This window comes from Medicago sativa, chromosome 3, assembly GCF_051527215.1.
Source record: "Medicago sativa cultivar Bolivia chromosome 3, Bolivia_mono, whole genome shotgun sequence".
NCBI classification, from domain to species: domain Eukaryota; kingdom Viridiplantae; phylum Streptophyta; class Magnoliopsida; order Fabales; family Fabaceae; genus Medicago; species Medicago sativa.
The window spans coordinates 2474938-2582119 of NC_140751.1; the positions used below are offsets into that span (position 1 = coordinate 2474938).

At 34.6% G+C, this 107182-nt stretch overlaps 10 protein-coding genes, 1 long non-coding RNA gene and 4 pseudogenes across 19 annotated transcripts; 9 read left to right on the top strand and 6 right to left on the bottom strand.

The window, feature by feature from the left end:
* Nucleotides 1–2837: 2837 nt before the first annotated feature.
* Nucleotides 2838–5340, top strand: LOC146934871 (electron transporter, putative (DUF179)). Its single transcript, XM_085750122.1, is given in 4 exon segments — nt 2838–3207; nt 3406–3545; nt 4455–5079; nt 5082–5340. Coding segments are annotated over 4 exon segments (1047 nt in total). The 5' UTR covers nt 2838–2975; the 3' UTR covers nt 5132–5340.
* A 22500-nt stretch (nt 5341–27840) lies between these two features.
* On the top strand, nt 27841–31084 carry LOC146934872 (cinnamoyl-CoA reductase CAD2). Its single transcript, XM_085750123.1, has 5 exons — nt 27841–27990; nt 28263–28624; nt 28708–28870; nt 29379–29565; nt 30743–31084. The coding sequence occupies exons 1-5, from the start codon at nt 27870–27872 to the stop codon at nt 30885–30887; spliced, it is 978 nt and encodes a 325-aa protein (XP_085606249.1). The 5' UTR covers nt 27841–27869; the 3' UTR covers nt 30888–31084.
* Nucleotides 31085–34530: 3446 nt separating this feature from the next.
* Nucleotides 34531–37372, bottom strand: LOC146934873 (uncharacterized; annotated as a pseudogene).
* On the bottom strand, nt 36831–37533 carry LOC146934874 (uncharacterized). The gene is made up of 2 exons (XM_085757504.1): nt 37518–37533; nt 36831–37237 (listed from the first exon to the last, which is right to left on the bottom strand). Exons 1-2 carry the CDS (start codon nt 37531–37533, stop codon nt 36831–36833), a joined length of 423 nt encoding a protein of 140 aa, XP_085613630.1.
* A 4279-nt stretch (nt 37534–41812) lies between these two features.
* LOC146934875 (cinnamoyl-CoA reductase CAD2-like) lies at nt 41813–44584 on the top strand. The gene is made up of 5 exons (XM_085750124.1): nt 41813–41959; nt 42165–42526; nt 42818–42980; nt 43240–43426; nt 44110–44584. The coding sequence occupies exons 1-5, from the start codon at nt 41848–41850 to the stop codon at nt 44252–44254; spliced, it is 969 nt and encodes a 322-aa protein (XP_085606250.1). The 5' UTR covers nt 41813–41847; the 3' UTR covers nt 44255–44584.
* A 1653-nt stretch (nt 44585–46237) lies between these two features.
* On the top strand, nt 46238–49396 carry LOC146934876 (uncharacterized). 2 transcript variants are annotated; one of them, XM_085750127.1, is made up of 6 exons: nt 46254–46373; nt 46676–46742; nt 46811–47275; nt 48167–48242; nt 48342–48468; nt 48953–49396. In XM_085750127.1, exons 3-6 carry the CDS (start codon nt 46830–46832, stop codon nt 49147–49149), a joined length of 846 nt encoding a protein of 281 aa, XP_085606253.1. In that variant the 5' UTR covers nt 46254–46373; nt 46676–46742; nt 46811–46829; the 3' UTR covers nt 49150–49396. The 2 variants fall into 2 exon arrangements, with proteins under 2 accessions (XP_085606252.1, XP_085606253.1); XM_085750126.1 differs by lacking the exon at nt 46676–46742 and having other exon boundaries at nt 46238–46373.
* A 1056-nt stretch (nt 49397–50452) lies between these two features.
* On the bottom strand, nt 50453–65096 carry LOC146934877 (B-block binding subunit of TFIIIC). Of its 4 annotated transcripts, none has more exons than XM_085750129.1 (18): nt 64934–65096; nt 63662–63717; nt 62477–63170; nt 62079–62153; nt 61915–61977; nt 61496–61672; nt 60154–60717; nt 59295–60038; nt 58650–58928; nt 58379–58534; nt 57456–57829; nt 55619–56078; nt 55031–55351; nt 53053–53833; nt 52877–52935; nt 51363–51818; nt 51012–51050; nt 50453–50872 (listed from the first exon to the last, which is right to left on the bottom strand). In XM_085750129.1, the coding sequence occupies exons 3-18, from the start codon at nt 63140–63142 to the stop codon at nt 50687–50689; spliced, it is 5400 nt and encodes a 1799-aa protein (XP_085606255.1). In that variant the 5' UTR covers nt 63143–63170; nt 63662–63717; nt 64934–65096; the 3' UTR covers nt 50453–50686. The 4 variants fall into 4 exon arrangements, with proteins under 4 accessions (XP_085606255.1, XP_085606257.1, XP_085606254.1 ...); XM_085750131.1 differs by having other exon boundaries at nt 60154–60652; nt 63662–63730; XM_085750128.1 differs by having other exon boundaries at nt 63662–63730.
* Nucleotides 65097–71657: 6561 nt separating this feature from the next.
* On the top strand, nt 71658–74471 carry LOC146934878 (uncharacterized). The gene has a single exon (XM_085750132.1). The coding sequence runs from the start codon at nt 71757–71759 to the stop codon at nt 73998–74000; it is 2244 nt and encodes a 747-aa protein (XP_085606258.1). The 5' UTR covers nt 71658–71756; the 3' UTR covers nt 74001–74471.
* An 825-nt stretch (nt 74472–75296) lies between these two features.
* Nucleotides 75297–79076, bottom strand: LOC146934879 (uncharacterized). The gene is made up of 3 exons (XM_085757505.1): nt 78812–79076; nt 76548–77032; nt 75297–76469 (listed from the first exon to the last, which is right to left on the bottom strand). Exons 1-3 carry the CDS (start codon nt 79074–79076, stop codon nt 75441–75443), a joined length of 1779 nt encoding a protein of 592 aa, XP_085613631.1. The 3' UTR covers nt 75297–75440.
* A 3214-nt stretch (nt 79077–82290) lies between these two features.
* LOC146934880 (homer protein) lies at nt 82291–86708 on the top strand. Of its 2 annotated transcripts, none has more exons than XM_085750133.1 (3): nt 82291–82731; nt 84435–84807; nt 84980–85191. In XM_085750133.1, the coding sequence occupies exons 1-3, from the start codon at nt 82378–82380 to the stop codon at nt 85162–85164; spliced, it is 912 nt and encodes a 303-aa protein (XP_085606259.1). In that variant the 5' UTR covers nt 82291–82377; the 3' UTR covers nt 85165–85191. The 2 variants fall into 2 exon arrangements, with proteins under 2 accessions (XP_085606259.1, XP_085606260.1); XM_085750134.1 differs by lacking the exon at nt 84980–85191 and adding an exon at nt 86361–86708 and having other exon boundaries at nt 82295–82731.
* LOC146934881 (uncharacterized) lies at nt 85768–86292 on the top strand. Its single transcript, XR_015030065.1, has 2 exons — nt 85768–85999; nt 86098–86292. It is a non-coding gene; the product is annotated as an uncharacterized LOC146934881 (long non-coding RNA).
* Nucleotides 86461–92825, top strand: LOC146934882 (uncharacterized; annotated as a pseudogene). Its single transcript, XR_015033038.1, has 3 exons — nt 86461–86506; nt 89482–90488; nt 91477–92825. The product of XR_015033038.1 is annotated as an uncharacterized LOC146934882 (transcript).
* A 630-nt stretch (nt 92826–93455) lies between these two features.
* LOC146934883 (F-box protein At4g09920-like) lies at nt 93456–94506 on the top strand (annotated as a pseudogene).
* A 1012-nt stretch (nt 94507–95518) lies between these two features.
* On the bottom strand, nt 95519–96203 carry LOC146934884 (uncharacterized). The gene is made up of 2 exons (XM_085757507.1): nt 95790–96203; nt 95519–95575 (listed from the first exon to the last, which is right to left on the bottom strand). Exons 1-2 carry the CDS (start codon nt 96201–96203, stop codon nt 95519–95521), a joined length of 471 nt encoding a protein of 156 aa, XP_085613633.1.
* A 2181-nt stretch (nt 96204–98384) lies between these two features.
* Nucleotides 98385–102014, bottom strand: LOC146934885 (pentatricopeptide repeat-containing protein At1g59720, chloroplastic/mitochondrial pseudogene; annotated as a pseudogene). Of its 2 annotated transcripts, XR_015030069.1 has the most exons (3): nt 99529–102014; nt 99284–99403; nt 98385–99032 (listed from the first exon to the last, which is right to left on the bottom strand). The product of XR_015030069.1 is annotated as a pentatricopeptide repeat-containing protein At1g59720, chloroplastic/mitochondrial pseudogene, transcript variant X2 (transcript). The 2 variants fall into 2 exon arrangements; XR_015030068.1 differs by lacking the exon at nt 99284–99403 and having other exon boundaries at nt 99529–102013.
* Between the last annotated feature and the right edge of the window lie 5168 nt (nt 102015–107182).

Here is a 107182-nt window from a genome sequence, read left to right on the forward strand (position 1 = left end):
ACCACACAATTGTGATTGACATCACATCATTATCCAAAACCTTAAGGCATTAGCTGTATTGGTCATCTTACTTATATGTTTCTCAACGTCTACTTTGGCATCCAATAATGTGGAACTTTAAGTCACAATTTACACATGAACATATATCTCTAAAGTGTGAGACTCAATGCGTCTGTAATTTGTTGATAGTCAAATAAGGTTAGGCGAAGGCACAACATGGTTAAAAAAATGGATTAATGGTGTTTTTGCGGAGGGAAGTTTGTGTTCCCATCTTTCATGAAACGAGAGAAATAAATTTAGCAACAATAAAATTAAATTAGAATATGAAAAGAAATTTGAACATGAAAGAAATGATAAGGGAAAAAAATAGTGTGTTTTGTCCATGGAAGTATCGGAAATATAGCGAGTTACTGACAATTTTATGGGTCAGTTAAAAAGTGTTGGAAATTTAAGAGTAAATATTTCACCAAAAAATAGACTCGGTTAAAAAAACGCCACATCTTTATAAAATGTTTAATAATCATGTACTTTTTCAATTCAGCATAACACATTTGTATTTTTCCATTCGCATGTTCGTTCACCGAAAGGCCAAATATGGAGGTATTTGATATAATATTGATTGGATAAAAAAATTGTACAAAAGCAAATGACATCCAAAAACTTATACTTGATATAAAAAGTTAAACAAATGAAATTCAAAAACTAAAAAAAAAAAATTAATGTTTAGAGTTCTGAGGGAGTCTACAATGGGTTGGACCATCACATTTGACTATGAGAAACTCCACAAGTGATATTGACAGCACATCTTCGCGTAAAATCTTAAGACATTAGGTATATTGTTCTTCTCGCTTATACGTTACTCAATGTATATTATTGCACACAAGTTTAAATCACTATAATGTTTAGAGTTCTGAGGGAGTCTACAATGGGTTGGACCATCACATTTGACTATGAGAAACTCCACAAGTGAGATTGACATCACATCTTTGCGTAAAATCTTAAGACATTATGTATATTGTTCTTCTTGCTTATATGTTACTCAATGTATATTATTGCACACAAGTTTAACTCACATATGAAACATAAACATCTCTCCCTTAAGTGTGAGACTATTATGTATGTGATCTGGTGAGATATCACATAAGGTCAGAGACATGACATGGTAAAAAAAAGTGGGTTGACGGCAGTTTCATAGAGGGGTGTTTGTTTCTTTCTTTCATGAGAAGAGATAAAGTAAATTATAAAAGAAAAGAAGATTAAAAATGAATTTGAACTTGATAGAAATGAAAAGAGAAAAAAAAATAAGGAGTGTGCGTTTTATTCGTGAGAGCATAGGAAACATAATGAATTGCTGGTGATTTTATGGATTTGTTGAAGAAGTTGAATATTACTGGGCAATTATGCTACCAAAATATTAGATTTATTGAAAATATGTACATCTATTTAAAATGTATAACGAATATGTATTTTGTCAACTCATCATACATATACATTTTTCCATTGCAAGATCCCATGAAATACCATAAGTGAAGGAATTTGAAATGACAAAGGTTTTTTTTTTGTGCATGAAAGCTAATCACATTCAAAAACTAAAATTTAAGATGAAAAGTTAAACAAATGACACTCAAAAAATAACGAAACAAATCATCACATTAGGCTAGGATCCTACAATGGATTGTATTATCACATTAAGCTAAGATCAATCACAGAAGTGAGATTCACATCCTATCTTCTTTCAAAGTCTTAAGGCATTATGTATATGAGTCATTTCACTTATATGTTTCTCACATCTACTCTTGCATACAATACGGAATTTTAACTCACACTTGAGACATTAACATCTCTCCATTAAGTGTTCGGATCTTTGTGTCTGTAGTCCACCACCAAGAGCAACTCTCGATCCCCCACAACGTCGAACCCGGATGTGATACCACCGTTGGGCATTCTGTGGGAGCCTACGTTGATGTAGATCGACAATTTGGATAAAGAGAAACCACACAAGTGATAATGATACAACCAAAACTCCATCTAAAATTTTAAGTAACACTTGATACATCACAATATTCCCTCCATAAAATATAACGACATTCTAGCCCGTGCTTGGCACGGGTGTCCATGCTAGTTACTTATCCATTTTAATACAATCAAAATTTTAATGCATATTTTGAATTCAAAATATCATTAGTGTATAGTTTAAAATTGTATGATTAGATTTCTTAAGGTAATAAAAATGGGCATATATAATTAAATTTTAAATTCCAAAAGCATAAAATTAATAATAAATATTTAAATTTAATTTTAATTTACATTAAAAGTTATAAAGAAATGAAGTTAATTTTGGGTGAAAGATTATTGATATGTTAGTGGTGAAAATATAGAGATAGATAAGAAAAAGCAATGAACGGAGGGTTAGTTAAGTCGCAGTGAGAGAGAGTAATAAAAGAAGGGGAATTAGTCACTTTAGTCCCTGAATGGGGAACGATTCGTCAATTTAGTCCCTAAATGCAGATAAATTGCAAAATAGTCCCTGAATGTAGACTTTGTTAGTCAATTTAGTCCCTGAATACAGACTCCGTTAGTCAATTTAGTCCCTGAATGTAGACTTCGTTAGTCACTTTAGTCCCTGAAATTGACCATGCAGGGACTGTTTTGCATATTATCTGCATTCAGGGACTAAATTGACGAATCGTTCCCCATTGAGGGACTAAAGTGCCTAATTGCCCAATAAAAGAAAGAAGCATATTCTCTTTCTTCCTTTCGAAAACGTCACTTTCATTCTTTGTCTTCTTTCTTTCTTGGTAATCTTCTTCGTCTTCTTTTTCCTTCATCTATCTCTGCAATCCAATCAACTATTTTTATTTTTATTTTTATTTTTAAAATATATCTATTGATTGTTGTATTATCTGACTCACTCGCTTACCAATCGTGTTGAATTATTATCAATTTCAGAAACGATAAAATCAATAAAAGTGAATATGGATCTGTGTGGCGTTAATGTGAAGAACAATCTTTTGTACCCAACCAATTCATTTTATTCTGGAACAACAAGATCATCATCTTTTTACAACGCCGCCGAGATCATTAACTGTAAACAACAACAACAACACTTTCAACGCCGCCGCATCCCATTTCTTGTTGTCACTGCTAACGCCGGCGGCAAGAAGAACAAGAAGAACAATAATCACGGCGGAGGTGGAGGAGGAGGAGGTATGTATACTCTTCATTTCTTGTTGTCACTCACTGCATTTGCATTATTATTTATACTTGTAAGTAATTCTCTATCCATCAACCTGCAAACCAATTTTACTATGCTTTTAAAACATTCAGTCAATGTCATCATGCTTCTAATTTACTGTTTTACAAGTATAGCCGCCTGTTGTGTTGTTGATTAATCTAACCTTACAGGTAATGGTGACCAGTCTATTCCAGAAGGCAAAAATAATAATGGTGATAAATCAAATAACAACTCTCAGAATGAGAACCGTGGTGGTCATGTTAATCTGGATTGGCGTGAATTCAGAGCTAAACTATATAGAGATGAGCTGGTAATCAATTCATTGCTAAATAAATACAATCTGTCTGTAATTTACATGATGTACCTCTGTCTGTTTAAGTGGTTCGCGTCAACTTCCTGAATTGGAATAACTTCATTCCATTGTAGAAAAGATGGTAGAGTCTTGTCATAACCCATAGGTGGTTTGGACATGTTTGGAAAAACCCATATAAGTCCAATAGTTAAGAGGTAGAGAGAGACTAAAAAAAGTTATAGGAAGTCAATGGTCTATTTGTGAACTTTATACATGATACATAATTATGGCATTGTTTGATTCATTCAGAAGACTCCACCTAGTGGGATAAAGGTTAATTGTCAAGGTTTTAAAACATCTGTTATATCTCTTTATGTGATTTGTTTCAGCAGTAGTATAATCATACTTGATAGATAGTTGGAGATTCATCTCCTTTTGATGAACTTGTCATTAATCTAAGATGCCTCCTTGGTTGAGGCTGACAACATGACTGTATCTGTCCCATTGAGGTGTTTATCGTCTAATGGTTAATATTGGTGACCAAGTTATAGAAAAATGAAGGGTTGATTTGTATCATTTTATTTATGGCTCGTTTGGTTTAAGAAAATGTGTTTTATTTTCACTAATATTTACAAATACTACCTTGTTTGTACTTGTTATTAAGGATTTATACAATAAATGGTGAAAATAGAAAATGAAAACATATTTGAAATTATGGAAAACGGAAACTGACTTTTTTTCATAATTATTAATGAAAAAAAATCCTTTTTCGCCTTTTGCATTCTATGTATCTATACTTGATGTACTTTTAATTATTGATGTAGAAGCTACTATTGGTTATGATTGACCATATCTAAGAAGCAATACAGGAGCAACTTACTCGATGTTAGGTTTCATTAACTGAGTTTTTCTTGACTTAATTAACAGAAAGAAATAGCAGATGCCGATACACACAAAGAAGGCGGGGCATTACACATTTCCAAACCTCTTGAAACAAAATGGGCTCATCCTATTCCTGTACCTGAGACTGGCTGTGTACTTGTGGCTACCGACAAGCTTGATGGTATTCGCACCTTTGAAAGAACTGTTATTCTCCTTCTAAGATCTGGAACTAGACACCCACAAGAAGGGCCTTTTGGAATTGTCATCAATCGTCCTCTTCACAAGAAGATTAAACAGATGAATCCTAAAAATCATGATTTAGTAACCACCTTCTCTGATTGTTCTCTGCATTTTGGTGGACCTCTTGAGGCAAGCATGTTTTTGCTAAAATCAGGAGAGAAGTTGAAGCTTCCAGGATTTGAAGAGGTAGTCCCTGGTCTATATTATGGAGCTCGAAACTGTTTAGATGATGCAGCAGGGCTTGTGAAGAAGGGGATTATCAAGCCTCATGATTTCAGTTTCTTTGTTGGTTATGCTGGATGGCAAATGGATCAGTTGCGAGATGAAATTGAGTCAGAGTATTGGTATGTGGCTGCATGTAGCTCAAGTTTGCTGTATAAGGCTTTGACAGATTCTTCTGAAGGTTTGTGGGAGGAGATTTTGCAACTTATGGGTACGCAGGATTGAGCCGGAAGCCACAGCAATACCAGCAAGACCCATAGGTACTAATAATTCAGATTTAGAGACAAATTGATGCATGTAAAATGTTGGTGTTGCGAAGCAATGTGCAGTGAAAGTTTACTCGAATGTCAGATAATTAGGCAATTTAGTCTTCCGTCTTGCTTTTAGTTTTCTATCAATAGAGGAATCACAATTCTTGTAATTATGATTGACATTAGTTGCATGTAAGTATGAGATTAGTTTTGCGCTAGTCATAGTTATATCCAATGCACAAACACAACAAAAGTTTGCAGCATCCATGAATCAATGTTTTCTCAACCTATGAACAACGTGGAAAAATCCCTAGGGACAAGATATGAAGCAATCAAGAAATTTCAGACGAAGTTAAATTTTAGCTCTTCTCTCTGAAGCTTAAATTATACTTTATTCTCGTATTTCATGAGTGAACTTTTTAGTGGAGGTCAAAGATTATGAACAAGTCTGATCTTGACAATTTTATCTTCTTAACAACTTTCAATCCATAAGTAACTAAATTTAAGTAATCTATTATTGATGATAAGACTTATGAAGCTTCTAGCACCTATTAGTGGTGCCTGTGTTTGTAGTTCTTTTTTCTTTAAGTAAACGAAGATTGTTGGTTGACACCACTTTGAGAGTTGTAGGTTACGGTAATCTTGTGAAGTTTTGCCTAAATATAATTTGGATGAATCCATAAACAGTTTTATGAGACAGACATGTTGGCAACTAGAGAAGTTCATATTAGCCGAAAGCTAAGTTGGCACCAAATTAATATGCAATAGGTATAATTGGGAAAATGGAACTCGAGGGAAATGAAATTGATAAAGAAATACAATTACAAGAAAGATAAACAATAGGTCATTTCAATCAAGTGTTTTTAACCAATCAAACTCAACTCATTTCTTTAATCAAATACAAGGAGAAGCATAATTAAAAACTTGTCATGTTGGTAGTGGTAAGTAAGGAAGTTAGAAGGAAAAAAATTATCAAAAGGAAGTTGTAAATTGTTTCATATTATTAAAAATATTTTCGATGAAATAAAAGAAAAAAATCACATGCATATAGCACTAACGATTGTATTTGTCTTCCTTAACCATTCTGGTCATCTAGCTGGCTCATGAAGTACGTCACATTTCTTCCTCTATCTCCATCATCTCCTTAATCCTTGACTTTTTACTTGCGTCATAAGGTGTTTGTCTGTTCGTTTTTTTTAACATTTTTTTGAATAATTTACGGGAGATTAAATTCATAATAGTTATAAAGTAATAACCTCCAAGCAAATAGTGAAATCTTTAAATAAACCAAATCATTCCAAATTTTTCAATTGAAAGGGATTGGTTGTAAATTTTGAAGGATAAGTTATATAATTATAAGGCCTAATTATAATTATAAATGATAGGAATAGAAATGTTGAAAGTGGTTTTGGGAAGATCGTCCGAGAAGGAAAAAATTTTGATTTTGATACAGCACTCATTACTAAATAAAAATAGTTATTTTGATATCCTTAAAAAAATGATACTCTAGACTAGAGTATCATTTTTTTAAGGATATCAAAATAACTATTTTAATTTAGTAACGAGTGCTATTTGTAACACCCCGTTTTTCCAACATAAAAATTTCATAATAAAAATTAGAGTTTCTCAATCATAACGGAATGTCACATTCTTTTCTTAAAATCATAAACTGAATAAATAAATATTTATCCTTCAAAATCCAACAACGTAATATTTAAAACTTCGCAGCGGAATAATTCAACATTTTAAATAATAATCTTTGGCACAAGGGTCTCAACATAAAATCTCATAATATCTTGGTTCAACAATAGCTCTTAGAAAATTCATAAGGTAATACGTAAGGAACAGAAAACAATGACAAAATTCCCATCCCGTTACGTATCAGAGCACCTAAGACACACACTTGTGAGGAGTCCACTCACGACCGCAACTAGTCTTGGTTACTTGCAAGTTACCCATACGAAGAGCAACATTTTCAAGCAGAAGGGGTGAGATTTCACAAACAACAATATTAAGCATATAATTCATCAATTACATTTAACAACATAAACATCATCAACATATCATAATAATAATCATGTAACATCATATTATCATCATAAACAACTTCATATTAATCATCGACATCAACTTCATAATCAATCATCAACATCAACTTCATAATCAACTTCGTAAATTAATCTTTAACAACTTGACGACTTTGACTCGACTATGCAACTTCAACTCGACTATGCAACTCTTAACATCTTAAATCATCTTGACAATGCAAATGCATGTGGTACCAATCAGGGCATCAAGCCCCCAACATATTTGAGCGTAAAAAGGCTCCAGGGCATCAAGCCCCCAACATATTTGAGCAAAAGCTCCAGGGAATCGAGCCTCCAACATATTTGAGCGTAAAAAGGCTCCAGGGCATCAAGCCCCCAACATATTTGAGCAAAAGCTCCAGGGCATCAAGCCCTCAACTTTGAATAAGTATGCATGGACTCAACATATTACATCTTAAACATCTTGAACATCATGAACATCATATATGACTTCAATAATTTGGACGACATCTTACAACTTTACAACTTAGACCAACATTTACAACTTTATGACATTAATGGTCAACAACAGCAAAACAACAACATATGCAGCAAATAACAGCTCTTATACATCATATAATCATTAAAGAATGAATCGCATCAACATAATCATCATAAGTAATACTTAAGGTGCATATTTAACAACATCACATTACTATTAATATTAATCATCTTAATTCAGTTCTTCTGGACAGCTTCTAACATCATCAATAACTTTCATTTCCTACCCCAAGGTCATCTCAAGACTACACGTGCGAAAAGGATCGCAAGGCAACAATTCAAGGCAACCTACCACTAGTTAGACTCATCACAGCATAGGTTAAATACTCTTAAACACCTTAATTAAACTCATAGTACACAAGCTTTGAAGTTTGGAGACAATCCATAAGTTTTGGTTTAACTTAGGAATAGTTATGCTGAATTTTCATAAAGTTTTACTAAGACCCTCTTGGAGTATTTTCATCATAACTCAAAATCTAAAAATCATTTTTGAGCCAAACCAAGACCATTAGAAAGCTAACACAATTATCTAAAACTTTCATGTTTACACCGAAGGCAAATTCAAAACGGAAAAGGGTGAAAAATGTGAATGTTTTCTAGATTGGCCGACAGAAAAATCGGTGGCCGATTTTGACAAATCGGGGGCCGATTTTTGCAGAACTAAAACTGGAAATTCAGATCAGAAATTGGTGGCCGATTTTGACAATTCGGTGGCCGATTTTGGGCTTCTCAGCAGTTCAAAAATCAGTTTAACAATGCGTTTTTCACTTAAGAATCACTCTTAAATCCCAATTTTCATCAACCCAAATTCCAAAATTGATAGAAAACTCTACCTATGATTATTTTATGAACTGAACACCAACTGGACATGAATTTGATAGACTCCTATTCAACTAACAACCTATAACGACTTCAAACCATAATTCTCAAATTCTCACAAACTCAACCTACAACATGTTAAATCTAATTATCAGAATTACAGACTTAATAATACTGAATGTTAGTCTCACCCTTACCTTAGATTGATTAGCAACAAGGTCTACAAATTTCTCCTTCTCTGACTCTTCTCTTCTCTTCTTTCTAAACCTTGTTTTCTCCAAATCCTTGTTTTTGCATATATTAATCTTTCAATCTAATCTCTCCTCTATTTATATTACTAATTACTCTTCTTAAATCTGATTAGGCCCAATAACTATCTTCTTTATATTTCAGCCCCCAAATCTACTTATTCTAATAATTATATGTCTCCACTAAATATATTCTTCCACTAAATATATTCTAATAAATAATAAAATAAAGCCACTCAATAAAATATCAACATATCACATAATTAAATAAATCATATAATTCGACTCTATCTCAAGAAAAATAATTAAATAACAAAGAGGGTGTTACACTATTGACCAAGTTAGGTTAGCTAGCGAAATTTACGGAGAGAGAAAAATTGAGAGATGGTCGCGACTGTGAGAAGAGCGGAGTGTCGTGATGGTCTCTGGCCTGGCCATGGACTGTCACGCCGGCAAGCTACGCCTGAGGTGAGGAACACAGGGGGGGTTAGGGGTCCAAGCTAGGTGCCACCAAACGGGGGGGATAGGGGAGATTGGTCCGTGGTGATGCCGCGAAGTCGGAAAGTGCAGGTATAGGTACAGGTGGATCGATGGGACAGACTGGACGGGAAGCAGCAGCTCGGAGGGAGGAATCAGCTTCAGGAAGGACGGCCTGGAAGTGGTGTGTGACGACAACAGAATCAGATTGGTGCAACTGTTGGGTTTCGAAATGCAATTGTACGTGAAGGGCTTAGAGGTGCTGGCAGATATGTGACTGGTGCTGGTACATGGGTGTGTGATGATATATACGTCAAGAAAGCGGTGACAAGTGCGACAGGTAGTGTGCAACAGAATGTGGAACACGGTGTTCGAAGGTTTGTTACTTTCTACATATCGAATTTTCCTGCACGTGCTTCTAATGTGTTTTTGAGGAAAGGATTTGAGGTTTGTGGGATTCTGGACGAGGTATTTGGACACCACGTTGTAACGCGCGTGGTCATGTTTATGGTTTCGTGAGATATCTTAAGGTTAGAGATGTGGACAAACTTGAGCAGGCATTGAATAATGTATGGTTTGGTGACCTTCGCGTTTGGGCAAAGGTAGCTAAATTTGCACGTAAGGAGGAGGAGGTAAGGGAGAGGGTGAATGTAGAGGGTGTCCGAGGGAGTAAGGTAGGTGAGGGTGAGAGAGAAAAAATTATTGAGAGGAAGAATGGAGGCGAGTTAGGGAGAGAGGGAGAAAATGTGGCGAGCAAGATGGGTTATGGTGAGGGTGGCGTGAGTGGGAAGGGTCTAGTGGTGTTAGGGATGAGCGGGGATGTAGCGGAGGCTAGGATGGGGGATGTGGTGGTTGTAACGCCCTCCTTTTTATTTAATTATTTTAATTAGTTTTAGAATATATTTATATATTTATATGTATATATGGGATATATGATTTGTTGAGATAAGATGTCTTTTTATAATTTAGTTAATATATTTTGTTGAGTGATATTTTGTTATGTTATATGTTGGTATTTACTAGCATAATATATTTGTTAATTGTTATAGATATATATTTGTTATTTGGTGTATTATTATATATTTAGTAGAGAAATATTATTTATTAGAATATGAGGATTATTAGTGTGAGTGGATTTGGGGGTTATAATAGAAAGAAGAGTAAGTTGTTGGGCCTAAATAGATTTGGGAAGAATATTTTAGTATTATAAATAGAGAAGCTTAGGTTAGAAAGAGTTTACCCTAAAACCGCTTTTTTGGAAAAGAGGAGAACAAGAAAGAAGAGAAGAGAAGAGAAAAGTCAAGAGAAGAGGAGAATACCTTAGGAAAGAAGAACGCTGCTGCTGATTCAGGAATTAATTTAAGGTGAGGGTGAGACTATCTTTCATTAATATTAAGTTGTTAAATCATTAGATTGCATCTAACAAGTTGGGGAAAGTTTGTGAGAATGTGAGAATTAGGGTTTTGAGAGAGATTTGATGATTAGATGATAAAAACTTGTTGAATTGATGTAAAAATTGTATACAGTCCTTAGATAACCCATATGATGATTATTGGATGTAGTTTTGAGGTTAGAACCATGGAATTGGATGAGATGTTGGTGAGTTTAAGAATTAGGGTTTAATAATTGTAATAGGTTGTTAATAGATTTGAGAACCCTTTGAATTTACATACAGTAAGTTGATGAATAATTAGTGTTCTAATGATAGGGTAATCATAGGGTCAAGCTTGGAGAGTATTGGATCGAATACGAAGTGGAAAAGATTTCCCCAAAGCGAAATCGCAGCTGAACTGCGATTTTGCTGTCAATGTGCAAAACGCATTTTTATTGTCTCAGTTTGACAAGTTTAAGTTCCGAACTGGGTTTAGGTGTAAACACGAAAGTTGTAGGTATGGATGTTAGCTTTCTAATGCCGTTGGCTCACGTCAATAGGATTTATAGAACTTGAGTTATGGTCAAATTACTGCACGTAGGTCACAGTGAATTTTTATGGACTTTCAGTACAACTTTTCCGAATTTAAAATAAAAACTGGTACTGATCGGTACAGAATTGGTCTTAGGCGTAAACATGAAAGTTTTAGATAATTTTGTTAGCTTTCCAATGGCTTTGGTTTGACGTGAAAATGATGTTTGGTCCTTCAGTTATGATGAAAATACTACAGGGAGGTCTTAGCGAAATTGTACAGTGACAACCTTCTCTGTTTCATGTTTTTGCGTTTTGTTCATATGTTTCTGTTTTGAATTGATCTTTGTTGTAAACATGAAAGTTGTTGATATTTGTGATATCTTTCCAATAACTTTGGTTTGACATGAAAATATGTTGTGGATAATTTATTATGTTTTTACAAAGATACATAGTGAATTATTGTTGATGTTTAAATACGATGTTGTATGAAGTTGTTTATGATTGATGAATATGATGTTTTAAGATGTTGTTTATTATCATTTGATATTGTTATATTATGATATGACATGAATTATTTATGTGATCCATATGTTGTCAAGATGTTAAGATGTTAAGACGTTAAGATGATAAGAGTTGTTAAGTCGTCAAGTCGTTATGAAGTCATCAAGTTATTAAGATGTTATGTTGTCAAGATATCAAGATGTTAGGATGTCATAGATGTTCATGAAGTTGTCTAAGTTGTAGGAAGTTGAGTCCATTACATACTCATATACGTTGGTTGGGGGCTTGATGCTCTGGAATGCTTAGTCATTCACAAGATTGGTTGGGAGCTTGATGCTCTGAAGAGCCTATTTACACTCATATAAGTTGGTTGGGAGCTTGATGCTCTGAAGAGCCTATTTACGCTCATATAAGTTGGTTGGGAGCTTGATGCTCTGTATTGGTACCAAATGCATTTACATATCAAGAAGTTTTAAGATGATTTAAGATGTGAAGTTGTCGAGTGTCAAGTTGTTAAGTTGTCAAGATGCTAAGATGATTTGAGATGTTAAGAGTTGCATAGTCGAGTTGAGTCGCATTGTCGAGTTAAGTGAGGTTTGATTATGAAGTGTGATTGTGATTCGATGATTATGATTTAATTATGATGTTTGTTTATGAAGTTGATTATGAACTTGATTATGAAGATGTTTTCGATAAATACTATGTTTTGCTCATGATTATTATTGATGTTAGATGTTGATGCTTATGATTATTATTGATGTTAGATGTTATGTGATTTATGATAAGATGTTATATGATTATGATAATGCGTTTGTGACTATTATTTGATGACATGTGATGATGTTTTATGATTAATAATTGAGGTTATTGATGAAGTATATGACTAATGTAGGAAGAATAATGACACTAGTTAAGCAAGTTGAAGTTATTAGATATGATTAATGAATTATAAGATGTTTAAGTTGTTGAATGTACTTTATATGATTTATATGCTTAATATTATTGTTTGAGAAATCTCACCCCTCTGCTTGGAAATGTTGCTCTTCGTATGGGTAACTTGCAGGTAATCAAGATTAGAGGCGTCGTGAGTGGACTCCTCACATGTGTGTCTAGGTGCTCTGATACTTAACGGGATGAGACTTGACTTTACTTCTATTCCTTATGTATTGTTTATGAACTTTTATGAATAAATATTGAACTAAGACTTATGAGATTTTCTGATGAGGCCTGCGTGCCAAAAACTTTTTATGTTGAATGAACTAATTCCGCTGCGAAGTTTTCAATTACTTATGTTAAATGATTTTGAAGAATAAATTGTTATTTATTCAGTTTATGAATTTTTAAGAAGTGTAGCATTCCGTTTAAAGTTGAATTACTCTGATTTTTAATTATGAAATTTTTACGTTGGGAAAACGGGGTGTTACAATTGGTACCAGAGCAGGTCGGTCCGTCCGGCCAAGTAGATGAGTCGTTGTGTCGTGTCGTCATGTTTTCTAGTTAGTAGTTATGTTTTTTATGTGATCATGTTTAACTGACTAACTTGATGTGGTTTTTGTGTTTTGTTTGAAGAAGTAATGACTAAATTTATTTTCTATTGTGCTTGAATTTCGAGGACGAAATTCTTTTAAGTTGGGGAGAGTTGTAACGCCCTCCTTTTTATTTAATTATTTTAATTAGTTTTAGAATATATTTATATATTTATATGTATATAAGGGATATATGATTTGTTGAGATTATATGTCTTTTTATAATTTAGTTAATATATTTTGTTGAGTGATATTTTGTTATGTTATATGTTGGTATTTACTAGCATAATATATTTGTTAATTGTTATAGATATATATTTGTTATTTGGTGTATTATTATATATTTAGTAGAGAAATATTATTTATTAGAATATGAGGATTATTAGTGTGAGTGGATTTGGGGGTTATAATAGAAAGAAGAGTAAGTTGTTGGGCCTAAATAGATTTGGGAAGAATATTTTAGTATTATAAATAGAGAAGCTTAGGTTAGAAAGAGTTTACCCTAAAACCGCTTTTTTGGAAAAGAGGAGAACAAGAAAGAAGAGAAGAGAAGAGAAAAGTCAAGAGAAGAGGAGAATACCTTAGGAAAGAAGAACATTGCTGTTGATTCAGGAATTAATTTAAGGTGAGGGTGAGACTATCTTGCATTAATATTAAGTTGTTAAATCATTAGATTGCATCTAACAAGTTGGGGAAAGTTTGTGAGAATGTGAGAATTAGGGTTTTGAGAGAGATTTGATGATTAGATGATGAAAACTTGTTGAATTGATGTAGAAATTGTATACAGTCCTTATATAACCCATATGATGATTATTGGATGTAGTTTTGAGGTTAGAACCATGAAATTGGATGAGATGTTGGTGAGTTTAAGAATTAGGGTTTAATAATTGTAATAGGTTGTTAATAGATTTGAGAACCCTTTGAATTTACATACAGTAAGTTGATGAATAATTAGTGTTCTAATGATAGGGTAATCATAGGGTCAAGCTTGGAGAGTATTGGATCGAATACGAAGTGGAAAAGATTTCCCCAAAGCGAAATCGCAGCTGAACTGCGATTTTGCTGTCAATGTGCAAAACGCATTTTTATTGTCTCAGTTTGACAAGTTTAAGTTCCGAACTGGGTTTAGGTGTAAACACGAAAGTTGTAGGTATGAATGTTAGCTTTCTAGTGCCGTTGGTCTCACGTCAATAGGATTTATAGAACTTGAGTTATGGTCAAATTACTGCACGTAGGTCACAGTGAATTTTTATGGACTTTCAGTACAACTTTTCCGAATTTAAAATAAAAACTGGTACTGATGGTACAGAATTGGTCTTAGGCGTAAACATGAAAGTTTTAGATAATTTTGTTAGCTTTCCAATGGCTTTGGTTTGACGTGAAAATGATGTTTGGTCTTTGAGTTATGATGAAAATACTACAGGGAGGTCTTAGCGAAATTGTACGGTGACAGCCTTCTCTGTTTCATGTTTTTGCGTTTTGTTCATATGTTTCTGTTTTGAATTGATCTTTGTTGTAAACATGAAAGTTGTTGATATTTTTGATATCTTTCCAATAACTTTGGTTTGACATGAAAATATGTTGTGGATAAGTTATTATGTTTTTACAGAGATACATAGTGAATTATTGTTGATGTTTAAATACGATGTTATATGAAGTTGTTTATGATTGATGAATATGATGTTTTAAGATGTTGTTTATTATCATTTGATATTGTTATATTATGATATGACATGAATTATTTATGTGATCCATATGTTGTCAAGATGTTAAGATGTTAAGACGTTAAGATGATAAGAGTTGTTAAGTCGTCAAGTCGTTATGAAGTCATCAAGTTATTAAGATGTTATGTTGTCAAGATATCAAGATGTTAGGATGTCATAGATGTTCATGAAGTTGTCTAAGTTGTAGGAAGTTGAGTCCATTACATACTCATATACGTTGGTTGGGGGCTTGATGCTCTGGAATGCTTAGTCATTCACAAGATTGGTTGGGAGCTTGATGCTCTGAAGAGCCTATTTACGCTCATATAAGTTGGTTGGGAGCTTGATGCTCTGAAGAGCCTATTTACGCTCATATAAGTTGGTTGGGAGCTTGATGCTCTGTATTGGTACCAAATGCATTTGCATATCAAGAAGTTTTAAGATGATTTAAGATGTGAAGTTGTCGAGTGTCAAGTTGTTAAGTTGTCAAGATGCTAAGATGATTTGAGATGTTAAGAGTTGCATAGTCGAGTTGAGTCGCATTGTCGAGTTAAGTGAGGTTTGATTATGAAGTGTGATTGTGATTCGATGATTATGATTTAATGATGATGTTTGTTTATGAAGTTGATTATGAACTTGATTATGAAGATGTTTTCGATAAATACTATGTTTTGCTCATGATTATTATTGATGTTAGATGTTGATGCTTATGATTATTATTGATGTTAGATGTTATGTGATTTATGATAAGATGTTATATGATTATGATAATGCGTTTGTGACTATTATTTGATGACATGTGATGATGTTTTATGATTAATAATTGAGGTTATTGATGAAGTATATGACTAATGTAGGAAGAATAATGACACTAGTTAAGCAAGTTTAAGTTATTAGATATGATTAATGAATTATAAGATGTTTAAGTTGTTGAATGTACTTTATATGATTTATATGCGTAATATTATTGTTTGAGAAATCTCACCCCTCTGCTTGGAAATGTTGCTCTTCGTATGGGTAACTTGCAGGTAATCAAGATTAGAGGCGTCGTGAGTGGACTCCTCACATGTGTGTCTAGGTGCTCTGATACGTAACGGGATGGGACTTGACTTTACTTCTATTCCTTATGTATTGTTTATGAACTTTTATGAATAAATATTGAACTAAGACTTATGAGATTTTCTGATGAGGCCTGCGCGCCAAAGACTTTTTATGTTGAATGAACTAATTCCGCTGCGAAGTTTTGAATTACTTATGTTAAATGATTTTGAAGAATAAATTGTTATTTATTCAGTTTATGAATTTTTAAGAAGTGTAGCAATTCGTTTAAAGTTGAATTACTCTGATTTTTAATTATGAAATTTTTACGTTGGGAAAACGGGGTGTTACAGTGGTGCGTGTAGAGGGAGGGAAGAGGAAGGGGCAGGATTTTGCTAAGGTTGTAGGAGGTTCGATGGTGAGGGAGACGGAAGCGGTGAAGAATGGTGAAGGTACGGTGGTGTTTGCTGAGGCTCTAGTGTTAGAGCATCGCAAATTGGTTCGCGTGTATCGATCTAAGGAAGATGATATATTATGGGCTCAACGCGGTGTGGTTGCTATGGTAAAAAATGGAGAATCTTTACCTATTGTTCAAACTAGAATTGCGGATGCAGGGTTCGAGGACCTTAACATTATTCCACTTGGGGCGGATAGAGTTTTTGTATCGTCTTTGAGCAACAATGATGTGATGAAAATGATTAATGGTGCAAAGGATTTTTTTGAACACTTTTTTGTGAATATTGTTATGTGGCATCCTGAGGATGTGTCAGTTCAGAGAGGTGCCTGGGTTCGCATTTATGGTATTCCGATACATGCATGGAACGAAAATTTCTTTAAACTCTGTGTTATGGATTGTGGACTCTTCTTGAGAACAGATGGTGCGACCCTTGATAGGGATCGTTTTGATTATGCAAGGGTGCTTCTTGCTACAAAAGACTTGGAAGTTATTAATGTGACGGACAATATTCTTGTTGATGGTGTGCTGATAAATGTTAAAATTATTGAAGAGTGGGAGTTTAACTTGGGAGAGGATGCTTGTTTGTTGGAGGAGGAGACTAATTCTGTTCAATCAAATCATGAACAGGAAGATGTCGATAGGGGAGAAGATGTTCAGGATACGGTTGATCTAGTTGTGGAAAATTTGAGAGAGCATAGAGTCGAAGATGAGGTTGAAGGGGTTACTGAGTTGGACGAAAATTGTGTTGACACTCCTCCGATGATTATTTATAAGCCTGTGGAGGTGTCAGAAGTGGAGATTATTCCAAATACGGTGGAGGAGAATGCTATTTCTTCGGAGGTAGATGGTCCGTCGACGAATATTCCGAGGGTAACCACTTCTTGCCCTGCAGGGGAGGAACGACTGAAAAATTATGGTTTGTGGAGTATTGATTGGATGCAGGATCGGATGTCTAATGAAGCAGGTACTATGTTGTCTCACAAAAAAATGTTCCAAAAAAAGTGTATCTAATATGGAGGTTCGCAAGGGTCATATATGTGCTCCAAATAAAAAGAAAATTGGTGGAGCTTTGCATCATTCGGTGATTAGTCTGAAGAAAGTAGCGCGGTTACCAAGTAAGGATCGTAAGGAGATTTTAAGGATTTTGCGGAGGAAGGTTAGAAAGAGGAGTGGGAGGAACGAGGCTTGTGGTAGTACGGAGGTAGTGAACCAATCGTCAGTCAGTATTGATTCATCTTCGACGTCAGTCAATAATGACTGGCAACATTGGGTTGTTATGCATGGTAATGAAAAAGTGGGGGTGGAGGATGTGTGGGGGGTTGGTAAGGCAATAGGTGTAAAATTTAATGGAGATCTTGCCAATATGTTCAATATTCTTTCTAGAGCTGGTAAGGGAAAAAAGAAGGTTGGTGAGGGTGAGAAAAGGGGTGCCGAATGGTGTGGTGGAGGGTTGTTAGTGGGTGTGTGGGTCAGTTGGGGGGTTGGTGGTGGTAATGAATATCATATTGTGGAATGTGAGGGGGTTGGGGACTGTGGAGAAGAGGAAAGAAGTTAGGAACTTGGTGAGGGACAAGGGGCCATTCATTTTGTGTATACAAGAGACCAAACTTTCGGTTTGTGATGCTATGTTGTGCGCCTCTATGTGGGGTGAGTCGTTACATTCATATTCGTATCGTCCTTCAGTGGGGGCAGCAGGTGGTCTGTTGATTATGTGGGATGTTGATCATATTGGTAGAGGTGTGGTCAACAGTTAGTTTTGAGCATGTAATTATGATTCATGGTCGCTTTCTCCAGTCAAATGAAGAATTTTTTCTTTGTAATGTGTATGCTCCGTGTGATAATGGTGCAAAACAGGTGTTGTGGGAAGCTTTGTCTGGGCGGTTACAACAGTTGGTGGGGAAGAATGTTTGTATTTGCGGGGACTTTAATGTTGTGCGTGCCTTAAATGAGAGACGTTCTTTGAGGTCTCAATCTACCCTAACTGATGTGGTGCCTTTTTGAAGGTGAGAAAAACACAAGAAGGGGGGGTTGAATTGTGTTAGATTTTTCTTCGTTTCTCCTAAACTGAAGCACACTGATCAGAAGCAAAGTAACACAGCTTCTGAAGTGATATTCAGGATCTAAATGCAGCGGATAAAAACAGAGAGAGAGAGAGAGAGAGAGAGAGAGAGAGAAGAAGAAGAAGAAAGACACAAAGAAATTATACTGGTTCCTTCCACAATCCGGAAGTAGTCCAGTCCCCCTTGCACTTCCAAGGAGAGTTCACTAAAATGTAATATCTGATTACAATTGCTCAAGCACACAGCAAGAGACTTCCTTTGCTCAAGCACACTTTGCAAGAGTCTTCCTATGCTCAAGAACACAATCAAGAGACTTCTATGCTCAAGCACAACTGCAAGAGACTTCTAATCAAACAAGATTACAAAGAAAAATTGTTTGAGGTTGAACACTTGATATACAATCAGTGGTGTTCACAATACAAATCAGATAAGACTCTTAAGACTTAAGAATTTCTAAGATATGAACTTGAGAAACAGAAATTCTAAGTGAACTTTGAATGCAAAACAATTTCAGCAGAGTTTTGACACTTGTAGAATGTTGATTCTTGTGTTCAGCATTGCCAAACTCTAAGTCTTCACTCCTTTATATAGAGGTGTGAAAGAGACGTTGTGAAATTGCCAGCACATCAAAAGAGTCGTTGTTGAAGCTTGATCAATCACCAATGATCTTTTGCTTGATATGGTTGTTGTCCTATGAAGAACCAATTTGAAATCCATTCCTATTGTGAAGGAACATTGTTGCAGGCAGAGCTGTATTCTGGAGCTGTTTTCTTGTCTTGTAGCGTGGACACTGCTGAGTAGTGGAGATAGTGGTTGTACACTTCGTACACTTTGTACTTTGTCAACGCTTTTTGAAGATAAGCATCCAATGCCTTCAAATCATCACAAAATGACCGTTGCATTGTATTTCCAATCTTCTGCATTGCTTTCGAATCCAATAGATAGCTTTTGAAGTGTTAAATCTTGAATCTTCAGCTTCTGGTGATTTTCAGCTTCTGATGAGGTTGCTTATGAGAAACTTGCTTCTGATGAACTTCAGCTTCTGATGACGTCATCATCTTCAGGAGCACTTTGTCTTCAGGAGCACTATTGACTTCAGGAGCACTTTTCTTCAGACGCTTTCAAGCTTTCTATTCTTGATTCATTAGCTCTCTTTTGTTCTTCAGAACCTTTATATGATGTAAATTTTTTAACTATGGTCCTGTAAACTTTGAACAAATATTAGCTAGTCCAATTGACAATTTTTAATACCTTGTTATCATCAAAAGTCTCTAAGTTTTATTGTTAAACACATTTTGTTCCAACACTTTTAACAGATTTATTGAGGAAAATTCTTTGGTGGATCTTCCCCTCTGTGGTCGAAACTATACTTGGTACAAAGGGGATGGTTCATCAATGAGTCGAATAGATAGGTTCATATTATCTGAAGAATGGTGTTTGGTGTGGCCCGAAAGTATGCAAAGTGCTCATCTGAGGGGGTTGTCAGATCATTGTCCTTTAATGTTATTTGTTAGTGAGGAAGATTGGGGTGCAAGACCTTCAAGGATGTTGAAGTGTTGGTCCGAAGTTTCGGGTTATAAACAATTTGAGACTGACAAGTGGAATTCTTTCAATGTTACTGGATGGGCGGTTTTGTGCTTCAAGAAAAGCTGAAAATGATCAAAAGGGAGTTGAAGCATTGGCACCGTAATCATGTTAGTAATTTACCTGGTCGTGTCAAAAATCTTGAGGAGCGTGTGGCATAATTGGATAAAAAAGGTAAGTCTACAACGCTCTCAAAGGATGAGGTGCTGGAGTTGCGAGGCAACACTTGTGACATTCACTCTGTCTCGAATGAACACAAGTATTTGTTGGCAACATTCTCGGTTATTGTGGCTTCAAGAAGGTGACGCGAACTCAAAGTATTTTCACTCTTTTTTGGTTGGTAGGCGTCGTGGTAATGTTATATCTTCGCTTATGGTTGATGGCATTTTGGTGGAAGGGGTGCACCCGGTGAGGGCAGCAGTATTAGATCACTTTAAATCTCATTTTTAAACTGGTGTGGCCGCGCGATGTTCTATTGATGATCTAGCTTTCTGTCGTCTTGATTATGGCAACAGGGGTGGTCTTGTGCGCCCTTTTGGAGAGGGTGAGGTGAAAGCGACGGTGTGGAATTGTGACAGTTACAAGAGTCCTGGACCGGGTGGCATCAATTTTGGTTTCATAAAGGAGTTTTGGTCTTTGTTGAAGGAGGATATTATGCGATTTATGTGGGATTTTCATATAAACGGAAAATTAACCAAAGGAATTAATAGTACTTTTATTGCTTTAATTCCTAAGGTTGATAGCCCGAGGCGACTAAATGATTTTAGCCCAATTTCTCTGGTGGGTTGTCTTTATAAAATAGTGGCAAAGGTGCTCGCAAACAGACTGCGGATGGTTGTCGGTAAAGTGGTGTCAGAGACTTAGACAACTTTTGTGAAAAATAGACAAATTTTAGATGGTTTATTAATTGCAAATGAGGCGGTGGATGAAGCGAAAAAAGTTGAATAAGGAATTGTTACTTTTTAAAGTTGACTTTGAAAAAGCGTATGACTCTGTTGATTGGAAGTATTTAGATGCGGTAATGTCTCGTATGTAATTTCCTACTTTGTGGCGGAAGTGGATTAAGGAATGTGTTGGAACGGTGTCTGCCTCTGTTCTTGTCAATGGCAGCCCCACATCAGAGTTCAGTTTGCATAGGGGGTTGCGTCAAGGGGATCCCTTATCTCCTTTCTTGTTTCATCTGGCGGCGGAAGGCCTTAATGTGATGATGCAAGCCTTAGTTGATGCTAATTTATTTACTGGTTATAAAATTGGGGAACATCAAGGGATGCATATTTCTCATTTACAGTTCGCCGATGATACTTTGTTATTGGGGGAGAAGAGTTGGGCAAACGTTCGTGCCCTTCGGGCGGTGTTATTGCTTTTTGAAAGTGCTTCAGGTCTTAAGGTGAATTTTCATAAAAGCATGTTGACGGGTGTTAATATTGGTGATTCTTGGTTGGCAGAGGCGGCATCTTCCTTGCATTGTGTAAAGTGGGAAGAGTTCCTTTTGTGTATTTAGGTTTGTCAGTTGGTGGAGAAGCTAGGCGGTTGTGCTTTTGGGATCCTGTTGTGTTTCGCATTGCAACTAGGTTGTCCGGGTGGAAGAGTAGATTCCTTTCCTTCGGTGGTCGTCTAGTTCTCATAAAGTCTGTCCTGTCTTCACTGGCTGTATATGCCCTTTCCTTCTTCAGAGCTCCCGCAGGTATAATCTCTTCTATTGAATCTTTATTTAATATTTTTTTTAGGGGGAGGGGGGGAGTGAAGACCATCGCAAAATATCATGGATAAATTGGAACTCTGTTTGTGCTCGTAAGGATGAGGGGGGTTGGGGGTGAGGAAGTTGAGAAAGTTTAATATAGCGCTGTTGGGTAAGTGGTGTTGGCGGATGTTAGTAGATAGAGATGATTTGTGGTATCGAACGTTAGTAGCCCGGTACGGTCAGGAGGATGGTATGTTGAGGGAAGGTGGCGTAGGTGTTCTCAATGGTGGTGCGAGGTAGTTCGTATTCGAGATGGAGGGAGCGGTGTCGGTGGAGGATGGTTTAGAGAGAATATTTCTAAGAAGGTGAGGGATGGTTTGGATACTTTGTTTTGGACTGATTCTTGGGTAGGTGGAGTCCCGTTGGCAGTTCGGTTTAGACGTCTATATGATTTAAGTGTTAATAAAAATTGTCTAGTGGGGGAAATGTTTGCATTGGGGGTGGAGGCGGGTGGGGAGGCTTGGCAGTGGCGTAGGAGGTTGTGAGATTGGGAGGAGGACTTGGTTAGAGAGTGTCGGTTACTGTTGTTGGATGTTACTTTAAATGTTTCGATTGTTGACCGATGGAATTGGCACCTTGATAATAACGGTGGCTATTCTGTCTGTAGTGTTTACCATATGCTTACTGCAGATGACAGCCAAGTTCTAGAGGCGCATTCGAATTTAATTTGGCACAGACAGGTACCGGTAAAAGTGTCTATCATGGCTTGGCGTCTTCTCCGCAACAGGTTACCTACCAAATCTAATCTGCTGGCTCGTGGGATCATTTCTCATGAGGCTCAGAGGTGTGTGATGGGTGCGGTGCAGTGGAAACGGTGCACCATTTGTTTGTTTCTTGTCCCATTTTCAGTGACGTGTGGCCTCTTGTCCAGCAGTGGATAGGAGTCTATGGGGTTGACCCGCTTGATACTCATCAGCATTTTATTCAGTTTATTTATTTGTCAGGCAGGTCGACAAAAAGCAGATCTTTTATGCAACTTCTGTGGCTTTTATGTGTTTGGGTTATATGGTCAGAACGCAACAACAAGTTGTTCCAAAATAAGGTTTCAAATACGCAGCAACTAGTTGATAAAATTAAAATTCATTCATATTGGTGGATGAAGGCTGCCAACGCTGTTTATGTTTTAGGTGTTCATAATTGGCTTGTATGCCCTTTGGATTGTTTGGACACTTGTTAGTTTTATTGCTTGTATGAACTGTCTGTAAAACTGTGGTTGCATTTTGTTGGCACACCTTGTGCTGACTATGTTAACCTGTTCTTGTTGGTATATATAATTCGTTTTTGCTTCTAAAAAAAAAAAATCAAAAATTTTTCCTTCTGATAACACTCTAGAGTCTAGATAGCCGCCCCCGACCCCTCCCTTAATTCACACTTTATATCGACAAAAGGTATGCCTTTGTTTGTTGGCTTAAATATGATAATCGTCCCTGTAACAAAAAAAAGTTGAAATACATCCCTGCAAATTTTTTTTGTTTGAAAATGGTCCCTGGCCCCACTATTCAGTTGATTTGGCATGGTTTTGGCCACGTGGCAGTTGCTGACTGTGCAACTTTTGCCACGTGGCGCTGACGTGGCGTGCCACATAATTTTAAAATTTACAAAATATTTTTAAAATTAAAAAATTTAAAAAACAATTTAAAATTCTGAATTTTTTTTTAAAATATTAAAATAATTTTCTGAATTTTTATTGTATAATTTTTTTTAAATTATAATATATTTTCGGAAATTATAAATTTATAACTTTTGAAAATATAATTGTCATTATTTTCGAAAAAATTTTAATATATACTTTTCTGATTAAAAAGATCTATTTTTCAGAAATTTAATTTTAACTGTTTTTTTGTCAAAAATTTAAGTTTTCGAAAAATTTAATTTTCAAAGTTTTTTTTATCGAATTTTTTTTTTGATTTTTAAATTTATTTCCAGATTTTTAAAATTTTAAAAAATAATTTTCAAAATTTTATTTTTATTTTTAATTTTTTAAATTACGCGGACTGCCATGTGGCAAAAGTTGCACAGTCAGCAACTGCCACGTGGCGAATAGCCTGCCAAGTCGGACATGAAGTGGGGCTAGGGACCATTTTCAAACAAATTTTTTTTTGCAGGGATGTATTTCAATTTTTTTACAGGGACAAAAATAAAAACTGGACTAAATTACAGGGACGATTATCATATTTAAGCCTTGTTTGTTTGCACTTTGCATGTGAGGACCAGTGTGTCAATGTATGCATTCACATGTGCAATATGTAGTTTTGCAATGTGAATGGTGTACGCTAATGTTATTTATAGTGTGTGGTACGAGTTTCATGAGTTATTTATTGCGAAGAGAAATGCCAAGGTCAATTTATGTTTTTATTTTTGATTTTGTGAGCGGTACTATATTCGACAAATTTTTATTGGGTATGTCTTTTTATACATTGTAAGGGACTAACTGAGGCAGTTGTGCATTAAAGAAAGGGGCAATGTGACTGTTATTGAAGGAATTGACAACAACAAATGGAGTCAATTTGGATGATGTTGGATGTATCACCTCATTTTCTCGTGTTTATGTATGTAGTTGGTAGGATGAAATGGGTTAGGTATAGCTTTACGATTAGAAGTGAGAATCGGTTAGGTCGAGTTGCACGATTTAAAGTTGGTTTGTCGAAAATTTTAAGGTCTAAGTCTAATCTTTTGAAAGCCTTATATGACTGATTATCCAGTTAAAAAGTCTATTTAACACGAGCATCATTAAACAAGTAATGTGATATAAATTTAAATAGACTAACGAAATAGTGTGTTAACGAGATTAAAATTCTGTTTAATATTTAGCATGAATTTTTAGAGAATTTGATCATATATCATATCATATTTCAATTCTAGTTTGAAATAATACATTTAAATCATATTTCAATTCTAATTTATAAAAAAAACATTTAAATATGTGAAAAATACAATATAATAATATTAGTAATAAATAATATTATTCATATTTACTTAAATAGGCCGGCATGATAGGTCTAAAAGATTTTTTATTAAGATCTGTGACCTGGTCTTTTTAGCTAAATAGACTTTTAAAAAAGTCTAAGCTTTCTCTATTTAAGAAAAAAGTCAGATATGGCGTATCGTAGGCTAAGCCGTAGGCCCCTGTTGGCATGTCTGGTCTATTCTCATCCCTGTTTGCAAGGTCGATGCATGGGCTACAAATATAGACCTTAGCCTGATCTATTACATGTCATATGCTCATTTTTAAGGTTTGACCTGACCTTTTTAAAGGCCTAGTGAAACATGAAAACCTTTATAAAAACCTATTTTACTCTACGACCTAACAACGTCAATAGGTCTACTACTAAATATGTCAAATCTTATAAATGTCTAAGAGGTATGCTCCTAATTAACTATCTTATGAAGACCTAATCAAACCAATATACTTGTTACTAAATAACCAAATCATGTGAAAGTATGAATTTAAAAAGAAAATTTTATAAATATACAGTAGCCATAATGAAATAGGTACATGTTCTTATGTATAACCTATATTTTATATTTATAAAACATTAAAAATGTTATTTATAAATAGACTAGTCTTCCCTAAAAAAAATAGACTAGTCTGACGAGCTTAATAAACTCTTTTTTTTTTTGTAAGTCTTAGCATGATCTATTTAATTAAACAGACTTTCTAAAAAGCCTAAGTTTGATTTTTTATTAAACGAGTTAAGCCGATTAGATTTTAAATAGACCGAGGTGTAGGCCTCTGATGAGTGGTATGGCATGTTCCCACGCATATATGTTGTTAGTTGCGTAGCAAGGATTCTAGTTTAAGGAGTTTTAATTTTCGAAGGATAAAACTTGATTATACTTTTTAATTGGGGTGGGAGGTAACAACTTAAATTCTTGTCTCTTATTTAACCACATGTCAACTTGTTATCCCAAGTTCTTTAAAAAAAAAAACTTGTTATCCCAAGTATAAATTGTCTAAAATATATTAAAATAATATTATTCATCAAACATGTGCAACACAAAAAGTTGTTAAATACTTTAAAAGTTTATCATGTGATTTTCTGTCTTATATTGTTTTACAATGTACTTACCTTTTGCAAATTAAATGGACCTCAAGAGAAATATGCCCATGACATTTGTTCGAGCGACAACGGCTCTATTTTTGGGAAATTTCAGTAAATAATGAAGAAAAATATAAATTATTAAAAATATGAAGAAAACTATTAATTATACAAAGAGGGGAAAAATAAATCACTCACACACACACACACACACACACACACACACACACACACACACACACACACACATATATATATATATATATATATATATATATATATATTTGTATACTAGTTTACAACAATTTGTAGCTATATTTAGTCTTCTCCTTATAGAGAGATCTTGCCTCGTTTCAACGGAGGACTCAAGTCACTAACCAAGTATTATTTGTTCTTTTTTTTTTTTTTTCCGGACACTAATAGTATTTATAATTTATCTCTATAGAAAAATGATATAGACATTTTTTTTCTAACACTCACTCTTCTATTAGGTGAAACTTATGTAGATCTCAACACTTTATGTAAGATCTATTTTTTCAATGTATGATACCCACGTAGATTTCATATAATAAAAAAGTGTGTTAAAACACTCCTTTATCTATAGTTCTCTAGAAATAAATAAATGAAATGAAGATTGTCCTAACTATATACTCCATCCGGTCCTTATTATAAGAAACAATTAACTTTTTTGGTTCATTGTATAAGTGATGTATCTAGTCTATATTTACAATAAGATACATTAATTATTCTATGAACCTAAAAAGTCAACTTTTTCTTATAATAAAGACCGAAGAGAGTAGTTCTCTAGAAATAAATAAATGAAATGAAGATTGTCCTAACTATAGTAGTTCTCTAGAAATAAATAAATGAAATGAAGATGGTCCTAACTAGTTCTTTACATGTCTTCTTCACCCCGAAAACCTTGTTATTAATTTCAAAAAAGATGGGACAGATATTACTGGTGGGGACCATAATAATTATTAAATACTACTCCCTCCGTCCCATATTACTTGACCTATTTAGAATATTTGCACTATTCATGTACCATGCTTTGACTTTATTTTTCTACTAATATATAAAAACAAAATATAGCATATAAGATGTTGTTAGATTCGTCTCGATTAATATTTTCAAAATATCAAATTTTCGTAATTTTTTCTACTAGATTATTAAAGAAATTTAAGTTTAAAATTGTGCATTGGCATACGTGACAGAGTCAACTAGGTCAAGTAATATGGGACGGAGGGAGTATGATTATAGTATAGTATAATGTTTACGGGAAAAAAGGAGTTGGTGTGTAACCCAAAAAAAAAAAGAAAAAAAAAAAAAGAGGAGTGCAGTGGAGCGTTGTTATTGGACTGACATAGATTAAAACCAAATATGTTTTTCTCATTTTATTACTCCCTCCGTCCCGCAATAGATGACTCATTTGAAAATGTGTAATTTTGACCTAACTTACTTTGACCGTATTTTTCTACTAATATACAAAGACAAATAATATCATATAAGATGTCGTTAGATTCGTCTCGATGAGTATTTTCAAAATATCAAATTTTCATAATTTTTTCTAATATATTATTCAAGATATTTAAACTCAAAGTTATGTATTGTCATGCGTAATAAGGTCAAGTGTATTATGGGATGGAGGAAGTAATAATTTGCTAACCAACCGCAGCCTTAGATAATACTCCCTCCGTCCCAATTTAATTGACACAATTTTGTTTTTCACACATATTAAGAAAAATGTATAAATAAAGGGGAAAGTGGAATATATTGTATTGGGAATGATAAAAGTAGTATTATTTAGTGTTATATTATATTGGGAATGATGAAAGTTGTATTGAAAATTGAAATGAGTCAGTTATTTTGGGACACTTTTTTTTAGAAAATGGGTCAGTTATTCCGGGACGGAGGGAGTAGAGATCACTAGAGAAGATCAAAATTGTTTAGTCTTCTTGTAGTGTGTGTGTGTGTGTGTGTGTGTGTGTGTATATATATATATATATAAACAGACGCGTGTGAGAGAGAGTACTAAGCAGTAAGCAAAAAGAGAGAGAAAATGAGCAGCAACTTGGGAAATGTTGTATGTGTGACTGGCGCTTCAGGTTACATCGCTTCATGGCTCGTCCGATTGCTTCTTAATCGTGGCTACACTGTTAAAGCCACCGTTCGCGATCCAAGTATTTGTCTTTTTCTTTCATTTCACTTCTCTTCTGATCTATCAATCACTCACTCACACATCAACACCAATCAATAATAATTATTATTTCAGAAAATTGTATAATTCAATGTTTTGTTTTCACATGTATGAATGAGACACCAGACACCCGGATTGAAATTATTATTGGTGGTGGTAATATGTATGTGTCCTGTTTTGGTGTTGGTGTTTGTGTCCGTGTCTGTGCTTCGTATGGTATATGTTTGATTTGATTATAATTGTGTCTGCCTGTAGATGATCCCAAGAAGGTTGACCACTTGGTTAAGCTTGAAGGTGCTAAGGAGAGATTGCAACTGTTCAAGGCAAATCTACTTGAAGAGGGTGCCTTTGATTCTGTTGTTCAAGGCTGTCATGGTGTCTTTCACACTGCATCTCCCTTCTATCATGATGTCAAGGACCCTCAGGCTGAATTGATTGATCCTGCTCTCAAAGGGACTCTCAATGTTCTCAACTCATGTGCTAAATCCCCATCACTCAAACGTCTTGTCTTAACATCTTCTATTGCTGCTGTTGCGTATAATGGAAAACCTCGAACTCCTGATGTTGTTGTCGATGAGACTTGGTTTACTGATGCTGATTTATGTGCTAAATCAAACGTATGTGTGTTCCTCTCAAAAACGGTTTTGAATTATGCTATCATGATCTTTGACTTCTTTCTATTTCCTTTTGATTGTTTCAGCTGTGGTATGTGGTTTCAAAGACATTGGCTGAAGAAGCTGCATGGAAATTTGTTAAAGAAAACAACATTGATATGGTTACTATTAACCCAGCAATGGTCATAGGGCCTCTCTTGCAACCAGTCCTAAACACAAGTGCTGCTGCAATTCTAAACCTGATTAATGGTAATTAATTACAATTCTAAACGCAGCAAATACTCTTATTATCTTTCTGTGTCTACATCTTGCATATTATTTTTCTTGTCAGCTACCTTTTCTGCATCTAGCAATATGGAAAGATATAAAAAAAATTGAAAGCTACTAAAAGTAGGGTTAGATAAGTACAAGATATGTACATTTTAATCGTAACAACTATTGCTGATCTGGATGATATGAGTGTCTATTTCCTTTAATTTCTGGCTTGTTGTTGATAGTTGTTTAATTGTAATCGTAACAGTTATTGTTGAGCCAGATGAGAGTATATTTCCTGTTATTTCTAGCTTCATTGTTGTTTAATTTTTTATTTATTTTCATTTCATATATGACATTGATTTTTCCCCCAATTGCTTCATTGTTGCTTGTTGTGTTTAATGAATATTAGCAGTTCTTATGTACTTCAAATATGTTTGTGTTCAAGAGGACAAGATTTTGTCCTTCTGTAGATAATAGAAGCTCTTTCACTTCATTGATGCAGGTGCACAGACATTTCCAAATTCTAGTTTGGGATGGGTCAATGTGAAAGATGTTGCAAATGCCCATATTCTGGCGTACGAGAATGCTTCAGCTAGTGGAAGACATTGTTTAGTTGAGAGAGTAGCACACTACTCAGAAGTTGTGAGGATTTTACGTGAACTGTACCCTTCGTTGCAACTCCCAGAGAAGTAAGATTAATAATTTCGATAACTGAAAGATTGCATATAATTTATGTTCTTATATGAATGCTAATTCTCATCTGATGTGCCACATTCTTTAAAGCTTTATTTACTTGTTTGAAACTCAATTTAATGCTAAAATGAAAGGATTTAGTCATTGCTAATAGTTGATTCAGGGTTGTTTCTTTAATGTATACGGAAAAAGGTAACTAAGTGAAAAATGCAGAAAAATTTCAACAATTGAATGTTTTAGAATAAATGCCTTGCTTTACATAACAAGATTGTAAAGGTTTATATACAATAGAGAATCTCTCAAAATAAGGGAAAGTACATTAATGGTAATAATTAATAAACAAAGAGATGAATTCTAATTGTGACTATAATCACCTTCTAGCGGGAGCATATATATTCTATGCATCCAACTTGGTCTGTATAATCAATCTGACATCCCCATAGAGGTTTGGTGAATGCAACTTCATATTTGTCCCCTAGTTGATATGTTCTCTATCAGACTATCATATAGTTAAAGTATGGGTACCAAGTGTTTGTGGACGAATTGATTCATTTGAGTTGTTTTCTATGTGCTTGCTTGTGACTGAGCACATCTATGTGGATGAATTGGGAGGTTGCTTTATGTTATCTGATGACCTGTTCCTCAGACTTGATCACCTTTCGATTTATAGCTCATGTTAATTAGCTTTACTTCAGTATAACTACCATTATTTCTGTACTTTTTAACACATATTCAGCCTCTGGACCCCAGTACGTAACACATGGTTTCACTGAGGTTTTGCTAATTTCTTTTTCAATAATATAACACCTTCTATCATATTGGGTAACTTGAATGTCATGATGACTTGCACCTTCCTCTATTTTTGTGTCTTCTGTACATTAATTGTTATGCAAAATTGCTAATTTGTACTGAATTTTTCATTTTGGGATTCATTGCTGAATTAAGTGTTTCTAAAAATACGGCCAAGTATAGCAACTTTAAATGTGCAAAGTCCTAGAAATGTTGTTTTATACTCAAAAATCATAGGTTAATGGTTACTATAAGATGAGCCCTACATGATTCATCATTCTGTCCGTTTCTGTATTTACATTTATATAATAATTTAAATATTTATAGTTTAATCTGTTTAGATTTTTCTAATATCGTTTTCACTTTGTCAACTATGTTTACCAGATGTGCGGATGATAAGCCATATGTGCCTATATATCAGGTTTCCAAAGAAAAGGCGAAAAGCTTGGGACTTGAGTATACTCCTTTGGAAGTGAGCATTAAGGAGACTGTTGAAAGTTTGAAAGAAAAGAAGTTCGCCAACCTTTAATTTGTGATATCTCCTTGTTTAGTTGATGGACATGGCTTTTGATGCCTATGCTTGTGAAAAAAACTTAAGTATGTGAAATAAGGTTTAAATTAAATCCAGATTGGTACTAAGTACTGAAATAAGTCATTCTTCATGGTTTGGTTTGTACTCGTGATGGAACAGTGAATGAGTTAAGGTAATCTGTGTTTTGGTTATTATTTTAGGGTTCCCCTTTTCAGAATTGCTAGAAAGAGCTCTCTAGCGAGAGCACAACGAGGAAACACCGCATGACCAAGGTTGAGTCATAATGTTCAAAACCCTTCTCCAAGATATGTTTCGCTTGTGATATGAAAGGGAAAAAGAAAGTGGAACAGGCTTCCACTTTCTCCAAGATTTCTTGAAAACTATTCTCGATGTCCAGTATCTAACCTAATACCTCGAGGTTGAATAGAGAAACTCCAGTGACTCTCTTGGAAGATGGGCTGTTCTCTCAAAAACTATTCATACCCTCTCCATCCCAAATTAATTAACTATTTGCAAAAAGAAAAAATGTCTCAAAATAACGAATATTTTCAATTGATGGAACATTAACTATTTATAGTTTACATTGTGGAATTGATGTCCCAAAATAACTTATCTTTTCAAACAAGGAAAATTTAAAGCAAAGGTTGATTGCTAAAGACTACAAACGAAAGTATGGAGTTGAATATGAAGCTTATTCAGGTCACAAATTTCATTTCTCTAAGACGAAATATATTTTACCAGGTTGTTGTGTTCTCGAGGCACCGTTATATAAACATTCATTTACTCTCAAATTATAAGTCGTTTTGGAGAAAAAATATGTCATAAATTATAAGTCGCTTTACAATACCAATTAAGTGATATTTTCGTTACTACACCATCAACTATTTATTACCTTTTTTTTTTCCCTTTTGTAAATGATTTATAATTTCTTTTTCCCATACAATATTAACTACACTTGTTAATTTGTGTGAAATGATCACAATGAAAAACGCGGGCCAAATCACTTACAACATTGGTGATTTTGTCAAAATAAAGTGTTTGCCCACATAGACAACTCTTGTTGATAAGCTTTCTAAACAATTTTATGGTCTTTACAAGATTCTGGAGCAATTTGGTCATGTGGCATTCAAACTGGAATTTCCCCCATCATCTCGTATCCACCATCTTCCATCAACCTACAGTTGAACCTTTGACTATCTTGGAGACGAAGTTAGAGCATTCAGTCAACCCCCCCTGTGAGCATGGTTCTGGTACAATGGGCAGACATCCCACCTGACTGAGGAGACCAAATGGGAGAATTGTGACACTTTGCAAACTACTTATTACCTTGAGGACACAATGATTGATTTTTCCTCAATACGGATGAGTGTCATGTACTTTTGGGTCGTAACAAGAGAATCACAAGAAAGCTAGTTACTTGAAGGATTTTGTTTCACAATAATAAATGATGTCACCGCAAAATATTCTTTTACGCTATTGAGGAATAGTACGTACCTGCCGATGAGATGCAGGAGTTGGTTGTCCAACATCAACGGAAACATGCAAATGCCAATTATTCAGAGTAATAGCATATATAGTTAGGCAAACAAATGATATAAGGAAAAAGTAATCAGGTGAATTTGAAGAAATGAAGATATGGCTTTCTTGGTTTATTATAGATTTTTGTGAGCAAAATATTTTGTAAATTATTTTGCATACTATGTTGAGGTATATGCAATATTTATGATTTGTAAATTTTAGAAGATAATCATGTTTTATACTCCCCCGGTCCTTATTATAAGAAACAATTGACTTTTTAGGTTCATAGAATAATTAATGTATCTTATTGTAAATATAGACTAGATACATCATTTATACAATGAACTTAAAAAGTCAATTGTTTCTTATAATAAGGACCGGAGGAGGGAGTACTATGCCAATCTTATAATTAATATTGAATTAATATTATATTTTAAGTGGCCTCAATTTGAGTAAACATTTAGTTCATTTGTTTTAATTTATCTTTGTAAACTTAGACAAAATTATTTTATTATAATTTATCTTTATAAACGTAGACAAAATCTTAAGACTCAATTTTTTGTCTACCTATTTGTTTGGATAGTTTCAAAAATATGTCCCAAAGAACACGGGAGGCTTAAGGAACCATCTTCCTTAGAACTGTATAATTGATTGTGTTTCATATTCCTATAAATCTATAAGTCTCTTCTTCAGTTATATGATTGAGTTAACTAAATATTGAAGAAAATATGCAAAAAAAACCTTTCTCTGGATAAATTTATGGCCAAGTATAAGAAAAATAATAGGATGTAAAACATAAGATGGCTATGACAGTTGTTTTATTTATTAGTTGTTATAGAGTAACTATATAAGTTAATTTATATGAGCGACAATTTAACTTATTTACTTTGTTATTTTCTTAAGAACCCATAATTCAATTTAATACATTAACTACTTTTTGCCCGTGCATTGCACGGGGCAAATACTAGTACATACATTATACATATATACCTGTCTGTGAAAATGCCTTGGTTAGTTTTTTTAACAACACGTTGCATCTCTCTTTTGTGTTCAACTCGCTAAACTAAATTAAACTAGAGGTTTTAACTGTAATCAAGGGTTTAAGAGTTAGAGAGGGTTAACCTGTCTTTTGCACTTTACAATCGCTTCATTTGTTTTCTGCCTTTCAAATAGAGCCCACATCGGGTACCACTTAAATCAAAGTAAACCGCTCATGCTATATTACACGAACTTCTTTTTTATCTTTTCATTGAGCTTTGATGCAATGCACACATAACATTTTCTATCTATAGGAGAATATTAACATGTGCTATAAAAATATCTATAAAAAAAAAGGGTGCGGTTATCATGCATTAGGAAATGAAAATTGCTTTTCTGACATAGAATACTTCCTATTGGCACAAGTAAATGACGTTTTTACCCCCAGCGGCAGTTAACAGCCGCTGGTTAAAGCGCCAGCAGTTAACACCCGCTGGCTTCCAGCGACAGTTAACTGCCGCTCGCATCAGTTAACAGAACCAGTGCAGTCTGCACTGCACTGGTTTTTCCAACCATTTTGGCCTGTTTGTACCTGTAATTTCAAATGGCAATTCCGCATTAAATGAAACTGAAACAACAACATCCAGCAATCACGAACATCAACATTTTATAGTTTATCAATTATTCAGTAACATTAAACAAAACCAATAATGTGTTAACGTTTCACAATTGTTTGAAATTCGTCAAATTTTCCACATTATGCAAAACATTACACGTAATGTACATTAATTACTAATAAATGTAAAACTCAAATATAATGATATACATATAAATAGTTAAAGGTTAGTTACATATCACCCAAAAAAATTGGTCATTACATTATATATCCAAAAAAATACGTCGGCGCGTATCAACCAAAAAACGGATTAACACCGACCAAAAAGTGTCACATTTCATCTAATAAAAGCAAATCATCTAAATGTTCCAGAACATCTTCAAATTCGGTGTTTTCATTAACCGGAGTGTCATCAAACATAATTGGATTGTCTTGATTTGTTGGCTTTTTTGGTGGAACCGGTCTATCTTTGAGCTCAATGTCCATGAGTGTTCGGAAACGATCGTGTTGATCCAAGAATTCATCCTCTCATGTTGCCGCCTCTTCGATCCTGTGATTTCTCCACTCCGTGGATGCTGGAGGTAGTGGGCAACCATCTTTTAAAGAAAGAAGGACAAAATGATTTGGGATTAGACCAAGGCAAATCATGTTGCTTTTCGGGTTAACCGGAGGCCGACCTCTAAGTGGGAAAAAAGTCTCGAAGATGTAGTCTTTCCATGTAGTCATCTCTAACAGCGACCTATTGTAATATGATGCAACGATGTGTCCCATATCCGACAATGTCAACCATTTGTCGGGAGGTACAAAACTACTAGCATTTTTGGGAGGATACAATCCATCCAAGATGTAGTTGTAGCGGGTCTCGCTCGCATATATCTCGATGTATTTGCTCCTATGCTCTTTCAACTCTTGAATAAGTGCTCTCCGCACCATAACATGACTTTCTTATGTCAAACCCACAACTTCAGCTATAGCCCTAAACCCACAATGTCCGTCACCAATAACATCCACAATTCTCTCAATGTATGGTCTCATGAATTTTGGCATGTAATACATAGGATTGGATGGATCATAACTTCTTGAAACCAAGCTAGGCTTAGGAACCGGAACCGGAGAAAAGCCAATGCGAGCACCTTTTGTTTTAGGTTGTGAAGATTTTTTCCGTGGTGAAGATTGACTTTCCGGATGTTGAGAATCAATAGTCTCCCACGAAGATGGGATCCTACTACGTGTAGTTTTGATTTTTTTTGGGAGCTCCTTTGGTTGCCACCTTTCTTGGAGGTGGTGACAACAATGTGGTCTCCGAAAACGCTAACAACCGCAAACCCTCTTTGATTTCTAGTTTCATTTGGAACGGAACTCTTTGGAGACGTTCTTGGATACCACGTCACTTCTCCGCGACCACAAACAAATCTTCATTACTTTGTTCTTCACCCATATACAACTTATGCCAATGCGGGTGTATCTCATCCAATCGAATAGGCTTGTTGTGACAGATTTTCATAGCAATGAAGCATGCACAAGGTAGGCCATACGACGTCCTTTGAACACAAACACAAGTTTTCTTCTCAATGCACAAGGTTTTCCTAGCACACTCTTCTTCCACAAAAATAAAGTTTATGGCTTGTCTAGACACGTGACCCCCCAACCCGGAGTACAAAGTGACATCTTTGTATCGATTTTCCAATACCGTGACGCTTCTACCAAACGATGATTGTATCTCCTGAAATTGGTTTGCCAACATCTCATCTATTTTTTGCCAACAAGTACCCAAATCACCCTTGGAGGTGGACAAATATTCCTTCACCACACCATGAGCTCCTTCAACTCTATTCGTGGTCCTACACCCAAGATGTAACACAAGGTCCGTCTGTGCCCTCACTAGTTTGTCCTTAAAAGGGTTCAATATGGTTTCTTGAACATAGTGAAGAAAGTTTGAATGATCCTTACAAGCATCTTGGAATTCCACTAGATTACCCGCATATAACTCTTGAGTAGGAAATTCAACCAATTTTTCCCATGCATCAAATATGGTATCAACCAACTTACTATGCTTCTCCTCGTCGACAATCTTCTTTTGCCCATCCACCACAACAACATTTTGTTTAACTTTGCAATCGGTGATGATTCTTGATCTAACATTTTTGCCAACATGGAAATAACAAAGTATTGCACTACTACCGGGGAGAACATTTTTTACGACATTCATCATACCCGTGTCCCTGTCGGTCACTACCACCTTAGGCATATCACTATTTGGTTTAAGAAGTTTAAGCAACATTTGCAAAGCCCAAGTAAAGTTATGCTCCTTCTCCGACGTCATAAATGAAAAACCAACCGAATATGTCAAATAGGTTGAGGTGACTCCAACTATTTCAAACAATGGCATCCTATACAAGTTGGTTTTGTACGTGGAATCCATTATCAAAACAGTAGGAAAATTGTTAAACAACTTTACCGAAGTTGGATGAGTCCAAAATATGTCTTGAACGGTTTAACTTTCCTTTTTTTCTCTTACGTAATAAACATATTCATTCTCTTCCAACTTTGTGATTAGATATTACATCTCCGTCAAGTCACCCCTTTTTGCCGTTTTGAATTTATGACGTTCATTGCAGACTTGCTTGATATTTGTCATGGACTCTTTCCTTTTCTTCTTCAAATTTGTCAAAATATTTTTTGGTTTCACCGAAGAATCGGTCAAGTCAGGTACAATCTTCTTGTCGTCCTCCGTTAATCTTCCGGCAAGAAGGTGCCCTGCTACATATGGCACCATCTCATAGTTGTGAACGCCATTAAGAATAGCCAATTTCCAAGCATTGTCTTCCCTAACGACATATCCACGCACCTTGAACAAACACCCATTTTCTTGATCCCATTCCTTCATGCTTCACTTTTGTCTTCGGTACTTTGTGCTCGCCGCTCCGTTCACAAACCAACTCCAACATAGCATTTCTTCCTTCACAAGATCTTCTAATGACAACCGTAAATCCAGCCCTATTTGCTTGTCGACGGACCCAACCGAGCAATTCGTCTTTATCTTTCCATGTGTCTCGGGTTAAAAAGAAATGAGCCGTGTCCACTTCGTTGTCACGAAGTTTCCACACATCGGAATTGACTCTTGAAGCCTCAACTTTAACGGAAACTTCGACCTTAGCGGGAGCTTCAACCTTAATGGAATCGACAACTCTAGGTTTTCGATCACCCGGATCATCACCCGCATTCTCAACATTATCTATAAATAAACAACATACAATTACTAAACTAATTAATAAACATGTATCTAATATCATATAATAACATAAACAAACAAAAAAAAACAAAAGAAAAAAAATTGGAAAAAAATTTTTGGCAGTAGCTACTGCCACTTAGAAAATTTTGAAATTTTCTAAGTGTCCAGCGGCAGTTAACAGCCGCTCAATCCCAGCGGTAGTTAACTGCCGCTACAACGTGTGTCAGTGCAAAAAAAGAAAAGAAAAATTAATCAAATGTAATGGATTTTAACGTTGTAATACCTGTTCTTTGATGCATTTTGTGTGTAGAAACGTCTTAGCAATCGATCAGCAATGATTTTGAGGCAAGATTTTGACACAAATTTTGAAATGGGGTTTTTTTTTGGGTATGGTATAGGAATGATATAAGGTGATGAATGAATATGTGAGGTAGGGGTTTGCTGGTTTTGGGGGGAAAGACAGCAGCGATAGTTAACAACCGCTGGGTTCCAACGGCAGTTAATTGCCGGTGAATCTTCCCGCAGTAGTTAACTACCGCCAGGGGCATTAAGGTCATTTACTTGTGTCAATTGAAAGTAATCTTTGTCAAAAAAGCAATTTTCTTAGGAAATCCTTATGCACCGTGCATAAATCCCAACCCATTAACCGGGAGCCCAACATAATTGCTTCCCTACACCCCCAAGCGAAACCAAACGAAACAACACTACAACCGCGGAAATCATCATTTTAGTTCAATGATGATTTCAGAGTGTTGATTTAGTTCAATGACAGTCACAAATGTCTTTATTATAGTATGTTTTGTATAAAATTATGCCAAAACCATTTTGCTGTGAAAATGTTTCTGTGAGTTGTACTCCAAAACCATTAGATGTACTTAATGGTTTCCAGCATGTGAAAAAAAACTAAGGACCTAGAGCCATTGCCATCATTCAGTTTTGGTCTGACACAATTGGAGGAGGAGGAAAGAAATGGTTTCTGTGAGTTGTACTCCAAAACCATTTTGCTGTGGGAATGGTTTCTGTGAGTTGCACTCCAAAACACTGACAATTGGCAAAAAATTATCAAACATAATTTTTAGATCAAACATAAAAAATTATCAAAAAATTCATGAAGTTCATCAAGAACAACATGAACAATATATTCCAGCAATTCATTTTTTGAGCTTTCACTACAAATCCATCAAACACTTTTCCAGCAAACAATCATCAGAATCACAACACACTACAAATTTCGAATTCTTCTCTTCTATCAATTTTTTGGTTTCCGAGCTCAACACCTAATAACAACAATCAAAGTGCAAATCAACTAAGTCATCAACTGCCATTTTTCACATCTGTTTCGGAACAGCAAGCAACACGGATCTAAAAGAAAGAAAGAAGAAGAAGCAAGTACGTGCACAAATCGTCCACAAATCTCCAAATCTGAATCGAAGAAAAAGGAAAGAAGCATAGTCCGAAGCAAAGAAAGGGACGGACCGAATCGGATTCGTGAAACGAAGAAGAGGTAGTTTCGTTTTCATTTATTTCGTATTTTGATTTGTAGATCTGGACTTGTGTGTGCTTTTTTGGAAAACTAAGTGGATTTTTGAACTGTACGTGAAAAAGGATGTCTGGATCTATGTTTGGATTTTAAAAATGAGGTGTTTGGGAATTCCGACGCGGTGGTGCCGCCCGTTTGAGCCGGTCACCGCCGCGCCGAAGTAGAGGTTTGGTCGGAGAAGATGAAGCTCATGCTTCATGTCACTTATACCTCTTTCCTTTATTCCTTGATTTGGTGTAGTTTGAGAAGCCTAGGATTATTACACGTGTACACTAGATCTGATGGTTGTAAAGTGTTTATTGAGGGTGCATAAGGAAATGTCTTATGCATAATAACTTTTGCCTAAAAAAATTATGATTTTTTTTTTTTGGATATTTCAATAGCAACAGTTAGCAAAATCCTATTTAACAAATAAAATTTTGAGTTTAAAAGTGGAATAGTGGATAGACTCAATTGAAATTTTTATCTCTTAATTTTAATTTTGGTCTGAATGTATTGTAGCATTCCCTTTTTACTAAATGACATACCATTTTTGGTGCTATGTCACATGTATAATAATTAAAATATATATATATATATATATATATATATATATATATATATATATATTTTGACACAATACTTTCTTCAATTTATATGGCACGTTTCCTAAGGGTCCGTTTGTTTCAATTGATCATATGAGAGTGGATGGATTTTAGTGGATGGGAGGGAAAGGGAGTATTTTGATTAAAAACATGTTTGGTTCATAAGGAGGAGAGATTTTAAACTTGTTTAACTTTTTTACCCTTAAAATTTAAATTAGAATAATTTTAAGTTTTAATATAAATTTAAGGATAATTTTGTCAATGTAATAATGATATTAATTGCACATCTTCGCTCTCCTCCAAAAAAATACTCCAATTTGAGGGGAAGCAATAAATGAGTCTATGAGGAATTTTGCTCCCCTCCTCTTCCTTCCTCTCCCCTTATAAAAATTGAACCAAACATGTCAAATTAAAAATATTCCTTCCACTCCCTTCCCCTCCCCACCAAAAAAAAAAAAACTTGAACCAAACAGATCACAAGGCTCTGTTTGGGGGTTTGGAAGGGAATAGAGGGTTTTGGAGGGATGAGATTAAAGAAAAAAATAGAGAAATCTTTCAAAAATGTTGAGAGTGGTTTTGTATAGAATGATAAATAAATACTTATGATTAATGCATTTTTAACTTTGAAAGTATTATAGCAACATAGATTGGATTGAAAAACTTACCTAAAACCCTTCAAACTTCTCGTCCAATACAATTTTTCTTTTAGTTCCCCAAATTAGAGAGATTGTGTATTATGAAAATATCAATTTTTTGTTAGATTGTATGAGTTCACTTATATGGGATTCTTCTAAAGCATCCACAATGGAGATATTCATTTTTTTAGTTCCCCAAATTAAAGAAATCTTTCCGCTTTATATGTATCATGTGTTATTGTTTTTTTTTATAGGAAATGTGTTATTGTTTGTTAGATTGTATGAGTTCACTTATACTGGATCCTTCTAAAGCATCCATAATGGAGATATCCATTTTTGGATACTTAGAGATGATCTCATGTGTATACATGACTCATTAATACTCCATCTGATCACTATTATAAGCAAAAATTCACTTTTTAGATTCATTGAATAAATGATGTATGTGAACCATATATAGACCACATACATTATTTATTGAATGAACCTAAAAAATCAACTTTTGCTTATAAAAGTGACCGAAGGGAGTGATTTTTTAATAATAGTACTTAATAAACATTTAATGTTTCCCACCTTTAAAAAAAATTAAATAGATCTCATCAATAATTATATATTACTACATTTCAACGTTCCCCAAATTAAAGAAATCTTTCCGCTTTATATGTATCATGTGTTATTTTATTTTTTTACAAAAATAAACAATATTCATTCATTCAAATTGATAGAGTACATTGATACAATACAAATCAAAGTCACTAAAAACAAAAAGGATGAATCTGCGAACAAACTCACAACATCCATGTTAATAGCATAAAACCACAAAGTACATATGCCTACAAATATGACTATATTGAAGTCTCCGGAATACTCATGTCTCCGAATCTGCAACGTTGACGACGCAAAAGTCATTGATCGGATTTGCACTTGCTCAAAGCTAATCTTTCAACCTGAATCAAATAAACACCGCACTAAGACGGGAAATCAAAAACACACCGCACAAAGACGGAAAATCAAAACAAACAGAGTCGTGCAGAGACGACAAAATCACAAAAACAAACGAAAGAAAACTGAAAATATGTGAAAATCACTTATTTAGTTAGGGTAGAAGGAAAAACAACTCGGTGGGGGTGATTTTGGGTCAAAATTGACCCTAAATCACACTTCTTCGGTAGACAAAAAGAAGAAAGAGCTTACGGCTAGGGTTTGAGAAGGAGAGAAAAGAGAGAAAGAGAGAGTAGATTTTCTATCTGAGTCGGTTTAACGTTTTGCAAATATGTGTTATTGTTTGTTAGATTGTATAAGTTCACTTCCTTCTAAAGCATCCACAATGAAAACATGACTCATTAATAATTTTTTAATAATAGTACTTAATAAACATTTAATGTTTCCCACCTTTAAAAAAAATTAAATTGATCTCATCAATAATTATATATTACTACATTTCAACGATAATTTTCTTCAAAAAAAAAACGATAATTTATTATTGATTAAATCATAATTATCTATTTTATTATTAAATTATAAATCGCGAAATTTATTTGTACGACTTTTTTAACAATTCAAAAAAATAATTAAAATTAACATTGCCAAGTTCTAATAATTACAAATTATTTGAAATGATAGATTAACGTTTCTTTGATTAGTTTCTATTTTATGTGCCTATGCATTCTCTATTTTTCATATTATCCATTTATTTCTAATTATGTCATAGCAAGTGGGTCCCACATGATAGGTAACAAGAGATATTTTAAGGAAAAATAATGGTGGGTCCCGCAGAAAAGAGGGTACTACTTTGTTGGTGACCTTCATCTCAAAAAGCACTATCAAATTTTCCCCCCTAATAACTGATCAGACATGAACAGCAACGTTGTGTGTGTAACTGGCGCTTCAGGTTACATAGCTTCATGGCTCGTTCGTTTCCTTCTCCATCGTGGTTACACTGTTAAAGCCACCGTTCGCGACCCAAGTAAGTCATTCTCTTCTCTTTTGATCTTTATAACACAAACACTTGTGATCAAAGATATTTCTAGTGTCAGACGTATAATTACACTGAATTAATTAAGTCATTGTTTAAAGTTAATGTGTCTATCTCCTGTCCGATGTTTGTGTCTATGTCCGTGCTTCATACGTTTTGACCCTATGTTTGATTTGATTATTATGGCTGCCTGTAGATGATCCGAAGAAGATCAACCACTTGGTTAAGCTTGAAGGTGCTAAGGAGAGATTACAATTATTCAAGGCAAATCTACTTGAACAGGGAGCCTTTGATTCTGCTGTTCAAGGCTGTCAAGGTGTCTTTCACACTGCATCTCCCTTCTATCATGATGTCAAAGACCCTCAGGCTGAGTTGATTGATCCTGCACTCAACGGTACTCTCAATGTTCTCAAATCATGTGCCAAATCGCCATCACTGAAACGTGTTGTCTTAACCTCTTCTGCTGCTGCTGTTGCGTACAATGAAAAGCCTCGAACTCCTGATGTTGTTGTTGACGAGACTTGGTTTACTGATGCTGATTTCTGTGCCAAATTAAACGTATCTCCCTAGCTAAACTTACAAAATCACACAATTTAGTCATAAAGTACATAAAAATTTGTCAATTTAGTCCATAACATCTTCAATAGCAAGGACTAAATTGTTTTTGGAGTTAGTGTTTCAATCTTAAATGTATCTTCTTCAGCCAATGCGCTAGTGCATAACATGCTAGCTAATGGTTTTGTTCCAATGTCGGCAAAGTGTGTGCCATGCCAATGCCATGATTAATCATGTAATAAATTATGCTATCATGCTCTTTGAATTCTTTCTATTTCCTATTGACTGTTTCAGCTGTGGTATGCGGTTTCGAAAACATTGGCTGAAGAAGCTGCATGGAAATTTGTTAAAGAAAACAACATTGATATGGTTACTATTAACCCAGCAATGGTCATAGGGCCTCTCTTGCAACCAGTCCTAAACACAAGTGCTGCTGCAATTCTAAACCTGATTAATGGTAATTAATTACCATTTTTGTTTTATTGTAATGGTAACAATTATTGTTGAGCTAGATGAGAGTATATTTCCTGTTATTTTCGTTTGATATGAGTATGACATCGATTTTTCCCCAACATCCATTGTTGCTTATTGAATTTTATTCTGTTTGCTATTTCAATGAATATTAGCAGTTTCTATGTGCTTCAAATATGGTTGTGTTCAAGAGGACAAGATTTTGTCCTTCTGCAGATAATAGCTCTCTCACTTCCTTGATACAGGTACACAAACATTTCCAAATTCTACTTTGGGATGGGTGTATGTGAAAGATGTTGCAAATGCCCATATTCTGGCATACGAGAATGCTTCAGCTAGTGGAAGACATTGTTTGGTTGAGAGTGTAGCGCACTACTCAGAAATTGTGAAGATTTTACGTGAACTGTACCCTTCGTTGCAACTCCCAGAGAAGTAAGATTAATAATTTCAATAACTGAAAGATTGCATATAATTATGTTCCTAAATGAATGCGGATTCTTATCTGGTGTGCGTCATTCTTTAAAGCTCTCTTTACCTGTTTGAAACTCAATTCAGTGCTAAAAATGAAAGGATTCAGTCATCACTAATATTTGATCCAGGGTTGTTTATTTAATACATACAGAAAAAGGTAATTAAGTGAAAAATGCAGAAAAATTTCAACAATTTAGAGGTTAACTACAGTATAACTTTTATTACTTTTGCACTTTTTAACATATATTCGGCTTCTGGACCCAATATGTAAAACATGGTTTCACAGATGTTTTGCTACTGGGTAACTTGAATGGCATGATCATGACTTTGCACACCTTCCTCTATTTTTATGTCTTCTGTAGATTAATTGTTATGCAAAATTGCCAATTTGTACTGAATTTTTCGTTTGAAATTGAAACTCATTACTGAATTAAGTGTTTCTAAAATAAGGCCAAGTATAGCAACTTTAAATGTGGCGGCTAGTCCTACAAATGTTGTTTAATATCCGAAATCATAGGTTAATGGTTACTATAAAATGATTCATCATTCTGTCCATTTCTGTATTTACATTTATATATTTCTAGTTTAATTTGTTTAGATTTTTCTAATATCGTCTTCACTTTGTCAACTATATATGTTACCAGGTGTGCGGACGATAAGCCATATGTGCCTACATATCAGTTTTCCAAAGAAAAGGCAACGAGTTTGGGAATTGAATATACTCCTTTGGAAGTGAGCATCAAGGAAACTGTTGAAAGTTTGAAAGAAAAGAAGTTCGTCAACTTTTGATTTGTAATATCTCCTTGTTTAGTTGATGACATGGCTTTTGATGCCTATGCTTGTGAAGAAACTTAGTATGTGATGATCATGTTCAAAACCCTTCTCCAAAAGATAAGCTTGGCGTGTGATATGAAAGGGAAAAAGAAAGTGGAAAATGCTTCATGTAAAATATGTAAAGCTCTCTGTAAATTTGTGTGTCTGTAATGAAATCACACACTTTGTATTTATAATAGTTTTACGGTAAATGTATTAAATGTTTAATGAGTAAGGACTAGCTTAGGAAGTTGTATACTCTGTAAGTAATAACAATCAATCTAAGAAGTTGTACAATTAAAGAAATATCTAAAGATTCTTAACTTAACACCCCTCCTCAAACTGGAAGAGAAAGCACCGTTAATAATCACATGTGGGTAGATAGTCTCTGAATGATAGAAAACACCTAAAAATGTGGCACAAAGGGACCTATGGTATTTGCACAACGGAAAGGGTGTGGCAGTCACTGGAAGGGATGAGCACAGTGATAAACAACACTACTGAAAAATATACAAGATCCTTAGGAACCGAACACTACCAATAGGTGGTGCTACCAGCGGAAAATGTTGTCGCAACAACAGTGAAGTATGGAGAAAATGTGACAAAATCAGACCATGCTTTGATACAATGTAAAATATGTAAAGCTTTCTGTAAATTTGTGTGTATACAATGAGATCACACACCATCTATCTATATAATAGTTTTACAATAAATAAATTGAATGCTTAATGAGTAAGCATTAATCTATGAAGTTGTACGATTAAAGGAATATCTAAGGATTCTTAACTTTAACACTTCCAATTTGTTTGAGTTACTAACTAGTACTAATTTCATAAAAAAAAAAAATTCGAAAAATTGGATTTCTCGAAAACTATTGAATATTTTGAAATACTTACTCAAGAAGAAAATTACATATAGAGAAAGAAAAAATAATTTGGATGTTTTACCCAAACTGTGGAGTTGTAGACAAAAAAATCACTACTTGTTTTAATGTGCAGGCTGTAAACAATTAAGTGTATGTTTTTTATATCGATGGTTGGTCACATCACATGGACTTTGTCAATAGCTTCAATGAAATTATGGTGTCTTCGTAATTTTGTTTAATATGTAGTCAATTCAAACAGACACCAATGACATTTATGAAGGGATATTTATTTAGTCTTAACCTTGAATATTGGTTTTTGGTAGATAGCGAACACTTTTGGTTTTGACGAAATTATGAAAGATAAAAATATGAGGCAAGTCATGGAATAGGAGATCAAATCAATGGTGAATAACAATCCTTGGGACTATCCAAGGATTATAAACCATTGGTGTTGAGTAGTATTACAAAACTAAAGAGAATGTTTAATAGAGTGGTGGGGAAATTTTAAAGCAAGACTCGTGACTGAAGATTGTAGACGAAATTATGAAGTTGAACATAAAGAAACTTATTCAGATGTCACCCGCATAGCATATTTCTCTAAGATGAATTAATTATATTTTACCACGTGGTTGTGTTGGAGAAATGGTAAATGTTACAAACTCGATCCTATATCAAGTGTCACTTTAGATTTTCTATCATAAAAACTTAGAAAATTGTAAATAAATAAGAGTGTAACAATTTTATAATATTATCCTTATAAATCATTATGTTAACAACTATCATAAATGCATAATAGTGTATCATAAACATTTCTTATGAGCAAGTGTATAACAAACTTGCAAGTGATACCTATAATATTAATTTGAGGTAGAATTTAATAAAAAAAAATTAACTTTATATTGAGACTATAAAACAATACTTATTTTAGAACATTTTTTTACTATTGATAAGTAAGTGTAACTAGAGCCTAAAGAGGTTAGTTAGTAAACATGTGAACATAACATAACATAACATGACCTTTTTAAAGCCTCGCGCATAGCTACGTAAAACACGCTCTTCCTACGTCATTTTCGGATTCATTCTCTCCCTCATCCTAATCTTAATGTCATTAAGAAACAAAACAAAATCTTGTTTCAAAAAATAAAGAAAAAACTTGTTTGTAAATTGATAATAAATTATAGGGGATGACCGGTCACAACAACTAGACCTGGTTATATCCCGTCGTCTCTGGTAATTCATTTCAATTCTATTCATTCTTAATCTCATTATTATAACTATTTGGATTAATTCCTTTGTTAATACTTTCATGATTTTGATCCATGTAGCTTGCTAGACGTAACCAAGAACAAATATACATGTACCTATTGAACATTTTGCTTAGCATGCACCTTCGAGTTTACGATATTTTATTCCGTAATTTCATCACCCTTGTATGCTCATGGATGAAAAATAAATTAGAAAGAAAATGGATGCATGATAATGGCCAATCGATAGTGAATTTCTTAGTTAATGAAATGTTGTTTTACTTACAGCAAAAGGATCTCTACTAGTTAGTAGTTTTATTGGGAACTCGTTCGGATCGCATTATTGATCATCAAGGTTAGATTAATTACACATTTTAATTCTTATTTCTTTTCAAAGCAAGTAATTATAAATCTGCACTGCAGGGACATACAATACAACAATATGGAAATTTCAAATAGTTTACCAAACTTGAGAAACCACTTTCAAGATCATCAATTACCTCCTAAAATAAGCAATAGTAGTAATAGATATGATGAAATATGTTTAAAAGAAAGATTAATGTCAGAATTAGGCAAAGAGGGAGGAATAAGGAGACATCAACGTACATATTCTGATAGCATGCTATCCGAGCAGCAACAACAGGAAGTACCATGTTGGTTGAAAGATCTCCTTGATGATGATGATGATGAAGAGCCTGAAGAAGATCAGAAGCAGCCTAGTACTGTATGCAGCAACAAGACTCATAGAAGATCATCAAGTGACTCCTTAGCATACTTAAATAATAAAACTATTCTTCAACATTCTCCAGAAAGGAAGATTGTTGACTCACAACCCTCCTTTCTACAACAACATCATTCGAGAACTGATCATTCCAAACGAGCCAAAAGGTACGTATATATCATATCTACTAAAAGAAGTTGACGGAAATTAGAGATGATCGAGCAATATGAAATTAGTCTTTATGTTTGGTGTCTCTAATACTTAGTGATATAATTAGAGACATACAAATATTTTCTTTCTCTATCCCTCAAAATATTTTTTGTTGCTATTTCAACTTTTTGAGCTTATGGAAATTTATGTTTTCAGAAAATATATTTGTCTGTTGTGTTGTAAAAATAAAAATGCACGTAAATCATAGAATTAATTGATGTTGGAACAATTAGGGTTCCAATGAAAAGAAAATGTATCAAAGAGAAAGAAGAGTTGAGAGGATGATTGTGATGAATTAGATTAATGAAAAAAATCAAAATTTTATTAACAAGGAATGGAATGGATGAATTGCATGAAAATATGAATCATAATAATATAAAGTTCATGACAGGATTACTTATATAGTAAGCAATTCAAATAACTGCCTTAATAAACTAACTAACTCCACTGACTTGTTCAACAAGTCACTAACTTACTAACTAAAACAACTATTTGCACAATATGAATCAATTCACGAATCGATTCACTGCTTACTTGTATTGCAAGTAAAAGTAATTAAGTCACTAACTTACTAACTAAAACAGTTATTTGCACAATATGAATCAATTCAATGCTTACTTGTATTACAAGTAAAAGTAATTATTCATAAACATGAATTATCTCACAACAGTTACATGGAACTTGTTAGATTCATTAGAATTTAATTTTGGTTAGCGCCAACAAAAGTTTCATAGTAAGTGAAAGATGATGAAGAGCAAAAGAAAAAATAGCTATTTGTATGATTGTTGCATATATCTATTATTGTGTATAATGATTTAATCCATGTTTTTTGGGGCAATACAATATAGGAATTCAGGTCAACAACACCGGGCAAGGAAGGCTCAATACATTGGGGAACTAGAAAGAAGTATCCAAGCTTTACAGGTAAGACAATAGATTAATTTTTAAAGGATTGATATAGTATATAGAAAATGTTACACATTAATAATAAATATTTCATTTAATTTCCTTATTTAATTGTAGGCAGAAGGATATGAAGTTTCAGCTGAGCTTGAATTTCTTGATCAGCAAAACCTCATATTAGGTATGGAGAACAGGGCCCTCAAACAACGCTTGGACAGTTTATCTCAAGAGCACTTCATCAAATGTTGTGAGTAGTACCATTTATTTATTTTTACAACTTCCATTCAATAACACATAAAGTTTTAGAGGCCAAGTTTTACTTACACATACGTTTTCTGATTCACGACCAAAGTTTTAAATTGTGGTATGAAATAGCAATATAAAAGTTTTGAAGGTCTCCGAAACAGCTATAATAGCAATTGTAGCTCAATTGCATTTTCTTAAAATATCAAAGTTTGCAGCATAACTGCAACTACAATTTAGAACCATAGTTGTAGTCGCGTTAAGATCCTTGATATAGTGGAGAATTGCAATCAAATACAGTTGATGCAGTCATGAGTCCTTAATTGCGGTAGCAGACCTAGTAAACCTCAATTATACCGATGTCATAATATTTTGTGGTCTTATCTTATGTCACTTGCTCAAACTTTTGGTAATATAAGTGGTTTTGATTGTGAATGTTATTTTTGGATTATTACAAATGATGGGTGACTTATACATACAATATACAGTGGAGCAGGAAGTGCTTGAGAGAGAAATCACAAGACTTCGAAATCTATATCAGCAGCAACAACACAAACAACAACAACATCAGCAGCAACAACAAAAGAATCATGGTAAGAATCGATCTAAACAACGTCAAGATCTTGATGCATCAATTGCCAAATTTTCTTTGAAGAATAAGGGAACGATAGATAGTGTGATCTGATTGTGAGATTCATATATTCCAAATATATATAGTATATCTAGTTCACATAGCAGAACTAATGTCCCAAGTATGTTTGGTGGAATGGATCTTGTAGAAGAAAATTTATTCAAACTGGCTGCTATATCTATAGTGACAACATTTTTGGTGTTGCTACGTATTGACAGTAGCATATGGTCCCAGTATATAGGATGTAAAATTCTCTATGTAAACTCTACATTCTTTTAATAAATTTCATGTTTACCCTCCATTTAATATAATGCATTCTATCATTTATATTCATATTACAATTTTGAAAATACAATTAAGCAAATAGTTAATAATACCAAGTCCAACAACAAATACTAAGGAATTACATTAAATCAACGTTTAGTAAATTGATTTCTTAGATACTTACCGTTCCAACAATGTTTAATGCGATAAAATGATGAGTAAATGATATTTGAACAACAAAAAATTGACCACTTTTGGGACAATCTTGTTTTTCTCTTTATTTGAGGACGAGAGAGAGAGAGAGCAAGCATACAATGAGTATGAGAGAGACAGATGTGGTTGTTCAAATATTATATTTATTATATTTATATATCAAACCCATTAGCTCATGTAAAAAAACAAAAACTATTCTATTATAAAAATTTCAACAAGGTAAACAAAGCAAACAAGAACTAGTTCGGATATTTTCTTTCAAAAAAAAAGAACTCGTTCGAATATCTTGAACGGTATACCAACTTAGTTTTTCTATTGAGTAGCCCAGCTTCTAATTTGACAGATTTACAATAGCTTTTAAATTGATGGTACGTTCTTAAAAAAAATGATGGTACGTACAAACTGGTGCCTTAAGCAATATTCACATACTATACAGCACCTCTCAAAAAAAAAAAAAAAAATACCATACAGCAAATATACTTTCACTTTTAGTCCCCAAATATTGCATTGCACAACTTCGGTATGCAATTTTTTTGAAGATTTTAGTCAATCTATTTAACCTTTTACAAGAAGGAGGTATTTTTGTTTTCCCTTTCATTTTCCCTGCTTTTAGAACCTCAGGTATTTATTGTAATCTTGCAACATTGGTACTTCATTTTTGTTTTGAATAAAAGAGTGAAGAACTGGTAACCCTGTCCACCTTAGGACTCAAATAACAAATAACACTCAAAGGAATTCATATTTACCTGCCTCAAAGATAGGGTTGTAATAATAGTGGAGTCAACCCACCAAGCCGAATGAGCAACTTTTCTGGTTTTCAATTAAACCAGTATGACCCACATGCTGGTCTGTTTTAATAACTCAATGTGACCCTTCAAAATCAAGTCAAAATTCTTCAATCTCAACATAGAAGATATTCATAAGTCGGAACATGGTTTTCAGAAAGCACATAAGCTTAAATAGATTACAAGTTGCCTAGGTTGTGATTCTCCCAAATATGAATTTCAAGACCCGTATCCGAAATTGCCTATACACACATGTTCGTTCAGATATATATACACACACGCGCGCGCGCGATACCTATCTATTTTACATATCCAATACCACGTATTCACTACAACAAGGAAGTACTCATAGGATTGGCAAAGAAATGCTCTGCGCAGATCCCCTTCTGCTGACATGATTTACTTCCAATAAGATTCTGCAGCATGGAGGGGCTTCCAGCAAGTCTACTGTGATACATTTTCCTCACAGTCAAATGTTTATCCAGAACCATCAATTCCAGAAGAGTTTTACAGCTCTGTCAGAAAATTGAAACAGCATTAACCCGCAAGAGGAGTGCACAAAAACAAGGGAAAAATAATAGGCAACAATGGCAAAAATGATATCACATCAAAGTCAAGGTATACAATCATCATGATGAAACATAGAAAGGATACCTGTGGATTCAACACATGCATCTGACGTAGAATATCATCCTAGCACATACAAAATGAAACTGTTAGTAGGCTTTTCCCTGATTGAAATACTGAAAAAAGTTATAACTTGGGCTGCAAACCACCAGACTCTTATTTTCAAACCAAGTACAGCTGTCAGCCTCTGCATCTCATTCAATATTTTCTCAGTTGCATATTTAAAAATTGATAGTTTTCAAATTTGTTGTTTCCATCTGATTTGGACTAGTGCAAAAAAACTAGTATGAAACAACACTCACTAGCAACTCATTTTCGAAATTGAAAGTTCTATGAAAATTTAAATAAATCTGATCAAAGAACAATATATTCATATACCTCCAACATCCCCGGGTTCTGCATCACTATTCCAAGAACACGACGTCTGAGTCCCTTGAAAACAATGCTATTGACGGTCCCATCTCCATTGATCCACGGTAATATTGGCATACATAATTCACCAGAAGGAAATTTAACCATTTCTTTCTCAAGATCACCTCTTGACGAGCCAAGTCTATCTTGCATGCAGCCTTCATTCCTATCACAAGCTTTATTTACAGGATCCACATCCTCATGTGGAAAATTAAGAATTGTCACTTTGTGCACATTATCAAGGCCAGAGTTTCTTTCCCTTAGAACATCAGCAGAAGCAGAGACGCTACATGTATTATCACTTTTCTTAATGGCCTTGTTTGAAGAAGGTTGAACAACAGGATGTAAACCAGACACAGCTGTCAAAAAGTACTTGTGACGGTATAGAGCATCAACAATACGAACAGAATCATAACCATTGACCTAGAAAAAGAAACAAATAAAACTAGTTTTGAAGCTGAACCAACTTAAGAATAGACTAATAAATTTTTCAGCAAAAACTTTCAACTTCTTCTGAGGTAAATGGCTCAAACTATTACTGCTGTTGCAAACTAAAGCAAAATGTAAATAAGATGGTTCCAGCTTTGTCACACATAGTTCCAAACTAGAAAAAGGAGTATATATTTGCACTCATACCGAAATTCAAGGAAACAGAGGAATGACAGGGAAAAAAATATTCAAAAAAGAATAACCGAAGAATAAGGATTACAGTATTAGAGCTTCCACCAAGAGAAGTCTAGATACAAGTTAACCAATCGGTGAAAATAGTAGCACAAATCCGTATAACAGCAGCAGTTTGAAAATTCAGAAATATTCTATACTACTGAGTGAACTTTGTTTGTACCATACTCTATTTCATCGATAAATGATGTTTGAAAAAATCATGGTCGTGTTATGTTTGAAGTTTGAACTGATTTTCTTTAAAATGACTGGTCATTAAACTAGAAAGAGTACTGATTCAAGGTTTAATGGTCTAACTGTGGTTAGATTGGTAATAATAAGATAACATTTTTCATGATATATTAAGTAATGAAGCTTCATATATCATTTTAAAAAACTCAAAAGTATTCTTTTTTGAAATCACAAACAAATGCATGGGTATAATCATGAATACATGACAATTAAACGAAAAAATTAACCTTTAAAAAAATAAAAATATTAATTTTTTTGTAGAAATTTTTTCACCGTAGAAGGGGAAAAGCAAGCCAAGCAGAACCGTAAAAACCCAGCAGTTTACACCTGTTTTTGTCCCGTTCCTTCAACTAACGGTACTATGGATTATTCGGAGGAAACAAAAGTCCAATTCCAGCCAGTCCAGTTTAAATAATAGGTTTGAACATGATTTTGGTTTGCTCTCAAACTATGGTTGGATTGAAGTGACAGATTGGTGTTTTTCCAGTTGGTCCAACAGTGATTTTCAAACAAAACAAAAAAATCCAAACATGCTATGAATAATTGGGACAAGGAGGAGGAGGGAGGACCTTTAAGGCTTTTCCAAATGCTTGAAGAGTATCAACAATCAGTCCATCTACGTCTGCTCCTAAAACACATAAAGCCATAAAACATTAACAAACTAATAGAAGTTAAATAATTGATTTTTTTTTTTTATCGATTTTAAGCTAATCACATACTAGGTTAAATTTCAAAGCATCTATACCTGGCAAGTTTATAACTTGGGAAATTTCTCCCATGCTTAAACCTTGGTCACCAGCTTTTTGGATGGCAGCATAAACAACCACGAAAACCTGAGCACACACAGCACATTCTTGTTCTTGATCGGAAGGTACTGTCATTAAACGTCGTGTATACCCTGCCATAGCTTCCCAGGGTGATTCAATATGATTTCTTTCCTCAGTTACTGGGTCACATGAGTTAAAGGTTTCCGGCATATGATCATTAAGTGGATAATTACTGCTTTGGCCCATGTTTAATTGATAATTCCCATCAAAATGTTGGTCCTCGATATTGCTATCATTATCCTTGAACAAATCTAAGATATCAGCTTTTGAAACTGTCGAGCGGCCAACAGAAATGACTATACCTGGAAAACCTTTTTCCCGGCGAGAGATAATTTCACCCTCTGCTCCAAACGAGGATTTCAGTTTCTTGGCTTTGTCGCTAAATGAAGACCCACTAGCATCATATTTACGCTTGCCACTTCTCAAATCATCAGCTTCTCCAACACCATTATCTGGTAATCTTGGACAAATTGAAAATTCTCCTGATGAGATAGAAGCAAACAAATGAAAAGTGTCCCCACATTGAAGATCTTCAGGAAGATCAGTCTTCATTCCAGCGAGGTCCTTGTCCCTTTCGTTCAGCCACACAGAAAATTTAACAGCTTGCTTTCCAGTATCAAATGGAAATGGTGACTTAGAAACACTCTGCAAGAACCGCAGTGATAGTTCAAATCGTTCATCGCTGCTGTTGCCCCCAACCTGTCAAATGCCGATTTAATTGGAGCTTGATCAAACATGCATAATCAGGCTGTCTATATAAAATAGTAACAGGGGAGGTGTAGAAGAAAAAGAATATAGGAAGCTAAAAATCTCAAAATGCAATCAAATTCAAATAAGTGTGAATGTATAAGAGATATAGGCCACTTCAAGTATTTTACTGCCTTAATTTTTCCTTTCCTACAATCAAGAATATTCTGCTGAGCTATAGAAGCTTCATCAGGTTGTTATTCCCTTGCCAGTGGCAGTGTGGCCAAGTTTCATAGCCTTCCCTGTACGGCTGGCAGTGATAGTTACAAAGGTGAAGGTTAACTCTAATATGAGGGTAGGTTAAGCTGTCCTATATAAGGGACTGTCACTCGATCTTTAAGATAAAAACTTCACTTCAATCAATAGATTCTTATATGAGGGGCCCTTCAAGAATAGATGAATAACAGATTTTCCATTTCTCTGTTTTCTGTTTTTTAAGTAGCAACAATACCAGATAAACATAACAAATGTTTAGGCTGCGTATCATGGTTTAAATCCTCTTCAGGAGTCTAAAATAATGTCATCGAGTTCAAAGAAAAAGACAGTTATAGTTACTAACAACGTATTAGTTGAATAAATATTAGTTGGGTTATGTATACCTAATAAGCAAGAATAAGACTGCAACATACCTGATTGATGTTATTTTAATTGCGATTTAATAGTGTGTAGTATTATTTTCTAAACATACACCTTAGCTTGAAAAAGTGTTATTTCAAATAAACAGGTACATACTGCCTAGCTTAAGGGGTGTATCACCTGTGCTTTATGTGAGTATACAAGTATTTTAATCATACTCAATATTAACCTTTGTACACGTGTTCAAAGACATGTTCTTATTGTCTCTGATTAAGCTACAGCTTTCAAATGTATATCTGATATATGTGCATACGTTCTCTAGATGTTAATTTACAACCTATTTTCTATATGATAAAGCTTACTACATTTATAGCAGACTTAATTGCCTCTTTCAATTTTAGATGTATTTTTTCCCATAACAAAAGTGCTTTAGAAATTGACTAAATTATAATGAGCAAACATATTCCTCAGTTTATGCATTATACAAACAATATATGCTATGATGCATACTACAATCCATTAACACCTCCTATCATGCCATAAATACAAACTACAGGTGACCGAACAATTTACCATTATTTTTTTCTCTCTGAGGTAGTTAAAAGCAGCAAGTAGATCATGCTCTGAGTAATGCCGAAGAATGTCTGCTAATAAATTTGGTGCCTGTGGACTGGTAGCAGTGCTCAAAAAAACAAGCTTAAATAGCTCCACGGCATTTGAAACAGCCAATGATTCATATACTTGTCCATAAATACCAGGTCTGTAGTCTAGAAACCTGGAAAATTTCATATCAAGATGTGATCTTTGGGAAGAAAATGCATTGGGCTTCCCGTGATTGCTCTGAATAATCTCACTAGGACTAGCTGATGTAGTTTTTTCATTTTCTTGAGATTCCTGCCACAAAATTATTCCTCAAGTCAGACGACAGACAGCTTCCATGATAAATGAAGACTGTACTACATCAAATATTTAAACAAAGATTCCTCCAAGAGGGATAAGAAATTAATAATAAAATATTAGAATAAGACAAAATAAGTGAAGTCTTACTTAGAAGCTTGGAAAGCATTGACTGGACAGTATTTTTTTTTTTCGAAGGAATAACTGGACATTACTATTACTATTATTATTAATAATATTATTATTGAAGTCATAGAGAATTACATATCTATTCCAATCTTCATATTGCGATTGAACATTTTGTGAGGAGGCATCCAGCTTGGCCATCATCTTGCAGCGAAGAATCTCATCAAGGGCTGTCTTGATACTTTTGTTCTGGAAGTCATCCCAAGCTTCTCCATTTAGACTACTCATTTGAATTTCAACATCTGGACTAAAACTATTGTGAACACCTTTACTAGACTGGGATTGCACAAACAGTCTACAATCATCTTTATTTGATGACAAGTTCTGGGACTTCTCCAGCTGTTTTGCATATCGTTCACTAAGCATGCTACAGAGTCTATTCACGGCTTTCCTAAATCTTAAGTTACCATTCAGAAAAGCCATTCTTCTCATACAAGAGCGTGGAGGAGCCGGAAGATCAGAAAGTGAGGCCCAATCTATGCGATGATAATTGGCACCGAGAACAGCACGATGTCTAACATATTGGATCACCAATTGCCTGAAATAAGATACAATCGTAGATACTTAGACAAGTGATGGGAACAGAAATACATAGAACATCAATAGACAGAAACTAATTGGTATTGGTATTTAATATTTAAACATTGGCTAATTCCCTTCTTACAATCCGTGGATATACGGATGGTAAAAAAAAGAAACAAAATGGTACTGTGAATAGAGCCAAGCTCCTTGCAAAATGACAACGAAAAGATGGATAAACACCAGAAATACTGAGAAAATAGCATCTCTTCTAAGCCCCAACCGCCCCCAACCCACTTGGAAATTCTTCAAACCCCTCACGGTACCCACTCTATAATAATCATTCCTTTCCCTTCCTGTCTGATTTCCGATCTTTCTCTACTCCCCCCATGTCATGTGCCCATTCTGTTAAGCTTGCTCCCAATCTCTCTTTTTCTCCGCTCCTTTTCCCTTTTATCTTATATACTTGTATGTTGGGCCTATCTATGGACCAGACAACAAGGTAGATAAATATCATATATATACCCTTAAATGAGAGATTTAAAAAATATATTCTCTTCTTGCTATGGGAAAATTAGAGTCACCAAGATAGATTTTGTAAATTATCATTACGAAAATACCCATGGCATTTGCAAGTTGCCTGTGGAAACTGCTAAGCCCAATGCAAGGGTATCAAAAATAAAATGTTCAATTGCAATTTTGATCCCCTAATTATACTCAATCCGTGATTTTGATCCCCTTTTTCTAATTTCGCAATTCTAGTCCCCCAATTATATAATTATTAAAAAAAATCCTATCTGTAAAATCGGCTCCCAAATTTGGGGATGTGATGACCTAGCATATGAGTGAGCAGTCTAGGTGGAGAATACACACACACAAACATTCATGCCATCCAACGATTTAATTTTTGGTAATTTTTAGTTTAAAAATGATGACAAGAATGTATTTATCTATTAATATACATACTCCACTTGCCCAATCAAATCCAACACCGTGTCGATTGACACATCATGCCATATCATTAAATTTTGAAACCAATTTTACAACCAAGCAAAATGTCATAAATTTTAAAAATTGGAGGACAAAAATTTCGATATTAGAAAAAGAGGAACAAAAACTTCAGTTAATCCAAAATTAAGCCATAAAAAAAAACTTCCGGATTTGAGCTTGCATTAAGGTTGGGCTTGGACATTAGATGATAACCTAATAAGATTATACAGTCAATGTATTGACTACCACCCAATAAAAATACAAGCAACAGTAAGTTGTGTTACTTTGCCAAGGTGGGCTTGGACATAAATGACCCGTCTTCAAAGAGCCGCTATTTCTTCTACAATAAAACAATTATTTGGCTTACCATTTAACAGGCTCCAAAAATTTCTCCAACGAGTCTTACCTGTCAGTTTTGTCTGACCATATGAATCTGGTTTGGCGTGGTGGCTTTGGAGTCATTGCAGCTAAGATAGACTGGCTAATACATGGAGAACAGTCTTGAGAACCCTCAATTTCATAATTACCCTCCTCAAACTCTTGATTATGGACCGCTTGCTCCTCTGAATGGATACCCATATTATGTTGTTCATCTATTTGCTTGTTCATAACATCAGTTGCTGCATCTATTCTTGCATGCTTTGCTGGCCTCAACTCAGGAGAATCTTTCTTCCTGCGACAAGATGAATAGCCTTTGGGTTCAAGTGAATTATTCTCACTCTCTTCATCATTTAACTGATTTAGGTCATGGCGACGCTTACTATAATACATGCTAAGTACCTGCAAGTGACATTTAAAAAAGTTATATAAAAATAAAAATAAAAAATAAAAAAAAAACATGTTGGAAAAAGTAGCTACAGCCTACAGTCATCTTAAAACAGTGGCACAACCACTCAACGAGTTAACTTAAATTTCATTTCACAAAAAACACAAATCCCTCATTTAAAGTCCAAAATTATGAGCTCACTTCCCATTGACAGTTTAATCTACCATTACCAACCTTGTGTCTCTAAATTTATAAGCAACAGGTTCAACATGGATATTACTGCTCATATGCACGACTAAATTATCATAGATTGAAGGCATGATTGATAAGTTTTATTAAAAAATTCTGATTTCGCAGATAACAGCAAAATAATATAAAAGACTAATAATATTTTCAGGAAGCACATAAAAGTGATAAGCATTTAAACACTTTAAGCAAGAAATCTGTAACAGTGTCTATTTCATTGAGACATGACAGGAGCCCTGAAATCCATGTTCTTTCACAGATATGCTAAGCTACTGATCTTGATAGTGGGGATACAGTACAGCTTGAAACAGACCAACCTGCTCCAAAGTAAGATTCAGATCCTTTGCAATCTTCTCACAGTCCCTGTATGAAATTTTTTCACTAAGATCATGCTTAGTAACATGCTTTAAAAGCTCAGCACGTTGTTCAGCTGTCATTAGACGATTAGATGCCCATGCACGGAAGCGAAAAACCTAACGAAGTTAAAAGAAGGAAAAAAAATTATCTTCCGATTTTAGGCTGGAGAGGTCTCAAAATAATTTTGCGTCGGAATCTGATATAAAGCATCAAATATGAATATTTAATTACCTCATGGACCACAGATCCAGGAAATGCATATAAAGCAGATTTTTTATTAGCAGCAGCATAACAGTACTCTAATGTTTGCCAATATTCATCAACTGCATATCTATTAGACAGAATAAAATCATGCCTAATTCTTGGTCGAAGATCAAGAGAGATAAAATTTAAAGATGCTGCATCATTTGAAAGGGGTTCCTCAATGTAAGGCCTAAGTTCCATCATGTGTGTCAAAGTCTGTGGGGTTTTATCTCCATCTCTAGATTGTGAAGTTATCATCCGAATGAGCTACAAAAAGAAATACACATCAAGGAAGCATCGTTACAATTTTGATAACACTGGTATAATTGATTACAAGGTTAGCATATTACACACACATACACACACACACACATATATCAATCACGTTTTCAGGTTACTACATAAGTTTTCTGTCTCTTTGTTCTTCTTCCCTGATTTTAAAGTTATAAGTTGAACATGTTTATACCAGTCAAGCTGTTAGGATCCTTTCTTTGAACAAGAAAGAATTCCTAGAATAGTGATGTAAAAACAAATTCAAATGAACAAAGATTGCAATGGCAGATTATATAAGTTTTAAAGCCCTCCAACAAAAAAGGAAAACCTCAAATTTAGCTTAACAGTCAACAAGAATACCTTTAACCGCCTTAAAATGTCAATAACTAATGACAGCCTTCCAGTTGCAAGAGTGTCCATTAAACACTTGTACTCATTAGGAGGAAGATCAGAGAGACATAAACCCATCTTGCACTTATCAATCATTTCTTCATATTTTTTAGTGGACCCAACAACTTGCAAAAATAGTTCCACTGGAATTGCTTTAATAGCTGCGTCTAGGGAAAATCTTTTGCTGCTACTGTGAGGATTGTCAGCTAGCCAGTTAGATGATATGTCATCACTACGGACTTCTGACCTATGCAGATAATCCCAAAGGAAACAGTGGAGCAGCTTTGCACGAATCATTTTTGCTAATATATATCCATTAGCCCGCATGGCTTCTGCTTTGTCAGCCTGCCGACTTGGAACTATAGGGCTTTTAGTTTTCTGAATATCCTCCATTACAGGTATCAATTCGTCATTTTTCTGAGGACGGATACTTTTGCTGCGAATATAATTATTAAATGATCTCACTTTATCTCGTATTTCATCAAATAACTCAGGAGATAGACTTATGGATGGATGCACAACAACCACACAATCTGTGGTCCTTGAATATTCAGCAATAACAGGGGAATGTACTGTTATGCACTTGCATTGCCCTTGTTCCTGAAGTTTAGTCAATATCCGATCAATAGTCTTACGGTCAACTTTTTTAGACTTACCCTTCTCAAAGGTATTAAGCCACCTATTTAGCTCTGGTCTCAAAACGAACCTTTCGTCCTGCACAAGTAAAAATGAAAAACATTTTTTGTCTTAGAAAAAGAGAATAAATATTAAGACAATAAACAAAAGTTTCCTAGGCAATAGGTATACAGATAAAAAATATGACAGAGACCTTTAGTCTTTCTAATATCCTGATCGCCCTTTTAGTGCTATCAGCTGTGAGATTTGTATTTCTTGGATATGATCCAGCAGAGAAATGTGTCAATACATCAGATGGAGAAGCTTCTGATAACGCAATGTTTGCCCCCATAGGTGAACTGTCTGGTTTGCTGTGAGAACTAGTACCCCTTTGGTCAAGGGCCGACTCTTGCAAATTTGTTGGTGTTTCTACCGAGTTAGAGTCTACATTCTTCGGAGACGCACATAATAGTTTTGTACCAGCTCCTGTATCTTCCAATTTGTCGGGGCCAGCAAGTCCCCCTTTGAAAGTTGAAGCCTCGGATTCAGTTCTTATTTTTGAAGAACTATCAGGCACATGTTGGTCCAAAATTTTATTTTCATCAAGCTTGTGAATAAACGGGACTTCGAGTTCAGGGTTGAAATTTCTAGATGTCCAAACCCGAATTGTTTTGGCCTTAAGGCATTGTTCTTCTTGCACTTTCATTCCAAATCTGTAGCACAAATTTACAAGGCGAATGTGATTCTTTTTCAGATCAATCTGAAGCCTGTCACATATCTGTTTATATGAAACATCCAAATAAATTAAAAGTGAAAAGGAAACATTACATATTTAAACAAACACCAGCACAGTCCATAATGGGGGGAGAGAGAGAGAGAGAGAGAGAGAGAGAGAGGCCCAAATAGTAAATACATGGTTTTTATAGAAAACTAAAAGAAGTTTTGTTACAGAGAAAGGAGTGTAAAAGAAGGAAGCTCATTCAGTAGCAAAAGCAAATACTCACTCTAATTTTTATTCAGGACATATTTTCCCATTTTGATCTGTTAAAATGTGGCACACAGAATGCAAAACTGAGCAAGCCACATAATCATTTAATGTACACACACACTCTTAGTGACTAAATTGCATAGCCAGAATTAAAAAACTTAGTGACTTGAAAAGAAAAAAATAAAAGGAAGCAAATTTGAAAGCCCCAAAAGAAATCATTTGCTGCCATCCCATAATAATTTACTCACAGCTCTTAATAAAAACCTGTCCTGGCACTTCTATCTTACGCATTTGGGGTAGTTTGTTCCTTAACACAATTTCGAAGCTTTTTTTACTAGAAAATCAGGGGTTTAAATTTTAACTGATTGAACTCCATCACAAAGTTTAGATGAGCTTGTGCCCCTTTCCATGCTTCAAGCATAAAAGCATTTGCATACACTAACTATCATCTATACAATTATATCTCATTAAAAATTACATGTTAATCTCATCTTTCCTCTATGCCATGATGCTGGGTTCGCATAAATATGTCCTACCAAAGAAGATAATATAAGAATCAAGTGTGTACCTCCTTTATAGTAATGCCATCTGATCCTGCAGTATCAATAATATCAAAAATTTGATGCTCAATAGGAAGCTCCACAAACTGATCAGTGGCTTGACATATATTCCCAGAGTCTGAGTTTTTATCTTCATTTCCAGATCCAGTAGTTATTGGGTCAAGAAGCCTCAAGCAAGCCTCGATCTGAAAACATGTTAAAACTTATAGCCAAGGACAATAACAAACATAAACAAGCTGCTTTTATTCTTTAATTCGTTTTATAGAATACTGTGAATTTGCTTCATATATAGAGAAAATTTCCACCACTTTCTAAGAGAGACGTTGTTGAGACAATGCCACTCAACAGAGTAAACAGAATTTGAAGCATAAAAGCAATGGAGAGTAAACAGTTATTATAAAGTTGTAAGCAATAATAACCAACTGACCTTGCCATTCACCTTAGCATCAAACTGCTCCACAATATTATGTGCCTTCAACCTGGCAACAATCTGATTGCATAATGAAAAGTTCAGTCAGGTAATCTATCAATAGCAACATATAACAGAATATATAACTACAGTTTTGAGAAGTTTAAAGTTCAAAAACCCACTTGTCTCCATGCCCTTTGCTTCGGACGGGACCCGCAATAACCAAGATCCTTCTTAATATCAGACACAAGAAGAATCTACAAAGAAAATATTATAATTAGCATAATCACATATAAACGTTAAGCTAACTTGGTTGTTGAAACCAACATTTTAAATAAAGTATGTAACCACCAAGGTTTCTGATGCCTCCACGACTGAGGCTGCATTTGATCGCAATATCAAGGATTGCGATGTAACAATAGTGGTGGCCACAATTTAAAACCTAAGGCTACAATTGATCACAATTCTCCGTAAAATCAACAATTGCGATGCAACCTATGCAGTTACAACAATTTAAAACCTTGGTTGCAACATTTAATGAGAATTGAATTAAATGAAGAAAAAAAAAAAATAAACAAACCTTAGCATTGGCAGTTGCTAGTTTATCAGTAATAGCTTTGATTTGAGGTTCATAATCCGTAAGACGAACATCGGTCTGAAGTTCTTCGCAATCTTCATCGTTTTGAGTGATCTGAATATCAAATCTCTGGTGCTCCGCAAGCGGCTTAACAGCATATCTCCGCAAGTAAACCAAATGAGTAGTAATATTAAGCGGAACAGAACTGGAAACCCTAGCAATCTGTTTCTTCTTTTCAAGTGCAGAGCGTTTAACAATTAAACCCTTACATTCCAAACTTCTCAAAACATAGAAAAAGTTATTGGGATCAATTCGTAGCTGTTTCGCAAGCTGAGTTTGAGTGATGCCGTTGTGTTTGGCGTTGGCGAGAAGATGGAGAACGCGGAGTTGAGATTGTTGGAGTGATTGAGAATCGTAAATGCCGAAGAAGTTTTCGGTTAGGGCTTGTTGAGGGAAGATTGTGATGTTGGGATCGTTGAAATTGTTAGGGTTTGGAGGTTCAAAACGGATAGTGGGGATGTTGAGGAGGTTTGTGAAAATGGATTGTTTGAAGGAAGGAGAGAGAGGAAAAGAGGAATTGAGTTTAGAGAATAAGGATTGAAGAGTAAGACCTTGTTCGATTTGTGCAGAGCATATCTCTTCCAATGCTGCGTTCAACACTGAGTCCATTGGTTTGATTCAACTTCAACCGCCGCAACTGTTCATTCAGCAGACGGCGAATCAGAAACAGAGATTGGGTTTCGAAGGAGAATAGATTTTAGAGAAATGAAGATATAAAAGAAAACTAAAAAAAAAAAAAAGTATAAAGTAATGGTGATTGATGAACGAAGATTGAAATTTCTGCTGTCAAGGACAAAAAAGAGTATGCTTAAATTATTTAATAACCCAAAGACTAATTGTGTAAATTATGTAATAGCGTTAACAATGTTAATTTTACACCTCAAAGGGTTAAGCAAAAACTAATCGGTAATCACAAAAGTAAACCACTAATAGTTAATAGGAAAAAAATGTAGTCTACGTCATCTACCTTAATATCTAAATAGCTATTACAGCATTTCAAAGCCGAATAACACAAATACAATTAAAACAAAACCCCTATCAATCAAACCACACAAACACAAACAGAATTCAAATCAAACAAATAAGTTTTTAATTTAGAATGCAAAACTTTCTCTGTTTTCTACCAACCTGTGTGGGAAGTTGAATCTTTGATCTTGTGACAACACGATTCTTTCCTTCCCCGCCTTCCTCCAAAAACTATAAAAAGGACGAATAAATGATATCACAGGTTAGTTCGATAAGAGACTGGGTTGAGAAAATTTTATATAAAATAATATGCAATGCCACATTTTGCCACACTAAGATTCACATGAAACTGTACCGAAACCTATTTTTACAAAAGCAAAAGGTAACAATATAGAGTTACTCATCAACTAATGGCATCACATTATAGAGTATCCTAGCAGCCCCATCACAAGGAGCTATGACAATTCATTCAGAACTGAAAACTATAGGTAACAGAAGCAAGCAATCATGGATACAAAATAGTATAGTGTGGCCATTTTGTGGCTAGAAAAGGCATTATCCCATTCAAGCACAGAGCCGGACAAACAGATTTCACTGCCAATTAAGGAAAAAAGGGTAGTAGAATACTTGCAAGCCAAAAGGCATGTGACTCGTGTCATAACCATTTACATCTCTTGTAAGATTTGTGTTACTGTCATTATATTTGTTAAGCAATTCTGTTGAATAATAAAAACAAAGAAAAAAACAGGTTGCCAGAATTCAAAGAAACACTTGAATCAAAAAGAATGACAAAGAGTCGATTCAAGGCAAAAACGCCGTAGAACACCAGCCAAATGTATCCATGGTGATTTGCAAGATTCAAGTGTAAATTTCAAGTGATGTTGAAATTAACAAGTGTCGATGTTGAATTGTAGCTATACAATTTTCATCTTTGTTCGAGACTTTTCTTTTGAAAAATGCATCAATTTTCTTATGTTTGACCATTGTATCACTCTACAAAATGCACAATTCACACATCAACTACTGATAAAGCACGGTACTTTAAACCAATCAAATTAAACTAGGAAAATTCACACATCAATTGTAATTTCTAACTCTAGCAGGAATTACCGATAACATCAATTACCAAAATCAATTACTAGTAATAACCAACCAGTAATAACACTTAATCGCAGAAATGAAGAAGCCACATTAACTCCAAAATTCGTCGAATGCAAGCAAAACCACCAGCAGCATAAAACTACACACCCAATTACCAAGTGCAAAATATATCAATTACCAAGTTTCCCCCAATTTTTTTATTTCTAGGGTTCAAGCTTCTCCAAATATTAAGCAAGCAACATGTTCCCCCAATTTTGAAGCAAGCAACATAGAATAATTTTTAAACAACATTGAATTGAATCAAATGATAAATTTTTAAGCAAGCAAACAAACCTGAAGGGAATCAAGGGATGATGGAACCAGAAGAACCAAGGGACGCGAACGAATGAGAGAGTGAGAAGAGAAATGCTCCAGTGAGACTGAGAGGTGCCGGCGACAGTGAGACTTAGAGAGGTCGACGGAGAATGAGAGACGCGCCGGTGATGGATGAATCGGTGAAGAAGCAGGTCAAGAGCGAGCAACAACATAAGTGAACCAACTTCGAGGAGGGGGTACTTTGGTAGTTTCCTATATAAAAAAATTATTTATTTATTTTTAAATATAATTTATTACATTTGTGATAGTTGTTTTAATTTCAGATAATAATTTGGTTATTTATTTATTTTTTTACAATTTTACCCTTTTAATCAATTGCCATATAAATTTTTTAATTTTTAAGATTCATATGCAAATATATGTAAAATACCATAACTTTAAGGATTAAAAAGCTATAAGAAAATAAAGTTTGAAAATTCATATGTAAAGAAATTAAGAGGACAAGAATTCAATAAAAAATAAGACATAAAAAAGAAAAAATAAACACAAAATTTACATGAAAATCCTCAACAATCAACGGAAAGAGGATAGAAGAGATTGAGATTTTGAGACGAGTTTAAAAGAAAAACTCAAGCCCTTTCTTTTCAGGTATTATCTCCTCTTTTAATTCTATTTTAATTTTTTTTTTGTAGTGAGGATACTAGGAAAACATCTTGGGTGGATTGGAATACTATTTGTTTGGATAAGGAGGTTAGAGGTTTGAGGGTTCGGAGAATAAGAGAATTTAATGTTGCTCTAATGGATAGATGGTGTTGGAGAATGATAGAGACGGTTTATAGTTTAGGGTGTTGGCAGCTATATATGGGATGAAGAGAGGGCGGTTGAAGGAGGGGGGAAGGCTAGGGTTGGTGTGGTGGAGTGATTTGGTGTCCTTTAGAGATGGTATAGGTTTACAGGCGGGGGTGGCGGTTTCAGGACAATCTGCGGTGCAAGGTAGATAATGGGAAAGAATTTTTTTTTTTTTTTTTGGTTTTGAATTGGGAGATTCTAAGTTCTAACTATGTTGCATTGTTTTGGTTCTGCGAGTGTTAGCCAATATATTTTACTAGCTGTAATAAATGTGGTCAAAGTATAGTTGACCTAGATTCAAAGAAGATTCGAACAGAGTGTTGTGTTGAAAGCAAATATGGGTTCGAAGATGGCAGAAGACTTCGATAAAGCAGTTTTCGAAGGTGGTTATCAGCAGTTATTCTTTAAGTCAGTTTTTATTTTAAGTTTGTTTTAAAATAAGGAAAACTGTCGACTTGTGGCAGTTGTAGTTTTAGTTTCAAAGAAATGTAGTTATTTCTAGACTTAGTACAAATAGTAGTTTTTCATAGGAAAAACAGGTCACAATTCCGTCATACAAACTTACACTCAAAGTATCCGTATGGAAGCGAGAAACGAGTCACAAGTTGCAATGTATGAATCTGTGTACCAACTTTTGTTTAATCAATGCAATTTACCCTTTGTTCTTTAAGTGTTCTTGCACTTTACTTTATCAAGTTCGATTGAGTTCAAGTGGATTGAATTCGATTGTTTTTTTTGTCATATTTCTTACATTTTTGACACCAAAAACACAGAATTTCTAACAACAAGAACAAACACAATATGTCCTAAGATTTACTGGTTGATCTTGCAAGTTACCATTTGTAAACCAGCGGTTGTTTACGAAAATCCAACGTAAACAAATTGGCACACCCGGTGGGACCGTTTGTGTTTTTGTTTATAGTTTTGTTAGAGTTTCTTTTAATTCTGGTTTGTTTTGTTGTGTATGCAATTAAGAAACAAGAAATTGCTTCTTAATATGACACGCGCTAACAACCAAAAGAAAACAAATCCAACATCTTCAAATGAAGATGTGGATCAAGTGACGGTTGAAGATGATGTTTCATCCCCAGGGAATGTTAGAACATCACAGGCTGTTCCAACTAGTAATACAGTCACTCAAATATCGTCTCAGGCCATGCCTTCGATGGCCACAGTAATTTCTCAAGCCATGCCTTCGATGGTTACCCAAACTTCCCATGATTATCCAAATAATACTTCTATTCAAGGGGTTTGGGATCATAGATCAATGCCGTATGGTATGCCATCATCATTGATGCAAGGCTTACAAACTAGTGGTAATATGTTTTCAGAGAATTTAAATGTTTCATTACCACAACTTTTTGGTCCTGGGGTATCTACAACATATAGAAGTCCCCAACAAAATTTAACCAACGCTTCTATGGCTGCCATTAGGCAAACTATGGAAGAAACTAATCATGATATGGTTAATATGATGACCCAACAAATTGGTACTGTCATAAATCCTTTGATTCGAGATACCAACACTAGTTATCAACGGTTGTCTGATCAAATGGAAAGAATTGCCAATTTCTTTGGCGCTCCACCAATCCAAAATAACCCATTGCCTCAAAATCGAAATGTGAGGGCAATTGAAATAATTGCTGATGAACCAGTGGTTCGAAATCATGAAAATTTTGTCCAACCACAAGTAGTACAACCACAAGTTCAGGCAGAACCTGAAAGACAACCCATTTTGGTTAACAGAAACCAAGATGCCGATCAAGTGGTTTTACAAGCCCGTCGAAACAATTTCGATGGTCAGAATAATATAGCGGGTATTGTCGAGGCTTTGTTAGCCCAAAATGGTTTTAATATGGGTTTACGTAGACCAAATTTTGCGTCTCCTTTGTCTGAGTATGTTTTAGACGCTGAATTGCCTAGAAATTGGAAAATTCCAAAGTTTACCAAATTTGCTGGAGAAACTAATGAATCTACTGTCGAACACATTGCTAGGTTTCTCATGGAAGCAGGAAATATTGCAGAAAATGAAAATTTGAGAATGAAATATTTCCCAAGTTCTTTGACAAAAAATGCTTTTACTTGGTTTACAACTTTACCTCCTCATTCAATTTATAGTTGGAACCAATTAGAAAAAGCCTTTCATGAACAATTTTACATGGGTCAATCTAAGATTAGTTTGAAAGAATTGGCCAGTGTTCGACGTAAAAGTCATGAGTCAATCGATGATTATCTCAATAGGTTTCGTCTCCTTAAGGCTAGATGTTTTACTTCTGTTCCAGAATATGAATTAGTCGAAATGGCTGCTGGTGGCCTCGATTATTCTGTTCGGAAGAAATTAGATACCCAGTACTTAAGAGACATGGCCCAATTGGCAGACAGAGTTCGACAAGTTGAAAGACTTAAAGCCGAAAAAACTAGAACTCATAACAAATTTCCCAAAAAAGAAAAAATTGCCTATATAGAAACAGGAGATAGTGAACCCGAATTCGATTGGGGTTTAGATATCATTGAAGACAATGATATAAACCTGGCAGAATTAAAAGATGGACCTCCATATGCTTGTAAAATGTTGAGGCCATCCAATGGAAAGAATCCTGAAGATCCCAAGAATGATAAATATCCTTCTAAAACTTATACTTTTGATATTACTAAAAGTGAAGAAATTTTTGATCTTTTAGTTAATGATGGCATAATATTAGTGCCACCTAATATGAAGTTACCTCCTTTGGAACAAAGGAAGAAAAGAGGATTTTGTAAATTCCATGGTTTTTTAGGTCATAACCTATCTCGATGTACTCGTTTCAGGGATTCTGTACAAAAAGCTCTTGATGAAGGGAGGCTGAAATTTGGAGAGAAATCAAAACAACAAGTGGATGGAGATCCTATGAAAAAGGCAGAGTCCATGTTTGCTGATGTGTCTACCAATGTGGTAGAATCCATGTTTGCTGGTATTTCTATCAATATGGTGGAAATTTCAGATAATATTGATGTAGAAATGGTTACTGAGGACCATCGAATTGAAGAGCCAGTGGTTACTGAAGATCAATTGGCCAAGGAAATGGAGAAAGCATATCCAAAGGCTGAAGAAGATTTGGTTGATTTTTTAAATCGATGTAAAATATCTAACACCCATGCTATGCTTTGTCCTCGATGCAGTGCAGTGTTCGATAAAGAAGCTGCGAAATCAGTTGAAGGATATCAACCTCAAACAAAACGTAAAGGAGGGTGGTTCGAGAACCGTTCTAAGTTTGGCTTTAACAAAAGAGGTGTTCCTTACAAGATGAAAACTTCAGAGAAGTATCAAGTGAAGAACCATAAGAAGACGTTCGTTCCTTCATCGAAGTCTCCTATTGATACTTGGGTTTTCTCTGGAGGCAAGAAAACTGGTCATTCTGCGCCTCCAGCACCACCAACAAAATGGGTAAAAAGAGTTGTCAAAGTTCCAGACCGACCAGAGAGTTCTAATCCTAACAAGTATGCTTACAAAAATAACTATAAAGGTAAGAATCCTATGACTAGAACTCAATGGCGCCGTTTTCAACGCCAGAAAAAGGAAGGAGTTTTGAAAGACGTCACTAATGGTGACAAAAGTAAGGGAAAACAACCAATAGTTTTCGAAATGGTTAAAAAACCAGCTACTGAAAGAATTTTCCCTCCGTTATCTTCTGCTTTAAACATCCCTAAAGGGGATGATGATATTCTAACTTCTACTTTTTCAGATTCTGAACCAAGTCTTGACATTATATGTGTGGTTTCTGTACTACCAATTGAATATGCACATGATGTATCTTCGAAGGCCAATCATGATGATGAATGTGATTTCACTGAGGAAATGGCTCGTCATAGGCCTCTATGTTATTATGTTATGAATAATGGCTGTATCGAAGATCAACATGCAGTGTTCGAGAAACCTGATGATAGCATGAAGCTTCATTTAAAGCCTTTGTTTATTCAAGCTAAATTAAATGGTGTTGGAATTAACAAAGTATTAGTAGATGGTGGTGCTACTGTTAATCTCCTACCACAATCTTTTCTAAGGAAACTTGGTATTTCTGAATGTGATTTGAAACCACATAATGTAGTGCTCACTAATTATGAGGGATCTACTGGACAATCTCTTGGTGCCATCGAACTAGAATTGGTAGTAGGAAGCATAACCAGAGCAACTGTGTTTTTGGTAGTTCCTTCTAAAGCCAATTTCAATGCATTATTAGGAAGGGAGTGGATCCATGCTGTAGGTGCAGTTCCTTCTACAATGCATCAAAGGATTGTGATTTGGAGGAAAGATGGTTTGGTAGAGAATATTGAGGCTGATCAGAGTTATTATTTCAAAGCTGAAGTTGATAATCAAGATATTAACAAAAAGAACTTTGACAAACAACTTCAATTTATTGCACCATTCATGGAAAATGATGCATCAAGTTCTATGACTAAAGAAGAAAAATTCTTTGTAAAACTTGCTCCAGAATGGGGTTTTCGTTGGAAAACTGCATTCGACGATGACTTCGTAGTGGTGAACAACGAAGATTGCCATGAGAAAATACCTGTAAAGGAGAAAGATTTGCTGAAGACAAGAAGTACTTCGTACAAGAGGGTTACTGATGACCAAGGATGTTCAGCAAAGGGAATCTCACCAACCAGGTGGGATATCAATAATTGATCAATGGTTGAGCCCAGCATATGGGAAAAGATTACGGCTTATGTAGCCGAGAAAAACTTCGATTTGGCTGAAACAGCCAAAGAAGAAGAGGTCTTCGATGCTTCAGTAGGAAATAATTCTGATGACCTCATTGATGATAAAAAATTAGACTGTATTTATGATGATGAACCTTTGGGTTTTGAAGAAGATCCAATGGGATCTACAATAAAAATGAAGGCCCAAGATCCTCTTGAAGAAGTGGATATAGGAGATGGTTCTGTAAAAAGACCAACATACATAAGTTCAAAGATTCCTAAGAGCTTCAAAGATCGAATTGTGGCGCTTTTGAAAAATTACAAGGATTGCTTTGCTTGGGATTATCATGAAATGCCTGGTTTGAGTAGAAAGGTAGTAGAGTTGCAATTGCCAATCAGGACAGACAAGAAACCAGTGAAGCAAATTCCAAGAAGGTTTGCACCAGAGATTCTACCAAAAATAAAAGAAGAGATCGAAAGACTCCTCAAATGTGGCTTCATCAGACCTGCAAGGTATGTTGATTGGTTAGCTAATGTAGTTCCTGTTAAAAAGAAAAATGGTAGTATAAGAGTTTGTATTGATTTTAGAGATTTAAATCTCGCTACTCCCAAAGATGAATATCCTATGCCAGTAGCAGAAATGTTGGTAGATTCTGCAGCAGGTTTCGAATATTTGAGTATGCTTGATGGTTATTCAGGTTATAATCAAATATTTATTGCTGAAGAAGATGTTTCTAAAACAGCGTTTCGATGCCCAGGAGCATTAGGATGTTATGAGTGGATAGTAATGCCATTTGGTCTTAAAAATGCTGGTGCTATATATCAAAGAGCAATGAATTCAATGTTTCATGATTTTATTGAAGATTTTATGCAAATTTACATTGATGATATTGTTGTGAAATCATCTTCTGAAAACAAACACTTAGAACATTTACGTTTATCATTCGAAAGGATGAGACAATATGGATTGAAAATGAATCCATTAAAATGTGCGTTTGGTGTTTGTGCAGGTGATTTTTTAGGATTTGTTGTCCATAAAAAGGGCATCGAAATCAATCAAAATAAGACTAAAGCTATAATGGAGGCTAAAGCACCCTCTACCAAAAAAGAGTTGCAGTCTTTATTAGGCAAAATAAATTTCCTCAGAAGATTTATCTCTAATCTCAGTGGCAGAGCGCAAGCATTTTCGTCATTACTTCGATTAAAGAAAGAGGAAATTTTTAGATGGGAGCCTGAACACCAAAAGGCATTTGAAGACATAAAGTCATATTTATCTAATCCTCCTATTCTTTCACCTTTGTTGAAAAACAAGAAGATGAAGTTATATATAGCATCATCTGAAAGAACTATAGGGAGTATGTTAGCACAAGAGGATGAAAATGGTATAGAAAGAGCCATTTATTATCTTAGTAGAGTTTTAAGTGATGTTGAAACAAGATATCATCCTAGTGAGAAACTATGTCTTTGTTTATATTTCTCATGTATGAAACTTAAACATTATATAAAGCCTTTTGATGTTTATGTTTATTCCCATTTCGATATTATTAAGCACATGTTATCTAAACCTATTCTACATAGTAGAGTTGGTAAATGGGCTTTGGCACTCACAGAATATTCTTTAACTTATCAATCTTTGAAAACTGTGAAAGGCCAAATAGTGGCTGATTTTATTGCTGATCATTCCATTGAAGAACCTGTGACTGGGGGCATCGAAACATTTCCATGGACATTGTATTTCGATGGGTCTAGTCATAAAAATGGTTCTGGAATAGGTATAGTTATAGTTTCACCAACAAATGAAGTAACCAAATATAAATTTCGAATTAGCCAATATTGTTCGAATAATGAGGCAGAATATGAAGCCTTAATAAATGGTTTAGAGATTTTGCTCGAACTGGGGGCAAAATGTTTAATTATTAGAGGTGATTCTGAATTAGTAATAAAGCAAATAACAAAAGAATATAAATGCCTCAAAGAAACTTTGATAATGTATTACACTATAGTTAATGCATTACTTAAACATTTTGTTCAAATTGAAGTTCAACATGTTCCTAGAACAGAAAATCAAGAAGCTAATGATTTAGCTCAATTGGCTTCTGGGTACAAACTTTCGAAGGGACAAGAGCAAGAGGTAATTGAAATTAAAACAAAGCGTAATTCGATAGACATTGTGCCTAACAAATTGTTAAGACCAAAACTTGGGGGCATGGAAGCATCTCAAGGATACCTTCAGAATGCAAAATTTTCTGAAATTTTGGTCATTAACAATTTGGATGATGATGATTGGCGAAAACCCATAGTCAATTTTTTGGAAAATCCAGATGGCACAACTTGTAGAAAAGTCAAATATAGAGCCTTGAGTTATGTGATAATAGGCAATGAATTATTTAAAAAGACTCCAGAAGGAGTTTTACTTAAATGCCTTAGTGAAGCAGAAGCATATTTGGCTGTATCGAATACTCATAGTGGTGCTTGTGGTACACATCAAGCAGGCCATAAAATAAAATGGCTTTTGTTTCGACAAGGTGTTTATTGGCCAACCATGTTAAAAGATTGCATAAACTTTGCTAAAGGTTGTAAAGAATGTCAAGAACATGCTGGAATTCAAAAAGTACCAGCTAGTGAATTACATTCAATAGTAAAACCTTGGCCATTCAGAGGATGGGCTTTAGATGTAATTGGGGAAATTAAACCTAAGTCATCCAAAGGCTACAAATATATTTTGGTTGGAATAGATTATTTCACTAAATGGATAGAAGCTGTTCCACTAAAAGATGTTACTCAAGATGAAGTTATAAACTTCATTCAAAAATTTATTGTTTATAGATTTGGCATACCAGAAACTATTACTACAGATCAAGGATCTGTATTCACTGGTCGAAAGATGGTAAAATTTGCTGAAGAAATGGGATATAAATTGTTGACTTCAACACCATACTATGCTCAGGCAAATGGTCAGGTAGAAGCAGCAAATAAGAATTTGATTACTATAATCAAAAGAAAAGCTAGCCAAAAGAAAAAACCCAAAGAATGGCATGAGTTTCTTTATGAAGCTTTATGGGCAGTTCGAACTTCTCCTAAAGAATCTATAAATACTACTCCTTTTCGATTAACATATGGCCATGATGCTGTATTGCCAACAGAAATCTTACTTCAATCTACTCGAATTCAAAGACAAATCGAAATTCCAACAAATCAATATTTGGATATGATGTTGGATGAATTAGTAGATATTGATGAAGAAAGATTGATGGCTTTAGAAGTGCTTACAAAGCAAAAAGAAAGAATAGCAAAAGCCTATAACAAAAGAGTTAAATCGAAATTATTCCTGCAAGGAGACTTAGTTTGGAAAGTCATTTTGCCTATGGATAAAAAGGATCGATGTTTAGGAAAATGGTCTCCTAGTTGGGAAGGACCATGGAAAATTCTAAGAGTTTTTTCGAATAATGCGTATGAGATCGAGGAACTACAAGAAGATCAGAGAATTCTACGCATAAACGGTAAATATTTGAAAAAATATAAACCGATGTTACAAGAAATTAAAATTACACAAGAGTAATTTGATTCGAAATAAAACTTGGCATTAATTTAAAAATGCCAACTGATGGGCAGGTTACATCGAAATGCTTAAAACGGAAAAACCATTACAAAAGAAAACACAAAGTACTTAAAGACAAAAAGCATTTAGAAATGGTTTTCACCATTCAGTTACAATCCCAAAGCGATCGAGAAACCAGCGAATTTCTGTATCGAGACGACACCTGAAGCAAGCATTGACCAGGTAGTAGTCATGATCTGGCCCAGGTAGAAGTGAATACCAGCCTCCAATTCTCCCATCTCCTGCACAGTTGTGGTAGTTGTTGCAAAAACGACGCCTAGTAAGCCAAATAGGCATGGGCCTATTCCACCAAGGACAGCGAAATCGATAACTCGAAGTTCCTCCCAAAATGTCGCTTCGAAATTCTGCCAATCGATGTGTCCATGCAAGATCTTTGAAGTCTTCGAGGATGTTTTCTGGCATAGGCATGGAGAGCGCATTGATGAGAAAAAGGTAGTACCTTGCACTCAGAGAGCCAGTGGCATTGATAGCAGTAGTAAGGAGGCGTTTCATTTCTTCAACGTTTGGATTAGCATCCAACATGTGTTGAGTGCTTCGAAGAATACAGAACATGGCGTTGCCATGATTCCAGAGTCTAAGTTTAAAAGCAAACTTAGAATGAGCCACCATAGCATTGTTGTACCATTCATTGGGGTCGTAGAGGAAGTAGAGGACATCATCTCCAAAAGCCTTAGAAACTTCAGAATCCTCACTGACGCGCCAATGCCTGCTATTGGTATGGCGAAAGGCGAAAAGATCTTTCCTGCTTTGAGCAGCAATCTTTGTAGCAATCTTGACTAAAAGATCATCACTCAGATTATCAATGGTGGTCATGATGATTTAAGAAAGAAAAGCTTTGAGTAAGAAGGATTTTTTCGGACGAAGACGAAACAAAGAAAAGAATGATTTTTATAAAAGGGAAAATCATATTTATAATGGAGGGAAGTTGAAAGAAGTGGCTCAATCAAACGGTTCTTCTTGCTTTGAAGATGATGACACGTGGGAGCAGTTATTCTGATGGCCAATGGTTACTTAACTTTGTAATCTGAGGGAAGTTTTAAAGGTTTTATTTTAAAAAGGATTAATTCATGATTAAAAGGTCATTTATTTGTTTTATTTCTTTTCAACTTCCTAGGCAAGTTTAACTTGTTGGGTTAAACAAAAAGTTACTTTTTTGTTTCCTCATCATTAAAATGTCTTGGAAATTGTTCCAATCTTATTTGGATTTAAATAAAATTTAAATTCGATACAAGAAAATAAGAAAGGAATTTCGATGATTGAAAAGAAATTGTCGTTCGAAATAGAAAATGGTCCACAGATTGTTATAAAGACATTACAGACCAAGATATTCGATAAGGCTGAAACAAAATAAAAGTCTTAGAGAATAAAATAGAAACAGAACTAAATCTCAAATGATGAGATGAGTTTCTCAATTTGGCTTTTGTATTCAGCCAGTTGGGTATCGAGAGTATGGTTGTCATTTGCAAGTTGAGCAATGGTAGACTCTAGTTCCTTGGAGAGCTTGAATTTGTTAACAGCTTCATTGGCTTCTCGATTTCTGGCTTCATCCTTAGCCAAAATTTCAGCTTTCTGAGCTTCCAGTTCTTTAATTTTGGCATCGATGTCAACCACTTGCTGTTTCGCATTGTTTCTTTCTTGCTGAAGAGTTTTAAATTTCTCTTGGAAGGATGACAGTTCGATCACAATTTGATCATGATGCGCTTTCTTCTCTGCCATTTGAGCTTGACCAGTTTTCCTCTTCTGGAAATTTTGATTAGCACTCTCCAACATTGGTTCAAGATAATTAAACAGGTTTCGAAATTTCCAACCAGTTGGGAGAGCATCAAGTTTTTCAAATAAACTCTTGATTTCAGCGAGAGCTCCAGCATCCTTTTCAATCAACTCTAGCAAGTTGGCTTCGATGATCTTCTTTTGAAATTCTGCTAGCAGGTTGTTTTTTGAAGTCTCAGAGGGATTTCCCTTGGATGAATCAGAAGTTTGGCCAGTGCTAGTTGAGAAAAGAGTATTACTCTTAGCTATCAAAGCAAAGGCATTGAAAGGATCATCTTTGGCCAATCGATCGATTTCTTCCAGATCGATCATAGGGGCATCTTGTTGAGCAATCATCTCTGCATCACCAGGAGCATCTTGTCGAGTAGTTATGTTTGTATCTTCAGTAACAAAGTTCGATACATTATCTCCAAGGGTGGGTGCAGAATGAGATTGGTCATTGTTGAGTGATTCATCATTTACCAAGTCATCAGTGGGTGTTTCTGCCTGTTGATGTTGAGGAGGATCCACTTTAAGACCTTCTGGACTGCTAGCATCATCATGCTCATCCTCTTTATCTTCAGCAATTGGTGAAGTGGTCTTCGAAGAAGGAAGAACTTGCCCATGTTGTGATGGAGTAGTTTGTTCTTGTTCGATACCCTAAAAAGAATAAGATAGATGCTTAAAAAACAGGACATTTAGAGATATTTTGTATAAAATATGGTTTTGATAAAATACCTTCGAACCATTATCACCAACATGTGAATGAGCACTAGAATGAGAAGTCTTTCGACGACGTTTGAGTGGTTTAGATGGCGAGATGGGGGGAGAACTTTCAGAAGCTTCCACTTCGACTTCTTTTTCTTGGACAAGTGATATTTGTTCTTGTTTTCTTTTCCTTCTTCCTTCAGTATGGACTTTGGGAAGTGTTACTTTGGAAGCTTCGATCTGTTCTTTAGTTATCTCCACCTCACTATCATCATCAGAGAGATCAACAGTTGCTTGTTCTTTCTTGCTCTTCGATCTAGAATGTCCTTTTGATGAAGTTGTTTTCACTTTGGGTTCCTTTGATTTAGGAGGTTCCTTCGATGCAGCCTCAGATTTCTTCGATTCAACTTCTTTAGTTTGGGAAGCTTTCTTTTTCTTCTTGTCAGACTTGCTTTTCGAAGTGTTCTGGGTGCTGGCATCATCAAGCTTTGCTTCTCCTGGAGTTAAAGGCAAAGCTGAAACATGTGATCATACAGATAAGTACTATTTCTTTTAACAATAGTATTAATGTGTTTTAGCGAAAGAAAAAATCATACCCATGATACTGGGAGTTTCGATTCGAACTTGGGACAATTCATAGCCAAGTTCACCATTATATTGGTATAAATTGCATTTAGCATAGGTTACTAAATTATTTTGTGGGAATTTGAAATTATAAAGTAACCATTTTGGGTATGGTGGCCTGAAGGCCAAAGCAAGATTACAAGATGGAAGTCTTGCTAGTCTCATTTTCTTTTCTAAAACATAAAGATATTTATTGGGTGTTCCAGGGGGAAAAATTGTTTCTGAAATTTTCTCTCGAACTTTATCTCTCAGAGTTTGAGCAGCATAGTATACTGTCCTCTTTGGATGTAAAGGGTCATATGTTGTTTGATAATATCTTTGAAATTGCTGAATTTCTTTAATGTGCGTACCTCTAGTCTTCTTGTCTTTGTTCTGCAAAGTGTGAAAAGTACTGATCAGTTGAGGCAGCAATTCATCAGGATTCCCTCGATTGGATTGGCGTATGTAATAATTTCGCCACCATCGAAAAAATGCTTCAGAGCATGCAAATGATGTTGAGAAATATGTAGGCTCGAACACAGTTGTTCTCTTGGCTTGAATTATGGATTTCCATACAGGTTCGATCAGAGGAATTTTCCATTCACTTATACTTTTGAACAAAGAGCTGGGTTTTGATTGAACCATACCAAACTGTCTAGCTACATGGTTAGGTTGATAACCATATACTCCATAAGGGCTACCAGGTGTAAGTCTGCTAGATAGATAGGTAGGGGTCAAATAAGCTTCCCATATAGCATTGATTTCTGTTTTATTGGTTTTTTTCGAAGTGGTGGGAAAGTCTTCTTTGAACCAGTTAGGTCCATATTTCCTAGTGGTAAATGGTGCCATCATAGGGGTGAAAATGGGACAATCAAGCAGGGTTTCATAAGCATTTGCAAAAAGTTGTTGTGAAGACTTGTTCCCATCGGGGTGAAACATAGCTAAGCCTATACCTTCAGTGGTCTTGTCTGAGTATGCTGATGTGTAAAAGGAAGGTAGGATCGAAGCAAGTTTTGATCCAAAAATGGCTAAAAGCCATAGTTGGAACAACCATATGGGTCCTGATACAACTAAATTTCCACCAGTTTGGGGATAATCTCTAAGATTATTAGTTGTTTGGTTAAGGGTTTCATATAAAGAACCTAGAATCAGTTTGCTTAAACAGATATCTGTTCCTTCATGTAACTGACTAGCTAGACACATGAATTTCTTAGGGACTTGGACTGACCTTGAGCAAAAAACATGCATAGATAACCAGTAGGTCAAAAAAGCTACATGTTCATCTGCAGATACTTCAGCACATTCGGTATCATGGTTGTTAGCTATAAACATACCATAAGCAGGGCTATCGAAATTGACTGAGTATTGAGAGGTGGTAACATCTGGATTAAAGGTGTATCCAGTTGGTTTTAAGCTAGTAAGGCCAGCCACATCTAAAAGGGTAGGAGTGAGCATTCCACATTTCAAGTGAAGGCTGTTGTTCGATGGGTTCCAAAAATGTAAAGCAGCAAACATCAATTCATTATGGTATTTTGGACCATATCGAGATATTTGGATGAGATCAAAAAGCCCTTTCTCCTTCCAAAATTGGCCCTTTTGTTTTTGAACTTTGTCTAACCAAGCAATATATTCGGGATAAGTTTTTGGTTCAGTCCTAACTTTGGATTTTACAAAACTTAGGTCAAAAGGACCTTTTGTGAAAATTAAAGGAGGTTGAGTTTCAATGCATGGGAAAAGAGAATTAATTTCTGGAGTTTCAGGTTCTAGAGAAATGGGGCCTAAAAATGCATGTGGAGTATCAGTACAAGGGATGATTACCTGGGTTTTCCAGATAGCTTTTTCAGCTTCATTGATTTCTGGTTCGTTCATAAAAGCAGGAGCAGCACTGGCGATTTCTTTGGTAAAATCAATGGGTTCTTCGCGATTCACATGAGAAGTTCCTGCTGCGTTCGTCATTGTTTAAGTGTTTTGATGAGAATTTGATGAATAGTTCGTGTTTAAAGATAGGAGTTGCAGAAAATTCAAAGTTTTTCTTCGGGAGAACTTTTGGCGGAGAAGAGGAACAGTGAAAGTGAAAATGAAATGGTGAAAAGTGAAAAGAGTAAAGGTGAGTTTGCTTCTATATGGACCTTTGATCATGACACATGTCAAGATCTTATTTTGACAATTTTACCATTAAAGTGTTGTCTTTTCCAATGTTAGAGAACGTGGCCCACTAACTAAGATTGTGGGGTCAGTATTTAAAGGGAATTTGAATTAGTTTTGAATTAAATACTGACATCATTCATTTCGATGGAGAATGTTAGTTTTTTCTTTCAAAAACGTCTTTTTCTTCTTCAGAGAAATCGAAAATGGCGTTTCTGGGGGGCAATTTGTTAGCCAATATATTTTACTAGCTGTAATAAATGTGGTCAAAGTATAGTTGACCTAGATTCAAAGAAGATTCGAACAGAGTGTTGTGTTGAAAGCAAATATGGGTTCGAAGATGGCAGAAGACTTCGATAAAGCAGTTTTCGAAGGTGGTTATCAGCAGTTATTCTTTAAGTCAGTTTTTATTTTAAGTTTGTTTTAAAATAAGGAAAACTGTCGACTTGTGGCAGTTGTAGTTTTAGTTTCAAAGAAATGTAGTTATTTCTAGACTTAGTACAAATAGTAGTTTTTCATAGGAAAAACAGGTCACAATTCCGTCATACAAACTTACACTCAAAGTATCCGTATGGAAGCGAGAAACGAGTCACAAGTTGCAATGTATGAATCTGTGTACCAACTTTTGTTTAATCAATGCAATTTACCCTTTGTTCTTTAAGTGTTCTTGCACTTTACTTTATCAAGTTCGATTGAGTTCAAGTGGATTGAATTCGATTGTTTTTTTTGTCATATTTCTTACATTTTTGACACCAAAAACACAGAATTTCTAACAACAAGAACAAACACAATATGTCCTAAGATTTACTGGTTGATCTTGCAAGTTACCATTTGTAAACCAGCGGTTGTTTACGAAAATCCAACGTAAACAGCGAGATGATGAGTTAATTGTACGTTGCACAAAGAACACGACATAATCATCATGTAAACATCCAATATCAAGATAGATTATTGAAATTGAGTCAAAAAAAAACAGTTTTTTTTTGAGAAAAATAAAATAAAAAATGGAGAGGATCACTATCAAATATTAACTTTTTTGTATTTATTCTCTTTACTTTTTTTTGTGGTGGCCGAGGACTGAACCCCGACCTTACATATACTATGCATTTTCTCATTCTATCTTTTTTTTTTTTAATATAATATTAATGATAAAAAATTTAACTAAAAATTCACAATAAATTAATTTATCATATCAGTTTGTCTCATTAAATACTAAACTAGGACATATTTTCTTCTCTTATCTTGGTCCTCAAATGAATCTCATAGGTTTAAAGTTTCAATGATTTTGAATGCCCATTGAATTTAAACTCAGGTCTTTTATTACATGCAAAACCACACAATTTTTTCCTTAAATTGGTGTTAGTTGACACTTTCATACCTTTTTCTCACCGAATGATTCTCATAGGTTTAAAGTTTCAATGATTTTGAATGCCCATTGAATTTAAACTCAAGTCTTTTATTACAAGCAAAACCACACAAATTTTTCCTTAAATTAGTGTTAGTTGACACTTACATACCTTTTTCTCACCGATTTAATCATTTATGTTATATGTTATAAAGTGTCAACAATGGTATCCATTTGTATTAAAAAAACTAATTAAAAAAAACTCATCAAATTCATTTACAAACTTACATTTTTGACTTACAAATGTCACCCACTTTACCGTGGAGTGGATCAAAGTTAATACGGATGGTACAAGCAAAGATTATTTAGTTGCAAGATAAAGTGACCTTATTCGGGGTTCTAACATTAAATGGTTAGAGTTAAGATACTCTCCATTTATAAAAATAAATGGAGGAATAAATGGAGGATTCCATTTAGAAAAGAGAAATGATATTTGAACATCCATTTTTTAACAACTTTTGTGACAACCCTCTCTCTCATACTTTCATTGTACTTTTATTCTCTCTCTTTCCTTTTCTCTCTCTATTGTTATTGTCCAGTAAAAAGAGAGGAAAAAAGTTGTCATTAAAAGTTGTTGAAAATTTCTATTGTTATTGTCTAGTAAAAAGAGAGGAAAAAAGTTGTCACTAAAAGTTGTTGAAAATTAGATGTCAAAATATCATTGCTCTTTAGAAAAAGACACACACAAAAAATAGGTTGTGGGTCCTACTATTATTAATTTTTTTAAAAACTTTATGTATCTTTATCTCTTCAAATGGAAGAAATGGATAAGGTTATAAATGAAGAGGATCATAACTCAAATGGTTGAGAGAGTATTAAAAGGTCTTCTTTATGGAGTTGTAAAGAGTATTAGAAGGTCTTCTTTATGCTAGAGGTATGAGATTTAATAAAGTAGATATATATATGTCGACTCATGGGTGGTTGTGAATATTCTTAGCAAAGGATCTTTTTGAGAGGAAAAAAAATGTCCCTTTTTATAAGACTCTTTTGGTATTTCAAATAACATTAATTATTTTTTTACTAACGTACCCTTATTTATTTTGCATTTTTCTCTTTAATCATCAATAAATACTTGTATGTTGAAAACACAAACTAACCCTCTCTCTTAAGGATAAATTTATAAAACAATAGTAATTATATACAAATTTAATACTACTACTAACTTTCTAAATTTCTGTAATTTTAGCAAAAGGGTTATATATTTAGGGACGGAGGTAATACTTCATTTGGAGGAAATCTTGTGCAAAAGATTAAAATAAGCTCCTTTAACAAAATATTAAAGTAAACTTTTTGATATTGTTCAATATTTTATTTTTTTAAAAAGGCAAATTAATTCACTGAAATTTACAAATAAGAGAACTAAGTTTGAGACTACGAGGTGAGCTGAGCACACTCTAAAGTCTAAAACTATTAATATTAAGGATGACAATTTGATCCACCAAATTCATATCCATCAAATCTAATTCATCGGATCCATCCATTGAAAATTATAGATGGATTGCATCCATCCATCTTATTTTAAAAAACAAATAAACATTTATTTGTTAATGAGATTTTAGTATTATTTTTTTAAGGAATTAATAATTTATATAGTAATATTGTAGATAAAATAATAATAATAAATAAAACACATGTACGTATCCCTTTGCCTCTCCCCAGTCCACCCACACCCACCCACGCTGCGGAGGATAAGAAAGAATAACAGTGATGATGAACGTTATGATGATTTCCACTTCCATTATTAGATTTACGCTTCCTCCTTCTCATTCTCCTTTGTTAATTAAAACGTTTCATCCATCGTTGAAAATGAAATGTCGCAGCAGCAGCAGCAAGAACTCAGAGGAGAACAACGATTTGAAGAACGCACTTTCTGGAATGATGGGTGAGCAAGTTGAACAACTCTTAAGCAGAGAAGAGAACAAAGTTTTATTCGATAATTTACAGAAAGCCTCTCAAAGAGTTGAGATTGCTAAGACACAACTCGCTTTCATTCAGAAACAAGAACTTGCTCTTAAACACTTTAAGGATTACACTCAACAACTTCAAGGAAACGCTTTCCAGGTAAAAGTAACGTTCTTGCTTTAAAAAGCTATAAGCACTTATTTATGAATAAATAAGCTATTTCTGTTACACGTATATAAGCTATCTTGTCGGAACTTATGGAAATAAGTTGAAAAAATAAATAGCTTATGAACACGTCATAACTTGTCAACTCAATATTTAAGACTCTATTAGACGGTAGAGGGACTATATTGGTTGATGTTCTGTAATCTGTGGAACTAATTTGCTATTTTGTAAATTTGGGGAACCAAATTGTCTAACACTTAATTGTTTAAATTCACTTTGAATACTTTTTTTAAAATGGTCGGGGTTTGATCCGATGCATATGGGAGAGCATATGTTGAGAGGGATCCGATGCATATGGGAGAGCATATGTTGAGAGGGGTCAACGCTAAAATTGATACACCAGGGACTTGTCTCTGCAGTTGCATATCAAGTTTGGTTAATATTTTGAGCAATGCTAGCGCTCGTTTGTACACACGCCAACAAACACACCTACTGCTATGCTGCCATGCCATTATTCTAACTAAATAGCGTAGCAGGCAACCGGCACAACTAGTCACCACACACTCTCTCTCTCTCTCTCTCTCTCTCTCTCTCTCTCTCTCTCAAACCACTAGTTACCACCATCTACCAAGCATCAAATGTCGTTTTTTGTCATGCAGCGCCGGTAAAATACCACACCACCTGACCATCACTTGTAAAACTTACTTTCCTCCAATACTTTACTTTGAAAATCAGGTTTTAATACGAAATAAGACACAAGAGAAGAATAGAAATCGTAAAATCTTGCAGTGGAGTACTCAGATCTAGTCTTTGATCGTGTAACCTTTGTTTGTGGCGGTCGAAAAGTTAGAGAGAAAAGTGACAAATTTTAAAGAGAAACGGAGATTCCTAGTGACCATGGTTGATGTAAGTAGAACAAAAATGTCAAAATGAGAGTGGAAGAGACTCTATTCTGTTTATTGAAAAAGAAGAAAATAGATAGTAGTAAGTGGTGGTCAAAGGATGTTGATTGAGCAAAAATTAACGATCAAGGAGATCCATGGGAGGTTGGCTGCCTTAGAAGTAGGTTGGATGAGTGGTGCATTGTTTGATTTTTTTTTTTTATAATGGATATTGCAAAAATAAGTTTACGCATAGAACCAATTAACAGGCGAGTGATTAATAAAATTAAGCAACGTGGGCCACTAGTTGAGCAATGTGAAGGAAAGAGTTTGCCCATAGGATTACTCTAATATTTTCTTCATTAATACTAAATAGAACAACTATTTTTCTTGCCCTTTGATTCAAGATAAACTTTATTAGTATTATATTTGCTGTTCCAGTCCAGACCTCTATGCTTAAAGCCTTCAACAACTAGTCTTATATCTTATTTGAACTTACGTTGAATGCCTCTCTTAACATTTTATTTATTGATTCCATAATACCCTCAAGATTCAAGAGGAGGAAGGGGAGTAGGGATAAAATTTCCTCCGGCCTTTATGCTTCACTGCTGAACTTTGTTATCATGACACATAATAAATAAATCTGTTGATTTTGTGTTTCCCCTTGTTGTATACATGCACTCTTTATAGTGATTTCCAGATGATCATAAGTACTTTTTACCTTGTTACTGAAGTACTCTGTCTTTATTTGTCAACAAAGGAAACTTTGATTGCTTCACTTGTGTCATTACTAATAAAAATTGTTCGAGTTTGAAGATTGCAGAAAGTCAAAGAGAAATTTCAGAGGCAAAAGCTATGCTTGAGGAAGCAGAACGCTCTTTGTTGCTAAATGCGGGAGGTGCTGAAGAACGGGGTGCATTCATGGTGATGAAAAGTGAAGAAGTTGATCGGGATGAAGAGAGATTGGAGTCGGTAAAAGCAGCATCTATCTCTGCCCTTGTTGGCACTTTGTCAGGGCTCCCCATATGCTTCACTCAGGCCACCAACCCAACTCAGCTGCTTCTCTCTGTGGCAATCAATTTCGTATGTTGTGCATTGTTTGGAGTGACTTTTCGATATACCGTAAGGAGAAACTTGGATGATGCTCAGCTTAAGACTGGGGTTGCAGCAGCTTTTGGTGTTGTTAAAGGTAATCAACTCACTGTGCTCTAAGGTTAAATAAATTGAAATTTTACAGACAAGTCAAGTTGGATATAATTGCATGTTGTTTTTTTTCCCTTCATTTCTTTTGTGGGTTGAATACTTTGTTGTGACGTCACAGTCTAAGTTAACAGTAACACTGAAACAAAACCGTGTTGCAGGTCTTGCAATCCTAAGCGCTGGACCACTTCTTGAACTGAACTTCGAAAGCTTATTAGCGTATGCCTGGGATGGAACTATTTATGTGTCTGAGAATCTTATAATTTTTGTTTCTGCTGCTGTTAGTCTAGATTATTGTTTAAAGACAAGACTTTTGAGCCCTTTTCCAATTGATAAAACACGTTAGCGGAAATTCCAATTAATTTTCCGATTATCATAGCGTAAATGGATATTCAGAAACTTTCTGTTATCGTTTCTAATTTTCAAGTTAATGCCTTCAAACGCCAAACAAAAAATGATAATCATTGAAGACTATACTCACCACATTGGAAAGTTGCATGACGTAGTGATTTCAAACGTAAATAAAACAAGGCTTAATTAATGATTTGGTCCCTTAAGTTATTTGTTGGTTACATTTTGGTCCCATAAGTTATTAACGTTACAATTTGGTCCCTTAAGTTATTTGTTGGTTATATCTTGGTCCCATAAGTTATTAACGTTACAATTTGGTCCCTTAACTTATTTTTTGGTTTCGTTTTGGTACCTTAACTCTTCCTCCGTCAACCACTCTGGTCCTTTATGTTATTAGAGTTAAGGTACAAAAACGAAACCAAAAAATAAGTTAAGGGACCAAAACGAAACCAAAAATTAAGTTAAGGGACCAAATGGTAACGTTAATAACTTATGGGACCAAAATGTAACCAACAAATAACTTAAGGGACCAAATTGTAACGTTAATAACTTATGGGACCAAAATGTAACCAACAAATAACTTAAGGGACCAAAATAGTAATTAAGCCATAAAACAACTAATATGTTAATATTAGAAGTGTTTGAAAAGGGAGGCTATGCTGCATGACTACAATGGGTAATGCATGAGCTGAACTTTCTTGGGAGAGGGGTTGAATATATTTTCATGGGTGAGGGATGAGTGTAAACATGTAACTTAATGCTTCGAGTGTGATTTCAGCAAGTAGAACTCCTGCCTCGGCAAAGTATTCAGAGAGAATGGAAGAGAGGAGGTATGCTGTTTTGATTCCATACTTTTGAGTTGTATGCAAGCTGAGAAAAGTTGAAATAGCTTGACAACAATTAGAATTGAATTGTCACATGTTCTCAGATTATTTCATGCTGGAAATGGATAGTTTGGGAGGAATTTGTGTGTGAAGTTTTGTTCAAGGAGTTTTTTTTTTTCCACCTTTTCCATGTCAATCAGGACATTGGTGACATTGAAGTACCTTTTTCTATGAGTGCCTTATTTTAGACTGCTTTGTGCTTTTGATTTCACTATTATGTGAAATTAATATTGTGTGCATATATCTTTCTCATTCTTATTTCTGTTGCAAATTAATTCTGGCTTCATTCGGACTCCTATTTCATTAGGGGGATGGTGATTTTGGTTTGAGGTTATATTGTACGCATACAAAGTGGAATCTTGAGGCTGACTTTGATTCTTGCCAAGAGGGTTGTTTGGCTAGGAAAAATGGATACTTTTATTGAAGTTGTTGAAGATGGTCTGGAGGTAGATTGTAAACTTCCCTTGGTGATATTGAGAAATACTAAATTTGAAGTCATGAATTTTATGGTGTGTTTTTTAAGGATCTTCAAATTATAGTTGATGTGTTTGTAGTCATGTTTTAGGGCACCTTGTCAATTTAGTAGTATTTTAAAAGTTTTAAGCTGTGCACTAGGGTAGGATTATTTATGTGCAGTTTGGTTGGGTTTTGATTCTTTTTGTATACTCCCTCCGGTCTCAAATATAAGAAAATATTCCTTTTTTAGGTTCATTGAGTAATTAATGTATCTGGACTGCATTGTAAAGCAGATACATTAATTATTCAATGCATCTAAAAAAAGAATCTTTTCTTATATTTGAGACCGGAGGGAGTACAAGCTTCTAAGGTCAAACATATTTGTCTCCTACTTAAGTTATCAGTGGATCATGTCTGCAACTTGAGGCATTGTATTTTGCGATCTGGTTGCTGGGAAAATGTAACGCTTTATATTGGAATCACAGTGTTGTGTACAATGACTTATTCAGATAGTAAAATGATGAATAGTATTAGCAATACACTCTTTAACATATACTTTTCACACATTTTTTTATTGGTTAATATATATATATATATATATATATATATATATATATATATATATATATATATATATATATATATATATAGGGGATGTTTCAAATGAGAGGGTTAATTATAATGAGAGGATGAGAGGATGAAATATTAACCGTAGGATCAAAATGAATGGGAGAGATTAAAAGCTCCACTTAAAATGTCATGTGCCTCTTGTTTTTCTTTCCCGCGCTTTTCTTTCCTTTCATCTCTACCGCTTCTCCTTCCTCTATTCTCTCATCATACCTGAGACCTGACTGTGTCTACTTCCAGATTCTTCCTCTCAACAAATTAGGATAATCAACGAAAACACTAATATCTTCCAAAATTATTGTAATGGTTTTAGTTATCTCAATCTGTGTGTTAAGATCCTTTTCATACAACATTTCTCCATCAATTATATCTCCTTGTTCCAGCATCGTGAGAAACCCCTTGATTCTTCCTGCAATCACCACTCTCAAAGAAATCCCTTCTAAATTTTGGAGTTTTTTCTTCATCAAATATCAAAGATTAATGGGTTCTTGAAATAAATGGAGTTTTTTACTTAATAAAAAATTAATTGGTCTCTTAATTTTTGGAGTTATTTTCTTCATCAATGATTCATGAAACCCCTTAATTATTCAAGATTAATGGTGAATGGTCTCTTAAACGAGCGAAGATTAAAAGTTCCTTTAATCCAACATATATATATTTATTTGTAGATCCCGAATATTATTTGAAAAAAATCTCAGTTGTTTAATTTTGACAAATAAAAAAAATCACTCATACATAATTTAAATTAAGGAATGAACATCGGAGAAAAAAATCAGCGTGTTCAATTTAAACTTGACATGATGAATAAAGGTGGCGGCGGCTGGAACTTTTAGATGAAGATGACGAATGGAAACTGAAAAGGGGATTTCAGTGAGTGGGGAAAGTACATGAAGGAGGCACGTGACGAGTTAAAATAGAGCTATTAAATCTGAGCCACTTAATTAGATCTGATGGTTGTGGTTTAACCCTCTCATCCTCTCATTATAACCACTCCTCTCATTTGATACATCCCCTATATATATATATATATATATATATATATATATATATATATATATATATATATATATATGGGCAATGCTACAACACACCCACCAACTTTTGTGAAGGTGTGTTTTAGCATTGAACACCTTCTTTGTTTGGACAAAACACTCCAACTTTTCTTTATTAAAACAAGTCAAGCTGGAGGGCAAATATGTAAAACACAAATTATAATTAATATTTTTTTTATTCTAGCTCTTCACACACCGCACTCTTTCAGTTATATCCCTCCAACTCTTCAACGCCGTACCACCATCACCACTATTGAATCCTCCGTCGCTAGAATCCTTCAACTTAGTCCTTCATCAACCGCAAATCAAAATTGAAATTTGTGATGTGTTTTGTTTCAATTCGATGACAACTGTTCCTTACGTTCTATATCCAAAACATGACCACCCCTCTTCGTCGTCCAATTACAATATCCTATGGTGGTGTTTTGTTTGTACCTGTAATTCTGATATTAATTTGGTTTTGAACTGTTCAATATTGTTATATTATTTCTTATGTTTGGGGTTTGTTCCATATAAACAAAAAAAGTAGCTTGTTTAAAGGGAAGTGTTTAACGTAAGCACAGATACAATCGAAATTGAAGAAGAGAACTTGGTGTTAATTAGAAAAATGGAAATACATTGGCAAAGGGTATGGGTTAGAAACCCCATTTTTTCTCTCCCAGTACCTGCATAATGTCTTTGATTGGGGAGGAAAGATATTTTTGTTCTTATGAGAAGGGAAAGAAGAGCTGAAACAAAAAAATATTAAGTATAAACTGTGTTTTACATATTTGCCCTTTAGTTTGACTTGTTTTAATAAAGGAAAGTTGGAGTGTTTTGTCCAAACAAAGAAGGTGTTCAATGCTAAAACACACCTTCATAAAAATTGGTGGGTGTGTTGTAGCATTGCCCTATATATATATATATATATATATATTTGAGAGAAGGTTAAAATTTATATGAATTCCTCTAAATTTATACGGGACCGGCATGATTGATGACATTCATATGAAAACCATAAAATGACTATGTTTTAAGTTTTGCTTTTACATTATGTTTTTGTGTATTAGAAGTTGATAGAATGCTTTGGGATTTCCATTCATTGCTACAGATGTTTACATAGGAGGCGTACTTTAAGAATTATCCATCTGAAATGCCCCTTTTTTTTTACAATGAAAAAGGCATGCTTTATGTTTTTTGTCGATCTAAATGGCATATTTTTTTTTTAGTACTAGCTGAAATATCTTCATTAAAAAAAAAACTACTTTGATTAACACTCTTCGATAAGTGGCTAACAATATGATTTGAGGCCAGCTTTTATCAAAGGTCGATCAATCTGTGATAATACTCTCGTTTTGCACCAGAGTCATTATATCAGTCATAACCTATACCTAAAGATTATAGAATACGCCTTTTCACACAATGTCCAACACTTTCAAATCAATTACGCTGCTATTCAACACCTTCCCTCGTGCTTCTTTTCATCTCACACTTTGACTTCTCTCAGTCTTACTGGTGTCGATTTTATGTTTCTTCCTGACTGGCAACAAATATTTCCAGATTCTCGTTCTTTCAATTTCCCAGCATTACTCTGTCTCTAAAGGACATTGCCTTTTGTTGCAATGATGATGGTTGTGTCAACCCCTTTTCCGCATTTAACAAGTTGAATACTTTGATCATTGACCACTGTGTACTCATGGATGATAATGCAAAAATATTTCGCATTTCATGTACCAATCTTGTCAGGTTAACTATACATATGTATAATTCCATGTCTTGTAGGGCCGCTCTTACCACCAAAACTCATTTCCTAATCTTTTTTGGAATCGAGTTATACGCTCCAACACTTCATTCCCTTGTTTTGACTGGTCGTGATTACATTCCAAAACTTTTACGTTGCATGACTCTTCTCTCCTCTATCAAACATCTAAATATTTATATGTCATATTCTATGGATGTGGGGGAGAACCCATCAACTCTATTCAACTGGCTGGCTTGGCTCCCTAATATCGAATCATTCACCGTCAATTTATTGACTCTTAGGGTACTTTATATTCATAACATCAATGCTGCTTTTTATATTGTAATTTTAATATTTTACCTAGAATATGCATGTCTTGCAACTGATCATAATACTACTTCCTGATTGCTTAGGTTCTTCTCAACGGCTTTCATTATAATTTATCTAAGGTCAAGTTCCCTTACTTGCGTAACTTGAAGTCGTTGAAACTAGAGGTGTACAACCGTTACACGGTACCTACCAAAATGGTGGACTATTTGCTTCAAAACTCACCCTCGGCAAAGGTTGGCTTCATCGAGAGGTAAAAGATGCATCCAACTACTTTTTAAAGATAGATTCTTTTGGTTTCGTATTTTCATTTTTGCAGCCCTTCTCTGTTTCTGTTTCTATTTCCCATATTTAGAGAAACAAATGTGTGTGCACAGTTGTATATGCATGTTGATGTGTACATCTTGAATCACACCAACTCTAAGTTTGAGAATTAACTTTTATAGCTCACAAAATCAAATAGCTTTTATCTTTTTTATTCTCTATGGCCCTTTTCTTTATACAATTCTAATCATTCATTCTTGCAATTCCACAAGATAGAGAGGTAAAGCAAACACATCATGTTATAGATCACTTTTTTTTCCTATTACTTAGTTCTGGTTTGATTCATACCAACTAACATGTTTGTTTGTGTAAATTGAATTTGACTACATAGGATATAATAAGTTTCGTCTAGTATGATGAGCCAAAGAGTAGTAGAACTTGAATTGCGAGAATGTGTATAATGGTATTGGAATTGATTTTCCATGAATGTGTGACTGTTTGCATGCATGCAACTTGAATCACATGAAAGAGTAGCTTGATTGAATTAATTAGGCATACTCTTGCTACTTACTCCTAACTTGTGTGTGTCTTGACTCACAAAACAAAAGACTTGCCCACAATAATTCATATGTGCTTAAATTTTCCCAATATGTATGTAATGTAATACAACCAATGCCTTTTAATGAATAATTGCTCTCATGAATTTGTTTGGTTCATTTTGACTTGTGTTGGAAGGTCTCTTGAGCCGGAAAATGATGACTTATGTTCTGCTTTTTGTTTGTTTTTTCCTTAGATTCCAGCTCTGCTTGTTGATAGATCTTCATTGACTTTTTTTGCTTTACACTTTGTGCCTCTTATTCAATTTCCCTTACTATTTCGATAGATAGAATTTTAACAACTTGTTTGAGTTCATGCAAGGCCCATACAAGTTCCTGGACTTGATTAACTTAACAGTGTGTGTTTTCAATTGAAACCAGTTCTATTCCAAGACCTACTGCATAGGTGAACACAGGATGCTGGGGTACAGAAAAAAAAATAGTGAAGGATACAAAAGTTTTTCAAAGAATATTGGAATCAAGATAGTGCGCAAAAAGTATCGATGCGTTATAACAAGAACACTTTTGCTTATTTCTACTTGCCAGACTTATTTATTGTGTCATTTGATCCGTGTAACCGACCCCACATAGAGGGATATTGTTTGGCTGTTGTACTTGCTAGACTTATTTATTTAGTTTTTTCTTTAATTTGGAGAGTATGATTATAGTGTCATGTGAGTGGATTAGAAGGTCTCGGATAGCTTAATGACAAAATATCATGAAGTTCATTTCAGAATCTACTAAAAAAAAGTGGTAAATAAACATTATAAAGGTTTTCAACTTGTGATTTCTCAAATGTGTGTGCTCTTCTTAAGAATGTTTGATCAATTGCACAGAAGATGTGTAGAAGAGCTCTTTTTTATTAAACTCAATCAATACTAATGTCCAGGATCTCTTCTGACTACAATTCAATACAAGATCAAATTCAGTATTTCGTATATACTACATCTCTTTTCTTGAAATTTCACTTCACTTCACTTCCTAGATGTGTAGATTGGTCATTGGTCCAAGTCCATTTTTCATCATTGAAGAAATTCCACTTTCATCATCTCCTTTTTAAAAAAGAATCGGTATCTGACAAGAACAAAAGAGAAACAATGCATCACATATTATTATCCAATGAAATGAAGTTTTTAGGAAAGAATCCTGAGTAAAAAAAAAACAGTCAGTCAATTTTCAAATATGTACTTATTATAGGCTTCACTATATGACATCAAAAACTGTAGCTGGAACCTGACTAATTACAAGACCAACTATGTCAGTTGAAACCTTCAAACCACGCTGCATAAAGGAAAACTTCTGGGTAGCGTTACAACAGTATCTTTCTCAAAATCTCCTTTAGTAAATTACATGTTAGCAAGAAGAACAAACTCACTACTATGGTCTGGTTCCAATTACATTAGATGTTTTCTTACTTTCTCACCAAGTTCAACATTTCCATAATTTCGACATGCAGCCAACAATGTCCTCCATATATAATAGCATTGCATTCTACCGGGATGCTCTTTATCAAATTGTACGCTTCCTCAACTAAACCAGCACGCCACAAAAGGTCCACCATGCACCCATAATGTTTTGTTGTAGGTTTGATGTTATAGTCTCTATTCATAATTTCAATATATCGTCCTCCTTCATCACCCAACCCTCTATGACTACAAAGCACACAACACTCCTAAGAAAGTAATGTCGTCCGGCCTCTCAACATTCTCTTGTAACATTCTTGTAAAAAGCACTAAAGCCTCTTATCCATTACAATGGGAAGCATGATGACATTCCATGAAACTACGTTCTTCCTCAACAAGCGCATTAATTAAAAACCCATATACATTCACTATAGTCATTAACGAGGGGCATGTAGAGCAATTTCATTTCTCAAAAATCCTTCCAACCAACCAAAGTTGAACAATGCCCAAGCCCACTAACAAAACAGTAGGTAGAATTTTTCTGTGTGTTTTATTCACATCTGACATATCAATATATACACAAGCTCTTCCAATCACCTAGCTGAGATTTCTCCTCCAATCACTATACAGTTGACTCTCCTAAAATAAATGATTCTTGAAATAACTATACAATCAGAATTATTAACTAGAGAATCAATTCTGATCAACATAATAATATTCTGCATTAAAAGTTATATAGTTACATAACCCTAAAACCAAAATGCCATTGCCAACCCATTGTCTATCCTCCTCCTCCCTCCCTCCCTCCCTCCATCCGACGGCGGCGAATTTCTTTCCGAGAAGTCAGTGGAGACGGTTCATTCTGATCTATCTGCCACTCCCTAGGCTTACAGCGTGCAAGGTATCCATTCAACATGGCTTCCCATCATATTCTTTCTATATCAGTTTTTTTTTAAGTAGGATACATTTCTCGATTCTTTTAAAACAAAAAACTTATATAACACACAATTTTGAAGAGAAATATTTTTTGTTATCTAGATTCTTTTTTTTCTCTAATCAATGAACTTCATTTCAATTTCTCTTTAATTTCATTCATTTTTTTTTCTTGTACAATTCATCTTTCTCAGACAACAATGGTGGAGACACGAAGCCAAAGTAAGAGGCGACGTAATGAACAAGACAGGATCAGCGACTTGTCCGATTGTGTTCTCCTTTACATACTCTCCTTTTTGAATGCCAAAGAGGCAGTTCAAACTTGCATTTTATCCAATAGATGGATCAATCTCTGGAAGACTCTTTCCACTCTTACATTAAGTAAGCATTTTAGTACCGACAAAGACAAAAGTTTTGAACAGTTCCTATCTATGTTGTTGTCTCTTCGTGATCACTCAACCGATATCCATTCTCTCGTTTTGCACCAGAGTCATTATATCAGTCATAACCTATACCTAAAGATTATAGAATACGCCTTTTCACACAATGTCCAACACTTTCGAATCAATTACACCCATATTAACCGCCTCCCGTCCTGTTTCTTTTCATCTCACACTTTAACGTCTCTTAGTCTTACTGGTATCGATTTTATGGTTCCCGGTTCGCATCAAATATTTCCATGTTCTCATTCTCAGTCTTTCAATTTCCCAGTATTAACCACTCTGTCTCTAAAGCACCTTTCCTTTTGTTGTAAGGATGATGGTTCTGTCGTCAACCCCTTTTCCACATTTAACATGTTGAATACTTTGATCATTGACCACTGTGTACTTAGGGGTAATGCGCAAAATCTTCGCATTTCATGTACCAAGCTTGTCAATTTAACTCTACATATGTATTGTTGTTTCTATGGTTTTATCCTACCACCACAACCAAAGCCGATTTCAAAATCGATTTCGGAATCGAGTTATGTGCTTCAACACTTCATTCCTTTGTTTTTACTGGTGTTAATTATATTCCAAAACTCTTTGGGAGCAAGACCGTTTTCTCTTCTATCAAACATCTAGATATTTTTTGAGTATTACTTTTCCCACCCTATGGCCTTCTCGCGCGCCCTGCAAAAATTCCAAAAATACCCCTGGTCCGGATTACATTTTCCGAACAAGATTGTTAGTTTTTCCGGAACATAAATTCCGGACAAATACGGTATTCATATTTTGTGTCTTTCTTTGATGTCAAGGGTCTCTGTTGACCGTTATATGAACCCCACACAAGCTGCAATGCAATTGCAGGGTTCATAGGAACGGTCAACAATGACCATGACACCACAAACACTCCTAAAAGCTACCTAAAAAACTTAAATTTTTTGAAGAAATGTAAGAAAGGATGTGAAGAAGAATGAAGGAAAATGTTGAAGATCCAAGCCTTTTTATAGCCTAAAACAAGTACTAGGTGATTTGTAAGTAAAAGAAAACGTGTTTTTCATTCAAAACCGTCCAAAAAACGCTTTAAAACTCAACTAACCGGCCAAATCTTTTGGTGAAACGTCACTGGCCAAGTTGTTACTGAGTGCTTCCGGATTATATAATCCGAAATGCATGCAGTATTTCCGGATTATATAGTCCGAATGGCACCAGAATAACATAAATAATGAATCTTTTGGGAAGGTGGTTCGAAGAGGAGCTTTTGAACTCGATCTTGCCGGCCTGCCAACTGACATGTTACGATCGGCAGGCCGACATGATCGAGTTCATAAGAACCTCTTCTTATGAACAATGCAATCAAATCATAATTTTCATAACAATAAATACCAAACTTTTTTTTTGTAAATCTAGAAGGACTATCTATATATTTTTGACAGCATGCTCAGGATCTTCATAATGCAGTCAAATAGAGAGCTAACTCATCCATTCGCGATAGCATTAGAAAGATCCTGAGCTTGATGACAAAAATTTGCATGGTTTGCTTTGGTGTGTTTGTGTGTTTTGCTGGTATTGAAGATCAAAACCGGAGAGGGTGTATTTATAGAGGTCCTTGGATGTTTTGGACCACATAAAATCTTAGTGCAATGTGGTCCATACAAAAGAATCCTATGCTGAAGAGTTCCGGATTACGTTATCCGAAATGCACTGACGCCCTATGTATTTCTGGATTGTGTAATCCGAAAAGAATATATTGAGTTATTTTATTGATTAAATGAAATTAAAACAATAAAAACATAACTAACACGCAATAAAAGACGCAATTAAAACATAAAGCAACGACTTAATTCAACAAAACATAACTAACACGCAATTAAAACAACATAAAACACGTGGTTAATTAAAACATAACACATTATCACGGATCATCTAAACTAACTTCTTCCTCCTCTGGTCCCTCCAGCAGAGCCCTGATCTCTTTGTAATTCCTGGGCCGGTGCAAACTTTTCAGGATTTGTTCAGCAGATCTAACCAATGAAGCGTCCAACTCAATCGGTCCTCTAGCGCTGTGCTGACCAAAGACAGAGAACATGGTTCTCACGTCGTCATCGTTTGTGAGCTTCATCCGGCTGAAGCGTAGAGATCCGGCTGAGTCGGACAATGGACATCGATATTCAACACCGACCACCCTCTTCGTGTCTCTACGGTTGAGTTGACAGTTGATTTGATCCAGCTCATCCTTCAGCCCGGATAGGGTGACATCGTCGCGAATCCTAAACAGATGGGGTGGTGTTCCACCGTTGTAGTAGACTGCCGCTAGCTTGGTGTTCGGATCAAAGCCAGGGAATTCCATTTTTTTTTCTGGTATAGTTTACTTGTAATGAAAACAGGGACCCCTATTTATAGAGGTATTTAGCCGTTGTGGACCACAAAAATTGTAGGTACAATGCAGGCCACACAGAAGAATCCAATGCTGAAGCAATCCGGATTATACAATCCGAACCAACCCTCACCATACACAACGTCCCAAGTTTCACTTTGGGACACCCCATTATCGTCTTTTTCCGGAATACGTTATCCGGAATGCATGTGTTATCCGGATTATATCTTCCGAACTGCACCAGAAGCTTTAGGCCGGTGGTCTGCACCACAAAGAAAACGTTTTTCAAACGTTTTGGGCGGTGGTCAAGTGTAAAAACACGTTTTTTGACCGGCATTGATGGCCTCCCACACGTTTTTTAACCCCACTCCCTTATAAATATGGTTCATTTTCTCAAAAAATTTCACACCTTCTTCTTTCTTCTCTTCTCCTCTTCTACAACGATGTGTTTCCATCGTTGGCCTTTCATAGAAAGAGGCCTCTTTGGAAAAGCATCAGGGGTCATATGATCGGTCAATAGGGTGGGGGTCAGTTTGAATCTGAGGTTGGTTTGCCTGGGTGTCATGTTGACCATCATGGTCTCTTGATCCCTAGAGGCCCCTGTGCCCCCTCTGTCTCCCCACCAACAGATTTTCTTCTTCACCGCCATCTTCTTTCCTCCCACCCTCTTTCCTCTTCATCAGTGGCTGGAGTTAGAGCTGGAGCCACTGGTATAACTTATGTAATAGGATATGATTAGAAATAGATTTAGGATATTATGTAATAAGCTTAAAAAGCTTGAAAGCTTGAAAATTATTGTAATGTATTGTTCATATATTAATAAAATGATTTTTTTTTATGTTTTTGTCTTTTTATTTATGTTTTTTAGTTTATTTGCATTTTCTTTTACGAATTGTAGACCTTACAATTGCAAAAGTTCTAATAAAACACTGTTCCGGAATATACAATCCGGATATATCTGCAAATAAATCCGGAAAACATAATCCGGACAAGGGGTAAAATTGGAAAAAAATAGGGCGCGCGAGGAAAGGCATAGGGTGGGAAAAGTAATACTCATATTTTTTTTACACTATTACATATGTTTGGAGAAGGCCCAAATATTTAATCTATTCAAATTGCTTGCCGAACTTGCTAATATCGAATCATTGACCGTCACTTATTATGTTCTCAAGGTACTTTATATTTGCAACATCAATGCTGCATTTTATATTGTAACTTTAAATTTTATCAAGGATATGATTTGCAACTGATCCTAATACTTCCTCATTGCTTAGGTTCTATCCCGCATTCATTGTGAGCTCCCTTCCTTCTGTAACTTGAAGTCCTTGAATATAGAAGCGCTCCGACCTTCATGGGTACCTACCGAAATGGTGGACCTTTTGCTTCAAAACTCACCCTCGGCAAAGGTTCACATCATCGAGAGGTGAAACTTTTTAAAGGTAGATTGTCTTGGTTTCATAATTTCATTTTTATACCTTACTTATTCACATTAAAAATGTGAATTTCTAACACCATTAAACTACTTGACAAAAAACATACTCTCTCCATCTCAAAATATTAGTCGATTAAGGTTTGTGCACAATTTTTAAGAAAATGATTAAATGTGTTTGATTTCAATGATAAAATTAGTATAGAAACAAATTTTTCTTGCAAATGAAAAATAATAAAAAGAAACGAAGTGAGTATTATAATAAGATTTGAACTTGATCTTTTTGAACATCATTGATAAGAGTTGGTTTACCCTTAGACCATCTCCAATGATGAGATCTTCGCACATTTTAATATTAAAAAATTAATATATAATGATATAAAGTTATTGATAGTTGATTTGTGGGTCTCATTTAAAAAATTTGTATGAGATACTAAGTTGGAGGGATTAAGTGCTTATTAAATACTACAATTAAAAAATTATAAATGATTGAAGCGTACACCTAAAACCATTTACACTACTCAATTACTTTGTCCTATTTTTGTTTTTTTTAGTTTTATCACTTTGTCCTACTACTTGGTTTCAAAGTGTACAAAAATATTTGAGTAGCAGTAATAGTATATCATCATCATAAGCACTCCATAATAATTTGTGAGGTCAAAGTTAGTAATTTTAAGAATTCAGGTTACGAAAGACACTTGATCTAAAAAGAGTTTGTAGTGTACTTATGATAACACATTTAAAATGTCTGATTTATTACTACTCATGCAATTTCCTGGCAGTTGCGCACACACTTACTTTCTCTTTCTTGTTCCTTTTAGCATAAAATAATAATAATACATTTGCAAATTGTTCAAAGTGCTTCTGAGCCTCATTGCTCATTGTTGTCCTGACAACAAGCCACAAATAAATCCTCCACCAAACTGTAGAAAAGATGGTATTCAAATAATAAGTGGTTACATTTTCACACTCATCGCACCCACTTACACATAAGGTCGCATCCCCACTAAAAATTCCTCTCTTTAACAGATAATCCTTCGATGTGATTTTATTTTGAAACAATTGCCAACTAAACACTAAGACTTGTGCCAAAAGTTTGGATTTTATTCAAACTGCTGTTGCATCCATTCAACTAAGTAATTATAATTTAAAATCTATGAATTCATTTTCATGGTGTAGCATTCTTAAGCAGAGTTAGAGTGAATGGATGAATAGTAGAAGACATAAAAGTTCCCATGCTGAAGTAAGACATCAGTTACCAATAGAACTTAGAGGAAGCTCCTCACTGGTTCAAAAGTCTCAGGCTCTTAGCATCACCCATTTCTGCAGGATGGTAGTTGTTCTTCGGTGAAAATCAAGTTCAAGAAAGAATCCTTAGTCAAAAAAATCAGTCAATCAATTTTTCAAATAGCTACTTATTATAGACTTCACTAAAAATACACAAATTTCAATTCTAATAAGCTCCAACATAGCCAAATGATATCAAAATGTCGATCCTTCATAATTTTAATAAAATTCTATTTCTGAAGACACAATGGATTGAAGCTAAAAAAATTCTGATCTAGATTTTGATCACATTCAATTTATTTTAGGTAATACTCGAAAGGAGAAAACAGAGATATACAGATAGTAAGATCGGTGTTTTTCTTCTTTCTGCGTAGTCAGAAATCTTTTTCCCGCATCTTTTCAAGTTATCATGAACATACGTGTCTTCAATGAAACGCCATGGAGATGTCATACAACTCTGAATCAAATAATATAATAAGATAAAAGAAAAAACTATAGTACTAATTTTCCAAAATAAGGATTCCAATTTCACAAAAATGTATTTAGTATAAATAACAATATTTCAAAAACTGCAGTTGGAACCTGAATAATTACAAGACCAACTATGTCAGTTGAAACCTTCAAACCACACTGTTGACGAAAACTTCTGGGTAACGTTACAACAACCTTTCAACAGTATCTTTCTCAAACCTCGTTCCAGGAATGCCAATAAAGCTATTACCAGGCTCTGGTTTCCGAACTCTCCTTTCTTGCATTGATCTTCTCTCTTTGCTCATTTCATTCCATTGACCCGTGCTTGCATACATGTTAGCAAGAAGAACATAATCACTGCTATGGTCTGGTTCCAATTCCATTAGATGTTTTCTTACCTTCTCACCAAGCTCAACGTTTCCATAATTTCGACATGCAGCTAACAATGTCCTCCATATAATAGCATTACACTCTACTGGCATGCTCTTTATCAATTCGTACGCTTCCACAATTAAACCAGCACGACCCAAAAGGTCCACCATGCACCCATAATGTTTTATTGTAGGTTTGATGTTATAGTCTCTATTCATAATATCAAAATATTGTCTTCCTTCATCAACCAACCCTCCGTGACTACAAGCACACAACACTCCCAAGAAAGTAACGCTGTCCGGCCTCTCAACATTATCTTGTAACATTCTTGTGAAAAGCTCTAAAGCCTCTTCTCCATTACCATGGGAAGCAAACCCAAGAATCATGACATTCCATGAAACCACGTTCTTCCTTTTCATGTTACTAAATGTCTCGTAAGCTTCTTCCACCGCACCACACTTTGCATACATATCAACAAGCGCATTAAAAACAGATATACTTTCACCAAAACTATTAACACCATCTCGTACAAACGAATGAACCTTCCTCCCAAAATCAAGTGCTCCTATCGCACCACACGCTGAGAGCGTCACTACCAAAGTTGCATCATCCGGTTGCAATTCCACACCATTTTGCTGCTGCTGCACCATTCTAGTAAACAAATCAAGGGCTTCATTATATTTTCCACAACATACATGACAGTCTATGATAGAATTCCACGCAACTAAATCCGGTTCATACATTTCCTCAAACAACTGGCGTGCAACTTCTATATCCTTCAACATACCATACATGTGAATAAGAGAATTCCTAACATAAGTATGATTTTGAAAACCAAACTTAAATAAACTAGAATGCAGTTGCTTCCCCATATTAAGAAACCTTAATCTAGCAATAATTTTAAGAATGAAAGAAAAAGTGAAATTATCAGGTTGATGAGCAAGTTGCATTCTTTTGAAGAAATGAATAGCATTGTGAGATTGGGTAGTGGAATTACCAAAACCCCTAATCATGGTATTCCAAAGAAATGAATCTGGTTTAGGAATTTTGTCGAACACATTAAGTGCGTAATTCATGTTTTGGGAAACAGCACAGAACATGAGAATCTTTCCGGAGAGAATAAGGTTGTGATGAAAACCAGTTAGGAACATACGAGCGTGTATCTGTTTCAAATGGTTCAAAGTGGAACAATGGTTGAAAAGATTCATCAGTGTTTGTTCGGTTTTCCATAAGGTTATGCTTTTTGGACTCATTGTTACAGTTTATATTTTTTTGCTGTGTTTTTAAATGTATCAGAGCAAGGTTCAATGAAGCATTAGGAGGTATTTGTATAAGTAAACTTGAATTAAGTTCAATTTTTATTTTTGCCTTAAGAAAAGCCTTTAATCTTTGCGTTTTGAGATTTATCAATGAAGCTGTTTCAGTATTGAGTAAACTTAATTTTTTTTTTAAAATATTGATAAAATTTAAAAAGATAGTAAACTTGTTTTTTTTATAATTTATAATAATTGAATTAATTTCATATTAAAAAATTAGATAATCATAAATAGCTAACAAATGGGATGCAGACGAAACTGCATACCCTGATAGAAATAAAGAGTTGCATAAAATCAGGGGACATAAATTTGGCCTAGTGAAAATAAAAATAACAGAGAAATCAACGCAAAAGATAACACAGTTCAACCTAAGGGTTACGAAAACAACACAGAACGTACATGCGCAACTACAATTCAGCGAGTCCGGATACGAGCCCGAAATTAAATTGTAAAAGAAGAGTAGTGCATGATAGCGAATAATAGCAAATAGATACGATTTCATACGAACTTGAACCTTTAAATTATGACAATGAATCCGACCGCCTACACGATAGTGGATCCACGAACCAAATCACTTACTAAGACACAAAAAAAACGGATTTTAAATGCTTATCAAAGAAAATTCTTCAGGATCTCCATTGAACTTAGAAACTTTTCCAGAGTCAGATTTCTTATTGTTACCATAATCATATGGAACAACATTGTTGTTCCCAGATCCAGAAGTGGAGTCTTCACCAGACATGTTTTTCTCATATCTTTTTTTGTTACACTGTTAAGTGTTAAGACAACAGACCAAGGCTCTAGATACCAATTGAAGGTGAGAAAAACAAAAGAAGGGGGGTTGAATTGTGTTAGCTTTTTCTTCTTTTTCTCCTAAGCTAAAAACACTGAACAGAAGTAGATAGAGTTCCACTTCTGAAGTGATGTTCAGGATCTAAATGCAACGGATAAAACAGAGAGAGAGAGAGAGAGAGAGAGAGAGAGAGAGAGAGGGAGAGAGAGAGAGAGAGAGAGAGAGAGAGAGAGAGAGAAGAAAGACACAAAGCAATTATACAGGTTCCTTCCACAAACCAGAAGTAGTCCTGTCTCTCTTGCACTTCCAAGGAGAGTTCACTAAAATGTAATATCTGATTACAAATGCTCACAGCTAAAACTAGCAAGAGACTTCAAACTACTCAAGCCCAACTGCAAGAGATTTCCTATGCTCCTGAACACAATCAAGAGACTTCTATTCAAACAGAATTACAAAGAAAATTGTTTGAGGTTGAACACTTAATATACAATCAGTGGTGTTCACTATACAAATCAGATACCGACTCTTAAGACTTTAGAATTTCTAAGATACGAACTTTGATAATAAATTCTAAGTGAACTTTTGATGCAGAACAATTTTGGCAGAGTTTTGGTGCTTGTAAATTGTTGTTGAGTCTCTTACAATTCTCCAAGTCTTCACTCCTTTATATAGAGGTGTGAAAGAGACGTTGTGAATTGCCAGAACATCAAAATAGAGTCGTTTGAAGCTTTGATCAATCACCTGATCTTTTGCCTGATATGGTTATTGTCCTATGAAGGATCAATTTCAAATCCATTCCAAGTATGAAGGAACATCGTTGCAGGCATAGCTGTTTTTCTTGTCCTGTAGCAGAGACAAAAACAGAGTAGTGGAGGTAGTGGTTGTACACTTCGTACAATTGTACCTTGTCAACGCTCTTCAAAGAACAAGCATTCAATGTCTTCAAATCCTTTCAAAATAGCTGTTAATACACTCTACTGGTCTTCTGCAAAGCTAGGCGTGATTAAATCCTCTGAACAAACTTTGAAGCTTTAAGTCTCTCATCTTCTAATGAACTTCAGCTTCTGGTGATATAGCTTCTGATGAGGTGCTTCTGATGAACTTGCTTCTGATGACGTCATCACTTCAGGAGCATTTGACTTCAGAAGCACTTTTCTTCAGATGCTTCAAGCTTCCTTTTTGTTGATTCCATAGCTCTCTTATGTTCTTCCAGAACCTAATAAAGATATCAAATTTTTGTCTATGGTCTTGTACACTTGAACAAATATTAGCATATCCAATTGACAATTTTTAATACCTTGTTATCATCAAAACTCTAAAGGGTAGTGTTAAACACATTTTGTTCCAACAAATTTTTATTAAAATATAACCATTTTTATAATTTAATAAAATAAATAAACATTTTTTTTAATAACTAAATGAATCAACATGCTTCAAGCAAAGAGTTCCGACAAATCAACTCCTTTTATACCATTTTTGTTTGACAGTTTTGAGTTTCTTACACAAAAGATTGTCAATATTCTACAAAGTGTTCAAAGGTCATACATAACAAATCTTAACTCTATGGTTTGTACTTGAGTTTCTTACACAAAAGATTGTCAATATTCTACAAAGTGTTCAAAGGTCATACATAACAATATAATACATATCTTAACTCTATGGTTTATACTTAAGAAGATTGGTTTTGTCGTTAGAAAAAGATTAATAACGCAACTTATTTTCGATTAATAACGTAACTTATTTTCGTTTTTAATTTTTTTTGTCTTAGATGAAGTGGTAATCAACTGAAAATAAACCCACACATTTGGTCTTAGATGAAGTGGTAATCCACTGAAAATAAACATTTTTTTGTCTTAGATGAAGTGGTAATCCACTGAAAATAAACCCACACATTTGGTCTTAGATGAAGTGGTAATCCACTGAAAATAAACTCACACATAACTGTGAGCTCCTGGGTTCGAACTCTGGTCACGACGTCCGACCTTGCAATTTCGGCATTTGCCAGTTGAGCTGAGACTTCTAGACAACTTATTTTCGTTTTACCTAAGATTTATTTACCTAAGATTTATGTATAAAGTTTGATGTAAAAAAATAAAGGCTTAATTGCATGTTTGGTCCCTTATGTTTATTTTAGTTTTCAAGTTGGTCCCTTACGTTTTGAAAGTTTCAAGTTGGTCCCTTACGTTTTAAAAGTTTTCAAGTTGGTCCCTTACGTTTTGAAAGTTTCAAGTTGGTCCCTTATGTTTATTTTAGTTTTCAAGTTGGTCCCTTATGTTTATTTTAGTTTTCAAGTCGGTCCAAAACATAAGGGACCAACTTGAAAACTAAAATAAACATAAGGGACCAACTTGAAAACTAAAATAAACATAAGGGACCAACTTGAAAACTAAAATAAACATAAGGGACTAACTTGAAACTTTCAAAACGTAAGGGACCAACTTGAAAACTAAAATAAACGTATGGGACCAACTTGAAACTTTCAAAACATAAGGGACCAACTTAAAAACTAAAATAAACATAAGGGACCAAACATGCAATTAAGCCAAAAATAAAATTAATGTACGTGCAGATGCCTTCAGCCAGTTAATGGATCAACAGATCATTTGTAGATTGCTACAGTCGTACCAACCAACCCAAACTTAGCAGTTTATTGTTTTCTTTGTTTGTAAAACAGAGACACGCGTATCGCACGTGATATAGTTGAAGATAGCTCATCATCTTATCCAATACTGGCAATAGTATTACAGTACACAGTTCCACTGTCTCCTCTCCACATTGCAAGTAACTATTCTTTTTATTTTATTTTTCTATCTTAATCCTCGGAAATTTTAATAACTGGAGTGAGTGCTGACAAAAAATAAAGTAAAGTTTGATTAAATATTACTCCCTCCATCTCGTTTTAAATGACCTAATTTTAAAAAGTGTATTATTCATATAACATGTTTTGACCTCATTTTTTTATTAATGCATAAATACAAAATATAGCATATAAGATCTTGTTGAATTCGTCACGATGAATATTTTCAAAATATTAGATTTTCATAATTTTTTCTAATAAATTATTAAAGATATTTAAGTTAAAAATTGTGCATTGGCATACGTGACATGGTCAACTAGGTCACTTAATATGGGACGGAGGGAGTATCACCTCATTGACTGGACAACAACTTTACTATTATGCTAAAGTTCTCCTTTAATGAAAAAAAATAATATAATTTATTAAAATACTCTTATTAGTTATAGTTAGTAAAATAGTCAAGTGAAATGAAATTCAATAAATAAAAATGTATTAATAAATGTTAAATTGTTAAAAAATGTAAAAGTAACTATTATTATTAAACGAAGGGTCGTGTTAACTTGTGCCCTAAGGGCACAAGTTAAGGAACTTAAAATGGAAATTCAAAGTAACTTTTATATTGAAAATACAACTTTTGAAACTTTTAATGCATGAATGCACAATTTTCAAGAATTTTTTTACTACATTTAGCCTTTTAACTTATGCCCCAAGGGCACAAGTTAACATTTCCCTTAAACGAAAGGAGTAAGTAGGGGCATATTTGTCTTCACAATCTTAGTTTAGTTGATAAGGACGTTCACATTGCATAATATATGCATATGTTAGGGTTTGAATCTCTAATACCTTACTTATTCACATTAAAAATGTGAATTTCTAACACCACTAGACTACTTGACAAAAAACACACTCTCTCCATCTCAAAGTATTAGTCGATTCACAATTTTTAAGAAAATGATTAATTGTGTTTGATTTCAATGATAAAATTAGTATAGAAACAAATTTTTCTTGCAAATGAAAAATAATAAAAAGATATGAAGTGAGTATTATAATAAGATTTGAACTTGATCTTTTTGAACATCATTGATAATAGTTGGTTTACCCTTAGACTATCTCCAATGATGAGATCTTCACCATTTAAGACCCGGTATTTAATATGTATCTTTATTGGGGAGAAATTTTTTGGGGGTTATAGGACCCAAGATCTCACTTAAGACCCACAATCATAAGTGGGACTCACACATTTTAATATTAAAAAATTGATATATAATTATATAAAGTTATTGATAGTTGATTTGTGGGTCTCATTTAAAAAAATTGTATGAGATATTAAGTTGGAGGGATTAAGTGCTTATTAGATACTACAATTAAAAAATTATAAATGATTGAAAGCATACAAGTGAAACCATTTACACTCAATTACTTTATCCTATTTTTGTTTTTTGAGAAATGTTAACTTGTGCCCTTAGGGCACAAGTTTAGAAACTAAACATAAAAACTTTTCATTGGAAATTGTGCATTCAATATATTAAAAGTTTGAAATTTTGTCTTTTCAATACAAATTGGGTGGAAGGGGAACACTTGTGCCCTTAGGGCACAAGTTAACATGACCCTTTTGTCCTACTACTTGGTTTCAAAGTGTACAAAAATATTTGAGTAGCAGTAATAGTATATCATCATAATAATTTGTGAGGTCAAAGTTAGTAATTTGAAGAATTAAGGTTACGAAAGACACTTGATACTTATGAAAACACATTTAAAATGTCTGATTTATTACTACTAGGGAAAATTACAAAGACCTCCCCTTAGGTTTGGTTAAAAGACACACACATCCCCTCTAGTTTCAAAAATACAATTACCTCCCCTCAATTTAATTCTGTTAATCATCCGTTAATTCAGACTTACAGTGGATAGTCTTGGTGCTATGAATTAACCCTCTCTATGATTGAATGCATCAACCGATGCAACTAATTGAACCCAAAGATGTTAATCCAAATCTTTATTTCCATCTCTGTTGTGACTTTCAAATTCATAAGTCCATTAATAAATCAATGTGTGCTAAAGCAATTAGACTCTGTCGATCTTCAAATCCTTCCTTGTTTAGAGCACTTTGTAATGCATATGGATGGCCATATCGTTTATTGAAGGTATTTTCTACACCAAATCACAGTTTCCACTCCTGTTCTAGATAAATCTAAGTTGTGTGCTTTTTCTATATATACACGACATTTACTCTATATGTTTAAGCTTCCTGCTATAGTTGTGGCAGATATTGAAGGGAATTAAGTGGGAGGAGGGTATCTTCAGAATAAGAAAAACACTTAAATGGTCAAAGATTGTGAATTTCAATTTTCAACTTCAAGTTTATTTGCATTTTAACAGAAAGAGTCTATTTGCATTTTAACAGAAAGATAACAGTGTTAAAGAGAGAAGGGAGGTATCAATCTATTTAATGAAAACATAAGGGAGATTAGTGTTGATTTTAAAACT

Bases quoted from the DNA above. Each gene is read 5' to 3' on its own strand.
- LOC146934879 (XM_085757505.1), bottom strand. From the start codon at position 79,076: ATGACGAACGCAGCAGGAACTTCTCATGTGAATCGCGAAGAACCCATT. The intron at 77,033-78,811 runs GTCCTTTTGACC...CACATGTTTCAG, and splicing joins TCCTTTAATTTTCACAAAAG to CTTTGCCTTTAACTCCAGGA. The intron at 76,470-76,547 runs GTATTTTATCAA...TATTCTTTTTAG, and splicing joins TTGGTGATAATGGTTCGAAG to GGTATCGAACAAGAACAAAC.
- LOC146934884 (XM_085757507.1), bottom strand. From the start codon at position 96,203: ATGGAATTCCCTGGCTTTGATCCGAACACCAAGCTAGCGGCAGTCTAC. The intron at 95,576-95,789 runs GTTAGTTTAGAT...TACACAATCCAG, and splicing joins AGGGACCAGAGGAGGAAGAA to AAATACATAGGGCGTCAGTG.
- LOC146934880 (XM_085750133.1), top strand. From the start codon at position 82,378: ATGATGAACGTTATGATGATTTCCACTTCCATTATTAGATTTACGCTT. The intron at 82,732-84,434 runs GTAAAAGTAACG...TCGAGTTTGAAG, and splicing joins TTCAAGGAAACGCTTTCCAG to ATTGCAGAAAGTCAAAGAGA. The intron at 84,808-84,979 runs GTAATCAACTCA...ACCGTGTTGCAG, and splicing joins AGCTTTTGGTGTTGTTAAAG to GTCTTGCAATCCTAAGCGCT.
- LOC146934876 (XM_085750126.1), top strand. From the start codon at position 46,830: ATGGAAATTTCAAATAGTTTACCAAACTTGAGAAACCACTTTCAAGAT. The intron at 47,276-48,166 runs GTACGTATATAT...AATACAATATAG, and splicing joins CATTCCAAACGAGCCAAAAG to GAATTCAGGTCAACAACACC. The intron at 48,243-48,341 runs GTAAGACAATAG...ATTTAATTGTAG, and splicing joins GAAGTATCCAAGCTTTACAG to GCAGAAGGATATGAAGTTTC.
- LOC146934872 (XM_085750123.1), top strand. From the start codon at position 27,870: ATGAGCAGCAACTTGGGAAATGTTGTATGTGTGACTGGCGCTTCAGGT. The intron at 27,991-28,262 runs GTATTTGTCTTT...GTCTGCCTGTAG, and splicing joins AGCCACCGTTCGCGATCCAA to ATGATCCCAAGAAGGTTGAC. The intron at 28,625-28,707 runs GTATGTGTGTTC...TGATTGTTTCAG, and splicing joins ATTTATGTGCTAAATCAAAC to CTGTGGTATGTGGTTTCAAA.
- LOC146934878 (XM_085750132.1), top strand. From the start codon at position 71,757: ATGAAGTTATATATAGCATCATCTGAAAGAACTATAGGGAGTATGTTA.
- LOC146934877 (XM_085750130.1), bottom strand. From the start codon at position 63,142: ATGGACTCAGTGTTGAACGCAGCATTGGAAGAGATATGCTCTGCACAA. The intron at 58,929-59,294 runs GTATTCTTGTTG...TTCTTTTTGTAG, and splicing joins ACATTTTAAGGCGGTTAAAG to CTCATTCGGATGATAACTTC. The intron at 58,535-58,649 runs GTAATTAAATAT...TAACTTCGTTAG, and splicing joins CTGGATCTGTGGTCCATGAG to GTTTTTCGCTTCCGTGCATG.
- LOC146934875 (XM_085750124.1), top strand. From the start codon at position 41,848: ATGAACAGCAACGTTGTGTGTGTAACTGGCGCTTCAGGTTACATAGCT. The intron at 41,960-42,164 runs GTAAGTCATTCT...GGCTGCCTGTAG, and splicing joins AGCCACCGTTCGCGACCCAA to ATGATCCGAAGAAGATCAAC. The intron at 42,981-43,239 runs GTAATTAATTAC...TCCTTGATACAG, and splicing joins AATTCTAAACCTGATTAATG to GTACACAAACATTTCCAAAT.